Here is a 143,775-nt window from a genome sequence, read left to right on the forward strand (position 1 = left end):
CATTCAAGAAAAACTTACTTCTAAGGTAAAAAATAAATTTCCAGGATTTTATGTCATGCCCTTCTAAACTTCAGTTTAGTTCTAATATCATTTTCGAATTCCAACTCTCTCTCTGATTAATATGTTTTCCCATCAAAGTTTACACCACAATATATCTAACTATGTCCATACACTTTTTGTATATGATTATAAGATAAATAGGTCAGTATACTGATTGCACTTATCACCATTAGAGATATACAACATCAATAACAGGACAAGATACATATCATTTATCCCAATTGCTTTAAAACCATAAATCAAGCAAACTTCTTTTATTTAGTTATTCAAAACTTGTGTATGTATATATCTCAGAAATACAATCAAATCTTATTTGCAGATATGGTATGTTACAGCTTTAATTAGTAATTTCCATTATTTATTGAACTGATTCTGCATATATTTACAGATGCGAATTTCTTAAAAATATATATACATGAATACTAACAGATTATTTACCTTTTTCAGGGATAAATTGCATTGGAAACAGATTTATGACTTCGGAAAATTGCTTAGCAAGAAAGATTGGTGTATTTATTAGGTTGTCTCCACACTCTCTCTCTCTCTCTCTCACCCCATGAATGTGTCTATCGATTTCTCTCTCTCTGTCCTATTTTTCATTTTATAATTTGTGATCTAATTCTCTTCCCTTTAACTTTGCATTTTAATTTACAGAAAATGGTGATATTAGTTCAATAAGGATTTCAATTGCATGAGATATGATCTTTGAAATAAAGATACCTATCAAAATAATGAAATAGATTCAAAATCATTATTTCTTAGTTGCAGAATAATAATACTAAAAATGTGATTATATTTCCTTGCTCACCTGGGAAATAGATTGTAGAAATTTCACTCCAATCGAGCATTGGGAAAATAGATTTTTCTTGATATCATTTTCACAGTTTCACATGGAGATAAAACTTGTTGTCTAAACAACTTTAATATACTAGTGACAAAGATATAGCAAGAATACTAAAATAAAATAAAAATACACACAAGGTGCTTGTTTTCCCGCCTAAAAGGGTAGCATAGTAATTTCAACAAACTGCCACTTTTAAGTGGTATAGATTTATTGCTCCAATAAAAATTCTACTTCCCGAACCCCAATAAGATTATTTTGATAGAAGATTGATTTCAATTTTAAAACTAGACTAAAATTTTATGACCTAATTAAAAAAAAGATATTGGTCCCTGATATCATGAAACTCTAAAATAGTTGAGATTTTCCTATTAATGCTAAAATTGACATATAATATCACGAACTTTACACAAGTTTGTTACTTCTCATTGACGAAAAATTGCAGCATATAATATCAGGATACATAATATTTTTCGTAATTTTTCTATAACAACTTTGAGTGCTTTAAGTTCTTCAATCTTCAAGTTCATCCTAGTTCATAGTGGGCTGTTTATTTCTTACTACTAGAATAATAAGTCAGTGTATTTTTTATATTGAAGACTCAATTTGAAATCTGTCTAAAGTCCAAAATTTAGTCCCTCATCTCATAACTGCTATTATTCCACTGGGGTGAAGATGTCGTCTTTTGGGGTCCATTGTTGTTTGTGGTCCTCAACAAATTAAAATATTTTTTTATATAAAAGAAAACGCATAAACTATTGAGGACAGTGTACAAAGGTTCAATAGAGCAACCAATGGCTCTATTACAAACACAAAACACACAAAAGAGCTAAAGCAAAACAACACATTGGCATTGGCATCTTGTAGTATGTCTGGTCATGAGTACGAGAGTGGACTGAATATGCTACGTGATTAAGGGTGCGCGATTTACTCAAGGAATTTGATTCAAATCATTCGATGGTGATCCAACTGTGTATAAGGAAGAGAATCGTGTGTGGATTTCATGTCACATTATACTTATATAGTTTCTATAGGGGGTGCATGTGCAAGATCGTATCTCTACTGCAGGAGTATATATTATGCGTTTCTTTATATTTTGTTTGTCCCTTAAAATTAGAAATTCTTTTCTTTTTGGTCCATCCTCTTTGCAAATTGCAACAAAGTATATTAATGCCTTCATAGAAGTGGGACGCCAAATTTAATTGCCAATTGGAGGTCGAACAATGTTCTAGAAGGCATGCATCCTAAGATACTCTATATTTTGTGAGAAACGTCTAAGTTCTCTACTCTACAGGTCTCGCAGTTTGAAACCTCGACTTATAAGAGATATCCTGTTCCTTTTTTAACTTTCTGACCGAAAGTAAACATCACTGTAGAATTTTTTTTTTCTAACTTTCACTTTGAAAATCAAACTATTTTCTCACATCGAAACTCACTCTTTTTGCAAAACGCAACAACGTACTTTCCTTCTTTTAAACTGAAAATTGTCCCTCAAAAGGAATACACAACACCTTTCCTTTAAAACTGAAAACTGTACAATTGTTCCACAAAGGGAATATAATTCATTTACAGCATAAAACTTTTTTTTTTTTTCAATTTCCTCTCTTTTTGAAAATAAAAAGTTACCTCCATTTCTAGTGAGCGTGACGAGTCGGGATGTTGAGCCTTCGACGTTTAACCTGTTAGTCTAGAGGTGTCATTCTAGACTAAGACTGAAAGAAGACTTTTGGGTCCAGGGCGGAAAGAAAAATTGATCCGATACCACTCTATCATGACTGCACTTTCTAAGGATTAAAAGCCCGGTTGATCGCAACTAGGGGAGGATGGAAGAAGCGGGGAAGAAAGGGGAAAACTGTGGCACAACTGAACTTGACTTGTATAAATCAGAGTGCATGATACAAGAGAAAAAAATCTCGAGGTTTACATTGTAGCGGAAGAGTCAAGAGTAGATGACTTTGTGTATGGAGACACGACGCATCCAAGTACTATTCTATAGAAGAATCTTCATCGTCTATGCTCAACACCGCCCGCTGCCATCACTGCTCAACCAGCACATTTTTAAAACATATGCAGGGCTAGAGGTGCCCACGGTTCAGGAACCGGCGGTTACGGTTCGGAACCGCCGGTTCCGGTTTTGGAAATTGTTGAACCGGAACCGAACCACGCGGGTGTTTTGCGGTTACGGTTCCGGTTCCGGTTCCGGTTCCAAAACTGCCGGTTTCGGTTTCGGTTTCAGTTCCGAACCGACGGTTTTCCAACGGTTTTTTACGATTTTTCACGGTTTCGAACCGCCAGTTTTGTTGTGATTTTTTGCGGTTCCGGCTTGATTTCACGGTTTTCCGACGGTTTTTTGCTGTTCCGATTCGGAACCGGCTGTTCCGGCACGGTTTCGGTTCAAAAAATTTTGAACCTGAACCGAACCACGGTTCAAAAAATCGACGGTTTCAGTTCGGATAAATTATCACGATTTCGGTTCAGAACCGTAACCGACGGTTACGGTTTCGGTTTTAACCGCCGGTTCGGTAAACCTTGGGCAGGTCTATGCAGGGCTGAGTACTTGGTGTATTCAGTGGACATGTGCCGAAATTTATTTTACTGAAACTGGTTTTGTCAAGCCCACTACTAAGTGAATTCGAGATTTTACTTAAAAGATCCGAGAGCACTAAAACATTTTTCTTTTCCTTTATTAAAAGCTATCTATCAATCTATTTTCCTGGACCGTATGGCGTATCTGAAAGTAACTCCTGGTGATCCGCGAATTCAATAACTCCTGGTGAACTGGAATGTATGGGCGCATCCCACTTACAAACCCGCATTCACTAACTCCTGCTGAACCGCGCATTCACTAACTCCTAGTCTAGTAGGGACATCGCCCTTGCTAGACAAACAGATATACAAAGTTCAAAACAGAACCTGGCTTGACATAACCTTTGCAACTTTAGTTTTCTCATAAAACATTCTTGAAACATAAACTTATTTTTCTATCGGTCAAAGTCGAACACAATATCAACAAAGGCTGACTGTTCACAAGCACTCGTAAAGCAACACATAACATTATATAAATCACATTACTTTCACTTTATGAAAATAATTGTAAGCATACTTGCAAGATATTTTCACACACTAGGAACATAAATAACTGAAATCATACTTCAAAGCAATTTTCTGAATTCTAAAAGAAAGCTCATGTAGCATCAATTTTCTGAATTCTAAAAGAAAGCTCATGTAGCATCGTATCATAAGTAGAAAGCTCACTAAAATAATTTCGAAAGCCCACATATACTTTTTGTAAAACCTGTATAGTAACTAGAAAGCCCTGACAAACACGGATTTTGCATGTTTTTAAAGGCTAGATTTTACTCGTTTTAAATATCAATCATGCAAATTATGTTCTTAAATTGCGTATTCTATACATTTGGTGTTTTTGATGTGTTTGTTGATAAATGATAGAAAAAGATAGAAAAAGGTGAAAAAAAAGGCCAAAGTGCAGCAGCCTCTGTTCGAGCCCATTCTGCCAGCGATTTTGAAGTCCAATCTGTGCTTACTACATGCTATTCTCTTTATCATCGAAAGAGCTTCGCGTGGATATCTTGCACGTCTCAATCGGAGTTCTGTGGAGAAAGTTATGTCTATTTTACGAACATTGCGCAGTGCAGTCAAAGCTGGCGGAAATTAGGCGGAAATTCAAGAAAGGAATATATTATTGCCCAAATCTCTCCTTTTAACTGAAGGATTCGAAAATATCATATTTCAATTAATTGAAGGATATTATTTAGCATTCTAAACCTTTTTACAACCTATAAATACCTCCTTAACCTAATTCATACGTCATCTCAGAGCCTCCAATTTCTTCACCCTCTACACAATATTCTTCAATTCCATCTTCCACATTTAATTCATCCATCTTACATTGGAGTGGAGCTCTGCAGATCCATTCAAGAGAAGACTAAAGATTGAAGATTCAACCTTGAGTTTTATCAATTTCTTCCATGTCTCGTACTTTATTTGTAGTTTTTACTTGTCTATGAGTGGAACATCTTTTGTGGATTTTTTGGTGAAGATATTCAATTGATTTCCCTAGTTAGCTCTTGCAGTTATTTGATTTGTCCTTGTACCTTTTATATTCAATTGATTATCTACCTCTTGAATACATGTTAGAGTTAATTAGAGTACTCGGGAGACGAAATAGTTGACTTGGAAAAGGGATAACTCACACTTTAATTCAATAGAACTCGGGAGTTGAGGTTTCACATAAGGTCATTGGTCTAAACGATCTTTTAGGAGTTATGTCTAAGAATTAGAAGGGGACTTCAATTATTACACCTAATCTACGGATTTCTCACCTCGGGAGGGGGTTTAATCTAGTTAAGTGACCGACTTAATAACTCTAGAGACCGTAATTCAAGGAGGTGGATTGTGTTTTGGATCCTAAAATTCTACACCATTAGCCTGCTTTGTATCATATGTTTTTATGCTTCTTGTTATTTGTTTATTTATTTTATGTCTAGTTTATAAAATCAAACCAAAAACTCTGTGTCTCTAGATAGTATGTGATGCTTAGTATATGGTAGTCAGTTGCAATCTTATTCCATGTGTTCGATATCCCGGTATTGATCTTTAGTTATACTAGATCTACCATGTATGCTTGCAGGTATTTTTAGTGCTAATAAATATCAAGTCCACAATCATATCTTAAATAGAAAGCTTGCACGTCATACTTTGGATAAGAAAGCCTACAAATTATACTTCTCATAAAAACTGTAACTTTAACAGAAAGCCCACCTCGTTTGCTTAAAACTCCTTAACTTGGTTTTTTTCCTCAATCCGCCTTTACTCGCAGAGATAGCCTTTTGAAAGCAAACAACATACTAATAAGACTCAAGAAGTTCTTATACTTTAATTAGAATGCATGCCCCTAAGAAATCTTGGCCCAAGAACTTAATTAGAATTTCAACACTAAGCCAAATTAATGTGCAGCCCAAACACCCTTATAAAGTAATTCCATCCGGCCCAACTGCTCTTCTGCTTTTCTAAGAACTCAGCTCAAACATTGTAATTATATGTGGGAATTCTAGTATTGGTCCCTATAAAACCATGTAGATCCGCCACTGGTTATAATGACTGAATAAACCCTTTACTCAATAGTACTATCAAATCATGACCATGGCTACCCTTACTAGATACTACTACCTCAGTACCAAGGAAGATGACCCATTCCTTAGACGGTACGAGAATTTATGTAACTTTATTTTGTGTGTGATGTGGAGAGAGTAAAGTAAGAGATAGAGAATAAAGTAGAGATAAATGTGTTTCCATTTTTAATAATGAGTTATCTTGATTGGGACAAACCAAAAGAAAAAATGGATCAATGGGACGGAGGGAGTATCAAATTAAATATGGATGCTTCTTTGGGAGGGGGTTCGAGTTATGCTTTTAGAGATGGTTGTTCCATGACACCATGGGAGATTGGAGATATGAGGTTGCTATCAATATTGGAGTTTGCTCCTTTCTAACGCCAAAGATTTAGTGCTTGTTTTGTAAGATTTTGGTATTTAGAAACTTGAAGATGGAGTATGATAGTTTTATTGGAATATACTCCCTCCGTCCCGTTTAAGATGACACGTTTTCCTTTTTAGTTTGTCCCAACTAAGATGACACATTTCCTTTTTTGGTAACTTTCTCTCTCCAATTAATACACTCAACCACTTTTTCTCACTCCTATTAAAATATCCATCTTTCTTTATCTCTCTACTTTAATACTTACATCCATCTTCTCTCTCTCCAATTAAACACTTTAACCAATAACTCCTAAAATCCCGTGCCGGCTAAGCAATGTGTCATCTTAGCCGGGACGGAAGGAGTATATGTGATGCGAATCAAATTGTACATTTTTATTCCCATAACTCTACATGATTTATATAGTTTGATGCTTGCAAAAGTATATTTTATGGTGTAGGAAGAGGAATTAATGGTGAAACGAAACGTGGAATGAAGCTTGGATGTCATTGAAAAAGTCGTGCAAAATGCCCAATTTGACAGACTGGCCAAGTTGACAGATTGCCCAAGTTGACAGACAGCCCAGTCTGCGTCGTAAGTCCAGAAAGCTCTCAAAATGAGGCACCCGGCCGGGTGAATTTTATGCCCAATAATTACACCCGGCCGAGTACGATGTTCAGAACACGAAAATCCCAGAAAGCCCTCAAAATTGGCCACCCGGCCGGGTGAATTTAATGCCCAATAATGCACCCGGCCGGGTACGAAGACGAATTAACCTCCAAATTCAGTTTTCATATAGTTTGGAGGCGGTTTTGAGAGGGGGATTCAGACATTCTTGGACGAAAAAAGAGAGAGGAAAAGAGAGAAAGAGAGGAGGAAGAAGAGAAGGAAGAAATTCCGGCCAACATTCCGACGATCCGTCTCCACATCCCAATTCCACTCATCGAGAGCATGATTCCTATGGTTTTTATTGCAAATTCCACCATGTGTTTAGGCTAAACTCTCTATGTTGCTCCAAGTTGTAATCTAGGCTTTGTATGGATGTTTCTACACTTTTGAACTCATGTGTTTGTTACCAACAATGTGCTCAATGTTTATACACTATGTTTTTGGCTAATAATGTAGTGTTGTTCTTTCTTTTGCTATTGTCTCTTTAACATAGTTTAGGAATGTTTATTTGTTGGCATACTATTGAATTAGAATTTTTCAGAGGATAATTTGATAGTGGATTAAGTAGGTGATTATAGTAGATGTTTATTTCTCCAGCGCTTCCGCAGGAGTTTATAAACATTGAAAATTGGTTCATAGGTTATGTGTTCAGCTAATTATGAACTACTCATCGTGTACGTACATGTTCAGTGTATGTGATTAGGTTGATGTTTTAATCCCTTCATATGTTTCGTTGTATAGGTGTAGAACAATACAAGCTTAGTAAGCGATTTGGAGTGGCGTATTTTCTCATTTGAATAGTCTTTCTTTAGTTAACTTGTAGCTTTATTTTGTCAACATCTTTTAAAACCAAAAAAATTAAATCTTTATGATACATCTTTTTAAGTTTTTAAGTTTTAAACAATCTTCTACCTCCCTGTGGATCGACACTTGAAATACTTCTAACGACGCTGTAATCTTGTAGTATCGTAGTATTATTAGAGTTAATTAATTAAACTTGATATCTTGTGTGAACTGAATCAGATACTCTAAAATACGCATCAATATACTTTTAGGTTTGTGATTTATTGAACGATATTGATTCAACTCCGATTCAATATGTGCATATAAAAGAGAATATTGTTACAAATTTTATCTTATATTCAGTTCAATAGGGGTTGCATGTGTCAGAGATGATACCTAGCTATATAGCATTTCTGATAGGTGGTTAATTACTGGTTAATTACTCGTATCAGGTGATTGACGATGAGAGATCGACGAGCAGGACGGTCCGTCCGCAAGAGAGATTCCCGTTGAGCAACCTGTTCCTCGCCAAAATAGGGTTTGGGGAAGGGAATTGTTTTTTGGGGTTTATGATTCAGGGTTTAGTACAGGAAAATAATAAGGAAATTCTGATTCTAATTATTTGATTTCAACTTACGAAATCCCTATTTTTATTTCTAAGGATCCTAGGGTTGGTTCAATTACTCTCTTATGTATTATGAGAACGAACCAACAAAAAAACTGAAATGGAATTTATAATTACGCTCGACTCAAATTACATTAGATATAAATTACTCAAAATGAATTAAAATAGAATTAACTTAAATAAAACTATCCATTTGTTATGATATAAGCGTAACCTGTTGTGGGCTTGACATTTTCTTAATCAAATTATATAATAATAAATTGTTGAACAAAATCACCAAATTTGATCAATTTATGATCCATTCCATAATTTTAAAAATAATCAATTAAACTAAAATATGTATGTGGAAATAAAAACTAATGTTGATATCAATAAATGAAATTCATGACGAATTTAAGGTTTAAAGCCCACAACGTCTAAAACCCACTAAAAATTCTCAATGGGCCGTAAAATGGGGCAAAGTGCAGAACAGCATTCAAACATAATATATTAGAGAAATATAGGTCTTGGGTAAAAAAATATATATTTAGGAAATATTTCTTTTTATTGTAAACCTTAAGGATTTGCAGAGTGGAAAAATAAGATTTACTTATAAACAAGGCCATAAATTGATGAATTGAAAACTTTATTAAGTCAAAGTGCATATCAACTGGGTTGGTCCATGAATTTAATGCTCTGGGCCATTCTTTCAAGAGTCGAGTTATATTGCTTTCAATTTCCTCTCCTCGTCTATAGTTAAAATATTGACTTCTATAAATGTGACATTCCTATCTCAAATGGTTATACTATCAATTTGCTCTTCATCACTCACAATTTGCTCTTAGTTCACTATAAATAGAGAAGATTACTAGATAGAGGGCAAAAAAAAAGGAAATTAAATGAAGATTCTAGAAGATTTCCTCCTCAGCTATAAATAGAAGAGCACGCAACACACCTGATCATCACTACTCACAATTTGCTCTTAGCTCACTGTTTCACAGTTCTACATATTTGGGGGTTATCGGAATTCATGGGGTTAGGGTTCATCTTTTCAGTTGCTGTTGTGTACCACCGTCTCTACGTAATACGAAGAAACAATTGCTTTTAATTTCTGTTTTTGCTACTCTTGAGCCGAGTCTTCGCTGTTCGAGGCTCGGTGACTATTTTTGTTGTTGAATCATCGTTGAATTCTAGTCTATTTTGCTATGGAAGTTTATATTCTGTTCTCGATTCACGTTGATCTCTATTTTATGTCTACTTTGGATGCTTTTCGCACTTGATCTATTTTGTTTGAGTTGAATTGTGCTGGAATTGTAGTTGATCGGAGGAATTTGGTTAGATCGGAGTGATCGGAGATGGAATTTGCTGTCGATTTTTGTGGATGGCTTGGATCCGGAGCGGATGAAGCATCCAATGTTTAGATCTGTTGAATTCTGCATGGTTATTTGTTTTTGTTTACTGTTTTTAGTTTACCTCGTCTAGTGACAGTAGATCTGTTCTAATTTTCAGTTTAATCATAATTTCATCGTTTAATTCGACATGCTCTGTTTCGACTTGATGTTTTACTCTGTTTTCTGCATATGTGATCATGGATCGTTGGAGAGGATGAAGTTAGTTGTTAGTTAGAACCTGATTTGCAGCTTTATTCCGTACTTTTTCTGTTTTAGGATAATGGTCCCCACAAGCTGTTCTTCGTCGGTCTAGTCATTTTAGGAAAGTTGTTCACTAGGTCTGGTCATTTGCATCGTTGAAGTGTTACTCTATTTAGATCTCTGTTTTCATCATGCATGTTTTCATTATGTTTTCCTTTTCCTAAGTCTAGCTGTTAGAGTAGATCATTTGCATTTCCCGAGTCTAGTAGTTAAGTTCCCAACCCAAGTTTGCGTGGCAGCATCCAAACCAGTCCAATGTCCTCTTAACTCTTACTCGCGTCCCATCTGTCTCTGTGGGTTCGACCCTTGCTTCTCTATGCTAGTTACAGTGTAGTGGGTTGAAGTATTATTTTCTTTTACAGTAGGCTGAAGGTGAGTCCAACGACCGTAATCTTCCTTGTTATCGAATTCCTAGACTTTGCAGTTTAGCGGATTTCCTTGACCTGAGGATTATGAATTAATTGATATGTATTGTCCTCTCAGCCCGACCTCTCAATATCCTACAAAAACGTAATTAATCACCTGTAAATGTTCTATTTTTTCATTAATTTATTGCTCCAACACAAAATCCTATTCCCAAACATTATTAAGATTATTTTGATAAAAGATTGTTTTCAATTTTAAAACTAGACTAAAATATTAGGACACAATTCCAAAAAAAAGATATTGACCCTAATATCATGGAACTTTCAGATAGTTGGGATTTTACCATGAACTTTAAATTTGACAAATGATATCACGAACTATACCTAAGTTTGTTATTTCCCATCGACGAACAAATTACGGCATATAATATCATGATACATAATTTTTTTTTCGTAATTTCTCTATAACAACTTTGAGAGCTTCAAGTTCTTCAATCTTTGAGGATAGTTTTTCTTGAAGTACACCATCTAAAATTGTTCTTTATCCATTAAAATATCCAAAAAATTTCATTGGTCGGGAATAACAAACTCAGGTAATGTTCATGATATTATTTGTCAAATTAAAAGTTCGTGGGAAAAATTCAACTTTTTAAAAGTTCCATGATATTAGGAGTCAATATCCCAAAAAAAAAAAACGAATCTCATGTGTTTATATCCATTTTGGGATATTGCATGTAGTCTTGACTCTTGACCTCTATATCTTCAACCTAGTTCACAGTGAGGTGTTTTTTTTTCTTTACCACTAGAATAATAATTCAGTGTATATTTATATGAAGAATCAATTTGAAATTGGTCTAAAGTTCAACATTTAGTCCCTCGCCTCATAGCTGCCATTGGGGTGAATGATGTCGTGTTTTGGGGTCCATTGTTGCCTGTGGTCCTCAGTGAATTTTGTGACATCCGTAACCCAAATCATACGTCACATTGCATAATTACATATTTTATTACTACATGATATATTACTATTAGAATTATAGAGATATAAGTGAGTTGCTATATATGGTATTTAGTAAATTATGAGACGTTAAGTTAATTATATAAGTGTATCTAGAAATATACCTTCATTATGAACAATTGTATATCACAGAATTATATGTAATTGAGTTATTAAAGTAATTGAATTATATGTTAGGTGTTTACGTATATGTACGAGTACTTTTCCAATTAGTAAGCCATACACATAATATTTATTTAAACCACATACATATGTCTAATTGTGTAATAACGTGTGCATCTATTTATATATATGTGTGTACGTACTATTTGTCTAACTAAATTTCTTTATATACTTGCTCTAGTAATATCTATTTACTATGACATTGTTTACACACATATTTGTAATATTCCATTTTACCTTCAACTTGAAAAGTATGAATCTAATTAATGAAAGGTGAGTGTATGGCGTGTACAATTTTATCAAACCACACGCATATGATATTGTTTAGAAAGTTGATAAGTGTGACTTTTTAAATTAGCTTTATTTATAATTTGTTTATGTATTCTAAAGTCCAATTTTTGAGGGCACGTGTAGTCCCAAGAATAAATGCATGCCTTGCATCCTGATGGAGTTCTTGAACTACATACAAATGGATTAATTAGCCGACGTTAGTATGCTCAAATATACATACACATATAAGAGTGCAGTGAGAGAGAAAAGCTTGGAAATTAGAGAGAGAGAAAAAAGAGACGAACGTGAGAGCAGAAAACAAATGGTTAGAGAAGAGTAGATTGATGAGATAAACAATCGTGGGTGGTAAATCAGGAGATGGAATCCGGAGTTTGACTTGATTATCTATCTTATTTAGGTGTGTATAAATCACACTTTTAATTTTATATGTGATATTTGAGTGATTGCTAATTGTTGAATTTGAATGAGTAATTGAATTATATGGTGTGAAATTAGTATGGATATATTTTATATATTATGTTGGAATTATTTAGTGGAATATGATATGGATATCTGATGGGTGCAATGGATATGTGAGTGGTGCAATTGATATATTTTTATCTGTCATTAAAATTATTTGCATCATTGGATTAAAGAGAATATGTGACAATCTTGCCCTAGGTCTGATATCAATGGAAATGAAAATAGACCTACGGGTCATATACAATGATAATAGACACACGGGTCACTACAAAGAGCAAAGAGGAACCTACGTGGAAAGGTCAAATCAAAGAGGGGCCTTCGTGGAAAGGTCAAATATTTGTATGTGGAATTAAAGGTAAGGTTTATATACACTGAGTTGTGGCTCATATAAACCACTAATATTTTTCAGGAATAAGATATCAGTGAAGTTTTTGATTGACATGGGTCGTACAAACCCCACGTGTTATAAGGGTCGGCGGCTGACGCGTTTTTGGCAACCTTCTCCTCCTCATCATTTTTGCATGTAGATAAATGTATAATATATAGAGTGGTGAGAGGGTCCCACTACGATTTAGAATATTTTGAAATATGTACTTGATAAATGTTGGTTTTTTAAATTATATAATATGTGTGTTTATTTATTTTGACGTGTGGATTATTTGTTTTAAAATTTGAATTTATTTATAGTAACTGCATACCTCGTAAGGATTGAGGTGTGACAGAATTAAAATATTTTTTTATATGAAAGAAAAACCCTTAAACTATTAAGGACAGTGAACAAAGATTCACTAGAGCAACCAAAGGCTCTATAACAAACACAAAACACACAAAAGAGCTAAAGCAAAACAATGCATTGACATTGGCATCTTATAGTATGTCTGGTCATGAGTATGAGAGTGGACTAAATATGATACGTGATTAAGGGTGCGCAATTTACTCAAGGAAATTGATTCAATGGTGATCCAACTGTGTATAAGGAAGAGAAACGTTTGTGGATTTCATGTCGCATTATACTTATAGTTTCTATAGGGTGTGGATGTGCTAGACACTATCTCTACTGCCAGTGACGGATCTAATTAAACACAAGGGGGGACGATAGTATCTCCAAAAATGTGAGTGGCCTAGTGGTAATGCACTCAGGTATCAACACATAAGACCCAGGTTCGAGTCTCTCTAGCTGCATTTCTATTGTTCCATTTTCAATTTTGCTATTTCATTTTTAATGTTGTTTTAATTTGGGCTCTTCTATTCTGTTTACATTTCCATATTTATTATTCATACTCGCATTTATATGCTACACAATAAATAAAAACGTGTACATTATAAACATTAGTTATGGTTTGTAATTATGCATAAATTTGAAACTATATGCATTTTATTTTATTTAAATATATTAAAAACTCTGTTTAAATTAAAATAAATTCCCTATTATTATTATTATTATTATTATATAAGAATCTTTAAAATGAAAAGTTTTAAAGTGATTTTTTATCGTACCCCCAATATAAATTTTCTGAATCCGCCACTGTCTACTGCAGGGTTGCATGATATATAGTATGGGTTTTTTTATACTTTGTTTGTTTCTTAAAATAAAAACTTTTTCCTTTTTGGTTCGTCCTCTAAAAATAGAAACTTTCTATTTTAGGAAATTTCGTTCACTATAATGAGGTGAGACCCAATTTCATTAACAAATTTATCTTTCTCTCTCTTATTTTCCTAATTTTGCATTAAAATCCGTGTTATTTCAAAAGTTTTTATTTTTGAGAGACGGAGGGAGAATTGTTTGATTTTTTTTTTTGTCTTTATCACATTTATTTTAAAAGATATTTTTATTTAAATCCATTGTTTAATTGGTTGTTTCATAGCACATGTGGCCTGTGTATGAAATGTGGACTTTTGCAAATTGCAACAAAGTATATTAATGCCTTAAGAGAAGTGAGACGTCAATTTAATTGCCAATTCGATTCAATGTATCCACGTACCGAATTGTTTTCTGAGATATTTTTCTAGGGCCCCAAAATTTGAGGAACCCCAAAATTTAAAATACGTGTACAGGCTACTAATATTAACTCTATAAGCTATTACTAATATTAAATCGATCTCGAAAAACAAAGGAATTATTACTCTTTAGAGCATCCACATGATCGAACAAGTGTCCGTCCTAGTGGGCGTACTAGTGATTGCTATATCAGCATTTCTTAGTCCGGCTCTTCCTTCTGCAGTGGTTTCGGATTATTGTCTGTCCTGCCAATTAAAACCCATTTTTCATTTAATTTGTAATGTTATTGTTTTTTATTTTTATTTTCAATTATTAAAATACCAAAATAGATAATATTAAACACAACGAATTTAAACAAACATCTACATTACTTAATTAAAAAAAAACTACATTACTTAATTAAAAAAATGGATTGAAGGAGTATATATAAAGTGTGAAAAAAATGAGAAAATGGGTGCATCGTCCTCGGCTGACCCCGTCCGTCGGTCTGCAATGGGCGGACAAGGGCTCATCTTCGACATCGTCCACGACCGAAATGTCGGTCGTCTTGCTCATTCGAAGGATCGTCTGTCCGCCTACAATGATTGGACGATCGCAAACGAGGATGAGTGAGAGGCCTCGTCCGGACTATCTTCACACCATTGTGGATACTCTTACAATTGTAAAGAGTAATATTGACTTTTGAAGTTATTGAGTTAATTAAAACTTCATACTGCACTAGTAATATATCTATTCCATGTAGATATATTACTATTATACTACTGGTTATCGTAGATTTAGCACAAAATAGTTTGTCAAAGTAAAGATTGATAAAATCATATTTACAAGAAAATTATTTGTGGTTTATTATGTATTCATTCGGTAACAAAATTTATTATGTTGATCTTCATAATGGAGAATTCTCCTTTTTCATGAGCTTCTCATTTGAATCTTTCTCTACATATATGGTTTCACTAAGGTAACACTGGTCGCCTAATGCAAAACTAAAACTTATTAGGAAATTATCATTTCATATCAGTTACCACTCAAAATCAAAATGTCATTTTTGATATTATAAAAAAATATGTGAACATATGTAAATAAGATTTTATAAGAATTCTAGTAAAATTATCTATATTTTAATATATTTTTTATAGGAAATAATTGTAATTGAGAGAATTATGTGAAATATAAAAGAAAATTTTTAGGAGAAATAAAGTGATTAGGTAGAACTAATGAGGCTTGAATATGTTATTGTTTAATTACAAATCTTTATCGAAATCAATAAGGAAAGTAATATATACATTTAATCTATGAATAAGAGATAAATATTTAAATACTAAGTTTTAGTTTTAATCTGATGAGATTTAAATAAAAGTGTTGCAATGCGCCAATATCCAGTCATGAGATAAATTTAGAAGACTTTTCAACATAAGTGTTATCTAATTAAATCTATATTGTCTATTATTAAATTTGTTTAATACTACTCTCTTTATCTTCACATATGTTTTTCGGTATGAAATTTTGTATAATGTGGTTTTGTAACTTAAGTGAAGAGAAATAAAGTGAAAGATAGAAAAGAAGAGATAATATTCCCTCTGTTCTATTAGAAATAAAGCGTTTTTCTTTTTAATTTATTCAATAAAAATGAAACGTTTCCTAAAATGGAAACATCTCTATCTCTATTTTTTTATATCTCTTACTTTACCCTCTCTTCATTAACTCACAAAACAACACTACATAAAAATCAGTGCCGATATCCAAATGTTGCATATTTAATGGGACGGAGGGAGTATTATTTTTGTTTTAAAAATATTAGTAGGACAATTAAAAAAACATTTTCTGTTTTAATATAGAGCGAGTATATAAGTCTAGTCGGCACAAAAAGAAACTAAATACTATACAAAAGTCGACTAATTGCTTATACTGTCCTTGTCGATGAATTTAATAGACTCGGGCCATTCTATGAAGGCCCATAGAAATCCGACAAAGGCATTCAAATACTGTTGCCACTTTCCTATCCCTGTCTTGCGTACAATATTGACTTTCATTTATGATACTTATGCATTTTTCATTTTCGTTTAGTTTATAAAATAAGGGAATTTCTATTAACATGGAAGGAAAGAAGAAGTAACAATTTATTGCCTATATATTATAAATTATTTACAATTTATACCACTATCAAAACATTGTAATAATTTGAGTCTCACTATCCACTAACACTACTTTAGGTACAATTACTTTACCAATTTTATCTTAATTCTCATGCCATATTATATGCCTATATTTTTTATGGGGCGGACGAAATACTACTATTATCTGTCTATAAAAATATTTTAAAGTGTCATTTTAATTCAATATGAATGTTAAAAAATAGTAGTGTAAAGAAAAGTGGATGAAAAAATTACTAAAATATGAATTCCACTTTTATTATTATTTTATAATAAAATGTGAGTATAATGAGTTAGTGGAAAGTGAGGTCCACTTATCAAAAATAAAAAAATGGAAAAAGTGAATATTATTTCATGGATGGACAAAAATGACAAATGTTTACATTATTTTATGAAGGGGGAGTAAAATGATAAATAACATACTCCCCCATCTGCCATTAATTGTCATAAGTTGACCCAGCTCGGATTTTAACAAATGAAATGAGAATGAGTTGAAAAGGTTTGTGAAATTTATGTTCTACTTTTATATATTAATGATTAGTATTATAATAATAAAATGTAAGTAAAATAAGTTAGTGGAATGTGGGTTTCATTACCAAAAATAGTATGTATAACAAGTGTTGGCGAATAAATCGAAAAGGAATGAGTAACAAGTAATGGCAGAAAAATCGAAAAAGAATCAATGACAAATAATGGGAGACGGAGAAAGTAAATTTTAATACCTGATAAAATTAGAGAGACAAGAAAAAAGTATAGTTGAAATATTATTAATTGAAAATAAGAAATTCCATTATATAGAGATCTTTCTAGAAATTTTTTTAATATCAATCTAAAATTAAAATATATATTCCCTCTGCCCTATAGTAAGCAAATCACTTTTCTGTTTGGGATGTACCATCATAAGTGACCATTTCTATTTTAAGTAAAAAATTATCTCTCTTACTTTATTTTTCCAAATGCTTTATTCTTTTCCCTCATCTACTTCTCTCTTTTTATACTTACTTTCTCCACTTTAACTTTTTAAATATCAATTTCTTAAATGTTGTACCAAAAGAAGTGGAGATCGAGTAATTTCTTAAAATCTCGTACTTAATTAAAATGAGATTATAAAAGACGGACAAAGAGAGTAACATTCTTCTATACTCTTTCTGTCTCACGCTACTTGACACACTTCTTTTTCGCAGTTATTTTAGAAAAACAATAAGGTAATAAATAGTTAAAGTGGACAAAGAGTAAAGTAAGACCGAAAATAACCATCTACATTATTCTCTTTCTTACTTTTACTTTTGTTTTCCACTTTAACTATTCCTATTTTTTAAAATGACCGTGAAAAAGAAGCGTGTTAAGTAGTGTCGGATGGAGGGAGTATCATTTTGTTTGACGTACACATTTGCGATTTGTGAGGGCAAACAATATCCCACATTGGAGAATGAACAAGAGTTGCAAGCATATCAATGAGCTACCCCAACTTCATTAGTATGAGGCCTTTTGGAGAGTCCCCAAGAACAAAACCGTGAAGGCTTTGTCCAAAGCGAACAATATCATACTAATATGGAATTTTGGTGTGCACCATGGATTCCCTACACGATTAAACCACTATCCAAATAAAATTAAGGTCCACGACAATATTTATCCTCGTTGATGGGCGAATGAACTTCTTTTTCTAAATTAAACAAAATTTAGGATTGAGTATTCACTACCCAAGTTAGTTATTTTTTATCTAATTTCTTCTTTATGACCAACATAACGGTTGATATAATTAAGATGGATTCACTAATAGCCATCATATAATAGAAGTAGAAGTGTACAACACGAGATAAAATACAGCCATTGCATTTTATTCATAGCATTTTAGATACACACTAACAATGGCTTAATTCTTGAGTCTCAGCTTCCATGGGGACATTAGTTGCCACCTTCGTCTCCTCCGTGGCCTCCGCGCCCACCACGCTTGCCTCCGTGGCCTCCTCCGCCCTTCCCCCCTCCGTGGCCTCCACGTCCGCTGTATCCGCCTCCACGGCCTCCGTATCCACCTCCACGGCCTCCGTGACCTCCTCCACCTCCGTATCCTCCTCCACGGCCACCGTATCCTCCTCCGCCACCATTGTATCCTCCTCCGCCCCGGTTGTATCCGCCGCGCCCATCGGTTTCCTCCGCTGTTTTAAATCAACACTCAAAGTATAATACTCCGCGTCCACGAAAAATAATCTCGTTATAATAACATTATAGTACATGATTTTATTCTTTTTACATTTTTGTTAATATCACACATGCATCTATTTTTTATATAAAAAATGAGTACTTACAAATTAATTACAAAAAAATATTCTCTATTGAATTTGTAGTTTTTAATTTGTAACACACACACTACATATTACATATATACAGGAAAATATTGAAGAAAAACGGCTTACAAGGATTAACGGAAGCAAGCTCTCTAGCTGAAGCTACATCTGAAGAGATGAGAAGAGCCACAGCCAAGACAAGGCCGAGGAGAAGAAGCACTTTGGAACTCATTTTTGCTACTCAAAATTATAGGATAAGATTTTGGTTTTTGATGAGAATGATGGTGCTACTCATTCTGTATTTATAGGCAAATCAAGGGCATGTGTTTTTGTCACATAATGTAGCTTAATTATGAGTAGGCCCTTTGGTAGTTAGCAATTCAATCTACATTTTGAATGAATCCATAAGTCTATAATTATCTTTTACAAAGCATTCCCTGCCACAAAATTAGTTCCTCTTTAATTGAATTTTTATATAGATTTAAAAAATACATTTGATATCCTGCAAAAACATAATTGATCACCTGTAAATGTTCTATTTTTTCATTAATTTATTGCTCCAACACAAAATCCTATCCCAAACATTATTAAGATTATTTTGATAAAAGATTGTTTTTAATTTCCAAAACAAAAAAAAGTATTGGCTCCTAATATCATGAAACTTTCAAATAGTTGGGTTTTTTCCCACGAACTTTAAACTTGGCAAATAATATCACGAACTTTATCCAAGTTTGTTATTTCTCACCGACGAAAAAATCACGGCAAATAATATCATGATACAGAATTTTTTCTCATAATTTCTCGACAATAAATTTTGAGAGCTTCAAGTTTTTCAATCTTTGAGGATGGTTTTTCTTGAAGTACACCCACCAAAATTGTTCTTCAATCCATTAATATAGGTGGAATTTTTTCGTTGATGGGAAATAACAAACTCAGATAAAGTTTGTAATATTATTTGCTAAATTAAAAATTCGTGGAAAAAATTCAAATTTTTAAAAATTTCATAATATTATGGCCAATATATTAAAAATAATAATAATAATAATAATCTCACGTGTTCATATCCATTTTAAGATATTGCATGTAGTCTTGACCTCTACATCTTCATCCTAGTCCCTCATCTCATAGCTGCTATTATTCCATTGGGTTGAAGATATCGTCTTTTGGGGTCCATTGTTGTTTGTGGTCCTCAACGAATTAAAATACAGTACTTTTTTATATAAAAGAAAAATAATTAAATTATTGAGGATAGTGACCAAAGGTTTAATAAAGCAACCAACAAGACTCCATTACGAACACTAATGACTAATGACTAAACACACATAGGAGTTAAAGCCAAATAACACATTGACTTTGACATCTTGTACTATGTGTGTTCATGAGTATGAGAGTGGACTGAATATGCTACGTGATTAAGGGTGCGCGATTTAATGAAGGAATTTGATTCAATGGTGATCCAACTGTGAATAAGGAAGAGAATTTATAGTTTCTTTAGGGGGGCATGTGCTAGACACTATCTGTACTGCAGGGTTCCATGCTATATATACCACGGTTAGTGCTAAAATGCAAACTCATACTCTCTCCGTCTCCCAAAATTCGTCACCATTTGACTCGGCACGAGTTTTAAGAAATGTAATATAAACTGAGTTGAAAAAGTTGGTGGCATGTGGGTCCTACTTTTATATATAGTTTTAAAATAAAATGTGAGTGCAAATGAATTAGTGGAATGTGGGGTCCATTAAAAAAATGGTAAAAGTGAAAGGTGATAAATTTTTAGGTGAAGGAACCGGCAGCGGAAGCGGGTGTTTTTGCATGGATTATCATAATTAACAATTATCAATCACACCAATAAATCACATAATAATCGGATCTATTTAGAAGATTATTTAAACAAAATCTATTCGCGTAATTCTCACATGTATCATGCTCATAACTTGAAGATGGCTAGCTTCTTCTCCACGTGATGCTTTGAATACTAGACCACAAATCTTCTCTCTGGTTCCCGAACTGTACTCCAATCAGTGTGGGCTGATCTCACTAGAATACTAGGACTTAAATAAAGGAGACAGAAGAAATCCTTTTGAGAAAAGGAGTAGAATTCGAAATCTCCTTCAGCTGGGGAGTTTCGAAATTTTCGAAAATTTTGAGAAATAAAATTGTGTTATTTCGTCACCTTTATTCTCCTATTTATATTAAGTTCCTTTTGGGCCCAGACAGGGATCTATGGAAGGTTTTGGATATGGGCTCATCCAATTTACTTTTTACTAATTAAATTGAACCCACAATTTAATATAAGTTATAATTGGAATATTACGAGCAGCCACTACAGAAGTAATATTGAACTCTCCCCATCCAAATTCGAAATTACAAGTAATCTGGGTTTCCGTTTATCTTTCATTTCCCACGCTTAAGATAAAAATGTCCATTAAATAATTAATATCTGCTATAGACTTAATTAATTAACTTCTTATTAATTCCAAGAGTGGATTTAGCATGAAACGCTTATTTATTATTCATAGAGTAATCAAACTCCAACTAGCTAGGTTCCGAATAATAAAACCTTGTTTCGCGCTCCTCTTGAGGACATTATCAAACGAGACTCAGCTCGCGCACGATTCAATATAATAGCAATCCTAGCACCGCTAGATATTGATCACCACTACCCAATATATCAGGATCATTGGGTTACGAAAAACCCGCACCATTTGATAAGTCAAAGTAATGCATAATCAATACCGTATGCTCAATGCTAACCTCGGCTTTCAGTAGATAGCATTAGGGCAAGTCTTGCTGTTAGATCCGTTCAGTGCTATACCACACCAATGTCATCTTATTTCAGTAAGGCTTAGAAATATGCGGACTGACATTGCAACCTTTCTCGATGGATAGCCAAATTTCAACTAGGTTGTGAAATTTATCTTTTTCTTTGTTTAGAACTGACCGTGTTACCTTAAAGTGGACGACGCCCACAACCGGTCTACTAAAACAAAGACTTAGACTTTGTTAAGTTAACTTATACATTTAAACATGCATTAACATCCATTAAATGTAAAACATAACAACATTATGACAAAAATAATCTGTTTTATTCATTGGAAAATAAAATAAGAGTTTTACAGTATTCAATCACTCGAAACGTGATTTCTAGTATACAAACTCTAACAATCTCCCACTTATACTCAAAACACTTTCGAGTATACAAAATGTGCTAACGTCTAATAATTCTCCCACTTATACTGAAAGCGGATTGAGGTCTTGAATTAGTCAAACTCTCATTCCTTCAACATGGCTTTCATACGGCTTTACCGCTAATACCTTTGTGAAAGGATCTGCCAGGTTGTTTTCTGACTCAATCTTGACCACTTTTATGTCTCCTCTCTGCACTATATCTTGAATGATATGATACTTCCTCTCTATGTGCTTGCTCGCCTTATGAGCACGTGGTTCCCTCGAATTTTCCACAGCACCAGAATTATCATAATAAATGGTGATGCTCTTGGGCATATTCGCAACCACACCTAAGTCCAGAAGGAAGTTCTTAAGCCATACAGCCTCTTTTGCAGCCTCCGAAGCGGCCACATACTCGGCTTCCATGGTAGAGTCTGCAATGCATTTCTGCTTTACACTCTTCCAAATTACAGCTCCACCTCCTAAGGTAAACACATATCCGGAAGTTGATTTTCTCGAATCTACATCAGCTTGAAAATCTGAATCTGTATATCCTAAAGGACAGAGCTCGGCTGCATTGTAAACTAGAACATAGTGCTTAGTCCGATTAAGGTACTTGAGTATGTTCTTTACGGCAGTCCAATGTCCTTGGCCGGGATTTGATTGATATCTTGCTACCATGCCAACAGCAAAGCAAATATCAGGTCTAGTACAAAGCATAGCATACATGAGACTACCAACTGCCGAGGCATATGGTATTCTTCTCATCTCTGCTATCTCAGATGTTGTCTTAGGACACATCTCTTGAGATAAATGGATGCCATGTCTAAAAGGTAGGAAACCTTTCTTGGCATCTTGCATGCTAAAGCGTCTAAGTACTGTGTCGATGTAAGATTCTTGGGATAAGCACAACATTCTCTTTGCACGGTTCCTTAGAACCTTGATACCGAGAATGTGTCCTACATCACCCATATCTTTCATCTCGAACTGGCTGGACAACCAAGTTCGCACTGATGACAACATCTTTTTATTGTTTCCAATTAGAAGAATGTCATCTACATATAGAACTAAGAACACAACATTTCCATTTTCAACTTTCTTATACACGCAGCTTTCATTAGGGCATTTTTCGAATCCAAACTTTTGAACGGTTTGATCGAAACACTGGTTCCATGATCTAGATGCTTGCTTGAGGCCATAAATGGCCTTCTTAAGCTTCCAAACCATGTGTTCCTTGCCCTTTACCACATAGCCTTCGGGTTGTTCCATGTAGATGGTCTCCTCAAGACTCTCGTTTAAAAACGCAGTCTTAACGTCCATCTGCCATACTTCCCAATCCATGTAAGCTGCTATAGACAAAAGTATACGGATTGATTTGAGCATGGCCACTGGGGAGAAGGTCTCATCGTAATCGATGCCTTCCTTTTGGGTATACCCCTTAGCCACTAATCTTGCCTTGAAGACTTTAACTCGTCCATCGGGTCCACGTTTACGTTTGTATATCCACTTGCTCCCAATGGCAGTACAGCCTTCGGGTAGGACAGACAAATCGTAGACGTCTTTGTCTACCATTGATTGTAGTTCCGAATCCATTGCTTTCACCCATTCGCAATGATCGACATCTGTCTGCGCCTCTGCAAGATTCCAGGGATCAAGTACATTGTTGTCCGAGGAGTGATCCATACACTCTCCCAAACCAATGTATCTTTCGGGCTCGTGAGAGACCCTCCCACTGCGACGCGGCACTACAACATCTGGAGTATTAGTTGAAATTTCTGGAATTGTTGTTACACTAGGTAATTGTTCTTGGTTAATGGAAGTTGTGACTTGAGTCAGCTCTTCTAGAGCTATCTCACTGCTGGACTTATGATTCATTACAAAGTCTTCCTCTAAGAATGTGGCATGAGTGCTCACAATTACTTTCTGATCTCGGAGACTATAGAATTCATAAGCTTTCGTTCCTCTAGGGTATCCTATAAACACACAAACCTCTGTCCTAGATTCCAGCTTAGTTGGATCCTTTTCCAATACATGGGCCGGACACCCCCACACTCTGAGATGTTCTAGATTGGGCTTTCGCCCATTCCACAACTCATATGGGGTAGTAGGAACTGATTTAGAAGGTAAGTTGTCTAAGAGATAGTTTGCTGAAAGCAAAGCATGCCCCCAAAACGAAATAGGTAACCGTGCATAACTCATCATCGAGCGGACCATATTTAATAAGGTCCTGTTCCTTCTTTCAGCTACGCCATTCTGCTGGGGTGTGCCCGGCGCAGTCGTTTGGGATTGAATTCCCGCCACTGATAAGTAGTCCAAAAACTCGGCACTTAGGTATTCGCCTCCGCGATCAGATCGCAGGCATTTGATACTCTTACCATGATGCGTCTCTACTTTAGCCTTAAACTCCTTGAACTTGTCAAAAGTTTCAGACTTGTAGCGCATCAAATAGATGTATCCGATTTTCGAGTAGTCATCTATAAAGGTGACGAAATATCGAAAACCGCCCCTTGCCTCGGTTGACATTGGTCCACACACATCAGTATGAATGAGCTCAAGTACTTCCTTGGCCCTATTCCCCTTTGACCTAAATGGTCTCTTAGTCATCTTGCCTTCGAGACAGGATTCACACTTCGAAAATGGTTCCTTCTCAAGACCTTTGATAAGATCTTGATCAACCATCGCATGAATTCTTCTTTCGTTGGCATGACCAAGTCTAAGGTGCCATAAGTACGTTTCATTCATTGAACTTGAAGGTTCTCTTCTTTTCTTAGAAATTTTCGATGTAGCATTGAGTTCTGATTTACGTTGATTAAATTGTGTAGAAGTGATCGTGTACAGATTGTTTTCCATGATACCACGACAGATATAAGAACCATCTTTCTTAATAACGCAATTGTCATTAAAAGAAATCGAATATCCATCAAAAGACAATTTAGAAACTGAAATTAAATTTCTTCTAAAGGAAGGTATCAACAAAACATTCTTCAAAATCAAAAATCTATCACTAGAAAAACGCAAATAAACGTCTCCCACTGCAACGGCCGCCACTTTCGTAGCGTCGCCCAGCTGGACTTCGATCTCACGATCATGTAACCGTCTTGTCACCTGCATTAAGTCAGGATCAAAACATATATGATCAGTTGCTCCAGTATCAATAACCCAAGTATGAGTAGATGTCGAAGCCAAACATGACTCGACTACTAGAGCATGGTGCATACCTGTAGCCTTGCCCTTCTTAGGACAATCTGGCTTCCAATGACCCTTCTCTCCACATTTGAAGCACTTTCCAGTAGGCTTCTTGTCACCCCGCTGTTTCTTCTTTCCCTTAGCATTCTTAGCTGCCACTGGGTTCGGTGCCTTTTTCTTTCCTTTTCTAGGCTTAGAGCCAGAGGAATTAGGCGCCAAACTCAGCATAGCTACCTTAGCTTGAACCATAAGGTCCTCCGCCGACTGAAGTTCAGTCAGCAGCTCTGCCAAAGTGTAATTCCGCTTGTTCATCTCGAAATTGAGCTTGAACTGTTGGAAGCTAGGGGGAAGACTTTGAAGGATTATAGTAACCTGGGACTCGGGATCGATCGTCCCTCCCAAAACCTCAATCTGGTTGAGGTGGCTCATCATCTCGAGGACGTGTTGCCTCACAGACGAGCCTTCCTTCATAGACTTCGTCATGATACTCCGAAAGGCTTGAGACTTAGCCGTTCGATTCTGAGTACCAAAAAGATTTGCGAGATTCGTCATAATCTCGGCGGCAGTTTCCATGGCAGAATGCTGATGCTTGAGTACTGATGACATAGAAGCCAACATATAGCACTTAGCCATCTCATTCGCCTTATGCCACCGTCTATGCGCATCTCGCAATGCTTGCGCGGCATTAGCTGCCGGCACAGCTGGGCGTGGAGTAGTGAGCACAAACTTGTACTCTTCGGCTGTGAGAACGATATCCAAGTTTTGTTTCCATTCTATGTAATTTTGGCCTTCGAGTTTGTTTTCTTTGAGAATGGCAGAAAGAGGATTAAAAGACATCTTGACGAATTTTATTGCACTGCAAACAGAAGAATTTACTATTTGTCATAAACTTATGTAAGGAAATTGAGTAGATTAACCACAAAACTTTTCAAAATCTTACAACAGCAAAATTAATAAATTGTATCCTCCTCTGGAGGTTAATACGCATTAAAATTTTGACAATTTTACTGGTCACAACACCGACGTATCAATAGCTTCCTCCTCTGGAGGTTGACACGCCTAATGCTGCCTAAGCACGACCATCAGATTTAGCATTACAGAATTTTTTTTCTACAACACACTCCCATAACAATGTTCATGTGTTGATAACAAAACCAAGCTATCTCATAAATTCTGATTGAACCCTGAAACTCGTAGTTCCTTAGGATTATTGTCCCTACTCTATAGGTGGCGATAATATTGGGAACCACTTTCTAGTTCATTCTATTTATTATGTGAGAAGTCCGCCCTTATGAACTTACTGTTTTCATAGGATTATTGTCCCTACTCTGTAGGTGGCGATAATATTAGAAAATCAGCTTCACAAAATTTTGGCAGTCCAACCGATGGAGACCATATATAAACTTTTAGTTCATAATTATCGCTTAGATATTTGTGTTATGGTTTTTCATTAATTATCCTCTAGCCTTAAGGCAGATTAAGACTAATTAAATTCTGTTGGTATTTAATTGACTGGATAATTAAATCTTTTATTAACTTTAGTATCTTAGTTTAGGAATTATTAATCTAGAATTTAATTCTTATTCATGTCATACTATAAGATATATCTAAAATAAAGTACATTATTTATAATCTTAATTAGACATGAAAAATTAAATTCATATAATTTCCAAGTTCAAGATTAGGAAGAAAATAATTTTATATTATTTAATGTAATGTTATATATATCTATCCTTTTATATAGATTCTAGATATATATTATAATTAAACTATTAAATTATTCTTATCTATATCATCTAGGATATAAAATATTCATAGATATAGAAAATAATCAAAATATTCCTAAAATCTAGGGATATCTTTTAATTTATCAATTAAATAATCATTAAAATAATCTTTCGTCAATATCTTGTGATTCGAGGTTTGCACGTATCAACACGACGAAGATTTGAAGACATCCCCGGAGACGCTCGCCGGAGACGGCGTGTTCGCCGCCCGACCGCCGCCGGCAGATCGCGCCGATCGGCGCCTTGCTTCCTCCCCCCTCAGCGGCGATTAGACGCCGCGACTCCCTCCGTCGCGTCAACCAGCCACGCAGCGAAGGCCGCGCAGCTCCGTCGAGCTCCCACTGCTCCGGCGGCCTCGCACGAACCACCAGCGGCGGCTGCTCTCGGTCATGCGCTGCTAGGGCTGGGCGATTAGGGTTCTAGGGTTAGGGTTAGGGTTTCCGGCGCCTCGGCAGCTCTCGGACGAGCCACCGCGCCCTTCTTCGCGCGACGCAGCGGATTCAGGCTAGGGGTCACGGTCTCGACCGGCGGCGCGCACGAGCCCATGCTCGCCAGCGCGTCGCCGCGTGATCGTCGCCCCTCGCCTCCCACTTCGACGTCGGCAATGGTCGAATTTGATTCGGGCGCCGGCTAGGGTTTTGTCGGGTTTGGCCGGCGGCGCGCGCGAGTCCTTGCTCGCCGGCGCGTCGCCCCATGCCCGTCACCCTCGGCTCCCACTCAATTCGACAACCCTACTCCGATCGCATGTAGTGTGATTCGTCCCGGCGCAAGCGCCGACGAATCGCACATCTCGTGCGTTCGAATAATTCAAGTTCTATGATTCGAATGTTCTTGAGTTCATCATGCATAAGATAAATAATAATCACACAAGAACATGCTTCGAAATCAAATAAGACATGCATACATGAATTTCGCGAAATTTAAATCCAAATAATCAGAGCCAAAGACTGGCTCTGATACCAATTGATGGAACCGGCAGCGGAAGCGGGTGTTTTTGCATGGATTATCATAATTAACAATTATCAATCACACCAATAAATCACATAATAATCGGATCTATTTAGAAGATTATTTAGACAAAATCTATTCGCGTAATTCTCACATGTATCATGCTCATAACTTGAATTAATCATGCTTTAAGAATATTGAAACCTAAAACATGCTTTTCTACGGAGCAGAAAAATACCTAATTAATTCTCCAAAGAATTGAAGATGGCTAGCTTCTTCTCCACGTGATGCTTTGAATACTAGACCACAAATCTTCTCTCTGGTTCCCGAACTGTGCTCCAATATCAGTGAGGGCTGATCTCACTAGAATACTATGACTTAAATAAAGAAGACAGAAGAAATCCTTTTGAGAAAAGGAGTAGAATTCGAAATCTCCTTCAGCTGGGGGGAATTTTCGAAAATTTTGAGAAATAAAATTTTGTTATTTCTGTCTCCTTTATTCTCCTATTTATATTAAGTTCCTTTTGGGCCCAGACAGGGATCTATGGAAGGTTTTGGATATGGGCTCATCCAATTTACTTTTTACTAATTAAATTGAACCCACAATTTAATACTCCCTCCGTCCTAATAAATATGAAACATTTAGTTTCCGGCACGGGATTTTATGCAGTGTTGTTTTGTGAGTTAATGAAGAGAGAGTAAAGTAAGAGAGAGGGAAAAGTAGAGAGAGTGATGTTTCTATTTTAGGAAATGTTTCATTTTTAGTGGGACAACCTAAAAAGGAAAACGTTGCATTTCTAATGGGACAGAGGAGTATAAGTTATAATTGGAATATTACGAGCAGCCACTACAGAAGTAATATTGAACTCTCCCCATCCAAATCCGAAATTACAAGTAATCCGGGTTTCCGTTTATCTTTCATTTCCCGCGCTTAAGATAAAAATGTCCATTAATTAATTAATATCTGTTATAGACTTAATTAATTAACTTATTATTAATTCCAAGAGTGGACTTAGCATGAAACGCTTATTTATTATTCATAGAGTAATCAAACTCCAACTAGCTAGGTTCCGAATAATAAAACCTTGTTTCGCGCTCCTCTTGAGGACATTATCAAACGAGACTCAGCTCGCGCACGATTCAATATAATAGCAATCCTAGCACCGCTAGATATTGATCACCACTACCCAATATATCAGGATCATTGGGTTACGAAGAACCCGCACCATTTGATAAGTCAAAGTAATGCATAATCAATACCGTATGCTCAATGCTAACCTACATTGATTAAGAAACGAATATTTATCAAGACCTCGACTTTCAGTAGATAGCATAAGGGCAAGTCTTGCTGTTAGATCCGTTCAGTGCTATACCACACCAATGTCATCTTATTTCAGTAAGGCTTAGAAATATGCGGACCGACATTGCAACCTTTCTTGATGGATAGTCAAATTCCAACTAGGTTGTGAAATTTATCTTTTTCTTTGTTTAGAACTGACCGTGTTACCTTAAAGTGGACGACGCCCACAACCGGTCTACTAAAACAAAGACTTAGAGTTTGTTAAGTTAACTTATACATTTAAACGTGCATTAACATCCATTAAATGTAAAACATAACAACATTATGACAAAAATAATCTGTTTTATTCATTGGAAAATAAAATAAGAGTTTTACAGTATTCAATCACTCGAAACGTGATTTCTAGTATACAAACTCTAACATTAGGGACGGACGAAAAAGGAAACATGTGACAAATTTTCAGAGACGAATGGAGTATATTGTACAAACTCCAAACTTTTTAACTCAGTGTGAACACAACGTCAACACAATGCTATGACAGTGTAAAATTTTAAGATTTTGATGTCAACACAATATTAACACAATGTCATCATGGTGTCAACCGTTGACACTATGTTGACATTTTCTGTTGCTATTATTTTGTAATCTGTTACATTTTTTAACTGTCCAGATCATAGTTTGGAGTTTGTACAATATTTAGAATTTACATTTGATTACATTCCTTCATCATACCTATATATATATATATAGAGAGAGTTGCATTATACACAAATCCACTCTTAAAGACCGAACCACCGAACCATACCAAATTAGGGTTTTTAGATCTAATTTTTTAGGGATGAGATACACAAATTTATAAATTATTTTCGACTTCATCACGAGCCTATTTTAAATCATCCGGAGGTAAATAAGTCATACTAACATGTTACGAAGATTTAACTTCATTCCAGAATATATTACTTCATTCCATAAGGTTTTTACTTCATTCCAATAGGATCATTACTTCATTCCAGTACGTAAATGCGGTTTCGCCGTCGCGTGCCATTCTTCTCTCTACAATATCTATCACCACCTCCACGGCGCTGATATGGTTTAATAAACATATGGAATAATGTAATAAATTATTGGAATGAAGTATGTGTAGAAGCATTTGAAATCCTATTGGAATGAAGTAAAAATCTTATCCAATGAAGTAATAATGTTTCTTAATGAAGTAATAAACCCACTTGAATAAATTGCATTTTAAAATGTTATCAAGTAAAAATCCAAGTCAATGAATTTGAATGAAGCATATGGTGAATCATTTCAAAACATACTGGAAGTAAGTAAAAACATGTTGTAGTTTCAATGTATTACGTACGGAATGAAGTAATAAACCTATACAATGAAGTAAAATGGGCTTGTAATAAAGCAGAAAAAATTTACACAGCAGCACATCTCATTAAAAACACTAGATCTAATGGCCCAGATTTGGTCTCTAGTTCGGTCTTTAAAATTGGTTCGACATTGATCACAACTCTATATCTATATATATATATATATATCGTGTGTTTTTATATACTCTCTTTGTCTATTAAATAAAAACTTTTTCTACCAACGGGTCGCAGCGCAGTTGGCAGCGCGGAGCTGTGGTGACCATGAGGTCACGGGTTCAAACCCGGCCACCCGCCGGACAACTTTTGGCCTTAATCCGCAAGCCCGGTCGAGCAGAATTAGTCGGATTCGTTCGGTATACCTGTGGTTAAAACCAAAAAAACACAAACTCTTTCTTTTTTTTGGTCCGTTCTTTAAAAAATAAAAACTCTTAATTTTAGAAATTTTCTTTATCTTTAACGAGGTGTGACCCATTTTCACTAAGAAACTTTTCTTTCAATCTCTCTTGTTTAATCAATTTTGTATTAAACACGTATAATTTCAAAAGTTTCTATTTTAAAAGACGGAGGGAGTATTCTTTAATTTTTTTGTCTTTATTTAGAAAATACTATAATTTGCTATTCTCTTTCACTCACATTTATTTTATAGTAAGATATTTTTAATTAAATCCATTATTTAATTGGTTGTTTCATAGCACATGTGGCCTGTGTATGAAATGTGGACTTTTGCAAATCGCAACAAAGTTTATTAATGCTTTCAGAGAAGTGGGACATATAGTAAAAATATATTTAATTGCCAATTGGATTCAATGTATACACGTACCACATTTTTTTCTGAGACATTTTTCTAGGGCCCCCAAATTTCAGGAACCCCAAAAGTTTAGAATACGTGTACAGGCTATTAATATTAAATCCATCTCAAAAAATGGAATTATTACTCTTTACAGTTGTAAATTATAGTATTGAGTTTTGAAGTTATTGAGTTAATTAAAACTTCACACTACACTATTAATATTTCTATTGTATATATATATATATATATATATAGGTGCGAGATCAAATACTACCGGTTATTGTAGTAGATTTAGCACAAAAATTTTGTCAAAGTAAAGATTGATAAAATCTTATTTAGAAGAAAAATATTTGTGATTTATTATGTATTCATTCAGTGACAAAATATATTATGTTATCTTCATGATGGGGAATTCTCCTTTTTCATGAGCTTTTCATTTGAATCTTTCTCTACATATATTCATATATGGTTTCACTAAGGTAAGACTGGTCACCAAATGTAAAACTAAAACTTATTAGGAAATTATCGTTTCATATCAGTTACAACTCAGAATGTCATTTTTTATATTATATAAAAAATATCTTACAGATAGATGATCCAAACAAGAATGCATCTAAAAGTCCAGAAATACAACTCAAATCTTACCTTAGGATTAAGTGATCTAATGGTCAATAACTAACCAAAAACACGGAAGATCATTATTAATCAATTTTAGGTCATTTTTATAAAATTTGGGTTTTATGTCATTTTTAGATCATTTTAGGTCATTCTTTATTAAAATAGCCTAAAAATAACTAACAATGACCTAAAAATGCTCTACGTATAATTTTATTCTGCGTTTTTGTATTAAGATTAGTTTTGTATAGATTTGAACCCTATATATGCAAATATGATTTTATAAGAATCCTATTAAAATTATTTTTAATTTAATAGTATATTTTTTATAGAAAATAATTTTAATTGAGAGAATTATGTAAAATATAAATCTTTAAGATAAGTTTTAGGTGGATCAAAGTGAGTAAAGCTAATTAGGCTTGCTTGAATATGTTATTGTTCAATTACAGTACTTTTTCGAAATGAATATGGACTATCCATCCCTTTTATGGGGTGGATCCCCTGCTGCAGTGGAAACAGGGATAGGTGTGCTAAAATACGACAGCGTTTTATATCAATTTCTACAACTTTCACTATCAATTAAATTTACTCATGCAGTTCAATGCTCATGAATTAATTTAAACAATGACTAAAGTTAAAAATAATTTATTAATGTTGCACTACTCTACCGTCCATACCGTCGTCGTCGATGAAATAAAATCTTAGTATTTAATAATTTGCTGTAGTGATTTTAGTTATATAATAAGTATTTTGTTCAATATTAATTTTGTTACTTATATTTTTCTCATTTAAAAATTATTTTAACTAGTAGAATTATCGATAAAATGTCAATATCAACACATTATTATTTGAAATAATAATTAGAGCTTATTATTTCGATCAGGAGTTAATAATTCCAATTCTAATTTGTTTTGACTAAAAAATTATCAAATTTGTAATCCCATTTTTATTTAAATTTAGGGATAATTGTTATTAAAATTAAACTTTTCATTGATTTTAGCTAATCCCGTAATTTTGAAACTCAAATACTACCTCCGTCCCCCATTAATTGTCCATTTTTATTTTTTTCGTTTGTTCCCACTAATTGTCTACTTTCACTAACTTTTTAACTTACTTTTCTTAAAGTCTATGCCGGAATCAAAATGGACAATTATTGCGGGATGGATGTGGTATACTATTTCAATTTTCTTAATTATCTCATGATGGTTAAAAGTTGAAACTAATATGACAAGATCAAAAATATAATATGATAACGAAATCACCTCATTTTTATACATCGACATATTAAGAGTTAATATGTTTATATTATAATTGAGAGTATAAGAGAGTTAATATGTTTATATTATAATTTTAATAATAATTTATTGATGATATTATATTAATTTGTCATAATATTAATAGGTAAGCAGAATTTAAATTACCCTGATGCAACTGAATTAAAAATAATTGAAATTCTAATTAGTAAAATAAACATTCCACAAATTATTAGGAGTATATGATAGAAAAACAATATTTAGCAAATTATTAAAGAATTGTTTCATTTCATGAGCGGCGGTAGCAGGTAACATAAATCGCTTAATTCTGGATTACTTAGTGCTTGTGTTGAATCTGGTTGGAATAATAAAATTTGCAGAAATTAATTGAAAACGCTGTCGTATTTTGGCACAGCTGTCCCTTTTCGGATTTAGTGATTTAGATTGAGTTACTTGTCATCATTTTAAGGAAGGTTGTAAGAATAATGCATTCCTCTACATGTATCATATTTATATATATACATTTAATCTATGAATAACAGATAAATATTTAAATACTAAGTTTTAGTTCTAATCTAATGATGTTTAAATCCAAGTGTTGCAATGCGCCAATATCCTGTCCTGAGATAAATTTATAAGACTTTTCAACATATGCGAAATCTAATCATATCTATATTGTCTATTATTAAATTTGTTTAATTGTACTACTCTATGCATCTTAACATTGGTTTTTGGTATGAAAATTTTTGTATAATGTTGTTTTGTAACTAAGTGAAGAGAAATAAAGAAAAAAGATAATATTTTTTCTATTTTAAAAATATTATATTCTTTTTGTTCATGAATAGAAGTGTCTTTTTTCCATTTCGGTCTATCTGCAAATAGAAGTCTCAATTCATTTATAATAAAAAAAGGTAATAATTCCCACAGTTTACTTACTCATTCCACTTAGATTTTATTTAAAATTAATATATATAAATAAAATTCACATAACTAATTTTTTTTCATTCACTTTTTTCTATATTTTCTTAAAATTTATATCGAAAAGACTCCTACTCACCAACAGAGGGAGAGTTATTTTAGTAGGATAATTAAAAAAACAATTTCTGTTTTAATATAGAACCTAGATGCAAAGTCGACTAGATGCAAAGTCGATTATATAAGTCTCGTCGGCACAATAAAGAACCTAGACACAAAGTCGACTAGTAGTACATTAATTGGTCCATGAAAGCACCTCAATACAAAAACAATTTCTGTTTTAATAATGGCTTTGTATTTAATAGACTTGGGCCATTCTATGAAGGCCCATAGAAATCCGACAAAGGCATTCAAATAGCTTTGGCTGTTGTCACTTTCCTATCGGCTATCACTGTCTTGTGTACAATATTGACTTTTCTTTTATTATCCTTCATTTTCTATACAAAAATTTAAAATATATGCAACTTTTATTTTCGTCTATTTCATAAAAATAAAAATATTTTTATTTATGACAATATATCACAATTTATTACTTATACATATTAACTTATTTATGACTTATACCACCATTGAAACAATATAATAATAATTTAGGTCTCATTATCCACTAACACTACTTTAATTATCATTATCCTATTATCTCTTAGTTTATCAATTTTGTCTTAATTCTCATGCCATATTATATGCCTATATTTTTATGGGATGGAGGGAGTACTACTATTATCTGTCTATAAAAAATTTTAATTCTCATTTTAAGTCGATACGAATGTTTAAAAAATAGTTCTATGAAGAAAGATGAATGAAAAAGTTACTAAAATATGAGTTCTACTTTTATTATTTGTGTTATAATAAAATGAAAGTATAATGAGTTAGTGGAAAGCGAGATCCACTTATCAAAAATGAAAAAAAGGCAAAAATGAACATTATTTTATGGATGGACAAAAATGACAAATGTTTATACATTTTAATAGAGGGAGTAAAATGATAACATACTCCTCCATATGCCACTAATTGTCACAAGTTGATCTGACTCGGATTTTAACAAATGAAATGAGAATGAGTGGAAAAAGTTTGTGAAATTTATGTTCTATTTTTATATGTTACTGGCTAGTACTTCCTCCATCCACAAAAAAATAGACAAATTTTAACATTTTGGGCCTTCCGCCAAAATTAGACTACGTTTAAAAAGATAAATTTTTAACCGGTACTAACTCTACACATCATTCTAAATTTGGACCCCACAATCCACTAACACTACTTGCATTACATTTTTCCTCCCCCTGTCTTACCTTATCAATTATACATTAAACCCGTGTTATTTACAACTTTTTTCTATTTTTTTTGGACGGATGGAGTATTATAATAATAAAATTTTAGTAAAATAAGTTAGTGGACTGTGAGTTTCATTACCAAAATAGTAACTGTAACAAGTATTGGCAGATATATCGAAAAGGAATCAATGACAAGTAATGCGTACGGAGGGAATAAATTTTAATGCAAACCGATAAAATTAGAGAGACAAGAAAAATATAGTTGAAATATTATTAAAATTGAAAATAAGAAATTTCATTATATAGAAATTCTTACTAGAGAATAATTTTAATCTCAATTCAAAATTAAAATATATACCCTCTTCGTCCTACCATAAGCGAAACGCTTTTCTTTTCGGAACGTCCCACCAAAAGTGAACCATTTTCATTTTAAGTAAAATACTCTTTATGTTACTTTTTTTTCCACCTACTTTATTTTTTTTACTCCCTTACTTTTCCTTCTTTTATACACCATCTGTCCTATCAAAAGAGGTGACTCGCTAATAGCGAGAGGGAGAGAGTAATTATTATTTGTTGATCGGTGCAGTAATACATATCGGATTACATTTATAAAATTATGCTCGAATTTATTCCTTTCCTAAATCATTTCATTGATTATATTTAAATCCGTTGATTTTATGGCAATCCATATTGATTCTGTTTCATGCTTTTAACTTACCAAATCTATCCTTCTTTTAAGTTTTCATATAGTTATTTCTAAGTAGAAAATGGAGTGAAATATTATCCTTTCTGTCTGTATAAAAATACTCATTTTATTATTTTAGGTGTCCACAACTTAAAACATCATTTACTTCCTTCTATTTTAGATAAGTGGACCTCATAATTCAATTAAATAATTTTATTATAAAATTAATATATAATAGTGAGACTCAAATTCCACTATCTCATTTCTCAAATTTTCTTCACAAAATCAAATACTCCCTCTGTCCCGGCTAAAATAACACATTCCTTAGCCGGCACGAGATTTTAGGAGCTATTTATTAATGTGTTTAATTGGAAAGAGAAAAGACGAGTGAAGGTATTAAAATAGAGAGAGAAAGAAAGAAGAATATTTTAATAGGGGTGGAAAAAAGTGGTTGTGTGTATTAATTGGAGAGAGAAAGTTTCCAAAAAAGGAAATGTGTCATCTTAGTTGGGACAAACTAAAAAGGAAAATGTGTCATCTTAAATAGGACGGAGGGAGTAATTTCTTAAAATCTCGTGCCGAATCAAATTGAGACTATAAAAGACGGACTAAGAGAGTAACATTCTTCTATACTCCTTCTATCCCACATTACTTGACACACTTCTTTTTTTTAGTTATTTTAGAAGAATGATAGAAATAATAAATTATTAGAGTGGGGAAATGGTAAAATAAGATAGAAAAATTATTTTAATTTTTTTATTTCACTTTAACTGCTCCTTTATTATTAGTTTTCTAAAATGACTGCTTTCAAGTAGTATGAAACGGAGGAAGGATCATTTTGTTTGCCGTATACATTTGCGATTAAACCATTATCCAAATAAAATTAAGGTCCACGTCAATATTTATCCTCGTAGATGGGCGAATGATCTTCTTGTTCTTAAAACAAAATTTAGGATTGAGTGTTGACTATCCAAGTTTTTAGTGATCTTCGTGGAATTTCTTGTTTTATCACCAATAACGGTTGATATACTAATTAGGATAGATTTTGTTAATAGGTACAAGACGAGATAAAATAGAGCCATTGCATTTTATTCATGGCATTTTAGATACACACTACCAATGGCTTCATAAACCCTTCCTTGGGATATTAGTTGCCACCTTCGTCCCCTCCGTGGCCTCCGCGCCCACCACGGTTGCCTCCGTGCCCTCCTCCGCCACCTCCCTTGCCACCACCGTAGCCTCCATGACCGCCTCCCTTGCCTCCCTTGCCTCCTCCGTAGCCACCATTGCCTCCACGACCGCCTCCATTGCCCCCTCCGTAGCCGCCATTGCCTCCACGGCCGCCTCCATTGCCCCCTCCGTAGCCTCCGTGGCCTCCTCCACCGCCTCCATGGCCACCACCATTGCCGCCTCCATAGCCTCCATGGCCACCACCATTGCCTCCGTGGCCGCCTCCGTAGCCACCATTAGCTCCGCCGCCATATCCGCCGCCACCACCATTGTATCCGCCGCGCCCATCGGTTTCCTTGGCTGTGTACAACAAATGATCAAACTAGTTTAGCCACTTGAGTTATATATATATTACTCCTTCTGTCTGTCATTAAATGTCTCATTTTATTCCTTTTCGTTCGTCCGCCAATAAATATCTTATTTCACTGTTACTTTACTTTGTAAGTGGAACATACATTTCACTAACTCATTCCACTCATATTTTATTTTAAAACTAATATATAAAAGTATGACTCATATTTCACTAACTTTTTCTACTTCACTTTGCTTTATAAAGTTTAATAATTTCTTAAAACTTGTATCGGCCAGATATATGACATTTAAATGGACGGAGAGAGTACCTCATTTGTTATAGAAATAATAACTCCACTCAGGTCATTATACTTGATTTTAAGCTATATACTATATTGTAATTGCATGCAAGTATTTACAAATTTAAATTACGAAAATTTGTTCCCTCAATTAAATTAGTTTTTGTACTACTACACTAACAAACACACACAAGCACCAATATATGCCGAAAATAAAATAAAAAATATTGCTTACATGGATCAACGGAAGCAAGGTCTCTAGCTGAAGCAACTTCTGAAGAAATCAGAAGAGCAACAGCCATGAAAAGGCCGAGAAGAAGATGCGCTTTGGAACTCATTTTTTCTACTAAAAATAGGATTTGATTTTTTTGTTTTTGATGAATGTGATGCAGCGAATGGTTCTGTATTTATAGACATATTATGAGCATATGTTTTTTGTCAATTATTGTGGTAAGGTAATGAATAGGACCACTGTTAGGTGGCTATTCCAACAACTTTACCCAAAAGTCATTCTCTTTTACTACTACTTTTATAGTATTCCGTGCCACGAAACTAGGCCCCATTTGGTTAAATTTTAATAAAAATACATATTTAATGATCTAAAAAAAACATAATTTAGCACTTGTAAATGTAAAATGTTGTACATTTCTCTAAGCTATTGCTCCAGTACCAAGACGATGGAATGGAATGTAATTCATACTTCTACCCCGTTCGCCATTTATAGTTTTATTTTGATTCGATGTAAGTTTTAAAAAATTGTTTGGCTTTACGAAGTAAAATTAGTTAGTGAAATGTGAATCCCACTTTTATATATTGGACTTTTAATAAAGTGTGAGCATAATGTGTAATGATTTAGACATAGTAAGGCCCACTTACTTATAATGGAAAAAGATAAATGAGGCTTTAAATCACTAACATTCTGAAATGGCAAAATGAGACATCTTTTCACATGCCAATGGAGAAATCATTTGCTTGGTACAATGAAGGAGAGAATGAAACAAAAATGTAAAAAAATTATCATTTCATTTCTATCTTCAATTTATACCCCATCATTATTTTATTCCACCCTCATTCCATTCCATCTTAAAAAAATATTAAATAAGATTATTTGATAAAAGAATGGTTCCAATTTAAAACTAGACTAAATTTTGATGACATTAATTTTAAAAAAGAAGAAAACTACTGTATTGATCTCTAGATCTATCTCCGTATGCCTCACCATAAGTAAGATGTTTTTTTGACATGAGAATTATCCATGCCATTTGTACATTAGAATAAAATATGCATGAGATGCATGATGGATAAAATGCCAAATATTGCAAGATAGTTAACTTTATAAATACTCCATATAGCAATATGATGTGATTTGTTTATATATAACTTGCGATTCTCTATCTCCCTAATTGCAACTCAAATATATATTTTCTTCTTTTTTTGACTCCATGGTATGATTGGTTTCTCTCGGCTGTGTGAACTGTGGAATTTTGCACAACAAAACAAAGTTAATGTCGAGCCTATGTGTGAACTGTGGACTTTTGCAAAACAAAACAAAAGTTTGTTAATTCATTTAGATAAGACTAGAGATCTTTGAAATGTTGTGGGACATATGGAAGTAGAAAAACTGGTTGCAAATTGAATTTAACGTATCCACGTATCACCTTGTTTTGTAGGAAATAACACATGCATGTGGTGGGACTTGCTTAGAGCCCCAAATTTAGGAAACTCCACAATTTTATAGTAACATGTTTGTAGGCTATTAATCTTAAATATATATACAAAAATTTTAACATATACTTGGAATATAATAAAATCTAGATTTACAATTATTTATTTTTTAATAATTGGTCTCACGGAGGAAAAATATAAATAAAGAAACTGACACAAAGTATACCATAGAGTTCCGACAAAGTATTATTTGTAGGTATAATATGTATAATATAAAGTCGAGTGAGTAGTAGATAATACTGCTGTCAGTCTCAGTATATTTGTAGGTATAAATATAAAGTCACCAAGTAGCTTTATACTGCTGTCACTTTCTTCTACAAGGTATATGAAAAATACTTAGTTTTGGGCCATTCTTTCCACGCTCATAGATTTTTGACAAAGCAGACTGTAGTCATTTTCATTCCTTTCCTCGTTGCTTATTATATAAAGTTTTTACTCATTCTGTCCGCGAATAGCAATCTCGTTTTTCTATTTAATGTGTCCATGAATAGAAGTCTCGATTCATTTTTACCATAAATAATAATACGGTCCCACATTCCACTAACTTATTATATTCACATTTCATTTAAAACTAATATATATAAGTAAGACTTATATTCCACTAATTTTTTTCCACCCACTTTTCTTAACATTTCTTAAAACTCGTGCCGTCAAGAAATAAGACTCGTAATAGCGGTTGGAGGGATTATTTACCAATGAATAAAAATTAAAATTAAAATTAAATATTTAATTATGAATTTCTTAAAATAGTAATATAAAAAATATAACATACGGCCGCTGGCGCAGCGACCACTAATTTGAGTCCAGAAGCTACGGAAAGATGACCAGCGACCACTGACTTTGTCTAGCGGCCCGATGGAAAAATGCGGTGCACAAAATTTGCTTTATTTTCTCTCCAAGACTTGTCATACTATGTTGAAGAATTGCCATATTATTCCACACGACTTGGAGGCTATAAATATCCACTCTAGCTTTACCAAAAGGATCTTTTTTGATGCATTCTAATATCAAGAGAATTATATTGGAAGCAAGAGAAGATCAAGGCTACGATATTCAACCTTTGGGTTCTATTACCTTAGTTTTTAATGTTTTCTTTGTTTTCCCAACAAACTATGGTTTATGATATTTGTTCATGGGTAGCTAAATTCATAGAATTGTAGGGATGTTTTAGTAGTGGCTTTGGTTTATACAATTCCTATTTATTTAATATTCATTTTGTTTAGTGCTTGTTTTAATTATAAGTTGTGGATAATGCTTCATATTTGTGTAACACATTCTTGTGATGATTTATTGGCTTGCAAAGTAATCGAAAAAGGATTTGCATGTTAGAATCACTTAGTTAACACTACTATGTCCCCTTAAAACGGCACGTTTGATAGAGATTGAGAACAATTGAGTCTTAAGTGCTTTCTGGAGTTGTTAATCTAGGATTAACGACCTTAGTGTGTCATCTACTTCGTGCCGCATGTGCAATATTTATGTGACACGTTCTAGTAAAGTATGAACCGTGATAGGATGTTGTAGTTGGAATTTATATAAACCAAAACTGTGAAAGTAAATCTCTGGAATTCCCTTCTCTCATATAGTTTCTTTTACGTGTTCAATCTGCAATTTGTTTATTTGCTTTCTTTTATATTAAAGTACTTTAGTTTTTAAACCACAACCAACCGTGTCTCCAAAGTGCATCATCAATATACCAGGTTTGTTGGAGTCCAACTTCGATCCGAACACCCAGTACCATCCAAATTTCACCATAGATTCGTACTAGCTTGACTATCCAAGTTTGTTAGTGATCTTCGTGGAATTTATTGTTTTATGACCAATAACGGTTGATATACTAATTAAGATAGATTTTGTTAATAGCCATCATATAGTAGAAGTAGAAGTGTACAACACGAGATAAAATAGAGCCATTGCATTTTATTCATGGCATTTTAGATACACACTAGCAATGGCTTAATTCTTGAGTCTCAGTTTCCATGGGGACATTAGTTGCCACCTTCGTCTCCTCCATGGCCTCCGCGCCCACCACGCTTGCCTCCGTGGCCTCCTCCGCCCTTGCCCCCTCCGTAGCCTCCATGACCACCTCCGCCCTTGCCCCCTCCGTAGCCTCCATGACCACCTCCGCCCTTGCCTCCTCCGTAGCCTCCGTGGCCTCCATGGCCGCCACCATTGCCTCCGTGGCCTCCTCCATGGCCGCCTCCATGGCCTCCACCACCGCCACGATTGTATCCACCGCGCCCATCGGTTTCCTCAGCTGTGTACAACAAATGATCAAACTAGTTTAGCCACTTTCTGTCCCATCAGAAATGAAACACTTCTTTATTCACGTGTTTTGACAAAAATATAAGGAAGAGTTTATTACTACTATATTACATTTTATTATTTGTACATTTTATTAATAACATGTACACATTCATATTTTTTACCAAAAATAAGTGTTTACAAAATTAATTACGAAAACTTGTTTGGAATAACAAAATGTTGCTTACATGGATCAACGGAAGCAAGGTCTCTAGCTGAAGCAACTTCTGAAGAAATCAGAAGAGCCACAGCCAAGAAAAGGCCGAGAAGAAGAAGTGCTTTGGAACTCATCTTTTCTACTCAAAATATGAGAGTAAGATTTTTGTTTTTGATGAGTGTGATGCTGCGACTGGTTCTCTATTTATAGCCATATTTTGAGCATGTGTTTTTGTCACATAGTATTGAGGTAAGGTAATGAGTAGGCTCTTTGTTAGGTGGTTATTCAACCTACTTTTCCCAATCAATCCAAAAGTCATTTTCTTTTACTTATAAAGTATTCGGAGCCACGAATTTAGGCCCCATTTTATTACATTTAATAGGGATCACAATATATTTAATTTTCGTTCAAAATATAATTGATCAACTTGTAAACGTTCTAGTTTTCTCTTACTCCCTCTGTCCCATGTTACTTGAGTCTTCACAAATACTCTTTCCGTCCGCAAAGTATTTTCCACATTTGACCTAGCGCGAGTTTTAAGAAATGTAAAGAAAAGTGATTTGAAAAAGTTAGTAGAATGTGAGTCCAATGTATATTACTCCCTCCGTCTCCAATTAAGAGTCACACTTTGATCAGACACAAATTTTAAGAAATGTAAAGAAAAGTTGGTTGAAAAAGTTAGTGGAATGTGAGACCATTTCTTTATATTGGTTTTATAATAAAATGTGAGTGAATTGAGTTAGTGGAATGTGGGACCTACTTACTATTTATGGTAAAAATGAAGTGTGACTCTTAATTGGGGACGGACTGAAATGAAAAAGTGTGACTATTAATCGGGGACGGAGGGAGTATTAGTTTTATAATAGAACGTGGGTATATCAAAAATGAAAAAAGAAAAAAACAAAGTGGACAACATTTTGTGGACGGACCAAAATGACAAAAATATACAACATTTCGGGTCGGGACGGAGAATGGCAATATTGTGTGATGTTTATATCCCAATTCATATTTAATAAATTGCAACTCTCTTTCTCCCCAATTGCAACTCAAACATATTTTTTCTTCTTCTTTTGACTCCATAGTATGATTAGTTTCTCTAGGCTGTGTGTGAACTTGGGAATATTGCACAACAAAACAAATTTAATGTCGAGCCACTGTGTGAACTGTGGACTTTTGCAAAACAAAACAAAATTTGTTAATGCATTTAGATGTGACCAGAGATCTTTGAAATCTTGTGGACGTAGAAAAATTGGTTTCAAATTGAATTTAACGTATCCATGTGCCACCTTGTTTTGTGGGTAATAACACATGTGGTGGGACTTGCTTAGAGCCCCAAATTTAGGAAACTCCAAAATATTATAACATGTTTATAAGCTATTAAACTTAAATATATATGCAATTAATATTAACCATCATAAAAAAGGAATTATTTCTCGTTACGATTGGAATAATGTTGATTTTTTTCTTGAGTATAGTTTATTAAGATTTTCTATTAATGGCACTGGTTATATTATAAAATTTTCTATTGCACAAAGAATGTTGTCGATTTTATTATTGATTATTAAGATTCCATTCAAATCTAATAGTTGCATTATCGATAAATACTATAATTTAGAATACTTTTCAATTTAACATATACTTGGAATATAATAAAATCTAGATTTACAGTTATTAATTTTTTTAATAATTGGTCTCACGGAGGAAAAATATAAATAAAGAAAGTGACACAAAGTATACCATAGAGTTCCGACAAAGTATTATTTGTAGGTATAATATAAAGTCGAGTATAGTTAATATACTGCTGACTGCTGTCAATGTCAGTATATTGGTAGGTAGTATACTATAAAGTCGCCAAGTAGTTTATACTGCTGTCACTTTCCTCTACAAGGTATATGAATAATAATGTTTTGGGCCATTCTTTCCACGCTCATATATTTCTGACAAGTAGACTGTAGTCATTTTTCTTTTGTTGCTTAAAATATAAAATTTTATTTACAATTAAATAGCACGAAGGAGAAGATAAAAATAAAATGAGATGTTTACGGGGGAATGATCAATTGCTAACTATTTAATTAACAATCACAAATTAAGATTAAATCTTAGACATTAGATTAGGAGATCTAGTGGTTGGAATAATGCCACATGGATTATATTTTTAATTAAAAAATTATTAAATAAAATTAAAGGGTATTAATGTCAATTCCCTCTCATTAAAATTACTAAAAACTTTAAATTTACGTAACTCTCTTGATTTAAATTATTTTTTTGCAAAAAATATATCAAATTAAAGATAATTTACAAGGATTCCAACGAGATTTTAATTGCATATGTTCCGACGACGTTCAGATGATGAAATTTGATTTTTTTATTTTAATTTTCGTATATGTTGTTAACCAGATTTTTATCAACAAATACATAAAAAAAATATCAATATAATGCATATAAAAATCTCAATAAAACCATGTAAAAATCTCAATAAATATGTGTTGATATTTTCTTGTACTAGTGTTGATATTCTTATGTCATATTGTTGATATTTGTAATACATTATGTTGATATAATAAAACACTCACAGAAATTATCATATGATTACATAATGACGATATTACCCTTTTGTTGATATTTTGTCTACTATTTATTGAAATTCGTAAGGTTCAATCTCATCCATTCATTTTTAAATCTAAGGGTGTAGATTTGGTCTTAATTTTAGATTATAATGCTATAAGCAATGGAAGATGGCCCTATTTATGAATATCTCAAAATAGTAAAAATATAATGGTGGGTCGACCCTATAAGGATCCAAATCTTAAACATGTGTGTTCGTGTCGGATTATCTATTATATTTTAATTAATTAAAAAATATTATACTTTAATTTTATTAACTAAAAATAGTAATTAATATTTTTTATAAATTAAACAAATATTAACTTTAATTTTGTTAAAAAAATAATTATTTTAATCATTTAGATTTAATATTACTATACTTTAATATTATATTTAATTTAATTATTTTTATTTAAGAAAATAATTATTTTAATTTTATTGTATAGTATCCATCCGTCCCACAAAGATTGTTCCATTTTTCATTTTCGTTCGTTCCACAAAATTTGTCTCATTTCATTTTTTTTTACTATTTTTGGCAGTGGACCTCATATTCCACTAACTCATTCCTATTCACATTTTATTATAAAACTAGTACTATATAAAAGTAGGACTCTCATTCCACTAACTTTTTCAACTCACTTTTCATTATATTTCTTAAAAGCTGTTCCGGGTCAAAGCGAGACAATCTTTGTGGGACGGAGGGAGTAACTTAATATTATTAACATTTAACAGAGGGCCAACTTTTTTTTGGATGACACGATAATCCGCGTGAATCCGATACGAATTCATTGGATTGGGACCATGATTTCAGGTTGGGTTGGATTTGACCTTATTTGGGTTGGGTCGATAATGGGTTGACCCGATAACTACCCAACCCGCACGATTTGACAACCCTACGTAAAATCATACAATTGTCAACTGGATTACGTGGGTAATAATGGACATACAGTCATAAGTATAACTCATAAGAGTTATCAACTAAGTTGGAACGACACAACCCAGCATGACTCAGGCTCGGTTCATTAGTGAAACAAAGCAAACTAAGTTGGGCTCATTGGTTGAAATAAGCTATAACTGGCCCATTTTTCAAACCCAAGCCTAGCCTAGGACTATGCATAGCCCAGGCCAGACCCATCGTGTAGTATTATAATTATGTTCTTTATTTTTAACATAATTTTAATTATATTTATTGTAAATTTTATATTTTCCCTGTCCCGTATTCACACGTTTTTAGTTCGATCGTCCCAACTACTTACTCTATTTATATTTTAAATAGGAATTAAGTTATTTAATTAATATATATTAGAGTTAGTTAAGTATTTCCTTAGACTATTTAATTAATATGTCCCCCATAATTCGTCACCATTTGACCCGGCACGTATTTTAAGAAATGTAATAGAAAGTGGGTTGAAAAAATTAGTGTCACGTGGATTCTACTTTCATATATTAGTTTTATAATAAAATGTGAGTGTGAATGAGTTAGTAGAATGTGGGATTCATTACTAAAAATGGTAAAAGTGAAAGGTGACAAATTTTTAGGATGAGCGAAAATAGAAATAAGTGACAAATTTTCAGGGACGGACGAAAATGGAAATAAATGACAGATTTTCAGGAACAGATGGAGTATATTGATTGAAGTGAAATTTTGATAATAGAAATTGATCCTAGTTTAAAGGTTAGGATATAATCGGTACATAAACAAAACTATGATATAATTGATAAAAGAGATATCGGTCACTAATATCCCGAATTACTGCCAAACTTCGAATTTTAACCACAGACTTAAACATATCGTAAAAATCATGAACATTGATCATGTTTTGTATTCCCCACATTTACTATTCCAACAAAATCGAATTAATTATGTGTAACATGTTGGACAATCTAGGTGGACACTAAGTTTTTAGTTTGCAGCATACGCAGAATTCATTCGTAACTCGTGATATTAACTACCAATATCACTAAATAGAATTATCAAATGTTAGTAATAAATTTGGTACAACCACTCAGGATTACGGTGGATTAGCATTTAATCATAACCATCATATATTTTTTTATGATAAGTAAGTAACAAAAGTACATAAAACATAATAGAAGTACATGAACATGAGCCTCAAACTATACCCATACCATTTTATTCATCGCATGTCACATACACATTAGTAAGTAGTAACTGCTTAGTTGTGAGTCTCAGCGCTCAGTAATTCCCACCTTTGCCTCCTCCATGGCCGCCGCCGTGACCTCCTCCACCGCCTCCATGGCCGCCTCCGTTGCCACCATGGCCGCCACCGTTGCCTCCATGGCTGCCTCCATTGCCTCCGTGTCCTCCTCCATGGCCGCCTCCGTGTCCTCCTCCACCACCGTGTCCGCCACCATTGTATCCGCCGCGCCCATCGGCTATGTAAAACAAATGATCAAACTAGTTTAACAACTTATCCAAATGATTACTCATTTCATGTCATTATACTTGATTAATTTTATGCTATTTTTCATTTTAGTAGTTTTAAAAAATATGAGTATTTATAACATTAATTACGAAAACTTGTTCTCTCTATTTAATAATTTAATTAGTTCTTGAACTACAGAAAAACACCACATATAGTATATAGTATGTTGGAAAAAGAAAATATTGCATACATGGATCAACAGAATCAAGCTCTCTGGCTGAAGCTACTTCTGAAGAAATCAGAAGAGCCACAGCTAAGAAAAGGCCAACAAGAAGAAGCACTTTGGAACTCATTTTTCTTGTGAAAATATGATACTAAGATTTTGGTTTTTGATGAGAATAATGCTATCACTAAATCTCTATTTATAGACAATTCATGGGTATGTGTTTTGTCACATTATGGATAAGGTGGTGAGTAGGCCATTTGTTAGTTAGCTATTCAACCTACTTTTTAAAATTAATCCAATTGTCTGCCATTATCTATTCATAAAGATCTTCATGCGACGCTATTAATTAGGTCCCCTTTAATTGAAATCTAATATAGATTAAATATTTGATGTTCTATCATTCTCTAATTTATTGTTCCAATACTAATCCTCTTATATAAGTAATTTCGATAAATGAATGTTTTCAATTTAAAAACTAAACTAAAATTTTAGGATATTAGTACTTCCAAAAAAAAGAAACTAATTCCATATATTTATATCCATTCTCATCCACATTCTTAGTGAGGTGCTCATTCCTTAGATTCCATAGTATTTTGTTAATTAAGTAGAGAAAAGGTGAAATAGATAGAGAAAAGTAAATTAAAGAGATTATGATGGTTGGTTTTGATTGTTATCAAAAGATATAATGACTTAAAGACTGAATGAAATAGGAATCAATCTATGAAAATGAGTACATTTCATCTATGTGACATGCCATTTGTATCATTAAAACATTGATGCATACCATGTATTGTCACAGTAAATTTATAAAATAATAAATATAACAATTTTATGGGATGTTGATATACCCCATGTAATCCTTCTAATATTTATAATTTGTGATTAACTTTAATTATATCTGGTTTAAACTCAATTTCTTATAGTATCTTTTAATCCATTATCATATGATTGGTTTCTCTAATCGCACACGTCTCTGTGTGTGAACAGAGGAAATTTTGCCTAGTAAAATAATCTTTATCTGTGAACTTTTGGCTTTTGCAAAGCAAAACAATGTTTATTAATGCATTTAGGTAAGATCTTTATGAATTTTAGGAATATATTTACAATCCACTTACCACCTTTTTTTGTGAGAAGAACACCTATGTGGTGGGACATTTGCCTAGGGCCTCTAATTTGAGGAACCCCAAAATTTTAAAATATGTTTATAGACTATTAACCATTAATCTACAAGTCATTAATATTAAATCCATCTTTAAAAAAAAAGGAATTGTTGTTCGTAACGATTGGAAACATTGGAAATAATGTTGATTTTTGAGGTTCTTAGAGTTTATTTCTCATTTTTTTATTCGAAATGATTGAGGCAAGAGAAGCGAGTTACGGAGTACAATCAGAAACAAAAACATCAAAACAACAAAAAAAGGAGAAAAAAACTCACTCCAATCAAAACTAGAAAAGAAAACCGCTCCAAGCAAAAGGAGCCATAAAACCAAGGCTTACTCATTAAACTCTATAATATCCAAATTACATACTTCTAGTATATATAATTGCAACTCACACAAACGAGAAATTAATGATTCTTTTACAGCCTACTAGTTTTACCATTTGAACTACAACTTACCTTCGACAATCTTATCTTAAAAGACTTTCACACCCAAGGGAATAAATTCTGAGAATTTGCAACTCTGCAGCATGCAAGTGTCTAAATTTATTACTGTATTATAAATTTATTGCACAGAATTATATTATATAATTAGGTTTTTCTAAAAATATGGTTATTGTCATCAGATAAAAATAGGTTAATGATTAGAGTTGATAAATTCAAAAGTGAGATATATAATTTTATTAAACTTCTAATTTTAAATATAATATATAGTATTAATTTGATATCATAAATATTAAAATAATTCTTTTATAGGTGCGACGTGTGTACGATCAACAATTAATGTGTACTACTATAGTACTTTTGCACGGAGAGGAGAAAATAGATTGGCGCTGCGAATAGTCCAACAAATTCCAAGTCATGAATATAAATTGACCATATACTACTTGAAGAATTAGGGCTGGCAATTTTTGACACGACACGATAATCCGACACGAATCCGCACGAAATTATTGGGTTTGGATCAAGTCTTATTGGATGCGGGTCATTATTGGGTCGACCCACTAAGAACACGAAAAAATCGGGTCGGATGCGGGTTGGATGCGGGTCGGGTCGGGTAACCCGTTAAAAATTAATATTATTATTTTTATTTTGAGTAAAGATAAAATTTGCAAAAATTGTATACACAAAATGCCATTCAAATTTTAAAAAGGATAATATTAATTTATTTTGATTAGATAGCATCATTAATTACATATTTTTGTGACTAATTTGACCTTATTTATAATTTTTCATTTTTCATTTGTATTGTTGTACAATATGTACCAAGACCCTTATTAAAAGATAAAATTTTAGAGAGAATAACCATCCATAGTATTTTAATGGAATAATAATGGAATAATTTTTTATTCATTTTATTTAAACTATCACAATGATATAAAGATAAATAAATTGCTTTTTTTTTTTACAAAGTATAAATTAGGAAAACACTCTTTTGTTAGGAAATTCTCTCATATTATTTTTGAAACCATTGATATTTTATCATTAATTTCTAATTTTTAATTTTGAAAATAATATTATACATATTGGTTGATTATTCTATCTAAAATTATTAACATTATAATATGGGTCATTCAATGATGAGACATTGTTGGACTCAACACATATAATAGTAATACAACATTCAAATGTATACCACTTGCTCCAAAAATTGATAAGATCATGAAAAATTATTAGTATTACTGTATAGCACTTGCTCAAATGTATAGCACTTGCTCCAAAAATTGATAAATCACAATATTTTCAATATTTCATTTATTGTATTATTTTAATATTACTTTTATAATTATTTTCATAGTGCGTAATAATATCATAATAGAGATGGTATGATGATAACATGTGGAACCCAACATGTAAGTTGTAACATATCCTTTAATTATATGACTGCTATATAAATTGATATATTTAAATATTATGATAAACCACAACAAATTTTAGACCCATATTATAAAATTAATTTATGATTAATAATCTGTTATATATTATAGTGCATCAAATGATACATAAGAGCTAGTTCGACGATAGAAGGTTGTTGCTATCAACGTCTAGGCGTGTGACACTTCAAGTATATTAGTTAATATATTCAAAATATATAATTATGTCTTCATTCATTTAATTTTGGTAATATTAAATGACCATGTAATGACCCTACTTTGCATATTTCTTCATGTGTTATAATATATAGAAAATATTTGAAATTACAAGCTTCAAATTATATTTCAAATTACAAAAATTAAAGTAGTCGAAAGAAATGAAATAATATAATGTACGTGAGAGATCCAAGTGAAAAATAAAACTAAATCAATTAGTGTTTAGAATAAAAGGATAATTTGAATAAATTTATGAAAAATAATTTATACTTATAGATACAAAACGTTAATTCAGATATTATGTACTAGCAAAACTAATCAACAAATAATTTTATAAAATAATTTATTTTACTATTATATTCTTTTTATTTTGATTCAATAAATTTAATTTAATTTTTAGTATTTTCACTCTTTTTTGTTTTGTTCTTTTTACTTCTTTAGTTCTTTTATCTTGTTTCAAACTTTTTTGTTGGGTTTTGGAACAAAAGTTATGTATTTGGAACAAAAGTTATGTATTTTGTTGGGTTTTTTTGGATTTTGTTGGAGTTTTGTTGTTTAAAATGGAACATCTTCATGCTATATGGCTTTTTAAAGTCTTGATCATTTTTTGAAGCAATATGTAATCGTGTTGTTATCGTGCTTAGGTTGTTGTCGTGTTGTTATCGTGTCGGGTCAACCCAAAGTGGTTCGTGTTGGTATCGTGTTCAGGTCGATATCGTGTTCTTATCGTGTCCAGGTCGATATCGTGTTCTTATCGTGTCGGGTCAACCCAAAGTGGTTCGTGTCGTTATCGTGTTCGGGTCGTGTCCAGGTCGTGTCCGAGTTTGAAGGTGGCGGGTTGGGTTCGTGTTCGGGTTTGGGGTTTCCTTAACAGGTTGGGTTCGGGTTTGGCCTTATTGGGTTGGGTCGTTATTGGGTTGACCCGATAACGACCCAATCCGCACGATTTGCCAGCCCTACTTGGAATGAATAAAATCAAATCTAAATCCTCTATTGTTAAAAATAATAGTCCGACAAAGTATTACTTTTTCTAGGTATAATATAAATATAAAGTTTTGGGTCATTCTTTCCACGCCATAGATCCGAGTTGCTTAAAATAAAGAGACATTTTACTTCACCCGTCCCACTTTAAAAGTTTGGGTTGGAATATTCCATAAATGGTATTAGGCCTCACATTCCACTAACATCTTCCCACTCACATTTTATTATAAAACTAATATAAAAAAGTAGGACTCACATTCCAATATCTTTTTTCACCAATTTTCCTCTACATTTTTTAAAATTCATGCCGAACTCAACTGGAACTTCTAAAATGGGACGGAGGGAGTATTTTTTAACCGAAAATGGAACAAAGAATTAACATATTGACACATTTAATCATGAACATCCCAAAACATAAATAAATGAGATATTTAATAATGGATGGAAGTCGGAAAACATCAATTAATGAGATATTTAATGATGGATGGAAGTCGGAATTAAGTGGTGTAGAAACCCGTAGGCATTCATTTACGAATTCATGCTTGAGATAGTTATATAGTAGTACTAAAGTTTGTACTGTTTGTTAGTCATTTTTATCAAACAATTTAGAATTGAGTGTTTAGTGCCCAAGTTTTTGTTAATAAAAGTGCAACATAAGCTCAAACCACACCAAGCATTTTATTTAATTATGGCATGTCACATACACACTAGCAACTGCTTAGTTCTGCGTTTTCAGTAATTCCCGCCCTTGCCTCCTCCGTGGCCGCCACCGTGACCTCCGTGGCCTCCTCCATGGCCGCCACTGCTGTGTCCGCTTCCGCTGCTGCCTCCATGTCCACCGTGCCCATCAGTTTCCTCCGCTGTTTTAAATAAACAATCAAATTATTACAAACGTTAATACACCATAGTACTGCTCCCTCTGTCCTACATAAAATAACATGTTTTACTTTTTAGTTTGTCCCAAAATAAAATAATAGGAAGATAAATATTTATCTTCCTTTCTCTTTCTTTTTTAATATTTACACCCACTTTTTCTCTCTCTAGTTAAACACATGAACCAATAACTCTTAAAATTTCGTGCCGGCCAAGAAATGTGTCATCTTAGCCGAGACGAATGGAGTATAATTTTAGCAGCATCACCACTACTACTTCCCACCTTTGCCTCCATGACCGCCCCCATGACCTCCTCCGTGGCCGCCTCCGTGGCCACCTCCATGGCCTCCTCCATGCCCGCCTCCGTGGCCGCCTCCATGGCCGCTGTGCCCATCAGTTTCCTCGGCTGTTTTAAACAAAAAAAAAAAACAAATTACTACAAACTACACCATCTATTTTTATATACTCTATCTCTCCTATGAATGGTAACGGTGAGTATAAAAAATTAATAGAATATGAGTCTCATTTTTATATTACTACCTTCGTCCCTGAAAATTTGTCTCATTTTTCCATTTCCATCTGTCCCCCAAAATTTATTCAATTTCACTTTTATTTTTGGTAGTGGACCTCATATTCCACTAACTCTTTCATATTCACATATTATTATAAAACTAATATATAAAAGTAGGATCCACAATCCATTAACTTTTTCAACTCATTTTCCATTACATTTCTTAAAACTTGTGCCAGGTCAAAGTGAGACAAATTTTTGGGGACGGAGGTAGTATTAGTTTATAATTATATGCGAGTGAAATGAGTTAGTGTATGGTGTAGTATATATAATTACGTATTTATGATACCAAAAAAAAAGTGAAAGTGGATTTTCAATGAGTATGAATCAAAATGGCAAAATGAACACTTAACGAGGGACGGATAAAGTACGTAGTAAAATAACATTGTACAAGTAATTAGTCATATAAATGATAATTTTACTCACGTCATTCTACTTGATTTTATGCCTTTATGTCTTTTAAAACATACGAGTATATACAAAATCAATTACGTAACACACAAACACACACAATATATATAGAGAGAGAGGAAATAAAATATGGAAGAAACAGCATACATGGATCAACATCAGCAAGGTCTCTGGCTGAAGCTACTTCTGAAGAGATCAGAAGAGACACAGCTAAGACAAGACCAAGAAGAAGAAACACTTTGGAACTCATTTTTCTTGTGAAAATATGATACTAAGATTTTGGATTTTGATGAGAACAATGGTGCCACTGATTCTGTATTTATAGGCAAATCATGGGCATGTGTTTTGTCACATAATGGCCCTTTGTTAGGTAGCTATCCATCCTACTTTTGTCTGCCATTATCTTTTATTAAATTTATTAGGCCCCTTTATTAATTGAAATTTAATATAGATTAAAATATTAATTTACTGTTCTACGTACCTTTCTCGTATGTATTCTTCAATACTATATTCTCTTTACAAACATTTAGGTTATTTCTGTAAGAGAATGTTTTCAGTTTAAAACTAATTAAACTTTTAGGACATTAATTCTAGAAAAGAAACTAAATTCCATATAGTCATATCCATTATGTATTATTTGATCTCTAGATCTCTTTCTTTACTATCTTCATTCTCATCCTCATTCTTTGTTAGGTGTTCATATATTACTCCCTCAGTTTCGTAGTGTTTCGTTAATTAAGCAGGGAGCAAATAAAATAGATTAATGATTTAATATGTATCGAAACGAAAAAAAAAATGGAAAATGGGAAATGATTTAATCATTTTAATTTTTCACTCTATAATATGTATGGTATAAAAAGATTTGCGAAATAAATCAAATTTCTAATCCTAACAACTAATGAAATAAATCATAAAGATAATACTAATACTAGTTATATAGATTATCAAATAAATTAAAAATTATAATATAAAAAATATATTTGTACCTGTAACGCTTCTAATTTTGTATTTTGCGATTAACTTTCTGTATGATTTCAGATCAATTTCTTCTTTCTTTGTATCCATTTTTCATATGATTAATTGGTTTCTTTCATCGCACACGTCTCTGTGTGTGAACTGAGGAATTTTGCAAAACAAAACCCAACTTTTATGTGAACTGTTGCCTTTTGTAAAGCAAAAGAATGTTTATTAATGCATTAGTTAGATCTTTATGAATTTTGGGACAGATATACGTTGAATTCAACGTCTCCACTTACCACCTTTTTTTTTCTGTGAAGAACACATATATATGGTGGGACATTTTACCTAGGGCCCCCAATTTTGAGGAACCCCAAAATTTTTGAAATATGTTAATCTTAAATCTATAAGACATTAATATTAAGAGTGAACTTTTAATAATAATAATAATAATAATAAATTTATGAGTTTTTTTACTGCCTACTAGGTTCACCATTTTGTACACACTCCATCCGGCATTAGGAGTCCCGGTTAGATATTTTCATAAAAAAGTGAAATAAAAATATTATAAAATAAAACACTAAAAAGCATAAGTAAAAACACATCCAATGAATAAAGCAAATAATAATGCATATGGGTCCAACATTTCATTATCACACACTCCAATTATTACACACTCAAACATTTCTTAAAACTCGCACCTTGTGACTCAATCGGGACTCTAATGCGGATGGAGGGAGTAATTGTTACTCCCTTCGTCCGCCATTAAAGTCCCAGGTCACTTTTGCACAATCATTTTATAAAAATAATAATAAATAGTTAAAGTGGAGAAATGGTAAAATAAGAGCATCTCCAATGCAAATAGGTCAGCCATAGGCCAGCCAACTCTCTCTCCCTGTCACGTCGGCAGCACTAAAATCAGATTTAGGCCAGCCATAGGCCAGACACAATAAAAATAGACAAATATACCACATGTTACGGAAGTCAAATTACGATTAAATTACGAAATTAAATTTACGACACATATAAGGGAAAATTAATCCATTCCATTCAAAAAAAGTACAAAGTACATGATTTTTTTTTTTTAAACGAGACTTTCACACACGAGCCCCGCCATTTCTACTACATCACTTCATCGCGTCGCCGCCGTCGGCCGGCATGCGTGATATCCCAGAGCCCATCGTCAGAACCCCCTAGCCATGTTCCCGCGACGTCCAAAGTCAACCCGCATGCTCTCGAGGCATCGAGTGAAAAACATCTTACTCCGTGAGGTCAATGGCTGGTCCTCCAATCTTGGAAGACCTTGTACATCTGATCCCAGCGTTTGCTTGCAAAAGCGAACGGAGAGCGTACTCGAGTGGGGCGGGTGGGAGGAAGCTGAGGACCCGGAGCCTCGCGGGGGCGATAGGGGGATCCTCCTCGTAGTTCATGGCGCCCGCTTCGTCCAACCGGCGAGGCGACCAGCAAATGGAAGGAGGGGATGGAAACTCCTCAAAATCCAGAGAGGGACGATAGGCCGTCGTCGCCGTAGGTCGCTGCAGCAGTTCAGCCTCTACTTCTTCGGCCACCCAGCGTTTACCCCAGAACTTCTCGGAGTCCTTCAACAACTCATAGCACTCCCAGTGGCGTGGAACTCCTTGCACGTCCCCGCCAAGGGAAGTCCACTTCTTCAAGCCATCCCTCCCAAGGCGTCCTCCCTGCTGGTCTCTCGCCCACTAGTGAGCCGGGACGGAGGGCGTTGGCGTACAACGTCAAAAACGGCCGACCGCGGCCCCGATGCGTTCCCACCCCTTCCTGACCTCCTCCCCGCTGAAGTCCTTCCCGTGTGGGCGTTGCCTCCGTAAAAACAATTCCACCATATGCTGACGACCCGCCGGCTGTTCCTGAATCCGCCGGATCGTCGCACACCTCCAACCACCCCCGGCCACCCCGCGTACTCATCCTCCGTCCACTTTCTCCGGCCAGCGGGGGTGTCGTCATCAACGGGCTGCGACGACTGCCGACCGCTTTCGCCTTCCCCCCTCGTCTTCTTCTTTCTTCGCGCGGCCCGCCTGGCCGGAACGGAGTGTCCGGATCGGCCAGATCGATCTCATGTCATGCAATGACAAAAGGCCTACTGCCAGAACTGCGGCTTCCATCTGCCGACGCAGAGACGAAGTCATTAAAAATTCAGAGAGGACGATGTGACCGTGGTCCCCTTCCGGTGACCCCCGCATCCCGGGGATGCATACCCATCATCTCGTGATCCCCATACCTCTCCACCTCGCGCCCGCCCGCCGGGCTCGTCCGCCGTCCGGCATACCCCACGGCATCCCCTGGTTCCACCCCCCGCGCTCGGCCATCATCCCCATCGCCGATTCCGGGGACGTTAAACCCGGGCCCATCCGCGCCCATCGGCCCCATCCGATCCCGACGGCACGTGGAGCTCGAGATCCCACTAGTCGGGACTGGACTTGTTGTTGTGATCCATCGCTCGAGATGCTCTTGTACGAAAGTTAGAGAGAGAGAAAACTCGTTAAAATAAGTGGTACAAATGAAAATGAAACTAAAATCGCGTTTATATAGGTTTTAAAAAAATAAAAAATCGTCGGCCGATCGGGCCGCACAATGGCGGCTCGCCGCTTAGCGACGCGCTCGTAGCCCACGCGAAATTTTTGCCGGTCGCCTCTGGCCGCCTCAATGGTTCGACTAGCCGATCGCGCCGCGATCGGCTAACCGGTCGCTAGCCGACCATTGGAGAGCTCTAAGAGAGAAAATAATTTAGACAAGACTAGAGGTGGCCACGGTTCGAACCGCCGGTTCCGGTTCGTCGATAGCGAACGTAACTCGCGAAACCGTTTTATCCGGTCGGTTTAACTGCGGTTACCACCGGTTCCGGTTCCGTTAATAACCGCGTTTTTCACCGGTCCGGCGTGTTCTGTTCGGTTCGTTCTTTTTTTATTTTTTTTTTAAATCTTAGAGTTATAACTTTTATTGCAATTCTATAGTAAAATCCAAAGAGAATTGATAAATCTATAACGATAAAAAATTGCAATTTTATTGATTTGAAACTTTGAATGTAAATTTCTAAAATATAATTACAAGTTACAAAATATAACAATACAAGTACAACTATACACTTGAATTTAAAATTTAAATACAAAATATACCATAAAACATATTAAAAGTAAAGTTGAAAACAAGAATGGGGTGAGAGTAGAAGTGATGAAGATGATGGGGTTTTGGTGCCCCTTGCACAGCCGGAAGACTGTACAAATAAATAAATCCATGTTTGACTGATTAATCGATTATGCGATTAATCAATTCACATGTTAAATCGTGATAATTGCATGCTAGAACTAGTTAATTCATGCTCAGTAAGAAAAGAATCCTAAAAACACACCATGGTTTGGGATGCCATTCATTTGATTCTCCAAAGAATCGACGCATTTGGGCCATGCGCTCTTCCTCCTACAGGATGACTAATACTAGACCAGCTTTGATCTTCTCCTGCCTCGAACCGTAGTCTCGATATCGGGTGGCTGATCTTACTACATTAGTGGACCTTACTGTTAAGACAAGAAATCCTTTGGGAAAGGAGAACGAATCACAATGAGAGTTCAATTTCTTCAAAAATTAGAGGAATGAAAATTGTGTTTTTTTTAGTTCTCTTTATTCTCCTATTTATATTAAGTTCCTTTGGGCCCAAGATAGATCTATGGAAGGTTGACATGGTCACTCAATTAAAGTACTAATTAAATTGAACCCAATAATTTAATACAAGCTTATATCGGAATATTACGATGCTCACTACGTATAATATTGGAATCCCTCCCCATCCAACCAAATTACAAGTAATCCTGTGTTTCCACTTTTATTATTTATTTCCGCTACTTAAGATATAAATGTCCATTAATTAATCAATGTCTCCGCTATGGACTTAATTAATTAATATCTTATTAATTCCAAGAGTGGACATAGCAAGAAACATTTATTTATTATTCATAGAGTAATAAACTCCAACTGCCAGTTTTTCTAATAATAAAACCTTTGTTGCAGCTCCCTCTTGAGGACATTATCAAACGAGACTCACCTCGCAAAACATTCAACATAATAGCAATCCTAGCACCGCTTAGATATTAATCACCACTACCCAATATATCAGGATTATTGATTATGAAAAATCCGCACCATTTGATAAGTCAAAGTAGTGCATAATCAATACCGCATGCTCAATGCCAACATATGTAGATTAAGAAATATTTACCAAGACCTAGTCTCTCAAGATAGCATAAAGACACGCCTTGTCATAGATCCGTCGTTGTTATACCACCAATGTCAAATTATTTCATAAGGCTGTGAAATATATGATCGACATCGCAACCTTTCACCGTATAGGTACTAAGCCTATCTAGGGTTTGAAATTCTTCTTTTTCGTGCCATTGTATACAGATCCGACCGCAGTTACCTTAAAGTGGACGACCACAACCGGTCTACTAAGCAAAAGACTTAGACTTTCATACTTCTTATGCATTTAAATGTTTATAAAACATTCCAAAATGCACAAGCAAACACAATGTAATAATAATAAGGATTCATTCAAAAGGAACTCATTAATAATATACCTAATCGTGTTAAAAGTGGATTATACAGTTTTACGTATACAAGCAAGATTCTATTCGAAAATAAACTTGCTCAAACATACAAAGATACCAAACCTGTACAACTCTCCCACTTATACTCAAAACATGCTTTCGAGTATACCACCGCTAAAAACTCTCCCACTTATACACAAAGCAGTATTGATACTAGATATGTTCAACTACCATCTATTTCACTAAGAAAGAAAATCGCTTGGTAATTCTCTGATTATATTCGTCACGTAATGTCTTTGCTGCTACTGACTTTAATTAATATCATCCCCTATACGTGATTGTTTATATTGATAAACTTCTGTATAAGTCCTCTTTAGAGGTTACTTTCACTAGAGTAATTAAATATAATACTCATAGGCATACTCAAACCTACGATTAAAGCTATTAGGAAGATATTCCTAAGGTAAACACATAATCAAAGGATAACTTACCTGATCACCGACAGTACAACCAAGACAACCTCAAGGACATTGCTAATGGTCGACCGTAAATCAGAATAGTTACTATTTTCTCAAGCACTAGGCATATTCATTACCTCAATCAAAATCCTCTTCGCCATGGTTATTATGATATATACTTGCTATGCAAAAGAAACAACTAACACCAAACTTTCTTAGTACACACTATAGCACATGAGACAACTATTCCAAACTAGTCTCATAATTCTTGGATTCACTAAGCGTCAAATGACACTTGATCAGAGGACAAGACAATTCCACCTTGAGCAGTATAAACTTTTCATGGAATTGCCAATGGTCTGCCAGTGTAGATATAGGATTCCTAAGAGAATCTCACAACATTCTTTCTAGCAATCTTAAAAGACTTAGATGCGTTAATGTAATTAGTTTCTCTTCTAAATTATTTATCTTTAACTCGTAGACAACCGGGCTTCACGCTTAGATAATCTTAGTTGTTTGCAACTTTTTGTAGATTCATCATTGTAGAGTACCAATAATCTACATGTAATGCACTTTCAACTTCCTCTAGCTGTTAATCAAGTATGACACAAGTCAAATTCCAAATATCAGACAATTTTGATAAAATACATATACTATGATTTAGATGTTGCCTAAGACCACGGTTGTCTATATGAGCTTCCAATCATGCGTTTCTTGCCCTTAATTACATATCTATTAATGTTCTAGTAGATGATTTCCTCAAGACTTCTATTTATAAGGTCATTTCGACAATCATAATACATACATTCTAATTTATGTGTAAGTCTTAATAGACAATAGACCAAATAAATCCTGGCACAACGATAGCGAGAAGATAATTCTCTTTTTGGGCATGTAACCCTATTGTCATTGTCTACACATTAAGATCCATATTTCACTGCAGTCATATCAGCTCCCACCGATCAATACTGTACCATGTGCAGTTTTGCAAAGTCTTGGTAAACATGTTGTCTATCTTAGATTGTAGTTTGAAATCTATCATCCTTTCAAAGATGAAATATCCAAATGAACCAATAATGTTACTGTAGTTAAAAAGGAGATTATGTCTGGTTAGATTCAAGACCGAGTCTTAATGACACTCTTAGACCCATGAACTTGTCAGGTTCCAAGGAACGCTCCACTGACATATGGTTCTTACAATCTTAGGTACCTGGGTTGATTTTATTAGTGCAAAAAAGTTTCTAATGGTAAGGACTTCTTGGCATGGAAAACCACATTCCTTTATTTTGAGAGTTATCATCATAGGGCTTGTAGTTCATCTCGATCTTCATACAAGAATTATACCTTTGAAGATTGATGTGAATCATAATGTCCCAGATTGCCTGGGACAAACTCTTAAAACATGCCTCGCACTCAACTCCAATTTCTTGACAATTTTCTTCAACAATGTTGGAACAACATTCCACCTTGAGATGTGCTAGACTAGAGACGTCAGTCCACAACTCGTGTTTTGCAAGGTACCGATGTTGGTGTTTCCTTTAATGTTTATCCCATCAATGATAAGATTTTAATGAGTACAACTCATCACTTAATCAAACTTGTCTCTAGAAAGACTTTGATTCCTTCTTACATAACTATCCATTCCATTAGATGAATGCTTGATTCTCTAATGGTATTTTGACTCACTCACCATCATAACCTCTTTGCCTGCTCCTTTATGGTGTAAAACCATTAAGACTTGCTAGTCTTCTATGTCAGACTTATATATTCAATCTCTTGAAAATCAAAATGATTCCAACCTGAAAGTGCATTAAATGTGACTTCTCAACTCGTCAAGCTATTGTAACCTAAAATGTTAAAACTTGATTCTAGATCAGCTTTCAACAATTTCTATATTTTCTACCTTAAGACTAAGAGCAATAAATACTTACCATTCAATGATTAAGAAGTTGATGTGTTGCTGAATACTCAACCTTGTCGCAATTATATTATTTTAATACTAGATGCCTTAGCATCAACCATAAAACAATAGTTGAGCATTAATAGCTCCCACCGCAACAAAAACCTAACTAGATAAAGATCTCTTATTTAGAAGTTGCATTGTCATGTAAGTCATTGCCCTTCTATAAAATAGGTCAATCCAACTCACAAAGCATCTTTTCTCGCTTTAAACAAACTTCAATGACAATTCAGGCTCTCCCATTTCCATATCTAGTCTTTTGTTCAAAGGAACTAGGACTTAAGAAAAATGCAACCTTTATGAATTCGTCATCTATCATGTTACTTTCCTCTAATAGTAACACAACGATTATTATTCTGAAGATTTTCTACTTTTCCTTTAAACCTTCTTGTAGTCATTTCTTATCACTTTAGGCGATGACTTGTGTCAGAAACCATTTGGAGTTGATCAAAAAGATCCTCAAAAACATTCTGTCACTCTAGGATATTCCAATCGAATCATTTTAAACAGATCTATTGATATCCATCTTTCATCGCCATTAACCAAGACTTATCGAGCTACTTAAAGGAAAATAGTTTGACCTTATTCCTCAAAGAGTTTGTCAAGTACATGCATAATGCATTCTTGAACATTCTTCGTGGAATTATGTCGAGGAAATGGAGGACATGAATCATTTGAGTATAAACTTCAAGCTTTCAGCTATGAGAATCTTATCCACTTTCGTTTTCGGTCTACATAATTTAGGCATTCGAGTTTACTTTCTATAAGGATCGCAGACAAATATTAAAAGACATAATGAAGATTTGGCAAATAAACTTATTATCACATACTCATGCTCAATACATAATCACAAATAACCACAAAACAATTATGTATCTTACAATAGCAAAATTAATAAATTGTATCATTCTCTGGAGGTTATAGATAAACACCAAATAAACAGATAAATCCATTTAATGCATGACATTTAAACACACTGGATAATTATCGAAAATTATTTAATCTAGTCAAGGGAGAATCAATTAAATAATTAAGTTTTATCTTGGATAATGTTTATCCAATTCATTTAGGATTTATCAAGATAGTATTCACTATCTAAACCCATTTAGGACTATTCTAGATTTTATTTCGATAAAATCAAATCCTACAATTCAAGATAACGTTGATCTAGGATTATCATTATTTAAATCGTATTAGGATATTACTAGATAGAATCAATTCCATCATAATCCATAAGATAAAAATAAAATCCTATCAACCAAGATTTATACAAATCTTAATTCTATTTAGAATAGATATCCAGAATATATCAAACATTACTTAGGATTTCTTAGATAAATTAGTTTATCTAAATCCAATTAAATAATGATTTTCTTATATATCATCTTTATCCTAATCTATCTAGGACATAAATCCAAAGATAAGGATAACTTGGATTAATACTTATTTTAATCCATCTAGGATTTGTCTTAATAGAATTAAATCTATTCAAATCCATAGGATAAAATAAATCAATATTAATATTAATCCTAATCCATCAAGGATTTAACTTGGAGTAAATCCATATAAATCCATAGAATTAAATAATATTATATTCGAATTATTCAAATCTATCCAAGATTTATCTAGGAATAAATCCATATAAATCTATATGATAAGAATAAAATATTATATAATCACTATCCAAATCCATCTAGAATTTATCTATGAATAAATTCATCTAAACTCATAGGATAAGAATAAAATAATATTATCATTATCTAAATCCAACTAGGATTTGTCTAGGGATAAATCCACATTAATCCATAGGATATAGATAAATATTAGATTGTCATTATCCAAATTTAACTAGGATTTTTGTCTAGGAATTAAATCCCTACGAATCCATAAAATAAGGATAAAATCAATAATTAATCCATGATTTAATACAAAATCAAATCTTATATAATATATAAAATCCACAAGATATATTTCAAATCTTATTTCCAAATTAATCTTGAATTATTTCCGAAATTGAATCCAAGGATTTGGAAATCCTAATCAAAATTTGGAAAGCGAAGTCGTGAGACGAGACAAAACGACATCACGCATAGGGAAACCCTAATCTTGCGTCGTCGTACTCCCACTGAACCGCAGCCGCTGCTGGGCTCCCACTCGTCTCGCGAGCTCGCCGAGCCTGACGTCTCCGACGCTGCTGCGTCGACGTCGCTCCTCCGGAGCTGCTGTCGCTGCTGCTCCGTCTACGGCTGCTCACGAAGATCGCTGTCTTTCGAGCCCGGGAACTGCCCACGAAGGGCTCCCACTCAGACCGCCATCGCCGCCTGCATCAAGCTAGCCTTCCCTCTCTGTCTCACGCATCCACCGAGCCTGACGTCTCCGACGCTGCTGCGTCAACGTCGCTCCGCTGGAGCTGCTGTCGCGTCTCCGGCGTCAGCGGTGCTGCTGCCTCGCGAAACCACCGTTGCTGCTGCTGCGAGATCTCCGACGTCGCTGCCGCCGTGTCGCAGCTGCTCCGGTGTTGCTGTTTGCTGTTGCGACGCCTCTGGCGCTGCTGCTGCGTCGTCGCTTGTGCGACGTCGTCTCTGCAGCCGCCGGCGCTGCTGCCCGGTGATCTCCGACGCTGCTGCGTCGACACCTCTCCGCAGCCATGGCTGCGGTGCGACGGATTCTTGATGTCGCAATCGCAACAATTCTTGATTTGCCGACTTGGAATTCAAATTCACGTAAGGCAAATATAATTGATCAAGTAATGATACCATATGTGTTGAAGTCAACGTAACCATTACATAGGTTTAACCATTACGTATCTTGAATTAATTACTCATCAATTCATTAACATAATTAATTCACGTAGCATACATAATTCATCGTTAGACAAAACCACGACGAATATAGACATGCATTCAAGCAATTCACATAACATGAAATTAATCCACATAATCAGAGCCAAAAATTGGCTCTGATACCAATTGATGGGGTTTGGTGCCCCTTGCACAGCGGAAGACTTGTACAAAACAAATAAATCAGATACGGATCTATTTGACCGATTATGCGATTAATCAATTCACATGTTAAACAGATAATTGCATGCTAGAACGCAAATAATTCATGCTCATAGAAAGTAAATCCTAAAACATGAATTCTACGGTTTAGAGTTACCGATTTGATTCTCCAAAGAATCGACGATTGCTCGCGCCTTCTCCACGTGATGATCTTCAATACTAGACCACGGATCTTCTCTCTGGTTCCCGAACTGTATCTCGATATCAGGGTGGGCTGATCTTATCAAAATACTAGGACTCGAATAAAGAAGACAGAAGAAATCCTTTTGGGAAAAGGAGTAGAAATCGAAATTCTCCACAGCTGGAGAGTTCGAAATTTTCGAAAAATTAGAGAATGAAAATTGTGTTTATTCTGTCTCCTTTATTCTCCTATTTATATTAAGTTCCTTTTGGGCCCAGACAGGGATCTATGGAAGGTTTTGGATATGGGCTCGCCCAATTAGCTTTTTACTAATTAAATTGAACCCACAATTTAATACAAGCTTATATTGGAATATTACGAGCAGCCACTACAGAAGTAATATTGAACTCTCCCCATCCAAATCCGAAATTACAAGTAATCCGGGTTTCCACTTTTATTATTTATTTCCCGCGCTTAAGATATAAATGTCCATTAATTAATCAATGTCTGCTATGGACTTAATTAATTAATATCTTATTAATTCCAAGAGTGGACTTAGCAAGAAACATTTATTTATTATTCATAGAGTAATAAAACTCCAACTGGCCAGTTTTCCGAATAATAAAACCTTGTTCGAGCTCCTCTTGAGGACATTATCAAACGAGACTCACCTCGTGCACGATTCAACATAATAGCAATCCTAGCACCGCTAGATATTAATCACCACTACCCAATATATCAGGATTATTGGGTTGCGAAAAACCCGCACCATTTGATAAGTCAAAGTAGTGCATAATCAATACCGTATGCTCAATGCTAACATATGTAGATTAAGAAATAATATTTTATCAAGACCTAGTCTTTCAGTAGATAGCATAAAGACACGTCTTGCTGTTAGATCCGTTCAGTGCTATACCACACCAATGTCATCTTATTTCAGTAAGGCTTAGAAATATGCGGACTGACATTGCAACCTTTCACGATAGGTAGTCTAAGCCTATCTAGGTTGTGAAATTCTTCTTTTTCTTTTGCAAAGCATTGCATAGATCTGACCGTGTTACCTTAAAGTGGACGACGCCCACAACCGGTCTACTAAGCAAAAGACTTAGACTTTGTTTACTTCTTATGCATTTAAATGTTTATAAAACATCTTATAAATGCACAAGCAAACACAATGTAATAATAATAGTGATTCTATTCGTGCGGAACTGCTCGAATAATACTGAATCGGGTTAAAAGTGGATTATAGAGTTTTACGTATACAAGCAAGATTCTATTCGAGCGAAACTTGCTCGAAACATGCTTTTCAGTATACCAAACCTAACACCGGAACCGTCGTCCGGTTCCGACCCGCCGATTGGGAACCGGCAGTTAACCGGCGGTCCGGTTTGGTTTGGCCACCTCTAGACAAGACTCTTATCAATATTAATCTCTCTATCTTACTTTACTATTTCTCCACTTTTAACTATTTATAATCATTTTAACAAAACGAGTGCGCAAAGTGACTGTGACTTCTAATGGCAGACGGAGGGAGTATTATAAATTGATTTCCACAAAATAAATTATATATTTATTTATTTCAAGAAATATTGTTGTTTTTGTTAGATAAAATCGATTATTAGAGTTGATAAATTCAAATGTGTGATAGATATTTTTTTAACCTTCTAATTTTCAAATATAATAAGATTTTTATAATAATTTGATATCATAAATATTACTATTAAAATAATTAATTTGTGGACGAGGAGTGTAAGTTTTTTAGTTACTAATTTTAGGCTATATATGTATGAAGAAGAAAATACTGGCACAGCATGAAAAGAAAAGTAAATAAATAAATAATACTGTATTATTTAAAATATAGTACTATAAAAGAAAAGCCAAATACCACTTACATAAAAAATGGAAATCACGAAAATTAGACTATATTATATGGTCCTTGCATCCACTTGCATCTTCTCGGGGGAGTCGGGTTAACTGTACCCTAATCATGTTTCAACACAGACATACATACATTCATATCCATTTTGGGAAATTGCATGTATTCTTTAACCGATAGATCTCTCTTTCGTTACCATCTCTATTCTCATCCTCATTTTTGGGATCACCTAATACTTTCTGTCTAGATCCTATAGACTAAAGTGTTTTTGTTGATGAAGTGGAGAGAAAGTAAAATAGTGAAAAGAAAAGTACATTAGAGAGATTAAGATGGTTGGTTTTAATTTTTTTCAAAAGAAAAAATGACTTAAACACTGAAATGAAATAGGAATCAATTTCCATGAAATGAGTACATTTCTTCCATGTGATCATGCCATTTGTATCATTAAAACATTGATGAATACCATTGTCACAATAAATTTATAAAAATAACAATATTAAGGAATGTTGTTTTATCCCATGTAATCCTTATAATTTCTATAATTTGTGATTAGCTTTAATTATATCTGGTTTAAACTCAATTTCTTCTAGTATCTTTTAATTTATCCATTATCCATATGATTGGTTTCTCTAATCGCACACGTCTCTGTGTGTGAACTGAGGAATTTTGCAAAGTAAAAAAATCTTTATCTGTGAACTGTTGGCTTTCGCAAAGCAAAACAATGTTTATTAATGCATTTAGATAAGATCTTTATGAATTTTAGGAATATATTTACTTTGATTTAAACTTATCCACTTACCACCTTTTTTTGTGAGAAGAACACCTATGTGGTCGGACATTTTGCCTATGGCCCCCTAATTTGAGGAACCCAAAATTTTAAAATATGTTTATAGGCTTTTAACCAATATAAATCTACAAGCTATTAAGGAATTGTTTTTCGTTACGATTGTAAATAATGTTGAATGTAGAGGTTCTTGAGTTTATTAGGAGTACTAATTATCAAACTGTATAATTAATATACAATTTACTACTGATTCTTTTACAGCCTACTAGGTTTACCATTTGAACTTCATCTTACCGGCAGTACTCTTATTTTAATCAAAATTTTAAACATATATCTAGAGAAATTACTTAAAAGTCTTTCATAACCATGGGAATAAATTCTGAGAATTTGAAACTCTGCAGCATGCAAGTGTCCATGAATTTATTATTATAAATTTATCGCACAGAATTAAATTACATTATTACGTTTTCATTAGATAAAAATAGATTAATGATTAGAGATGATAAATTCAAAAGTGAGATATATAATTTTAAAAACTTCTAATTTTCAAATATAATATAATGTTTTATATTAATTTGATATCATGAATATTACTACTCCATTATTAAAATAATCTTTTATAGGTGTGACGTTAATTTGTACGATCAACAATTTGTAGTAATTTTTTAAGGAGAGGAGAAAATAGATTTTGGCGCTGCGAGTAGTCCAAAAAATTCCGAGTCATGAATTTAGAATACTTCTTAATTGAACATATACTCCTCCTTCCATCCGTAAAATAATGTTTATTTTTATCATTTCGGTCCGTTTGTGTAATGTTGTTCACTTTGTTTTTGTTTATTTTTGGTGAATGAATCACTCTTTCTATTAACTAATATACTAAACGTTTTTTTAGTCACTTTTCATCACATTTTTTTAAAATCCATGTCGAGTCGTCATATGTGGATAAAGAAACATTTTTTAACCGAATGGAACGAAACACATTTAATCGTGAAAATCTTAAAATCTCAATATGAAATATTTAATGATGGACGATTTTGTTTATTTTTGGTGAATGAATCACTCTTTCTATTAACTAATATACTAAACGTTTTTTTAGTCACTTTTCATCACATTTTTTTAAAATCCATGTCGAGTCGTCATATGTGGATAAAGAAACATTTTTTAACCGAATGGAACGAAACACATTTAATCGTGAAAATCTTAAAATCTCAATATGGAATATTTAATGATGGACGAAGGAAGTAGTATAGAAACCCGTAGGCATTCATTTACGAATTCATGGTTGAATTATGAGTGTTTGGTACCCAAGTTTGTTGGTCATTTTTATCAAAATATTTAGAATTGAGTCATTGAGTGTTTAGTGCCCCAAGGTTTTTTTTTTATGAAAAGTAGTACTACTAGTTAGCAAGAGTAGTTAATAGAAGTGCAACATAAGCTCAATTGCTCAAACCATACCAATATCATTTTATTTAATTATGGCATGTCACATACACACTAGCAACTGCTTAGTTCTGCGTTTTCAGTAATTCCCACCCTTGCCTCCTCCGTGGCCGCCACCGTGACCTCCGTGGCCTCCTCCATGGCCGCCACTGCTGTGTCCGCTTCCGCTGCTGCCTCCATGTCCGCCGCGCCCATCAGTTTCCTCCGCTGTTTCAATTAAAAAAACAATCAAATTACTACAAACGTTACTACACCATACTACATTTTTAACATCACTACTACTACTTCCCACCTTTGTCTCCATGGCCGCCTCCGTGGCCTCCTCAATGGCCGCCTCTGTGGCCACCACCGTGGCCCCCTCCATGGCCACCTCCATGTCCGCCCAGATTGTATCCGCTGCGCCCATCAGTTTCCTCGGCTGTTTTAAATAAAAAATCAAATTACTACAAACCACCATCTATTTTTATATACTCTCTCGTAATACTTGTAATGAAAAATGAGTTAAAAAAAATTAGTAGAATATTTGTGATAAAAAAAAATGAACACTTGACGAGGACCGGATGGAGTATAGAGTAAAATAACATTCTTCAGTTTCAATTAATTTTGCCACTTGAGCTAGACCTCATCATCGAAACGATTCACTCAACTCATCCTACTTGATTTTATGCCTTTTTGCATTTTATTAGTAGTATTACACAAACACACACACAATATATATAGAGGAAATAAAATACTAAAATATTGAAGAAACAGCATACATGGATCAACAGCGGCAAGGTCTCTGGCTGAAGCTACTTCTGAAGAGATCAGAAGAGACACAGCTAAGACAAGGCCGAGAAGAAGAAGCACTTTGGAACTCATTTTTCTTGTGAAATATGATACTACTAAGATTTTGGTTTTTGATGAGAATAACGGTGCCACTGATTCTGTATTTATAGACAAATCATGGGTATGTTTTTTGTCACATATTGGGGTGAGGTGATAAGTGGGCCCTATGTTAGTAGCTATGTATTTATAGACAAATCATGGGTATGTTTTTTGTCACATATTGGGGTGAGGTGATAAGTGGGCCCTATGTTAGTAGCTATTCAACCTACTTTTTTAAATGAATCCAAATCCAATTGTCTTCCATTATCTTTTATAAAGTACTTCATGCGACGATATTAGATTAAAATATTAATTTAATGTTCAATCTTTCTCAAATCTATTGCTCCAATACGTATCCTCTTTACAAACATTAAGGTCATGTCGATAAATTAATTTAAAGAATGTTTATTAACTCCAAAAAAAAAATCTAATTCCATATATTCATACTCTCTTTCTATTCCATCTCCATTCTCATCCTAATTCATACTCATCCTCATTCTTAAGGCATCCACATTGGGACGCTCTAAGCGACGCCCTATGCACCGCCACGTCAGCATTTTATCCTCCTCTTATTCTACCTGCAATGGGACGGACTATAACCCGCCCTAAACATTTTACTTCTATTTTATATTTATATTTTTATGTTTGCAAATGTAAATAAAAACAACACAACTAAAGGAAATTCTAAATTTACTTAATTAAAAAAAAAGTTACAAAATAAGAAATAAAAAAAAGCACAAAATACAAAAAAGCACTAAATTCGGGGTCGGAGTAGTTCGTCCTTCCCGGGGCGAACTCTTCGCACACCTCCGTTGTAGGCAACTTCTGGGCTCGTGCCTTGGTCCGCTTCCTCTTGGTGGCGGACCCAGAAGCGGCGGCGGCGGAGGGGCGGTGGGGAGAAGATTCCATGTCGGACAGCTCGTATGAGTCGGTGGAAAAGTCGGAATTGTACTCGGCGTTGGTGTCGAATGACCGGTATTCGTCGGGTTCTGTACCCGGCCATCGTGCACCACCGAACATCGGACTATTCGGATAATCTCCGGAATCCATTTTGCTTGAAAATGTAGTGAATTTGAAAGTGAAGTGAGAAAAATGAAGTGAAAATGAGAGGAATATATAGGTTTTAAAAATTTAATAAAATTAAAAAAAAAAACGGAACCGCGTCGCATCGTCCGTGATCCATCGTCCGCGTCGTCCACAGTGGCGGACGATGCGACGGACGATGGGTATCCTCTGCGCATCGTCCACGGACGATGTATCGGGCGCGGATGATGGGTTACCCATCGTCCGCGATGCTGCAGTGGCGGACGATGCGACGGACGATGCATCGTCCGCCCCATTGCGGATGCCCTTAATGAGATGTTTCTGTGTTACTCCTTTGGTTCAATAGTTAAGTAGAAAATAAAATAGATAAGTACAGAGAAAAAAATAGAAATTAAAATGACTTTTTTTTTTACTTTTTTCAAGAAAAAAAGAATTTGCTTATTTTGAAACCATCTTGAAAGACTTAAAGACTAAATGAAATAGGAATAAATTGCTATGAAATGAGTATATTTCATCCATGTGACCATGCCATTTGTATCATTAAAACATTGATGAATTACATATATTGTCAAAAAAAATTAGAAAAATAACAATTTTATGAGATGTTGATATATCCCATGTAATCCTTCTAAGTTTTATAATATGTGATTAACTTTAATTATATATGGTTTAAACTCAATTTCTTATAGTAACTTTTAATAAATGAGGGAACATCTTTTTTTTTCCATGAACTTTGCCAAAGTGTCATTTTAGATCCGTGAACTATCAAAATATCATTTGAGGTTTGTCAACTATGGGTTAATATCAATTGAAGTACTTTTTTACTATTTTCAAATTTTTCTGGACGAAAATACCCTCAATACCTTAAAAGGTATATATTTTTAATAAACTTATCATATACTCATATTTTTTATAAATATATTTACTATATATTTTTGATGAATTTTCTAAACATAATTTGACCTTCACTATTATCACTTAATTTTGTGACATGCAAGAAAAGATCCTTATTCAATTTTTTATTATTAAGGAAAAGTTCTTTATCAATTTTAAAATTCTTTAATATAAAAAATTGAAGAAGCAATTTGACTTGCATGTCACAAAATTAAGTGATAATATTGAAGGTCAAATTATATTTAGAAAATTCGTCAAAAATATATTGTAAAGATATTTATAAAAAATATGAGTATATGATAAGTTTATTAAAAATATATTCTCTTTAAGGTATTGAGGGTACTTTCGTCCAGAAAAACTTGGAAATAATAAAAAAAGTTATTTCAAATGATATTTCAAAATTTAAATGATATTTTAGCAAAGTTTATGAATCAAAAAAGATGTTCCCTCGTAATCAATTATCTATATGATTAGTTTCTCTAATCACACACGTCTCTGTGTGTGAACTGAGGAATTTTGCAAAGTAAAAACAAGCTTTATCTGTGAACTGTTGGCTTTCGCAAAGCAAAACAATGTTTATTAATGCATTTAGGTAAGATCTTTATGAATTTTAGGAATATAATTACGTTGAATTAAACGTATCCACTTACCACCTTTTTTTTGTGAGAAGAACACCTATGTAGTGGGACATTTTGCCAAGGGCCCCCTAATTTGAGGAACCCCAAAATTTTAAAATATATATGTTTATGGATAGGCTATTAACAATTAATCTACAAGCTATTAATTTTAAATCCATAAATCCATCTTAAAAAAAAAAGGAATTTTTTTTCGTTACGATTGGAAATAATATTGATTTTTGAGGTTCTTGAGTTTATTAGACCATCTCCAATCGTACACCAAAACTCATTTTTGGTGTAGATAATTTCTCCAACCGTACACCAAACCCAAACTCATTTTTGGAGTTTTCAATGGAATAACACCAAATATGGTGTTTACTCCAAAATTTTGTTAGATAAATATTCAAAAATGGTGTAAACTTAAAGATAGTGTAAATGATTGGAGTAAAACTACTTTTTGATGTGACGTATACTCAAAAATGGGTTTGAATTTAGCGTAACTACTTTTTAATGTGACGTATACTCAAAAATGGATTTGAATTTAGCGTAAATGGCTGGAAATGGCCTTACTCGTCAAAATGTATAATATCCAAATTACATACTACTTCGATATAATTGCAACTCACACAAACAAAAAACTAATGATTCTTTTACAGCCTACTATTTTTACCATTTAAACTTCATCTTACCGGCACACTTATTTTCAATTCAAAATTTAAAAAATATATTTAGAGAAATTACTTAAAAGACTTTCATAACCAAGGGAATAAATTCTGAGAATTTGAAACTCTGCAGCATGCAAGTGTCAATGATATTATTAAAAATTTATAGCACAGAATTAAATTACATAATTACTTTTTTTTTGAAAAATATGGTTATATTCATTAGATACAAATAGATTATTGAATAGAGGTGATAAAGTCAAAAGTGAGATACATTAATATAGTATATTTTTTAAACTTTAATTTTCAAATATAATAGTATTAATTTGTTATCATAAATATTAAAATAATTCTTTTATACGTGTGATGCGTGTACGATCAACAATTTGTATTACTTTTGTACGGATTGGAGAAAATATAAAGTCGCCAAGTAGCTAAAATGTGTCACATTCCTCTATTAGATCGATAAATATAAAGTTTTGGGTCACTCTTTCCACGCCATATATATCCGAGTTGCTTAAAATAAAGAGACATTTTATTTTTTAAACCGAAAGTGGAACGAAGGATAAAAAAATTTCACACATTTAATCGTTAAAATATTAATACGAGATATTTAATGATGGACGGAAAAAGTAGGTAAGTATAGAAACCATTATTCATTTACGAATTCATGCTTGAATTATGAGCGTTTGGTACCCAAGTTTGTTAGTCATTTTTATCAAACAATTTAGTGCCCGAATTTTTGTTTTATGAAAAGTAATTAACAAGAGTAGTTAATAGAGGTGCTAACATAAGCTCAAACCATACCAATAGCATTTTATTTAATTATGGCATGTCACACATACACACTAGCAACTTCTTAGTTCTGCGTTTCAATAATTCCCGCCTTTGCTTTTGCCTCCTCCGTGGCCGCCGCCATGACCTCTGTGGCCGCCGCCGTTGCCTCCATGTCCGCTTCCACTGCTGCCTCCATGTCCCCGATTGTATCCACCGCGCCCATCAGTTTCTTCCGCTGTTTCAAACAAATAATCAAATTACTAGTACAAACGTAACTATACCGTATATCTGTACCATGAAAACTAGTTTTACTTTATCATTTTGGGATGTCCAATAAAAATAGTTTCATTTCTAAAAATGAAAAGTTTCTCTCTCACACTTTACCCAATTTTTCTCCTCTCTTCCATATTTTACCTTAAGCTATCTCTTACTAATTTACCTACTTTTTTGCCTTCTTCTTACTTTACTAATTTCTCATTAAAACTCATGTTCTCTTCCGCGGTCTACTCTACTCTACGTCCGCCACTGCTGTGTCCGCTACCACTGCTGCCACCATGTCCCCCGCGGCCATCGGTTTCCTCCACTATTTCCAACAAACAATCATATCACTACAAACATAACTATACCGTACTTCATCCGTCCATAAAAAATAGTCTTATTTTATCATTTTAGGATGTCCAAAAAAAATAGTTTCATTTCTAAAAATGGACAGTTTCTCTCTAACACGTTACCCACTTTTTCTCGTCTCTTACATATTTTACTTAATCTCTCTTACTTTACCTACCTTTTCGCCTTCTTCTTACTTTACTAATTTGTCATTAAAACTCGTGTTGTCCATAAATAAGACTATTTTTTTTGGACGAGAGTATATATTTAGCAGCATCACTGCTTCCCACCTTTGCCTCCATGTCCGCCGCCGTGACCTCCAAGTCCGCCACTGCTGTGTCCGCTTCCACTGCTGCCACCGTGTCCCCGATCATATCCGCCGCGCCCATCGGTTTCCTCCGCTGTTTTAAACAAACAATCAAATTACTACAGACGTTACTACACCATATAATTTTACTACTTAATTCTCACCATTACCTCCTCCATGGCCGCCGCCGTGGCCTCCATGGCCGCCGCCTCCGCTTCTTCCACTGCTGCCTGTATGTCCGCCATGATTGTGTCCGCTGCTTCCATCAGTTTCCTCCGCTGTTTTATATAAACAATCAAATTACTACAAACGTTACTACACTATATATTTTGTCACATATATATGTCTACGTCCGTCTATATCATTTTTTATAATGGACTTTACATTCCACTAACTCATTCTCATTTACTCCACATTTTGTTATAAAATTAGTACTTCATTTGTCCCAACTAAGTTGGTACAAAACTTATGGCCGGGAAATTAAGAAATTATGTTGAATAGATTAAATGAAAGTAAAATAAAATAAAAAAGAGAAAAATATAGGAGAGATAAAGAGAGAGTAAAGTAGATGATGAAATAAGGTAAGAATAATTGGATGTTTTTTTTATATCAAAAATGGAAATGACGCAACTTTGTTGGGACGTCCCAAAAAGGAATACGATTCAACTTAGTTGGGACGGAGTGAGTAATATTTACAAGTAGGTCCTACATTCTACTTATTTTTTAACCTATTTTTCACTATATTTCTTAAAACATGTGTCCTGTTAAAATGTGACAAAATTTATTCTTAATTTCTTATAAACCAAATGAGTATTTACAAACGCATACAATATATTAAATTATATATAGAGAGAGAGATGAAAATATTGAAGAAATGGTTTACATGGATCAACGGAAGCAAGGTCTCTGGCTGAAGCCAATTCTGAAGAGATCAGAAGAGCCACAGCCAAGACAAGGCCGAGAAGAAGAAGCAATTTGGAACTCATTTTTCTAGTGAAACTATGACACTTTAAGATTTTTGTTTATGATGAGAATAATGGTGCCAATGATTCTGTATTTATAGACAAATCATGAGTATGTGTTTTATCACATTATGGCCCTTTGTTAGTTAGCTATCCATCCTACTTTTGTCTGCCATTATCTTTTATAAAGTTTTTCATGCGACGATATTAGGCTCCTTTAATTAATTGAAATTTAATATAGATTAAAATATATTACTTTAAGGTTCTATCTTTCTTTATCTATTGCTCCACTACTAATTCTCTTTACAAGCATTAAGGTTATGTCGCCACTACTAATTTTCTTTACAAGCATTAAGGTTATGTCGACAAAAGAATGTAAGTGGAGAGAAAATAAAATAGATTACTAGTGAAGGGAAAAGTGTACAAGTAATTAAGATGATTGGTTTTGATTTTTTCTAAAAGAAAAGAGACATCCTGAAAAGAGATACTAGAACTCAATTACTATGAAATGGGATGAGTACATATCAATATCCATGCCATTTGTATCATTAATTCATTGATAAATAGCATATACCCCCTCCGTCGCAATACATATGAAATATTTGGTTTTTATGCAGTGTTGTTTTGTAAGTTAATGAAGCAAGAATAATAAGAGAAGAAAAAAAAGTAGAGATATGTTGTTTTTATTTTTGGAAACGTTTCATTCTTAATGGGACATGGAGAGTATATTGTCACAATAAATATATAAATCAATATTATAAGATGTTATATCCCATGTAATTGATTCGTTATCAAATACATTCATGCTTCTAATATATAAATTTAGTTGTATCAGTAATCCTTCTAATTTTGAAATTTGCGATTAACTTTCTAACTGATTTCAACTGAATTTCTTATTGCTTTGAATCTATATATGATTGGTTTCTTTCATTTCACACGTCTCTGTGTGTGAGCTTAGGAATTTTGCAAAACAAAACAACCTTTATCTGTGAACTGTTGCCTTTTGCAATGCAAAACAATGTTTATTAATGCATTAGATATAATCTTTATGAATTTTGGGAACATATATACATTGATTTAACCTCTCCACTTACCACCTTTTTTTGTGTGAATAACATTCAGCAATGTGGTGGTTAGGACATTTTTCCTAGGGCCCCCAAATTTGAGGAATCCCAAAATTGTAAAATATATAGGCTGTTAATCATAATCATAATTCATAAATCTATAAGCTATTAATATTAGATCCAACTTAAAAAAGGAATTGTTTCTCGTTACGATTGGAAATAATGTTGATTTTTTAGGTTCTTGAGTTTATTAAATTACTTTCATATCGCATCGTAATATATTTCTGTTGCACATAGAATATTGTCGATTATATTGATTATTGTAGCATCAGAGCATAAAGACAATTTTCAAATTTAAAATTGATAAAATCATATTTCCCAGAAAATCAAGAAATGATATATGGATTCCATGCTGTAGGGGTGGATCAGTGGTATATAACATACTGAAATTGTCAGAACAATAAATAAAGTCATCAAACTGAATGAAATCCAAATCACATATAAATATACATTTGCAACTTACATAAAAAAAATGGAAATAACGAAATATAGGACCCCAATATATTGATAATTTACATGGATACCTTATGTACAAGAGTTCCAATTTGATAACAACAATTAATTGTACAGCTTTTTATTACAGCTCTTGATTTATTTTTTACAGTTTTGATGCTGTTGGGACAAATCACCATATATAGAAATCTTGCAGGAAGCTGTGAATACATTAAGGTTTTTTAATAGAGAGAAATTGTTGTGCAAACTCAATGGAGCAACTTCTCCAGCAAACCTCCAAGGAAGAAGCTAGTCTTTGCCCTACCACTTGCTTCGAGTGCTTTCGTATTCATCGGCAGCATCTTCACGTTCAGCCTCATCGTCTTCCCAGTCTCCTTGCGCAGGGCTTCTATGGTCCTTGCATCTACTGGTTTGCCCGATGCATCACTCACGTAGAACACATTCACGGCTTGCTCCCCCACCGTTGTTACACCTGCTCTCGTGACTGAGAGTCCGTTTTCTCGGAGGATTCGTGTTACCTCTGAGAGCAGCCCTACTCGGTCCTTTGCACAAAGCTCCAAGCTTATACCCTAATCATGTTTCAACACAGACATACATGCATTCACTACTTGTAATTATCCTTTTTCAACTGCATTAAAAAATCATTATCTCAATTACCTCACTTGGTCTTCGTCTGATTGCTGCTTCGAGACACTTGATGGCCTTTTCTTTCTCTCCTTCTGTCTGCAGTGTGCAACCGTCCATTTGGCGTATGAAATATTCCTATTAATTGAAGCTTCCCTATATTAGTAGAGGCAACGGAATGCAAAGGGTAAACAGAATCAAAGCAAGCATAGCTGCATTGGAAGAGGCGAGAATGAGTGGATACCTGTGAAGCATAGGGACCATCGGATGAGATGGTGGCGTGGAAGACGACGTACTGCATGTCTGTAAGGGTGCACACAATGTCGAACATGAGCTTTGGTCTATCTTTGCACTTGACAGTAACTACAGAGTAATCTTTTTCTTCGCATCGCTCAATGGTCACATTTGGTTTGATATGAGAGTCCGGCTCGGTTCCAGTAACTTCATAGTCTCTATCAGCAAAGAACAGCTGGTGCAGGCGTCTATCGATGTGGGTTGAACCCATGGAATAGCTGGTAAAAGATATGGAATCATCAGTGCCATACCCACGAAGAATGTTTTTGACCTGCTCTTCCATAGCAGCCAACCATGAGGCATCATCCACAGCACGGTTGTTTGTGTCATCATTAACGTAGAGAACACATGCTATCCGTCCGTTATGGGTCCAAACTTCAGCAGCAGCGACATTGATCTGGAGATTGGCAAGCACAGCAGAAATCTCCGACAAGAGACCAGGACGATCCGGGCCTATAAGCTCAATCGCAGTGCAGTCACCCATAGAGCCCAACCCCGCTTTCTTCCCAGTCGATGGCTTCAATAAGCCATACATGTTTCCTTTTGGTCCCAGCGCCTACTTTTACATAATGATAAAGAATATTATGACATGGAAATGTACATGATTCCCAACATGAACATATTTTTCTAATAGAAGGGGTTCGGAAAACAAGAAAATGCCCGCTTTACATTTTGTGGAGCTTAGCCTGTGCTTCAGAGTTAATTCAGTGGAGATGATTTCCTTTAGGAAAACTACAAAGGGAGCAAGTACAGCATACCTTTTCTATGTACTCAATAGTCTTGCTGTTGCTAATCTTTTGCCCGTTCTGGTCAGTGACATGAAACACTGAAAAAGAGAAGAATAGAAGCCATGAAAAAGAACTCCAAAACAGCTTGTGGTTGGTTTGTATTCTTACATGAACCTAACATGACCATATAGAAATCGTCTGACCCACATAGAGAGGTGCTAACATATGAGTATTATGAACTTATAACTTCACAGTGTTTGATAACATTTACAGGTCCATGGTCAACATTTCATCTTATAAATAGTTAATAAGTTAAATGATTGGTAAATTAAGTCGCTACAAATATTTCATTTCAAATCATATTCAAAGCCTCAAAGCAAGACCTGAGAGTTCTTTTAAGTGCTGTTTGGTGGAATAAGTCAAGAAAAACAAGCATACCGTCCATAAACCACCCGCCATCAGAGGAAATGTAAGCTTTTGTAATTATAAGGTCAAGGTCCGAGAGGATTTGCACCACCTCCAGAAGTATCCCTGGTTTGTTCATGCTGTCGACCTGACCAACGTATAACTCAACTCGTCATTTTACCAACACCATAATGAAAATGCTCACAGACAAGGTCAAGTTACAGTTACATTGAACTCACTCAACTAGAATTGTCTGTTGATATATACAAGGATAGCATAAACTACCATCATTTTGGTTAGGATATTGTTTAAGGAAAGGTATGTGATTTCTGTCTTCAAAGTGAGCAAATAGTATAACCTGTTTTCATGACCCAGTAACTTATATTTACCAAAAACAAAGCAAATGCTCGAACACAAGGTCAAATTGCAATTACATTGTGCCCACTCAACTAGAACCGTTTCTTAATATGGTACTCCCTCCGTCCCACAAAAGATGTCACACTTTCCTTTTTAGTTTGTCCCACAAAAAATGTCACATTTCTAACTTTGGAAAAAGTTCTCTCTCACATGAATATAAAAATAATATTTTCTCTCTCCATTTAACACACAAAATAAAACCTCCTAAAATCTCGTGCCGTCCCACAATTGTGACATCTTTTCTGGGACGGAGGGAGTACAAGGATAGCCATATACAACCATCTCTTTAGTTAGGATATTCTTTAAGGAGAAGATGTGTGCATTATGTCTTCACAGTGAGCAAATAATTTATTTTTGAACCTAGTAACTAATAACCCATGTCTTGCTTGCTTTTCATTACTCAAAAAGGTCACTCTGCAACTATTGATAGAACTGAAAGTGCCCTGCTTGACATTAGCTTCATCATGCACGTTAGAATGTTAAAATATCAGTAGATTATATTTTAAAAAGATATGGAACAGAATGCAAACCGTAATCGGGGTGTTTTTGGATGGTTACCTTGACCAGAGTGCACTCCCTGCAGCTAGAGTTGTCCACAGAAACCCTGAAATAGGAAACAAATATAATTGAACACTATTTATTTAAAATACAAAAACAAAACCTTGGTTTAACATAATATAACAACCAAATCTAAATTTCAACTTTGAATATCAAAATACTAATATAGCAAAATAATCAAAAACAGAAAATATGATCTGGCCATCACAGATACAAGAAGACTCAAACAATAAATTTTCTTAAATAGATAAACATGCAAAGGTTTTAGAACTGAACTGTGGAGGATTTATTCTGATGCTTAATGTCTCATACTCAGGATCAAAGTATGCCCACGAACCCATTCCCTCCTCTCTGCGTCATAGCCAAATGAGCATTAGTCAGAAACATATATAATTTGTTTCATGAAATATAGAAATGTTTGAGCGCTTAGGAGCCACTTGATGGAAGAAATGGAAATAATTAGTCAAGAGCTTATAGCTGTACTATATGAAGCCACAAGGATTTTCGTAGTATGTTAAGAAAACAAGATTCATGATCTCCTGTTAATAACTAAATAATAAAAGAAAATAAGGGAGTTCAAAGTATCAGTGCAGTTAAAGAACTTTTGAGATATTAAGAAGAACATAAATGATGAAAACTGTCTAAAACGTAAGAAAAATTAATGTCCACAAAGACAGCTAATAGTACACATTTTCAATCTGTTGCATTTCTTTTGTACAACACATTGACACTTGAAGGTGAAAAGTCATGGTAAGTCAAAGATCAGCTCTTTAACTATAGACACTAACAAAAGATGTTTGGTAAGAAAATTGTGTAACCTCTTTGGCGAAAGATTAGCTCTTTTCCAGCAGCACGACTTTTACGGAGAATACATTTACATTGTGTCAATTAACTTGTCTGCAGTAAGATGATAATAGTTTTACAATATAAGCCCACAAATGAAATAAATTTGAGAAGGAAGTAGGCCAAGCCAAAACATTAGAAATCTCATAAATTGTGGAAATAAAAACAAATGTGAATGTCAGCAGGTTAACAGCTGAGTGCACGACTAACATATTTCCCAATTATAGGAATGAATTCCTTGTTGGTTCTCATATATGAATACATCTACCAGCACAACATAGATTTGGGATAATAAAATGAAAAATTGATTAAAAGTTCTAGTGAAATGTAAAAAAAGGGCCAAACAGCAGCTTAGTTTCATAGACAGGCTCTACTAAGCAAGTTAACAAAAAGTAAAAGCATTAAAGTGGCATATTCATCTGCTCCTAGATGGAAATTCAACCATTCACCATAGATTCATAGCAGTGAAATACAGAAATACAGCCTTCTCCGAGAAAAAATGAGTTGGATTGAAGAATAGAAATACATTTGAATCAAACCAAGTTTCTTTTTCTACATACAGGACTGATTCTGTAGCTAAAATTCAAACTCAATCACACAACTTCCATTAAAACACTAGGGACTAACACTATACACCGACCCCCAATAAACAATCTTAAACTAATCCGTCACGTTTTTAGCAAGAATACTAATTCGCTCACAATTGGCATGTGTGTACAGGGCAGGTGATCAATAATTCATACTACAATTATTGTATTGAGATTGCTTAAGTCTTAAGACTGTGAACGAACTTGAGTTATCATCTAACTAAACCACACACCATTTTGAATCATCTACTGCAAAAATATGGTTGCAACAGAAGCAAAAATCTCAGAAAAATGTTGATAGCAGAAACACAAGTTAATAGCAACTCACCAAATCATGATCAAGGAAAAACAACTACTTAATTAGTAAAATTTCTAAAAAAACAGATGCGTATCAAAATGCCTCTATTTTACAGAAATCAGTAAAATTTCACCTTCATTAGAATTCATGAAATCAGCAACAGCAATTTTACAGAGGAATAGCAACCGAATTAGACTAGGAAGTAATTAAACCTAGTAATCGAGGCTTCTAGCAAATTCTGGACCAGCAATCGAATCACGTCTCTCGCAAAGCATCAAATGACTCTCTGTCTCTCTGCGAGAGGGAGAGCGACAATTCAGTAGCCCGCAGGTGTGAGAAATGGAAGAGGTGTGCGGCGAAGTTTGTAGTTGACAGTTGGATTCACATATAGATGAGGCGTGCGTGTGCAAATTGGGGTAAAAAGAGACAAGGAATGAAACTTTCGACGTTGGAAGAGCACTACCAACGCTCCACTATCACTAACAATTCTGTGTCTCTCTAGGTTAGAGAGAGGAGGAATCTGCAATGTTGGTGAAAGGGGAGGTGGAGAAGAAGAGATTGGGCACTCGCAGTGGATATAGATGCATGGAGCAATATGGTGGTGGGGCGAGTGTATTTCGAAAGAGAGAGGGCGCGTGAGTGATTAAGCGCTAATTCTGATTATTTAACTATAATCTCTCACAGTAGAGTAATGTCAGTTGAGATAATGAAGCGGCGATATAACGGTGTAGGATTTTTATGCACTCCCTCCCGCGCTCCTCAACGCGCGTGCTGTGTACGATCGGCTCTGGGTTTAGACTTGCCTTTTTTATGTTTCTGGTTTATTTGTAGCCTGTGGGAGTGGGGTCGGTGATAGTTGGAACTCACGCGCGCCCTCTTTCATTTAAAGTACATTTTCGACGAGATATAAAAATAAAACCAACATGCACGATATTAATGAGTTATTGTCAATTCTTATCGTGTTTGTGTTTTTTCACTTCAATTGAGAAGCCTGATAAACACATGATAATGTCGGAAAAGATTTGGCTTGGATTCAGATAATTATTTTTTTATTCTTTTATAAGAATTAAAATTAGGATATCATTTTCTTAGTTTTCATAGTTGTATTAGGTTACAGGTTGGATTCGAGTCGCTCGTGGTCCATGCCAAGTCAACACGAATTGAATTGAATCATATTGCTAGGAGATTTATGTTGTGCGCGAATCGTATTCGAATTTGCATGTAGCATGACAGTTTCATGTTTGAATTTAGAATTTTCTCAAATGGTTGTGTTCGGGTTTCACCTTAACAACTTGATTTGTTATTATGTTGACCTGATAACATCTCAATTCACACAATTTGTCAACCATACACATTTATGGCTAAAAAATACTTAATTATTTGTATGCATGTGTTGGTCCAATGGTAGTGTTGTTAATTCCCATTGCCAAAGGTCCCGAATTCACGAGCCCACTGTATGCTCCTTCAATTATTGCTCATTTATCAATTAAAAATTAAATATATGTACGAGAAAAAAGCACGTTTCATTAATTAAAAAGAACTATCAACTTTATTCTAAAATTGATTAATGATGATATTCATTATAGATTATTGTCCTTTGATATACTACCAACTTATCTAACTCCTTGATACATCAACTTTAGTCTAAAATTGAGTAATGTTGATAATCATTACTCCTATAATTATTTATAAGTTTATAATCCTAGTCCCTAGATACATCAACTTTAGTCTAAAATTGATTAAGGTTGATAATGATTACTACTAATTTATAATCTTTGACAACCAAAGAGTCGGAGTCATTCACTCAACAGTAGCAATATAGTCCTAATTCTATGTATATACTATTTTCCACTCACGTTTCATAACATGTGGAAAACTACAAAATATTTCTATCAATATTGTATGTCGATATATAAAAATGATAGTGTTCTATACGTAAAATAAATGTTTCATTTTTTCCGATTGATCATTTGTCATTTTCTATATTGTCCTCTCGTCTTATAATTCGGATGTTTTTATTCTTTCTTGCATCAGGAATGTCATTAGACGGTTCGAACTATAGTCAAGAACTACATATTATAATATGTTAGGGCATTCTCAATGTTCTTCCTAAAAACTCCCTTATTTCTCCCTAACTTCTATCATATCAGCGCCACATCAGTACCAAAATTTATCTCCAGTTTTTAGCCAACTACTCCAATGGTTTCTCCCTTATTTCTCCCTTATTTTTCCCTAACTCAACATTTCATTTTTACATCATCACTAATATTGTTTAATTTTTCCTACAAATGTGTTTAATAAATAGATTTATAATGAACAATTCATCGTTGTATTAATCATTGCAAAATATAATACAACGAGAAAAAAAAAACTACAAATAAAAAACCATAAAAAAACAAAGATTTAAAAAACTAAGAGGGAGGGGCGTCCGGCGGGAGGCCCATCAGGATCTTCGAATTTTGGATGGTCGACCAGAGGGACTGCTTCTCTTCTGGGGTTCCGCCGCCGGTGAAGTACAGCGTGTACAGCTGCGTCAGATTGGCGACATTGGCAGAGAGCGTGGCTTGTTGTATGAACTGGGGTTCCGACTGGGCATCCGACGATGCGCCCTTCCCCTTCCGCCTCCCCTTCGCCTTCTTCGCTCCCACAGGGCGCGTGCGGACCATCCCCAGTCAAGTCGATGGGGGACGCGCTCCCCTCGCTCTCCGCACCGCTAAGTCGCGAGCGCACCGATTTCCCGTGCAGCGCGCTGTGCATCCCCGTTTGGAATTTGGGGAGATCCTTCAGCCTATCATAGATGTTCCAATACTTGAAGCCCTTCGACAAGAACTGGCCACTATACCTCTGCATGGCCTTATCTCGGACCATGTGCTCGTTCTGGCCACTCGTCATGTCCGTCATCAAGTTAGAATATATACCGTTGAAATGGCCGCAGTCCCTCATGAGGCGCTCCCAATGCCGGCGGATCGCCTCGCTGCCATGGTCCTTCATCGAGGCAGTCTTGTTGCTCGTGTACTTCTCCGCAACCCGCTCCCGAGAACATGATCTCGGTCACGGTAGTTGTTGCGCTCCGCGTTCTGCGTCGTGTCCGCCCAAGCGGTTGGCTATCGGCTCGGACTCTTCCGAGTGTAAGTAGTCCTTACCCGCTTCGGCCTCTCATCGGAAGCCGTATCAGTCGCAGCCGTCGACGCCGGCGCCTTCCCCTTTCCGCTCCTAGAAGGCGGCTCGGCGGGCGTTTCTTCCACCTCGTAGTCGTCCGTGCTTTGAGTGTCGGATCCGTTGTGTACGTCGCGTCCTGAGATCCTTCGTCGCATGGGGTTGATCCAGGGGTGTCGAACAACGATGTGACTATCTGGGGGCGATACACATCGTCGGCTGGAGAGGGCATGCTGAGGGCAGACTGGAAGTACGGAGAAAGTCTGCGCACCGGAGGAGTCTGCAATGGGGACGGACCCGCATATGGATATTGGCCGGGAGGAGAACCCATCGACAACAACGAGTTCATCCACTGCAGATTTGTTTCATCAGTGGGGTTGGGAATTTGCGGACTCGGCTCTTTGCCCTTATCTTTTCGGGAATTTTTCCTACTTGAACTCATAATTTTGAAGATTGAAGATTGAAGATTGAGATAATGAGACTGAAAAATTGAGAGAATGAAGATTGTGTGTGATGAATGGAGGAGGAGGAGGAGAAGGAGGAATTATATATAGGTTTGGAATATAGCCGTTGGAAGGAAAAAACAAAAAAAAAAAAAAACTCCGAAAAATCGCCGAATCGCGCCTACAGTGGGCGCCGATGATTCGGCGATAAATCGGCGATGCAACGGGAGCCGGCGTTAATTCGGTAGAATTAACGCCGAAAAAACGCCGAAACACTCCCAACGGTCGGCGATAACTCGGCGATTTTTGGCGAAAAATCACCGAGTGTTATCGTCGGATCATTGGGAATGCTCTTGGTCTAACCAATTTGGGACACTATTTTTCTCAATTATTTCATTTAGGGAATGTAACAAGTTGTATTGAATTTAAAAATAAAAAAATTGAACTGATTATTTGAAAAATCGAAAATTGAACTGAACTTTATCAAATAATTTCGATTAACATTAGTACATAGTTGTGTTTATTCGGTTTTGGTCAAGTTCTTACAAAAAATTTAAAAAATAAAAACACGATTATAGTAGTTGATTTGGTATTTTGCGACCGAACATACCAAATTAAAACGAAATACATTTGTATATGTGTTATTATATAGACGTATACACACTATTGAAAATGACCAATTTTATTCGAAATAAAATTAAAATATAAAATTTTCAAGAAATCAAATTAATCAAAATAACTTGGATTACAAATTCTAAATTCGTTAGGTAGTATAACTTTTATTCGACTGTTAAGTAAAATACTATATACTGAGCAATTAAGACTTCAACGAGGCAGTTTCAAAATAACAATCAAATTCCAAACATCGTATTCACAAAAAAAAGGAGGATTCTTGACAATAAAAAATTTAAAATAGAAAGCAAGATTCTTGGTACTGAAACATGCTTGTATATACTCCCTTCGTCCGGCGTTAGGAGTTCCAGTCAGTTGCTTGTATATACTCCCTCCGTTCGGCGTTAGGAGTCCCAGTCACTTTTGCACATTCATTTTGTAAAAATGATAATAAGTAGTTAAAGTGGATAAATAGTTAAGTAAGAGAGAGAATAATGTTGACAAGAGTCTTCTTATCATTATTCTCTCTCCTACTTTACAATTTCTCCAATTTAATTATTTATTATCATTTTTATAAAACAAGAGTGCAAAAGTGAACAGGACTTCTAATGGCGGAAGGAGGGAGTATATTGCTTTCCATTATTCCTGGGAAAATAATAAGGTTGGACATTAATTTAGGTTTTAGTGGGATCCATCATCTTCTAATTTTCTTCCTCTTTCATATTTTAGTGTAACATTATTTTTTATATAAAGAGAGAGGCTGTGTGTGTGTGTGTGTGTTATCTATCAATTCAAGTTAGCATAATTAGTTTGAACCACAAGCACTGGAATCATATTCCAGCTTAAGATTTACTGCATCCACCATTAGAAAAACAAACAAACGGAACTCTAACAAATTAATGACAATATATGCTTTAATTCATACTTTATGTTCATTATTTTTTTCCATGTATGTATATTAATTACATGCTTTTTTATGTGCTGTCCTAAATTATAACTAACTCTAATACTGGATCATGAGACTTCCCCCATTAATGCATGTGCATCAACATATGAGAATTACACTTTTTTATCAAAGAAAGAAGTCAACATACACTAAAATAACTATTACTCATTAGGGCTTCTGTAGGGCTAGTATATCTCAAACCATGATAATATGCTTTCTAGTTTCTACAATAAATAGACCTCACAGTAGGGACTTTAATTCCTATGTAGAAAACAACTGTAATAGTACAATGATTTAAATAATCCAACTTATCAATATGATCTTTGTTCCTACTTGATCTCAATATTGTCTTCCTTTACACATTATTAAAGTCCAATAAATCAATTGTATGAATATGAATTCTTTTTTCCCTACTAATTAGTACTCCCTCTGTCCCATTAGAAATGCAACGTTTTCCTTTTTGGGTTGTCCCACTAAAAATGAAACGTTTCCTAAAATGGAAACATCACTCTCTCTACTTTTTTCTCTCTTACTTTACTCTCTCTTCATTAACTCACAAAACAACACTGCTTAAAATCCCGTGCCGGAAACCAAATGTTTCATATTTATTGGGACGGAGGGAGTATGCATTATTAAAGTCCCACAAACCAATTTTATATTAATTTTAGGCCGAAAGTGATTATACCTCTGTCCCACATTAAGTGTCATATTTTGTCATTTCGGTCCATCTCACAACAAGAGTCTCATTCACTTTTACAATAAATGGTAAGTAGACCTCACATTCGACAAACCAATTTTACTCACATTTTATTATAAAACTAATATATATATAAGTGGGACTTATAATCCACTAACTTATTCAACGCATTTTTCTTTATATTTCTTAAAACCTGCGTCCACGTTAAATGTGACACTTGATGTGGGAAGGAGGTAGTACATGAAGTCGAAAAGCATATAATTGACAATTGGAGATGGCATGTGGTTATCAATGTGAACGAAATTATATCATTTAACATTTCAAGTGAATACACAAATGGAGGCTCATAATATGGTTTTGCGATATTTTTACCTCATTTAGTAAAAAATAAATATAATAATAATTTATTGGACAGTGATTGTCACAGCCACATTTTCAAGCTAAATCTATGTATTCACCTCAAACGTGAAAAAAATATTGTTTGTCCAACCATATAATTTGGGCTATGAAATCAAAGTCCTGTCATAATCTATCTTGTCGCAACTAACAAGTAGAGCTGGATCAATGCATATAATCTAGAATTTTAACTTTTTATGTAATTACATTTGATGTAAATGTATCTAATATTAAGGAGTATTTAATTCGATAACAGTGATGGATCACTGCCTAAAAATATTAGTGATTGATGAATGAGGATAGGTCCCTCTCATCTCGATAATTTTGTCTTCATTTCTTTCCATTTGATGAAAAACTACAAAAAATTTGTTTTAGAAAATTGTCTAGTTAAGATTACAACATAGGTTATTTTGCTTTACAAGTTAATGCCATCTTAGTATGGGGTGGGAATACGGCTATCCGTGGATATCTGACTCAAAAAAACCGGGTACCCAAATCCGAAAAATCATCTAAATGTCTATCCAAAACCCGATCCGATATATTTTCGGGTACTCTAATACCCGCCCCGGGTATTCATACCCGACGTATCGGGTACCCAAATACCCGACTCTTTACATGCGTTAATAACTAATAAAAAAATTTAACTTTTATATATTAATATAAATATAGAAATATTTAAATTGACTAATATTTTTAATGTTGCATTTATTTGGTAGTATAAAACTAAAAAAATTGGTCACTATTATTTTAAAGTATACGATTATATTTATGGGAATTGGTTATGTAATACTCCCTCCGTTCCGCTTTAGCAATCCCATTGACTTTTCTGCCCTCTTTTTGTAAAAATGATAAAAAAATAGTTAAAGAGGAGAAATAGTAAATTAAGAGATAGAATAATATAGAGAAGAGTCTTATCTATATTATTGTCTCTCTTACTTTACCATTTCTCCACTTTAACTATTTTTTATCATTTTTATAAAAAGAGGGCAGACAAGTTAATGGGACTGCTAAAGTGGGACGGAGGGAGTATGTAAGTAAAATAATAAAAGTTGTGCATTTAATTATACTGTAGAAGCAACCGATAATATAATTCAAAAGTCAAAATAATTATTCCAAAGGATGAATGGATGTGAGAGTTTGGAGAAGCCGTGACCTAGAGTAAGAGAGATTGACTTATTTATATAAGTTTAGAGTAAGTTAACATAGTAAGTTGTAATTCGTAAATAAATTAGCCCAGCTCTTGAAGCCCAAAATAGATAAACCAAATTTAAAAAATTCTTTGAATAATAAATTGGATATTCGGGTAATACCCAATACCCATTCGGATTATCCGATACCCGATTTATCTTAAATTTCAATATCCAATCCCATACCCAATCCCATAAAATTGAATATTGGATATCCAATACTCGGCGGGTATCGGATTAGGTATGGGTAAACAAAATACCCAATTTCCGTATTTCCACCCCTATTAGTAATCAATAACTAAACAGCTGAACTACATATTTGACAAAGGGCTAAACTTAAACTAATCCAATTGTTCTATCTAATTATTACAATAATGCAATTTGTTTATGTGGTTATATTGCAGCAAGTTGCTCCGTTCTTTACACGTGTATAAATTTCTAATTCTGAGAGTTTTTGAATCATTAAAAGTAGTCCTATAATGTTATTATTAGATGTTCAAAAATAATGATTTTTTAAACTTTTTCCAATATTTGTGTTTTTATACAGAATATATACTATATTATATTATAAAAAAAATTTACACCAATTTATATTATACTATATGAATTTGAATATGCATTATACATAATTCTAGTAATAAATTTCAAAATAACCAAGCTAGAATCTAAGTCTTCTTATTGTTATCTAACAAAGTAATGATTCAGACTTTATATTGTCTATATTATGAGCACCGCATGTAGAAGTTGATTCAATTGAGAATATGTAACAAGTTAATTTTGCAGAGAATCGAGAATTCTCTGTTACCAAAATTATGAGTGTTTACATATTTTTTTTTTCGTGACGAAACAAATTATTGTATATATTGAAGAGTGATCCATACGAATTAATTATTGTAAATATTGATGAGTAATCCCTACGAATAAAATTCAACAATTATTAGGACTCTTTATATAAGTGCAATTCTATTCATAGCAAAAAATACAATAAATGAACGAGAATAATGTCGTCAAAATTTGGCAATTAAAACATGTAGATTAATATTAAACTCATTAGAAAACAGTATACGTTCCGGAAAGATTACTTTTATAATTACTTAATAATTAAGATGCATTTTTTAAAAAACAATTTTTTCAATATGCATATTAAAAAACTAACCTTTTTCCTACTCCCTTTCTAATATTAGTATGTACCTAGAAACATTGAAACAGATTCACAGAAACTAGTTGATCAAAGCCAACAACATAAGAGCTAGAAAATGTATGCATAGGCAGCAGTTGTGGCGTCGAACAACGGCCTAGCCGGCATGCTTCCATCACGGCATCACCTCTTATTAGTGTGGTATAAACTGCTCTGTCAAGTGGCTAAAATGATCAATATCCCCCTCAAGAAGGTGCAGCACCTGCAACCATCATCATGTAGTGAAACATAGTAGCTTCGAACGTAGAAAGAGCTTAATCGTACGGACAAACGAAAGAAAATGGTCCGCGTGCATTTGCAACAATATGTTATTAGTTAAATCAGTGAGGAGAAAGGTATATGTACTAACAAATTGTGCACATGTAGAAGGCAAAAGAGTTACCTCTGCCATTGATGGCCGCCTCTCGGGTTCAGTTTGGAGACATAAATATGCTGTTTTCGTCATCCTATACAGCTCGTATGTGTTGTACGTTTCACCGAGACAAGGATCAACAAGCTCGTGTAATGCAAGTCTCTCGATTAGAGGTAATGCCTGGTAATACCATGATGGGATTCTTTAGATCATGTGTCTGGCTTTTATTCTTTCCTTTTTCTTTTAAATGATGTTAGTCTTTGGAAATCGAGAGTGGCGGTTGAGACGAAGAAATCAATTTCTACAAGAGTAAGATGCAATATTTGTTGCCTTAACATACCCATTGTCTAAGTGATGGTTGCTGGTCTGCTCTCTTGGAATCCACTGCCTTGCGTCCAGAAATCAGTTGTATCAGAACAATACCGTATGAATAAACATCTGTTCTGTACCGAGACAACTCCGTTCTCTACATACTCTGGTGCAAGATATCTATAATACAAGGCAAGAAAGAACACCTTAACATCAAGTGCTAGGGACATATCAATATATCATATGCATGCAGTTTTTACATAATATGCAGCTATTACACTCACCCGAGAGTGCCTAGAATTCTTGTTTGTATTTCACGGTTTTCACCCTCATCAGTCTTCCATTTTGCGAGGCCAAAGTCTCCCAGCTAATTATAAAGAATTTCAACAGAAATTAGAAGAGAGCAGAGGTGTGAAGTTCTGTAAGACACTGAGAATTTAACATAGGGACAAAGTCTAAACTAATTAAGGCGTTCACTAATGCAGTTAAATATACCGGGTATTAGAACTTACCATAGGGACAAAGTCACAAGTCAGCAGTATATTGCCTGGTCTCAAGTCCCTGTGAATTATAGGACTTCCCCGACACTCTTCGTGTAAAAAGCGCAACCCTTTGGCAGTTCCAATGGCAATAGCATGTCGTTGGTGCCATTCCAAAACATGATTCGTATTTTCTGTAAACATTCCACAAGTTGGGCATGGATGATAATGATCATAGCAAACAAGTAGCTACTGAACTTCTTTTATACAGTAAATTCGCTCACCGAATAAATGCCATTCCAGTGATTTATTGCAGATGTACTCGTAGACTAAGATGTTAAGGTTCTCCTTGCAGCAATAACCAAGAAGCATCACAATGTTCTTGTGGCGTGCAAAGCTGAGGACGAATATTTCAGAATGAAATTCCGAAAACCCTTGTGTACTCGCTTCCTTTCGCACCTTTGCAGCAATACGCTGCCCATCCTTAAGTTCTCCTTTATATACATGACCATATCCACCTTCGCCTAGTAAATTATTAGGCGAAAAATTGTTGGTTGCAAGCTGAATCTCGCGATAACTATATCTCACCGCGTCCAACTCCGTTTTCATTCCACAAGTAACACAGAGCACAGGTACATCAGAGTATCTATTTCGACTTGGCCTTCTTTTTTGATTTGAGATTATTGGGGCATAATATTCCATAATCTGTCTGGTATTACCTGTGGCCATCATTACAATCAGGAATCTAATACAAATGTTGAAGAATCCTTTTACGTGCATTGTGAAAATATGTGCAAGAGATAACTGTAATAGAATCCTCTAACCTGAGTACTCTTGCTTGGGACCTGGCCAAGTCTCACTTTGGGAGACAATGCTCTCCTCCTTGGAATTTAAATCAGAGCTTTCCATATATCTATGATAGTTCATAGCATTGACTGGTTGCTCATTCTCACTATCGCTAACAGGTGGTAGTGGGACAGGCTTGGAAAGCGAGTAAAACTGCTTGTTGTCAAAATGCTCGGCTTCTTTATTGGAATACCCGTTTATCAAAATTTTCAGCGAAAAGTTATCAAGCACAATGGCAGCCTTGCAAGGAATGTGTTTGAGGTAGTACCTCAATTCCTTTCTTAGAGGCCTGAGGCCTGTCAGTGAAAATAGAATAGATCCATTACTCCATATACCATTCAAATATGAAAAGCAAATTGTACCTATCAAATATAACCCAGGCTGCATTAGAAGCAGCTACTTCATTTATGATAGCCTTCCTTAGTGGAGTTCCGGCAGTGATCTTAACCTCAATGTCAACCTGAACGTAGAGGCTCTGAGTCACGATGAAAAAAGGGAATACTCGACTATTGGAGAGAAATAATGCTACTGAAAATGTGGTATAGTCTAGGAGATATAGCTTAACTAGGAGAAACAAGATGGTATGTATATATTACCCTATCTCCTTCACATTGTTCAGCGCTATACTGGAGCATGCTCACGTACATATCGACCTTTTTCGAGACCTCTTCTTCCACTGCACGGGCATGCGTTGCTCCAAGGAAATTCTCAGGAGCCACTCCCATAAAATAACCCACTGCAGATTGAAAATCAACAAATTGACAAACAATAGCATAATAATACTAATCTAACAAGCTGAATCTAATAAAAGTGCAAAGCACTAAAAAATGCACTAAACAGCAGAATTACTGGGATGCAGGACTCTGTGAAGCACCCCAAACACCCTAATTGTATCTCCGGGATGCACGATGCCGCCGCACATCCGGATTTGACGAATCGTCTTGCTAAACTCATGAATACTCCGATCCTTAGTGGAATCACACACAATCAAAATACGCGAAGGCGTCTCTCTGTAACTGCTTTCCATATCAGAAACAAATGTGCTTAAATCAGAAAATTCGAGCTGACAAAATCTATTTTACTCGATGATAGGGCTTAATTCGAGTATTTATAACGATCCGAAGCAGTAAACGGTCAGAAATAGCAAAATCACGCTGAGAGCGAGAGTCGCCCAATCAAATGCGATCGAGCGAGTGGAAAATTTACCTGATTATGGATAATCGGAAACATTTGTGAGTAAATCGGAAAAAATGAAGGAATATGTGAAGAATATCTGGGAAGATAATCCTGAGAATATTCAGTATTGGCTTTGATATTGGAGTTCGTATGTGGAAGAGACAAAGCAGCGTTACGTAAACTGTTTGTTCTGGTTGTCGGCCATTGTCAAACGATACAGAGAATTAGAGAGCTAGGATGACAAGCGTAAATCGAGAAATGCAGCTTCGGGCTTGTTTAACTATCAAAAAAGATTGTGATTTCCATTAATAACATACTTTTCCCGCGATTCTTGATTTTTTTAAATTAACATGATTTGTAATGAAAATATAAAAATTCTCGTATACTGTATTTTTTAAATCTGCACGTGAATAAGTTCACTTCTTAACTAAATCGGAAGTTCTAATTTATTAAACACAATTAATCCGGAGATTAATTTCTTGCAATTTTTAACTAAATCCAAAGATTATTCTCAGACCTTTTTGAACTTGGAGATTTGATTTCATTGAATTATTTAAATCTGAATACTCAAATTAATCTAAAGTTGAATTCTTTGATTAAACCAAGAGATTCATTGCGTGTTTATTAAATATAACAAATAGTAAATAATTAGGATATTAATTACCCAAAGAATAATTGCGAAAAAGTTATTCTATCTGAGCCCAACACTTTAAAGTAATTCTAAGTCCAACTATTTAATTTAATTCCAGCCTAAAGAATTAAATGGAGTCCTCCAGCAATTTCAAATAAGAGCCCAAAAGGTGGAGATAGAAATGATTTTGTTAATGTAAAAAATACTGAAAATAGTGCATCTCGAAACATTTTTCAATTTCAAAGCAATATATTTTTAAGTAATATCTAGTTAATTTTTAGATGAATTTAGTTTCTTGATTTCTTCAAAATTATTGATAATCTTGTCATCGAACATTTATAGAAACATATCTTATCTCAATACAAAGTTAATTATTTTGCAAAACAAAATAAATGTATAAATGAAAACAAGTGACAGAAAACAAATTACAAATTACATTTCTTAGTATAATGAATTATAATTATAACTTGAAAGTTAATTTCTTATATTAAAAAGAATGTGATGTATTAAGAATCAAAAGATCAAATATCTTTGTATAATGAACTATGAATCTTCCTGAATTTATGAAAAATACTTAAAACAATTGACAAGATATATTTCTTTGTAGTAGAATAATTCATTAAAGCATCTTAAAATCTTTGTAATTGGTTTTTATCCCCGGAAATATTTTCAGTAAATAATACTACTGGATCTAAACAGTGTGAAAACTCCCCTATATATTTCATAACGTAAAAACCTTTGATAAATATTGTAGGAAAATATTTCTAAGTATTTTTTGAAGTTCTGAAGAAGCATTCTTCAATCTTCACTACAAAAGACACATTTTATCGACAGACAAATCCGCCAGTGGTCCGTCGGTAATATTTTCCAGCGATAGCGACCAACAAACTCAAGTCTAACAAATAAGTAACCATAATACAAACAACCCTCAACAATAGGGTACAATTTGAGATTCTGTTAGTCTACCGAGTTAAGCTGTCAAAAAAATCACACGTAAAACAACGTTATAACGCCCGAAATATGTGTACAAACGAGAGTTTTCAAGCCAAATTTCGCGCTTCTTGAACCTGGTTGCTGGTGATTTTGAGAAGCTCATCTCAATTTAAAAGATCAACTCTCTCAGCTACCAACATATCTAATTCTATCAATGTTTTCAAGCTATCCTCAAATATATAAAATCTTATAAATAACAACAGAAACCATACATCATTTGCAGTTTGACAGTAAGAATTATTGTTCAAGAAGAGAGAAGTCAGCTAAGCTCAGTGTAGAGTCGTCTCTGCACGCTGTTAGGAACCGGAATAAGCTGCTCCATGAGCTGGTCTAGACGATCGTTTTCGCCCTCAAGAATGAGCAGCACCTAGACAGAAAGCACAGTGTCAAATGTGCCAATGAGAGATCAAAAATCTTACAGTGAGAAACGACAGAAGGCATCGTATATTTACTTCTCCCACTGTTGGCCGCATAGAAGGCTTTGCCTGAACGCACAAGTACGCCACTCTAGCCATCTGGTACACTTCGTAAGTGGCATACGAGTCCCCAAGGCGAGGATCAACGAGCTCTCCTAGTTTCAGCATCTGGATCAATGGCATGGCCTGAAACATGGCAAGCATACATTTCACACGAGCAAGTAAATGTCTGTCACAGTTAATGAGACCTCAAAATATCGACATTGGGAAACATACCCACTCCCTAAGGGAGCCTTTCGTTGAATCAATACGTTTGCGTCCTGATATCAGTTGTATCAAAATAATCCCTAATGCAAAGACTTCCGTTTCCACAGAACAAACGCTGTGCTCAGCATACTCCGGTGCAAGATATCTGCACAAGGCAAACAAACTCGACCTCAATTCATCAATCATTTTTTCAGTTTGGTGCTAAATAGATACTCACTCGGAATTTTCTTGTTCATCCGTCTTCCACTTAGCAAGGCCGCAGTCTGCCAGCTGCACGTACAGATTGAATAGTAAGTATAGCAATACTATGTTATGAAGTCTTCAACAATCATATTTATAACAAAGATTTGAGCACTGGATCGCGTTAAAGATACAAATGCATTAGATAAACACGAAATCTATATCGATTTTTACCATTGGAATAAATTCATGTGTGAGACATATGTTTCTTGGCATCATGCCCCTGTGAAGAATAGGGCTTCCCCGACACTCTTCATGTAGAAAACGCAGCCCTTTTGCAATTCCAACAGCAATAGCACGTCTCCGGTGCCATGGAAGAAGATGTTCTGTACTATCTGTGTAGAACAACAAGAACGAGAAGTTTAATAGAGAATATTCGACTTTTGCAAGTTTCTTGCTTGCTGAAGTAGCTTACCGAATAAATACCACTCCAGCGACCTATCGCAGATGTACTCATAAACCAAGATATTTGTGTTTTCTCTACGACAGTAACCAAGAAGCATCACAACGTTCTTGTGACACGCCAATCTTAGGGAACCTAATTGTGAGTAAATTTCCGAACAACCTTGTGTGTTGGCTTCCTTTTGCACTTTTACAACAACAAGCTGTCCATCCTTGAGCAGACCTTTATACAAAAGCCCATATCCATCTTCTCCCAGTAGATTCTCGGAAGAAAAATCATTCGTTGCAGTCTGTATCTTGGAATATTTCCATCCTTTTGAACTCATACGCGTTTTCGTTCCATCAGAATGGTGGAATGCATGAAAGTCCAGCTGCAGATTTATTTGCTTTTCTTTCTTCGGGTGAAAATAATTCGATTCCTTGTCCTCATTAGTATCTGCACATCATCCATCAATGCAGTTTAAAACATGAAGAATCAGTATCAGGACCTTTTTATCGCACTTCATACATACCTTCTCTGCGTAAATCACCAGAAGAAGAAGCATCTGCTACAATCTGTATCTCCGAATGCTTAGATTCATTCAGCTTAATCTCATCAACAGCAAAAGGAACGGAAAAACTAGGATCTCTCGGTAGACTTTGTTTTAGGGGTGAACTGCCATGGTGCTTATCTTTACCGTTACCATAGACGCCTACGGAGATTACAAACAAACTTGTGTTAAAGACAGTCAAGTTAGGAAAGCAGAAAGCCTCATGATATGCTCATCAAGCAACACTTCTGACCTGTTTTTCCTAGATGAGATTTTGACGCGAGTTCATCTGGTGAGAAGATGTTCTGCTCCTTCGATTTGGAGCTGCCTGAGCTTCCGTGGGAGCTTGTGGATCCGGGGTAGATTGGGGAAATAAGGGAGTGGTCGTTGCTGGGAGTATACTCGGAGGGTACTATCACGGGAACTAGCTTGGACAGCGAGTAAAACAGCTCGGGCTCCACATTAGCCGTAGCTTTGACAGAATAAAAAGATCTCAAGATTTTCAGAGAAAAGTTGTCAAGGGTCTGAGCAACTTTGGATGGTATTTTATTAAGATAGAACTTTATTTCCTTTCTTAGGTGCCTGCCACAAGAAAGTTACCAGTTTCAAATGAGAAATGAAATGGTGTATCATTAACAGAAGATTATCATCAATATCAACTGATACAAACAAATGCCACCTTCTAGAATTCTTTAAAATCATAAGATACATAAGATTGATGAACTCACTGAAACGACAAACTCAAACCAATTACACATATGAACCTTTCGAATCCCCTGTGACTTGTTCATAAGGTTTTCGTTACGATTTCTACTTAGTGAAGCTGCTATAATTGCACTAAAGGGAAAATGGTAGTAACCTGTTAAGAACAACCCATGTGGCATTTGAAGCTATGGATTCTTGTACAATAACGTTCTTTAGTGGAGCTCCAACGACAATCTTGACTTCAATAACGACCTATATAACGTGATCAAGAAATGACAACGCTCATCTTACCCAGAAAACTACGAACAAATTGCAACAAGGTACATCTTATTCAGCAACCACAAACAGGAAACAAGAGCGAATATTACCCCACTGACTTCACACGCCTCAGCACTGTTATGAAGGTTCCCCGCGTATGCATCCACCATTCTTGAGACTTGCTCTTTTATTGCACGAACACGGGTCCCCATAAAAGAATTGGGGCTTATTTCCATTTCAAACCCCACTATGCAAAGGTACAAGTTCACAATGAAAAACTTCACCACACATCAAAAGTTCATAGACAGTTACAGAAGCATAACTAAAGCAATTAAACAACAAAAAAACAAATCGCTAAAGTAAACATGCCTGCAAGCCTAATAGAAATTCCTCCGGCATATCTTTGGCGAAAATGTTCAATAAAATTCAAACCACAGATAGATCATAGATGAGCTGGTTTACACACTACACAACATCTACAACTAAAAATCTATGTAAATGATAAACTAAACACTCTCGAAATCGCGTATATTTCAACATAAAGGGCAGAGAGTAGGCTTACTGGGATGAGGCACTTTATGCAAGACTCCAAGAACTGTAATGGTGTCCACTTCCTGAATCATGCTTTGCTGCATTTGGATATTACTAATAACGTTCTTCAATTCCTGAGAATTAAAATTCCTAGTCGCATCAAACGCAACCACAATGCGCCCGGGCATGAGAGAAGCAGTGCTTCTGCTACTACTACTCCTTTCACTAGGTGAAGCCATTGCCATTGCCATATGCCTAACCAGAGCTAAAATCACACAGAAACAGATGATTTTATTTCATCAAATGCTGTCAATTTCAACAATTCTTGAACAAGACTTAAAATACTACTATCCAAATGCAGTAAGGATAGGAAAATGCTAAAAAATAAGATGAGTAAATTCCTTGCACGGAATGCCCCATAACGCAACACGATAAAAGGGCAAATCGGAGTGTCTGTTGCGGTGATTCTTGAACAAGAAAGAAACCATTTTTCGCCCATTTCTATCCGATGTTTGGAATTGGAATATTGATGAGGATATTCGGGATGGGGTTGTGACGGGAAGGTGGAAAGCGTCTGCTCCAACAAGGGTGATTGGGAAGTGGATGAAAACATCAAAGATTTTTTTGGGTGTTTGTGAAATTCGACAACAAATCTAACTTCCTAGGTTTTCTCCCATCATTTCTTTATCACTGTTTCTTGTTTTTTTGTCTGTTTACTGTTGTAATAGCATAGTAACTTCGGTTGTTTGAATGGCGGATTTGCCCATTTTAAATTTTGTGGCGGGAATGAGTCTAAGTATACCATAAAGTTAAATTAAAATTGGACAATTCATCCGTTAGAGAGTTAATTTTTTTTTTAATTCTATTATGGGTCGGTAGACTTTAATTCATACTCCATTGTTTCTTGCTCGTAACAAACCGGTTTCATCGAAATCAAAGCAAACAATCAAGGAGTTAAGCCAGTGATACTCCTTTCACAAAAAAATTGACCTTTCGAACTATGTGTGTAACTTACTAGAAGCCTGAGAAACAAAGAAAAGATGTGTACGAACGAGATATCCAGCAACAATAAGGAAAAGGATTGAATAGAGGTTCCTACGATTATTTCTAGTATGGAATGAGTCAATCATCCACTTTGGTCTCTTATTGAACAAAAAGGGCACTCAAAATCTCGTGCTAAAGAGCGTGGGGTATAATCCTTACGCAAGGGCCAAACTTTTGATATCTTTGAATGAGATCTCAATTCCAACGGCAGTTTCATTAGATATCTTTTACAAGATCAATTTGATTTATTTCTGGTTCGTTTAGAAAATGTGGTTCGAGGAAGTGGATTTTAGAAATACTACTAATTGAGTTTAGGAATCAACGAATCAAGTAAAAAGAAAAACTTTACTCCGTATATCGTAGATGAATATTGGAGTATTTCAGAACTAGTTCGACAAAGTTATTTAGCTAAATACAGCCAAAAAACAACTCAATAGTATTCAATCATTAGCTTGTGAGATCGATGCGTTATTCAGTTTGAAACTAATTTTTTTTATTAATTCGTAATAATCATATTAATATGAACTTATTTTGATCTCACCAATATAAAATTGTCGATTTGACTTGTGAGGAATTGATGAATCTTGGCATACGCAAATTGCTAGGTACGCCTCAGTCTCTCGTATCAATGAAGATGTCTATTTTTTTTAGTTTGTCTCATGCACTTCTATTTTTTTGAAAAAAAAATCATCATTACCCAGTTACATTTTTCTTAAGCATCATTATTACTCAATTTATTAAGTATTTTCTATCGCCATAAATACATATAACTATATTTTCTCTCGTCATCGCTTATCTCCTAAAATCTCATGTCATTCAAAAAGTCGGATATTTCATTGAGACGGACAAGTAAATATGAAATAAAATCAAAAAAGAAACAAGTCTGATTATGAAGCATAAGTTGACAGGCGTTTCTCTTTCAAAAATATATTGATAATCTGATTGTTAATCTTTATTTAGTTTATTACAACTCCAATAATGCATGTACTAATTCCAATTTCATCTCTTTGCACATTGTGAATAAGGAACCTAGAGAGGCACATCAGCAGGGAAATCTTGTTTATATTTGTTGATGGTTTCTCTCAGAGATTTCTCTTGTTCTAGCAAATTTGAGGGAAGCTTGTCATACACATCGCTGAACAAATCTTCAAGAGACGGTTTCTGTGTTTTCTCCGCAGCTTGAATGGCCTTCAACACCTGCAAAGCAATCAGTCGAGATTATTAGATCGATAAAACATACTTCTACTACTATGAATTTAATGCATCGGGAAAACTACCTGCTTCCGGATGGCCCCACGAAGCTTGGTTTCTTGCTCGTCCATCCACCAACCATTTGCTTGAACCCAATTCCTAAATCTCGTCATGGGATTCCCGGTACTTTTCCATTGCTCAATCTCGCTCACTGGTCGGTATTTTGTAGAATCGTCTGATGTTGAATGGTGCCCTACTCGATATGTAAGTGCCTAAGCATTTATAAGACGAATCACAATTTAGTTGGTAAAACACACAGTTGAAAATAACCAACCTAATTCCGTTGAGTAAGGTCTTAGGGGTCGTTTGGTTGCCTTTACTTGTCGCATGTTTATTTTTATCCTTTTTTCTAAAAAATTCAATCTTTGACAATATATCATGATTATCTATCCACCTCACTCATTTGACTAATTTAATTCTAGACAAAATTCATCTTGATTTATCACATATTGTAAGTGTCTCACTAATATCTTGTCTAACGAACTGAACATCACCTTATAGTCAACAACTTGTTAATTAGTTTTTCGAAGCACGATCTATCTAATTACCCAAATACACACTCCTACATTTATGTTTACCTCGACTAGCACGGGCTTCTGTTCACGCACAACCATCTCCCGAGCTGCATGTATCGCACTATAAACAGCGAGAGCGTCGTTCCCGTCGACACGAATGCTCCGAATTCCGTACGCCTGCCCCTTCACAACCACACCATCGCCTGCAAGGCACAATTGATGACCACAACTTGATAGTTTTTGTGAATAAAATGTGAAGAAATATTTGTATATTTATGTTACTTCTAAACTGCTGTGAAATTGGGGTGCTTATAGCCCATCCATTGTTGCGGCATATAAACAACACTGGGGCTTCCATCACTGCTGCAAAATTCATTGCAGCATGAAAATCTCCCTGTCAAACATTTTACAATATATGTCAAATATCTTTTTTTTTTGGATAGGAAAATACATATAAAATACCTTATCAATTTCATATATAGATACATGAATTTTTAATACTTCCATTGACTAATAACCTAGTTTTTCAGATTTAGGTGTGAAATTCGACTGTAAATTGGAAAGCTCTCGATAATACTCTCTGTCCCATTGAAACTGACACGTTTCTTTTTTGGGTTGTCATGCCAAAAGTGAGACATTATATGTTTTAAATTAAACATTTACAACGTCATCGCTATTTTATTTTCTGCACTTGCTTCTCAAAACAATACTACATAAATTCTCGTGTCATGAAGCAGTACTCTATACTTCACATTTAGTGGGACAGAAAGAGTACATTTCTAAAACTAGAACGGGAAAATTAGTTCAACAATAAAATTTGGAAATAATTTACGTATTTACAAGAATACCTCACTGGTGCCACCATCCCCGGTGAAAGCAACCGCGCACGCTTCCTTCCCGTCCATCTTAAGAGAGTAAGCGACGCCCGCAGCTTGAGGCAGCTGCGTCCTGGCATACACAGCGCTCCAGCGTTAAAACAACGTCGTTTTGAACATGAAGAAGCCGAGACAACTAACTTACGCGATTGGTGAGGAAACAGTCAAGAAATTGTGGGTGTTGGAGCCATAATGTATTGGCATCTGCCTGCCTTTCCCATGACCATCTTTTGTCCCAAAGCATTGGCTTGCAAACTCTTCCATGCTGAAACCGCGCCATAGCAGGATCCCGGGCTCCCGATACTGGTCATGATCACACAAACAAAAAGAACTTGTTCATAACAACCCTTTTTATATTTCTAGCAAAAATTATCCTTTAAAAAGTCTATTGCCACAGGTAAATAGTTTTTGAAGGATCGTTTTAAATCTATTTACCTGTGGCAATATAATGTCATCGGGCGAGAGAGCAGCAGCTGTTGCAATGTTGATGGCCTCCTCTCCCGTTGAGGTCACGTAAAACGAAAGCCTCCCTTGTCGTTGCGCTTCGTAAAAGATTGTATCCATTATTTGAAGACCCACCATACTTTCGTACATCTTCACCGCCGTTTCTTTTTCCAGCTAAACACGTGTCAAAAATAAAAAGAGACTAATTTTTGTGGACAGACCAAATGAAAAAATGATACTAATAGCTATATATGGACGAAGATAGTAGTCGTTATTACTATTTTACCCTTTAGAATAAGTTTTAGTCATAAATTGCTCTTTAAAAATGTGGATATAAAAATTACTTACTACTACTTTGATATATAAATTACCTGCTCAAATGTAGTGCCTGAAATGAGAAAGCCATCATCATCAAGAAGGCGATAACAAGGCACTCTTTTGTCAGTGACTTCTGCAATGAATTCCATTTGAGTAGTGAATCCAACTCTTCCACCAGGAAATTCTATGCTCTGATCAAATTTATATAGTTGTTACATAAATAAATTGGCATTTAAAAACACATAGTCTCCCTGATCACAGTGTAATCTAATCATTTAACATCCATGTTATTTGAAAAATATATTGTCAAATAGTAGAAAATTACCATGAAAAAATGAAGATATAATAGATTGTCAAAACAAATAGTAGTATAATTGTTCTAACCTAGCTAAAACTACTGTAATCTTTTCTTTTATTTTATTATTGGGCTAATGGGCTTACAGTTGGTTAGATTTTACTTATATGTATACAATATGCTAATTTAAAGATAGGGTTATTCCGAAAATTTATCTATTATTGCTATGATTCATTATCATATGATTATCTATTTAGGATTAAGTGTGAGATTGTTTTAGTATGAAGAATGACTATGACTCTTATCATATGATTATCCATCTAGGATTAAGTTTGGAGATTCAATACATGAACAAAATATGATATCTATTCAATTATGAGAAATAATCTTCAAACCGAATGGGCCCTTTAATGCTAACTTTAAAGATGGGATGGTTCCTAGTTTTGTAGCACATTAACCCCTATCAGTATACTTCGTCCATCCCAGAGAAATAATCATGTTTTTCAATTTTTTGTCCGCTCATCAAAATTATCCTATCTATTTATGAAAACTTTCACATTTTACTATAATCATACATCTAATTATTTACAATGTATATTTATGTGGTCCACCATTTCAACCATTCTTTCTCATAAAATTTAATGAGATTCAGAAAAGAGGCTCCAAAAAAAATTTAATTGAAATTATTAAATAACTAAAGTTTTCAATGAAGAAGTTAGATATGGATAAAAAAATCATTAAAATCATAATTTTCCAACTTTTACCTTTTTTATCTCTCGTATTTTATTAAATGCACATTAAAAAACTACTCCATATCATTCACTATCATGCTAATTTTTCGTGAACAAGGTAATAATAAATGTAAATTCTTAATGTATCATGAGGTTTGATAAAATAAAACATTAAAATATACTCCCTCCGTCCGCCATTAGGAGTCCCATTTATGGGCGGCGCGGGTTTTAAGAAATGTTAAGAAAAGTGGGTGGAAAAAAGTTAGTGGAATAGGGGTCCCACTTGTATATATTAGTTTTAAATGAAATGTGAGTGAGATGAGTTAGTGGAAGGTGGGACCCTATTACCATTTATGGTAAAAGTGAACCGGGACTCCTATTCGCGGACGGACTAAAATGGAAAAACGGGACTCCTATTCACGGACAGATGGAGTATTAAATAGATTTCATAAGTGGGTGCTATAAATTAAATTGTGAATGCTTTTAAGTAAGCGGACCTATCATATAACAACTTTCTTTCTTTTCAATACATAGATAGGTCTTCAATAATCCATACTCATCCAAATAATCAAAAGAGATCAAAGAGAGAGACACACGATAGTCACACATGTAGGCATAAACTTTGTAATATCAACATATCTATCTTCTTAATTTTTCTTGCAATTGCAAGACCGATTTATTTCACAGAACTTGAAATAAAAATCACAATTCGAAAACTGACAGATAAAGAAACATTTATTGCATCGACTCATAATAGAACATAGATTTATTATTTCAGTAGTTTGCTGACAATAAATTTTCACATTGATTTCTTCCTTCTATAGATAAACATTAATATACAATCCTATTCAACATTTCATGTAAATACAAATACAGAGTTTCGATTTTTCTGAAATTCCCATAAATTAAATTACATTTAAGTGAGATAAAATTAGTTACCTGATTTCCATCATCAACATCCTCATCATCATCATCAGCTTGAGCTTGTTTTCCGACCATGGAAGATTCCGACCGCCGAAATGACAAAACAGAGGCGCAGAATCCATGAAGGGCATTGTAAGGAGGCAAGGTCTTGTAAGGAGAATTTGTATGTAAGAAAGAGTGAGTTGATGAACACTTGTTATCAAATAAACAAATGTTTCTCTTGAGCAAATATTTGATGTTTCTTGATCTTGCTAACCATGACCCCATATTTTGCAAGATCCCACAATTGTGTGTGTGATGAGTTGCTGATCACTATAATCACAATCAATGGAATTCAAGAATAGGAATTTTTTTGGGCTTTAATTCAAAAAAATATATGGGCGTAGAGAGCATCCAAGTCTAGCTGTCTAGGAGCTTTTTAATAAATTAGTAATATCCAGATCAGAATGTGCTACACGATTAGTTAAGTAGTACTACTAATATTATTGAATATGGCACACGTGTAAATATGTCTTTGATTCTTAATTAGTTAGAAATAAAGGAAGAATTGAGGGGAAAATCGGAAATTTTGATTTTAATTTGAAATGTGTTAGGAGGAGAGTTCATCTGTCCTACGTTTAGCCTAATTATTGCCATTTTTTGGTGACTTTACATTGCGTTGGATTCATTCTCTTCTCCATTAGGTAGCACGGGTTTAATGAAATTTGATAAAGTAAAAGATAAATGGAGATGGAAACGGTGTTCGGTGAAGAGAATAAAGTATAAGAAATGAAAAAGTATGAAAGATAAGAGAGAATAAAGTATAAGAGATAAAAAAGTATGAGAGATAAGAGAGAATAATGTACTCCAAAAATAAGAGACATGAAGATGTTGCTTTCTGAAAAAAAAAAAAAAAAAAAAAAACTCGATCACTTGTACGGACAATCCAAAATAAAAAAAAAAATTGATCAATTATAATGGGACGGTGGGAGTGTAATGGTTTAAAATCGTGGTTATAGTTGTACAATATATTTGACATTGAATATTCACTTCAATCACTAAATCATTTTTATAACGAATTTATTACATAGAATAATTATTTTCATGTTTTCTATTCTTTACATTATGATAAGCTTTACACCCATGCTTCAAACGTGATCTCCAAATTATGGAATTCAATTTTGTTTGAATTGATAGTGATGATGGGGAACCACACACGTTACAAAGGTGGTGAGGCCGTGAGGGACTGGACATACATCCGGATAGCGATAGAACAATCCCACAACCATGTCACGTGTGACTCTCATCTAGTGCTACAAAATTACAATAGTACTTTGAGTCACCACAAAAAAAACATTGAAAATTATCGTTAGGGATGTCAGTGCAGTCCGGAATTTGTGAACTAATCCAACTAACCTGCTAAAACTAAAGGGTTATGATTGAAATTTTTTTAGTCCGATAAAGTTATAACTAATCAGTCCACACATGGAGTAGGTTAACTCAGTAGATTGGACTTAGGTGCAACTATTATCTTACTGTTTCATCCTGTTTGACACCTAGTTCAATGCTCATCGATGATTTTTATAATATAAATAATTATATAAAAAATCAACCTTTCAATACTCCCAGATGATTTTCTATATCTCTTACTTTTCCAATTGGTAATTACTTAGACACGCACACTTATTACAGGAAAATTACATTAAATTTGGCATTTGGAGTTACCCCCAACTCTATGGTGCATCACTTCCGACTCCGAAGGGTTGGGGTTCACTTCCATTCTTGCTCCGCCATCCATAGCAAGCAACCGTCGCTGCACCACCCGCCTTCCGATGTCAACAACGGCCTTCTTTACAGCATCCAACCCCACGAGTTTCGTTTCATGAATTTTGTCATTATGCACTAGTCAACTCTACCGCTCGGCTCAACTCCAAATTTTTGACTTGTTAGATATCAATATCATCATTCATCATCAACAATTTGAAATAGGAATGGAACCGAAGGATTCAACTCATTGAGTCGATCAGCAGCCCACTCTCCCAGCTTCAACCACTTGTGCTTTCGACTAAAATCAAACACTTTGATGAGCATTGCTGCAGTAGGCTCAAAGGGCAACTTCTTCAGAAAAGCCTCAAGCTCATCCATCAATCCATTCTCACCGTACAACCCAATCATGCACTCATAATCCTCCAAATGAGGCAACAAATAGTAATTCTCACTCATCGATTCAAACAGCTTCGCCCCCAACTCCACACGCCCATCGCAGACACAAGCCCGCAACGCCCCCCGGAATGTGTTGTGGTCGGGCCTAACGCCCTCCTCCTCCATCGCATCGAGCAGCTCGAACACACGCCCACTCACCCCATTATGCAAGCACCCCTGAATCATCGAGTTCACGAGGATCACGTCCTTGCGGGAGGCCCCGTTGAACACCCTCGTGGCGTAGGCGATGTTGCGGCACTTTGAGTACATATCTACCAGAGCTCCGGTCATCACTACATCGATGTCGTAGCCGTGCCTGATCATGAAGGCGTGAATCTGTTTCCCCGTGTCGAGCGCGAATATGTTTGCGCACGCGGCCAGCATCGTCCCAAACGTGAACTTGCTCGGCCGGGCCTCGCCTAGCATCTCCGAGAACACCAGCATTGCCTGCTCGCTCATCCCACGACGCGCAAAGCTTGTCAACAGCACGTTCCAAGAGACCTCGTCTCTCGAGTGGCTCATCGCGTAGAAACAATTCCTCGCGCCAATCAAGTTCCCACACTTCCCATACATGTCAAGAAGGGCGTTCCCAACGAAAACGTTGGAGCAGAAGCCATGTCTATAGGCACATCCGTGCACTTGCTTCCCTAGATGCATATCCGGGATCGCTGCACATATGTTCAAGAACAACCCAAGCGTGACGTGATCCACATCTCTAGTGCTTCTACGCATCAATATTAGAAACTCCAACGCCTTTTCCCAGTCCGAGGTGCGAGTGTAACCCGCCAGCATCACGTTCCAAGATATCACGGTCCGTTCAGGCATCTCATCGAATAGCTCCCTAGCTTCTGACATTCTTCCACTGATAGCACAAGCTGACACCATTGAAGTATAACTGATCACATTTTTGGAACAAGGCAGATCAAAAATGGTTCTTGCACTCTCCAAATCTCCACATTTGGCATACATATCAATCAGAGTATTCGAAACCACTCCATCACGATCCATGTTGATCTTGCAACAGAATCCATGAATCTGAACACCCTCCCTCAATCCCCTGAAACTCGAACAAGCAAGAATCGCGTTAGAAACAGTATAATTCATCGGCTTCACATTCAATTTCAACATCCTCGAAAACATTCTCACGGCCTCGTGTCCCTCCCCAAATTCGAGATACCTCCGAACAATCACATTCCAAGACACAACATTTGGATACTCAATCTCATCAAACATCCTCCTCGCATCAATCATCGCCCCACATTTCCCATACACATCCACGATCGAGCTCTCCAAGATAACATTTCCCGAAAACCCGTATTTCACAATGAGAGAATGCACCTGCCTCGAAAGCCAAACATCCAATTCGCTGCCGCAAGAGGCGAGAACGTTAGCAAAAGTGACCTCGGAAGCAGAGACCCCTTCCCCAATCATCACGGCGAACAAGTCCAACGCTTCTTCTGCCTTCCCGTTCCTCGAATACGCGGTGAGCATCGCGTTCCAAGAGCCGCCGTCTCGGGTCGGCATTTCGTCGAACAGCTCCTCCGCATCGTTCACGCAGTTGCATCTGCCGTAGCTCTCGATGGCCCGGTTGAGCAGGAAGACGGGAGGGTCGGGGTTGAAGGTGACGAGATGGGATTCGAGCTTGCGGGTCTCGATTATTGCCTTGCTGGAAGCGCAGATTCGGAAGAGATGGGCGTAGATTGAGAAAGGCAGAGGCGTGGCGGAAGAGAAGAGGATGGAGATTGCTTTCGGGAGGCGGCCGAGGCGGACATGGTTGAGGATCGTGGTGGTCAGTTCCTTCACGGCGAGAGGCGGGTCGGGGCGGTGCGCGGTGGCGGAACGGAGGTGGCGGCTTAGAACCGATCCTGCTTTCGAGCCCATGTAATGAAACCGTTATTTTATTTAATTTCTGTACTGATTAATTAAGGCTTTATATTTGTGGGCTTAATTCGTTAAATAAAAGCCCATTCTTTTTACAACTTTCGGCCCAGTAACCGTTCTTGATCCTATAATAATATCGATATCCTTTCTCTAAGCATAACTATTTGCGCTTTCTGTTAAAATTCGAGCCACCTACTTTTGCAATTAATATTACGTTCCTTTAAAATATTAAGTTCATATTAGGTTTCTTTAAAATACCAAGAAAAAAAATGAAAGAAAGATAAATTTATTTATATGTTCAAGGTAAAAGTATATTGAGATTAAGAGATAACAACGTCCATTTTGTTTAACTATTTATAGTTCTAATTACGTCATAGAGATAGTATCAAAATATACAACTTTAAATATCCACATGAAATATTCTTATCGATGGAGGTTCAGACGACTCTTGGCATATTACGCTTCGTCTCCTGCCTTTAGTCGCCTTTGTACCAGTCAAACGACGTCGCGAACTGGCTCCCGACCCCCACTAGAGCCCGAACACCCTACCTCAGGGGATTGACAACTCATCATCGAGCTCGATTTGCACATCGCTCGAAGTGTGTGTGCATTGTTTGTGTCTGTGTATGTGTGCGCGTAATGTGTGTATAATGCTTCAAGATGCCCAATTTTTAACTACTAGTATCGATCCCCGTGTGGTACATAACTCAATTAATTTTTTGAAAACTAATGTAACAACAGTTTGTTTTTCCACAATATTCGAATTTCCTCATAAATCACAATTGTGTTGTTTATAGGTATTACTGCCGAAGCTGCCAAAGCTGCTAGCTACTTCAAACATTACTTCAAAATAATCGAGTTGTAAAAGGGTCGGCATATCCGAGTGTCAACGCTTGCCACGAGGATCACTAGTATGTTTCGTACACCGTCAGGTGTTCTGGTTGTTGTGCTATTTAACACAGCAACCCATGTTGTTTCTAATACAACATAAAATTAATATGTGTCTATTTAATTTATTTTTATTAATTATTTGATTTTTTTTATTACTATGTTGGTGCGGATGCAGACACACTCAGTTGCACCCCATGAAAAGAAATACCGACTTGATGATGAGATGCAAATCCAAGAGGGTTTTCTTGAGGTCTAGTAATAGGAGTGTTGACTTGAATATATAGAGCATTGTGTTCTGCGTAGATGCCTCATGCCTTTGTGGATGTGCAAAACATAACACTTGCGAAATGTTTACAATAGAAACATATATAGGCTACATATTCATTTATTCTATAATTTTCATTCTATATTTTTCTTTCTCTTCTATAAAATTCTCTACTTTTTCATTATATTCTATTTATTTCTAGTTATTTCTACTATAAATTATCTTTAAATTTTATTCCAACATTCATTCACTTAACTATTCATGTTTCCAATTACTTTATTTTTTTAGTTTCAAATGCAATTAAATTAAAATATTTCATATAATATACTTAATTAAAAAAATAAAAAATTACATATTAAATTTTTTAAAAATCACATAATTGAAAAGTCCTAAATATTAAAATTACATAATAAAAGATACTAAAAAGAGTATTGCAACGACGCTATCACACTTGAAATGCTTGATAAAGGACCTTATTTGGCTCCAATTTGTTCTGACTTCATATGGATAGTGTCAAAATGTACGGCTTTCAGCATATCCAAATAAAATATTCTCTATGGAGGTGCAAGAGGCTCTTGGCTTATTCCACCTCGTCCCCTGCCTTTGGTCGTCGTCGTCCCAATCGGACGACATCACTAACCGGCTCCAGACCCCCACCAGAGCCCGAACCCCCCCCCCCACAGGCCTAAAACCCTTGCCCTCGAGGCTCGACACCTCATCGTCGGGCTTGAAGTGTGTGCGCACACAATGTATGTGTTTGTTTGTGTGTTTGTTTGTGAAGAAACCCAATTTTATAACTATTTGAAATTATAATATTCTTTATTTATTTGATATAGAATTTCAATTATAGAATTGGGAGGAATTGAAACTACTCCCTTCGTCCCGCCTAATATGACATGTTTTCCTTTTTAGTTTGTCCCAACTAAGATGACACATTTCCTTTTTTGGTCTCTTTCCAATTAATACACTCAACCACTTTTTCCCATACCTATTAAAATATTCATCTTTCTTTATCTCTCTACATTAATACTTACACTCACATTCTCTCTCTCCAATTAAACACTCTAACCAATAACTCCTAAAATCCCGTGCCGGCTAAGCAATGTGTCATCTTAGCCGGGACGCAGGGAGTATAATTTAATTCCAAATCGAAATATCTCGCGGCACCAAACATTATATATGGAATTGAAGCCTTCAATCCCAATTCCACAAGCTCAATTTAATGATACCGTATGGAGCCCTTTGAACAAATTGACACCGAAGGTTTCCAGTTTAAATTGAAACTACCAACAACGCCATTGGTCTACTCACTGTTCCATTTTCCATGAGGGCGTCCACAATGCAGCCCCATTGGGCGGGGACCCAAAACCAATCGCCCGCCCAGCCGCACGCCTACATGCTGGTTGAATCGCCGATCGACCTCTGCTCGTGCGGCTACATTGTGACAGCCGCACGGTAAGTTCTTTTTATATTTTTTAATTAATTAATTTCCATCTATAAATATCCACATCTACTTCTCCTTTTAAAAACCTCTTACTCTCTCTTTAGTCACTTACACTAAATATTTTTATGTTCAATTGTACTTTTATATAAATATTTTTATAATATAAAGTCTGGTATATAGGGGCATGTTAGGGTGCCACCACCCCTTAAAATAACACCATACCACCATTCCTAGCCAATCATTTGTACACGTAGACGAATAATAAACTGTCACGTGGCAAATTTTTTTTTGAAAAAGACGGCCAGCAATTTGTTGCTCTTTATACAACAATTTTTCTTGTCCATCAATATCCGACACACTATACATCAATCTATAAATTGTTGTGTAGTGTTTGTAATATTGCTGCATAGCGTTTATAATATTGCTGTATAAGTGGTCACGGTGTCACTTTAAGAGGGATTGTCATTTTAACACAAACCCTGGTTTATATATTTTATTTTTAACTATTTCTTTTAGTTACAAGTCATTTAAATATTTTGTAATATTTAATATTATAAAAATAATCAAATCACAATCAAAATTAAATTTAGTTACAAGTCATTTTGATCAATTATTTAAATTTTAAATTTTATTTTTTATAATTAATATATTAAAGAATTTCATAGTATTTTTTTTTTTAAAAATTTTAAAGAAAGAGAGAAATTAGATTTGACATAAAATGGTTGAAAAAATGAAGTGAAAAATATCATTGTAGGTATCCAATTATATGAAATTATCATAATTCAATAAGTACTAAAGAGTAAGATAGAGTAAACATCCTATTCCTACCCAACTCAGGTACCCAATTTTATGAATGGACAAAATTGTCCTCCATTCATTTGGAGCATTTTTTGAAAAATATGGTGAATAGTGAAAAAATACCACGAATGAGATTACCCTTTAATCCAGGAACTATTTACTATAGTTTTAAAATTCAAGGACTATTGATGCGCAAAACTCAAAATTCAGAGACCATTCGTGTAGTTCACTCTTAAATGGAAAACGCTTCAAAATGTTTTGGCTATGCAAATCGAAACTCAACTCAACTGGGATTAATTGATGTTTCATACCTGTAGTTTGATGAAAGATTCTTATCTTTGCAACCATGGCCATCACTCCATTGGTTCATATAGTAAATTAAATTTGGTTGTAATATTAAATTAATTTTTTAATTTTAAAGGCAAATTATTGGCTGTTTTAGTTTATGTAAATGCCAAACGCGCCCTTAATTAATCCATAAGGTTCGAAGGCAGAGAGTAAAGAATTTGCCATTTTTCCCTCTTTTGACTTGGCTGGACTTGAGGAAGCTTCAGGCAGGTAATCTTCTAGATCATTGCCTTTTTCCTTTTCTCGATTCATGTGGAGTTCTCACCTTGTTGATTTTATTCTTGATCCTCGTTGTTGCATATTGGAATTTTTCGTAAGGAAGTATGATCGTTGAGGTTTTCGTGCTCTTTTTTTCTTTGAATCATATAGCGCTGGTTAAATTTGTAATTTAGGTTTCCGTTTCTTGTTAGGTGTTTTCTGATTTTGTTGAATTTGGTTTTTTGGTGCGGTTTTTTGTATGAATTTTGTTTATGCATTTTCTCCCAATTCCTGCGTCTTGATTGTTTTAGTTTCCTGAAATGCTTTTAGGTTAGGTTAGATTGAAGGATTAGACATTTTCCTGCTGAAATTTTCTGTTTTTGGGATATCTATGGCTAATGCCTCTTCTGGTTAAGCTTTGCCACGCTTTCCTTGTATATGATGAAGTTTGCTTGTGTGCTGATGTATCCGTGATTTTCTTGACTGCTAGGGTGACGTATGATTGTTCGGGTTTTTGAAGATGTTTTTTGTTTAATTTCGTTGAGGAACTTTATAGAATATTTGCTTTCCATTTTCTGTTGACATGTGCGTCACTAATTTGATGACGGTGGTTTGATTCGATGTTTTAGGTATAGGAACTACGCGTCAATACGAAACAGGCAAAATATGGCGAATGCGGCAGCTGTTGCTGAGAGGGCTACTAGTGATTTGCTGATTGGTCCAGATTGGGCAGTGAATATAGAGCTATGTGATTTAATAAACATGGATCCCGGGTATTATTCGCTTTATGCAGCGGCTGCCTGTGTGTTTTTGAGTTATAATCTGGATGAGGTGTTGCTTCATTTATTATCATTAAATGAATTCATTTTGCAGGCAAGCCAAGGAGGCATTGAAGACACTTAAGAAAAAATTGGGGAATAAAAGCCCTAACATACAGCTCCTTGCGCTGTTTGTAAGTTTGTTCTCTTCTTTTAGTTCTGTACTTCTGTGCCTTGTGCATACTTATTCCATTTGCGTGTATGCTGAAAATCTCAACTCTGAACCAATAAATAGCATTTATTATTCTGAAATGTAGCGGTTGCTCCTATCTTTCTTGAAGTTTTCTGCTAAAATTCTAAATATATCTTCAGTGCTTTCATGGCAGTTCCAACTAAATGAGATTTATGAGTTGAAACTATATTTTTATACATGATTCCAGTCTCAAACTCTCATATCATCAACTTTTTTTCATAATAAAAGTACTGCTAGATCATGGAAAAAGTAAGAAATCATTCTTCATTACTGCCCAGTTATAATAAGAATCACACCTCACACAACTGTGAAATATGAATATGGATTTTGTGTGCTGACAAGTATGGTTGTCTGGGTTCTATTAGTGTATAACTGTATGTAAATGTAAATACACATTTGAATGAAGTCCCACCAGGAAATACAGCATACATTTGCTTATCTGTTATATAACTTTCGAATTTGTTATGATCAGGTGCTGGAGACTCTAAGCAAAAATTGTGGGGAACATGTTTTTCAACAGATCGCTGAGCGGGATATCTTACATGATATGGTCAAAATTGTTAAGAAGAAGGTAATATACTCTTTTTTCCTCCCCTTGTTGTCTCCATATCCCTCCTCCTGTCTGTACAACCTAATGGGCATTTATCTTTTTCTGATATACATTTGCAGCCCGATTTAAATGTAAGAGAAAAGATCCTAACTTTGATTGATACCTGGCAAGAGGCTTTAGGGGGAGCAGGTGGAAGGTTTCCCCAGTATTTTGTGGCTTACAATGAATTGAAGGTGATTAGAAATTTTTTGAATATGTCTGCTTCCTTCTATGGCTCTTTCATATGATAAATTAAGCTTACATATGATATTGCGCCTACAGAAATACTCAAATTGACATAAACATCTTGTTGGAGGGGTGGTGAGTTGTGTTTGAGCTATGTACTGAAGGTTTTTGGTACTTGCCTATTAACTATGCTCTTCGAAACTCATCCACCAGCATCTCCTTTTCATGTTTTGAACGATGTCCTCTCTACTTTTCTAGCCGTTGCTTATTTTGACATTGATACCTAAGTTTTGGCAAGGGTCAAAAGCTAGTGGTCACTTAACTCTTCTCCCAATCAAGTTACTTAAGCACTCGTTATATCTGTCCCTGGATACATGTGTGTCTGATTTTTGAATGTTACGCTCTATGTTTACTATAATCTCTGACACCATTGGAACTAAAATTTCCTAGAGTCGGGAGTCCCAAATTTGCTCACTGCTTATAATTTTTATCCAGATGAATCTGGGATTGCAACAAAGTTTAATCACCCATGGCTCCTTGGCCTGATCTCTGTGGTCTCTGGCAGCTATATTTTAAATATCTATCAGCTTTTGTCACATTCTCGTAAAATCCAAGCTTAATTGATTGACCTGTTAGTAACCTGGATAAGGGCTGACAGTTTCACTTGCGGTGACCCTTGAGTGGGTTATGGTAGGTTTCGTTTCGTCTTTGAGAAGCCTAGAGTGATTCTTGTCAAGTTTCCATGGCCTATATTTGAGCCCAGTTGCGCTTCAAACTGATTGTTTTTCCTACTGGGGTTTCTCTTGATTGAAATTCTCATAGTCTTAACTATTTATGTCCTTTGTGTTTTGAGTTTGATAGTCTGCTGGGGTAGATTTTCCACCTCGAGAGGGAAATAGTGTTCCATTATTCACTCCACCACAAACACATCCAATAGTTCAACCTACTTCTCAGTATGAGGAAGTGGCTGTTCAAGCCTCTCTTGAATCTGATACTTCTGGACTCAGGTACACTCTCTTTGTTTATTCATGAATCAATTTTATATATGATTTCAGTTGTTAGATGAGGATCTGTTTTATTTGCATTTTCAATAAATATTTCTCAACTTCCATAGGATAGAATCTATATTTGTGGTCATGTATCTGATTAAAAAGTGATGGAATTAGTAATGCCTCTTGAGGTCATGTCTCAACAGAACTTATTCCACGAGGTGCCTGAGCATTTGTTTCATTTATACCCGTTAACATGTCCTTTTTATGTAGTTGAACTAGGGCGATTTGATATATAATAATTAATGAGTCCAATACTCAAAGTTAATGCAAACAATTACATGCCATGCCTAGAAAAATTATCGGTGCCTATCAGTTTTATTCCGTGGACTCAGAAATGGCACATATTGAATCTGGTCATCTATCTTTTGATATAGCTTGCCGGAGATGCTAAATGCTGAGGGAATCGCAGATGTTCTTATGGAAATGCTAACTGCCCTGGATCCAAATAATCCTCAGGTTTGACCCTTGCCATTTAACTATTGTATCTATAGTATACATAATGGAACACTCACTTCCTAAAGTATATCAATATAATTATTTTTGAAATACTAGTATTCAATATAATTATTAAATCATAATTATGCCTAGAGTATATATAGATATATCAAGTTAGATCATTAATTTTAAATACTCAAATGTGTTTATAAATATGCTTTCAATTGATAACTATGTGGTATTATTCTCTCTTGTAAGATTTCTTACTCAATGTTGGGTGTTTAATGTTATTACTATTATATATCTACAAGTGGCTCAAACTATCAATTTTCTGGATCACACTGTACAGGGATTGAAGGATGAGATCATTGTCGACTTAATTGATCAATGCCGTTCATACCAAAAGCGAGTCATGGTTCTTGTGAATAATACTGGGTAAGTGGACATCTGACGATTGATCTTTACTGGTCATCCTATTGTAAATCAGCTCTATAATATTTACTATTGCCTTTTCAGAGACGAAGACCTTCTATGCAAGGGATTGGCTTTGAATGATAACTTGCAGCGAGTTGTCAGTAGACACGATGACATTGCCAAAGGGACTCTAGGAGCTTCAGCGGCGAGTATAGAACCTCCAGTCGCACCTCTTATGAATGTGAATCATGAAGATGAAGAGTCGGAAGATGATTTTGCTCAGTTAGCACGCAGGTAAATTAACTATTACTCGACATGGTCCTCTACTGCTTTGATATGAATTTTTCTGTATCGTTTAACTATTATCTGTATATCCATATTTTTGGTGTTTTTCCTTGCCATTATTGCTCTATTTTGTTATTCTATATGCTGAATGCGTGAAACAAATACGACACTTCCAGATCATCAAGGGATACTTCACAAGGACTTGGCAAGAAACCAGCAGTTGTCAAGAATGAGGCGTTACACATCAGCCCTTTTCTTCCTCCTCCTCCATCATCCAGGAATCCAGTAAGTTCAGACTCTTCCATGGTCGATTATCTCAGTGGCGACACCTATGAGGCAGAACGATCCTCCAGAGCATCGGGATCTGCAAGTACCCCGGTGCCAGCTCATTCAAGCAACCAGAAGTCGACTCCTCCCCCAAACCCCACAGTGTCTCCCTCTGATGATTTCATCAACCCGACAGCAGAAATGTTTGCCCCAAAACCAGCATATGACGAACCTACCCCTGCAAGCAAATCGGCTGACAGTTTGCCTTCTGCTCCTTGGGATGTTCCACCGGGCAACCTTCCGCCTCCACCTTCCAAGTACAACCAGAGACAACAGTTTTTCGAGCAAGGCCAGGCTCCTGGTGGCGGGCCATCTCATTCGAGTAGTGGGTCAGGCTCTTCTTATGATAGCTTAGCCGCGCAAACCCAGAACCTCTCAATCAAGGCACCAGCTCCATCCAAGCCAGGAAAGAGCGAAGACGCCCTCTTCAGAGACCTCGTTGATTTTGCCAAGGCCAAGTCGTCGTCACCCAATCCGAACCGCTCGCATTAGGAGAACTCTACTATGCCCAGCTTGGTTGTTGTGTGCACATCATTGTGACTTGCTGTAATATGTTTGGACCTCAACTTCCGAGGTATGAGATTGTGTTTTTCTCTGCTTATTACTGTCCTTTCCCTTTGTGAATATACTTCAATTCGGCTTCCATTGTATTTCTCATGGTGGCTCAGGCCTTCCATTTGTATCGGAGTTTTAGTGTGCTGCAACCCTTTGGTTGTAGATTCAAAGAGAATATCATTTATCTACATCAGATTTTTAACTGTTGGAACATATTCTTGATTATTGAGCAATTTTTGGGTATTTCATCTTTTTGAACAAGAATTGGCAGTCCAGAAATCATCTGAATAAGTTACATACAAAAGAATCAAATGACCTTTGAAAACAATCCCTGTTGATATGAACTTAGTATGTTGCAAAACCTCATCGCCTCCGTCTTCACCCCGTAGCCTCGTCTTCTTCTCATAGAAGGAAGGTGGCTAGAGCTTGAAAGATCGATTTTGGGCTCCCCCAGAACTTGTGAGCACGCGACGTTTCCTTGCTTGCGTATAAGTAGCCATTTATCATATCTACTCCTTTCCCCTGCAAAACAGCATTTTCAGTCAAATATTACTACCAACATTCATTCATTCTGAACCAGTTTGAAGGTGTAACCGTTTACCAGAGCAGCGTCCTTCAGCGGCCCCCAACACTCCATACGGTTATACTTGTTGGAGCTAGAATGGAAATACACTCTCACTAAAGCATCCATCAGTTGTCGATGCTCTCTGAAAAACTCCGCGTCTCCATACAAGACGGCTTCAAGAACCTGCAAACCTCGACAGTGTCACATTCCCTACCAAAAACTTAACACCATCAATCAAATTATCAAACCTAGGTGTTTAACTACTTACCAATGGCAATTCCTTGGAGAAAATTAGGTACCTAAACTCTGCAGCCATGGCTGATAAAGGGTTTGGTCCACTGACATAGCAGTGAATGTTGAGGAACAGCTCACCATTGACATTAGTCCATTCAGCAACGACGTCGTCTTTACTATACCAGCCTTTCAACTGTATGGTGATGCACGGTGTGATTAGAGAGCTTTCGCGTTGAAGCTAGAGCGTGAAATGAAGTGAGTGAAGCGGACATTACTTGATCGCGCGGGATTATGTTTGACACGGTTAGGGTGAGATCGGCTGTGAAGTCGCAGTGGGAGAGGGTGTAGGTTCTTGGCACCACTCGAGTTTGGTTGGTGACTTGTTCTCCCACAAACACTACTTTCAGCTTTGAAGCTTCAAACCTTGCTGGAGGGCCTAATAGCCTTGCAGCCTATATATACCATCACATAATCTCTATCAATTTTTACAATATTTCAATACTCTTTGGCTTGAATTAACCCAAAATTAAAGAAAGAAACAGACCTGGAAAACAAGAGAATTGTGAGAAGGCAATGGCTGTGGGAGAAGAAAAGAAGGGGGAGAGGATGAGGTGTTGGTGATTTTGCAGTTATGAATATAACAAGGTGGGAATGCAGCAGCCATGGAATGCATTACTCATTCTCTTTCTTGAATTGCTTATTTCTCATTTCTTTTCTTCTCCACTTTCTCTCTTCTCCACCACTATTTCTCCCTCTCTCCTCTCCTCTCCTCTCCTCTCCTCTCCTCTCATCTGTGTGCTTGTGAGAATCTAGGGAGAGATGGAGAGGAGTTGTGGACATGATGAAAACACATAGGCAAGGAATTGGAGTGGCAAGAATGAATGACTCAGGGTGGTGTGGGCCTACAAAATCCAACTCTCACCAATAGCAACAAACCTTTTTAACATACCAATAGCAAATAAATTTAATAAGTTGACATGAACAAGTGGATGTCTAAAATAGACATTTGACAACTTGCACAATAAATTAAATATAATTTAATTTACATAAATATAACAAATTTTTAATAATTCTATATTTCTATTTATATAATATTTTTTTAAAAGGGATAAAAAAAAGTAGAGAAATTCATATAGTAATTGAAGTTTCGATATGAAAAAATTCATTGTACTCAAATTTCACTAATTAGATAGAAGTAATATTTTAATAAAAAAAATTAACTTTAATATTCCTAAATATTAAAAAATATCAAAGGATCCATTAGAGATTAGCCTCATCCACCATGTGATCGCAACCCCATTTTCCACAATTAAAATGACATACAATATTTATCTGACATTTTATATAGTAATAATATAAAACTTTTCCACACAAGTTAATAAACACTACAAAAATTAAGGTATTAATCATACTATACTCTTTCATTTATAAATAGTTTTGCAATACGATTCATCTTGTGGAAATAATCCACGAGTATATAAATGAAAAAGGATGACATAATGTAAATAAGTATACTTAATTATATTGTTGTATAGAGCTAGGATATGTTTTTATTTTGTTTAACAAGTCTGATAAAGGGAATGAGAAGTCAAAAGGAATTCCACCAAACCATAAGTTTCTTCATAGGCTTGGTTTGATCACTAAAATCAGTGTGTTCTTTCTTTCTTTCTTAGTTTGTTTCTTTTTTAATTAGAAAAAAAGTCATGGCATTTAATCCATTATAAAGAATTTAGAAACTTTGACAATATGTAGGATTGTCCCATGGAGTTAAGGAGGGGTTGCACCTTTTTCTTGAAGCTAAAGACTATCTTCAAAGCCTCAAAACTAAGAGACATTACCTACTGTCACCAATTCTCTTTATAAATTCATCCCTTTGTCCTAAAAAGGAGTGGACAAAGAGTTTCACAAACTACTCATTTGAGACTTGTACAAGACATACTTTAACCTTTTGAACTGTGGTTTGTCTCCCTATTCTCTTGCCTACATATTATTCTAACCCATTCAACCCTCATGTTTGCATGATTGGATTTCAAGAATCAAAACAAATTCCATTTCTTATCTTTGAAATCATACATATTATAAATTCACATGAATGCATTAAAAAATCACACATGCTTTTAGCTGCCCCCTTTATTCGGTTATATACTAATACTTCAAAAAGAAAAATTAGCATACATCGATTGAGGAATAGATTCCTATAAACTACTTGGTCCCTTTTGTAAAATGAAGTAAACAATTTGGTCAAATTTTGCTCATTTGAAATTGAATATTAAATCATAAAATATTAATATCTCTTAATTATTTCCTTTGTGTAATAAACAATGTTGTTATGATGCTCAAACGATATTGTTTGATTAATACTACTATAAGTATTTTTCATTTTCTTTTCCATTCTTTTCTTTTTCTAATTAATAAATCAGCATTGTTTTGAGCATCACCAAAAACCGTTGTTTTGCAAATAGATGAGATAATTCATAAAAATTCCAACTTCACAATTTAATAGTATTATGTTTTCAAATCTCATGGGAACTAACCAGTATTTGACTAATGAAATTCAGCTCTTGCCAAATTTTATAAATTTAAATGACCATTATCCCTTTTGTATATGATAAAGTATAGCTAGGAGCTACATGATTGCATGCCATGTACATCAATCAATATAAAAACACACAAATATTCCTTGGTGGAACTAGTGATTGTTTTAATTCTCTTTGATAAGTCTGACAACAAATCTCTGTCCCCAGTTAAACAAATGACTAATTCCTACCACAGTGGGGCCAAGTGTAGTTGAATCATTCCTCAACAAATGTTACCACATAACTTGTTTTCTAATTAGATAAAAATTCCTAACAAACTCGGGCCTTATTCTATTACACCACTGTCCCCCTACTGTTTCATCTTTCCTCAAACAAACAAGTTGTCATCACTTCCTAGATTTCTCAACAATGTCTCCTTCCTCAAAAGCATTAAAAAGGCTCAAATTCTCACAAATTCAACTACCACATTGCTCTCTCTTTTCTCTCTACTCATGTCAGTTTCTTTGAGGCAAAAGTGCTTGGTTCTGAGCTTGCTTGCTCTTGTGCTCATGTCCGAAGCATCTAGATCGACGAAGGCGTTTAGTTGGGAGCAGATGCTGCCTAAGAAGCTCCCCACGCCGTCTTCAGCCCCATCGAAGGGGACGAATTCGGTGGCTGTGTCTTCTAAAGGTGTGGAGATGGATCAGAAGCTGCCTTCCTCTGATGGGAAAGTTTAGTACTTAAAACTTTTTGTCTAACTTTAGGCGGGCGCGAAGGAGACGGGGAGATTGAGGCATTTTTTGCTTGCCGATGCTAATGGGGATGGATTTGTGTAGATTGGGGAAGATGGCTTACTTAGCAGCAGTTAGCAAAATTGGCTTCTTTTTCTTGATCCTATTTTTTTGGAAATAGTAGTTTGTAAGTAGTGTGACTAATGTATGATGATAGTCTTAGATTCTAACCTTGGAAACAACTTTTGTAATTGTCAATTCTTTTTTTTCCTGTGAAATAAATACTAGTACAACTTTGGTTGTTCAGATCATTACTCTGATTTTCTTGGCTTTGGAAAAAGCGAGTGTGGATCATGAAAATGGTGGCATTTGTGTTTTATTGATCCTCTGCTAATGCTTCAAATGAAGGAAACAGATGTAGATTAAAGAGGAGATATAAAAAATATAAGGCTTCATGTCCTAAAATTAATTTCTAACATGACCAACTTTGTATCAATTAATAGAAATTGTTTTTTTTTTTAATTTTAAAAAGGAATTCCGTTGCCGGGACTTGAACCCGGGTCTCTCGGGTGAGAGCCGAGTATCCTAACCAACTAGACTACAACGGATTACGCTTATTTTATTTTAACATTCATATTTGTATCAAATTATGACCTATTGATTATTTAATTGGTCGATTTCCCAAATTACAGAAATCCATAAAGCAATCAAAAAATGATCTTAATAGCTAGTTTAATCTGATTGACTACAGCATAATACCTATTCAATCTCCAATTCTAACAAGACAATACAAATTTCAAACAAGGGACAATACACTCGTCCCTTTTTCAAACTTGACTCATTATATATTATTCCCTTAAAATAATTAAGTCTTTACAAAATAAAAAGGATTATTATAACTACAAATTAGAAAGTAAAATAAATTAAATGCAATAAAATACTTGGAAGTGTTACACAGAACATAACTACGTCACAGTCACAAAATAAAAAGGGAGAAAAATTAAAATTCAACAAACTAAAAAATAAAATGCGGAAGTGGAAGACAAAAGGCATTCTTTAAAATAGAAGGGACAAGTAAAATATGCAAAATAATACTCCCTCCGTCCCGCTTTAGCAGTCCCATTGACTTTTCTGCACTCGTTTTGTAAAAATGATAATAAATAGTTAAAGTGGAGAAATAATAAAGTAAAAAAGAGAATAATATAGAGAAAGAGTCTTATCTACATTATTCTCTTTTTTATTTTATTATTTCTCCACTTTAACTATTTATTATCATTTTTACAAAACGAGTGCAGAAAAGTCAATGGGACTGCTAAAGCGGGACGGAGGGAGTATATTGTATTGTGCGACTTATAATTGAACCTTGGTGACTCAAGGGAGCAATTGACAATCTACCGCCGGACTACCTAGCTTCAATGATCGTAGTGTTACAAGATATTGTAAAGGAGTCAACTTATGGGGTACAGTTGTAGCCCCTCGTTTTATATTGGATCCGCCAGTATTTGCACCAAGCCGAAAAATCTATATCCACCTTCTTATGATGCTTTCATTCCCACTCTCACTCACTCAATTTCAACATTTGATTGCTAGAAATTTAGAAATGAATCACTCACACACTTAAAAAGTTTCATAGAGGGAGGGGATATGAGAATTATTAATGCTTATAACATTAAGTCGATGCAGTATAAGATTTTAAGAAATTTTTAACACGTCCTTGCATATGTGGGTCGGAATTAGCATCAGACTTCCACACATGAGTTAGAGGATAAGACGTAGTAAGAGATATAGAAAAGCCAAAAGTGCGATGCTTTTCTTTTAAACCTAAACCATATTGAAATAAGGCTTACGCTCTTTCATCTTGGGCCAATCTGAATTGGGCTCACACAAATAGAACCAACATTGAGACTGAGTGTTTATTGTATAGAGTGTTATTAAAATCGATTGTTACCTCGGCAACGTCTGGACAAGATGATGATCTCTATATAATATTCAAACATATTTCAATAAAATTTATAATAAATTCAAAAATATTTATTAAAGTTTAAAAAATACTTTTGTATCACATCGTCAAATAGTATAACTTAGGATTATTATTTACTCCATTTACTACTCGCTCGTCCAATTGTGATTGATATTCTTTGTTCCATTGTAAGTTATTAATTATTTTTTTTGCAAAAAAACATATTACTCTCTCTAATTATTTTATTTCCTCTTTATTTTTTTACTTTATTTCCTTTTGACTTAACTCATTATATATTATTCTCTTAATTCTGCGTTGAAAAGAAGTTGATAATTTAAAGTACGACGGAGAGTATTATTTTATTACTAATATATTTGTTTTGTTTTATCCAATTCAAAATACTGTAAGTGATCAACAAAAAAAAATTAAAAAAACTACGCTATAATTGTTGGTCAGCAATTCATCGTCACTCATCCATCGCGCAAATGGGATAACCCCATGTAGGCCACACGAAGCAGAAACGACATCGTTGGTTTAGAAATATGTCCTACCAAATTGAAGCCCACGCAACAATTGTAGGCCACCAGATAAATACTGTAGTAGTACTATAAACAAGTTAATTCTACCACTAGTATTTTAATAATAATTATAATATTAGTAATAGATTATAAAATTAAAATTTAATCATGTTTCCAGTTAAGAATCGATTAATTACGTTTAGAACTGAAAACCGATTATAGAAAAAAATCTCAGATTCAGTACCAGATTGAAAAGCGATTCTTATTTCTCTTTCTTGATTGCACAATTAACCAATTGGTTCCGATCCGATTCTCAGTTAACCGATAACCAGAAACAGGTTAAGCAGCCCTAGATATATGGTCCAATTAGTATTCAACTCACTTGAAACCTAATCCATTTTAATATTTTATTGAATTATTTTATGGAAGATTATACTGAAATTAACAACATCACTAGCTAAAAGAGTATAAATTTTAGTGCCATTCCATCCAACACAAGTTTCTTACTACTACTACAATTAATAATTTGACCGAACTAAATAAATATGAGAATCAGAGCGGCCCCAAATATTATTAATAATTTTACATATATACACATACATCATGCATGGGGATCTTTCCCATCTAGAAAATGAAAACACACTCATACATAAGAAACTAAAATTAAATAAAACAAGAGCCTAGGAAACACCATATACACCTACATATATAATTATATAGATGTGACAAAATAAACAAATTTTGCACATAGTTAATCGAGTGCACTACCGTTTTCCTGTAAAGATGCCCTTAAGTATGTCGTTCCCTCTCTTTTTAGGCAGATTTTGAAAATTTCCGCCCCCCGGTCTCGGCTGGGCGCCGCCGTTGCCCACGGCCGGAGGGTTTTGCGGGGCGGCTCCTCCTCCTCCGCCATTATTCTGTCCATTCCCACTCATGTTTCCTCTCAACAGACAAAGTGAGATGTGAACTTTTTTTGTTATGAGGTTGAATCATATCCACATAAATATATATAAAGGAATTAATGTGAGCCAAGGGTATGCTTGTCATTTGTCATTGTGTGTGTAGCATTTATGTTTTCCTCATAATTTGGGGACATTGTGCATGTGCTTGAAAGCTATTTTTGTGAGACAAATTTATGCATGCATGTCCCACTCAAATTTGAGCTTTATAGCATTGTTTTTGGGGTTGGCTATGTTTTATGGCTATGCATGTGTATTATTCTCTAACCAATAAGCTACAATCACTACACTCCAAATTAACATGGCAATTCAAAGCAAAGTATGGTACTAGGTCATCGTCACCTATCATCTGATCGTGGGAGAGATGGTAATAGGGACCGCTGACGTGTAATTAGAGCTTTATATTTTATTTAAAATATAAAACAAGTATGATTAAAATTTAGTTTGTAGGGTAAGGATTAGTGTCTCTAAAACAAGTATGATTAAAATTTTGTTTGTTGTTTAAGGATTGGCCTCATTCAAGTTTAATTTGATGTTGGATATGCCTCTAAAATTGTTGAAAAGCACAAAGAAGAATAAGGGAAATAAGGGGAAGAAGATCCAACATCCCGAAAAAGAATGATAGGATAACTTCCCAAAAAAATGAGAAAAAAGACTTACTTTTTTTCACTAACTGCTTTTGTGTCAGTTAATTGGCCTGAAATGTGGTGACAAAGTCACCTGGACTGGTGGAATATGGTCCCAATTTTCATCTGGCCTTGAAACTCATTGTAATCCACTTTCTTGCTTCGAACTTTGTCGTTGCTCTGTATCTATATACCTCGATTCTTAATCTACAGATGAATTTAAACTAAGTATGAGTCAAAAAAACGTCAATCTTGGCGATAGGGTCCTCGATCTAGCAAATCAGTTGATTGACCCTTGATCTATCGGATTAGAGCACCAATGATTTGTAGTGAGAAGAAGAAAATAAACCTTAGGTGAAGTTCTAAGAGGCGATTTCCGCCAGAACCAAGAATGAGAATAAGTTTAACTTTATTTCTCAATGAATCAAAATACTTAGAATGGAGTGCGTTATATTGCTAACTATTTAAGTTGCTAACTCTGCTAAATCATCAATACAGTGTATTAAAAATGTCAACACATTATATTAAAGTTCAACAAAATTATGTGTTAACATTTTTAATACACTGAATTGATGAGTTAGCAAGTTAGTAACTTAGAAAAGTTAGCAATTGATCACCCCACTATAGAATTCTATTATATACTATAAAATTCTAAACTCTAAAATGTACTCCTTCCGTCCCTAATAATTTGACACCATTTGACCCGGCACGGGTTTTAAGAAATGCAATAGAATATGAGTTGAAAAAGTTAGTGGCATGTTAGTCCTACTTTTATATACTCCCTCCGTCCACAAAAAATAGAGCAATTGGTGTATGACACGTACGGGTTTTAATGTAGAATTGGTAAAGTAAGAGAGAAGAGAAAAAAGTAAGAGAGAAGGATAAAAAGTAAATGAGAAATGGTATTAGTGAAATGATGTGTAGGGTTATTATTTGTTGAAAACTTTCCATAAATGAATGTGCTCTATTTTTTGTGGACGGCCAAAAATGGTAAATTGCTCTATTTTTTGTGGACGGAGGGAGTATTAGTTTTAGAATAAAATGTGAGTGAGAATGATTTAGTAGAATGTGGGGTCCACTATCGAAAATGGTAAACGTGAAAGGTGACAAATTTTTAGGGACGGACGAAAAAGGAAATAAGTGACAAATTTTCAAGGATGTAGGAAGTAGTATTTTACTAATCAAGCAAGATAAATAAAACTTACACAATATATGAAAAATAAATAAAGATAACTAACTTAAATAAAAAGTATGCTAAATCATATAAAAAGAAAGGTATATTGGAGTTGGTCTTTATGAGATTTGCTAGATCGAGGTCGAGGTTTGGCGGGAAACGACAAGTTAGTTAAGCATGAAAGTACAAATTCATGAAATCTAACTTGATCTTTCGAAGCTGCATGTTTGTATTCTCAAAGTCTTAAGTTTGATTGCAATACAATCCGTTGTGACTAACAAACCCAACCTTTTGCCACACCACTAGAGAATGAAAACGAACTACCATAGCTTTGAGCTAGACTTCAAATATTATCTTGCATATGCTAATGAGCCCCGATTTGATGATAGATAGTTAAATTTATTTCCTACTATACATTAATAAAAGTTTGAGTTATTCCATTTGAAAATATAATATACAGTAATAGTTATAATTCTCATCAAATTGACAAAAAAAAAACACAATATGCTTTTTGTGTGTGTGTGAGATGTGATCGGTTAAGCCAACCGTAGTGATCCCTACTTAGGAGCCATGACAACTAGGATTTAAATATGTACTATCCCCTCGTTTTTATAAAAATAAAGAATTTGAAATGACATAAGTTTTAATACTAAAATTAGTAAAGCGTGAAAAAACAGAAGCACAACTAATTTGAAGATCACTAATGGAGAATTGAGGCTCACTTTATATGAAAGAAAAAATTGCCAGAAATAGTACTAGCAGATTAATTTTGCAGAACGAACCAATATGAGAAAAAGATTGAAGACTATTATTTGGGACGAAAGGAATATTGTTTAGAATGGCTAGGATCAGAACATTTTAGGCATTGGATCTCATGAAAACACATTCTTTAAATTAAAAACAAAATAAAAGAATCTCAACCAGTGACATTTCCATCATATAACCATTGTGATAAGAGTAAAGGCGCCGGACCAGGTAGAGCACGAGGAGTGCTCAAATGTATGATAGAATAACTATGAATCAAAAGTATGGGAAAGAGGAACTGTCGGCTTTTATTGATATGGAATGATAATGAATAAGAAGATAAATCCTCCAAGGAGGCCCTCCATCTGAAGATCGCCTATAATCCAATTTCCCAAGATGTGAATCATCATTGTGGAATTGTAATTTATAGACTTACATGTGAGGGAATATAGCAACAACTAAATCTCAACAAATCTGCTAGCTAGAAAATCAAATATTCAGAATAACAGAAAATGAATTTGCAACTACTAAGCCGATGTGTCTTGCTCCTCTTGACTTCGTCTACTCTCCTTCTTTCTCTCCCGCGTTTGTTGCCCAATCAACAACCTGTCGGTCTCCCCTTTTGTAGACTCGCCATGTCGTATCAACTGCCGCCTCCCCCGAAACAGCCTTGTCCGCAAGGCGGAAGTAAGGAAACTGACCTCGAACATCACCCTCGTCCATCCAAGTTGCTTCCTCCATAGGTAGGCCGCCCCATTTGATCAGGACCTGGGAAATCTGCTCGCCATCCCAAGGCAGAATCCTGCGCTGCAAAACAGCTTCTGGTAAGTAGGGTGCTTCTGCCTCCAACAGAGCCTCGGGAAGCACCGGATCAGCTGTGGCCTCACCAATCGCCCGTTTCAGTAAAGACACATGGAACACCGGGTGGATTCGGGAACCTTGTGGGAGAAGGAGACGATAGGCCGTCGTCCCAATGCGTTCCTCGACACGAAAAGGACCAAAAAAACGTGGCGCCAGCTTCCTATTTGTTGCCGAGAACAAGGTCGATTGGCGGTATGGCCTGAACTTCAGAAAAACCATATCGCCCACTGCATATTCCACATCACGTCGGTGCTTGTTAGCTGCACGAACCATACGTTGCTGGGCTCGAGCTAGGTGCTGGCGGAGGATAGTCAAAGCAGCGTCGCGAGATTGAAGGGACTCGACGACCGCCTGCGCCCGAACCTTCCCCGGAAGATAAGCGTGGATCGTGGGGGGCGGACGCCCATATACAACCTCAAATGGTGTCGTCCCTGACGCTGAGTGGAAACTCGTGTTGTAGCAGTATTCTGCCCAAGCAAGCCATTTATGCCACTGCTTTGGTCGCTCCAACGAGAAACAACGCAGGTATGTTTGAAGGCAACGATTTAGCACCTCCGTTTGGCCATTTGTTTCCGGGTGGTATGCGGAACTCATTCTTAACTTCGTTCCCGAGGCATGGAACAGCTCACGCCAGAAGGAGCTAAGGAAAATTGGATCCCGATCTGAGACAATGGACATTGGTATGCCGTGGAGGCGGACGATCTCTTTGGTGAAAAGGTCGGCGACCTGTTTGGCGGAAAATGGATGGCGGAGAGCGAGGAACCGGAGGACCCAGCCCGCGTCCAAGTGAGTGATGGTAGCAGCCGAGCAAGCGCGGCGGGTAAGAGTTGGATCACCTCTGATTGTCACAATTCGTCCCTGCACATTAAATTTCATGGAGGACCCTTCCCAATTAGCTGTGACGTCACCGAGAGTTTTCAGCCATGATACTCCCAATATAACATCAATACTCCGGAGCGGAAACACATAGCATGAGACCATAAACTCTGCTGAAGCCAATCGCAGAGGGACCCCTTGGCAGATCCCGGAAGATCGGACCTTGGACTCGTCGCCCAACGTGACCGAGTAGGCGGCGGTGGGGGTGACCGGGAGCTGGAGGCTGTCTGCTAGTGCTGCTGAGAAGAAACAGTGGCTCGCGCCACTATCTACCATGATGAGGATCTTGTTGTGGCCAATGTGGCCATAAAGCTTCATAGTATCTGTAGCATCAAGGCCATTGAAAGAGAGTTCAGATAAGTGGAATTCTTATTTCCAGCTTGAGATGATCCCATGTCAATGTGGGAAGGCGTCGATGTAAGAGTTGGAACCAAGGCAGGGCCGGGCCGGCCAAAGCGACCATGGCTACGTCTAAACGGTTCTCCGATAATGTACCAGCTACCAGAAAATATTGCCCCGCACGCGTCAACAAGAGAGAGCGTCGGTGCCGTCAAATGTGGGCATGGTCAGGGTTGAGTTGGTGGCCGAGTTTGGGCCAAATCCCGATGGGGGAGTTGTCAGGATCGGTTGTTTGGGAGTGGACGTGGAACCAGCTGCCAACGTAGCCCGGATTTCCGCCATGAGATCATCGAGTTTGGTACCGATGCCGGAACATTGAATATTTAGTTCATCGACCATTGACGTCAGAGTTCCCGTCTGTTTCTCCAAGTCACCGACGGCCTTCTCTAATCCGTCAAGTCGTGACTCTGTACTGCGAGTATTAACCATCGTCACCGCACCAATTGATAAGAGTAAAGGCGCTGGACCAGGTAGAGCACGAGGAGTGCTCAAATGTATGATAGAATAACTATGAATCAAAAGTATGGGAAAGAGGAACTGTCGGCTTTTATTGATATGGAATGATAATGAATAAGAAGATAAATCCTCCAAAGAGGCCCTCGATCTGAAGATCGCCTATAATCCAATTTCCCAAGATGTGAATCATCATTGTGGAATTGTAATATATAGACTTACATGTGAGGGAATATAGCAACAACTAAATCTCAACAAATCTGCTAGCTAGAAAATCAAATATTCAAAATAACAGAAAATGAATTTGCAACTACTAAGCCGATGTGTCTTGCTCCTCTTGACTTCGTCTACTCTCCTTCTTTCTCTCCCGCGTTTGTTGCCCAATCAACAACCAGTCGGTCTCCCCTTTTGTAGACTCGCCATGTCGTATCACATTGTCATCCGTATATACAAATACAAGTATATAACCAACCCTCGTTGTCTTTTCACCTAATCAGGTTCTATAAGTTATGAAATGAAGGGGTTCAAGTACGAGGACATGTGGGCAAATGTTCGAAATCACCTGATGTTTTTCAATGATATTTCATTTGGTCTAAAAAGAACAAAGATATCCGCCTCTTGCCAATAGTCGACCAGCGAGGATGCCATTGATTTTTGAATGTCTCTATGGAAGTGTCGTTTTTAGCATCAAAGAGTCATCCTATGGGCCATCGATTTGAATGTCTCGATGGAAGAGTAGTTTTAAACGATCGAGATTTAATGAGCTTATCCACTCGCGAAAGTAGACTATAATTGTGTCATGTGCATTGTACGAATTTGTCCATTTACATATTTCCAACAGACTCAAACTACTTAAGAGAAGAGTTGAAGGCTAAGAAAATACAGTTTCAATCACACAGTTCTTTTCTTTGTTTTTTTCAATGTATAACCCATTGTGTTTGATATGCTTGATAAGTTCATCTCCTGTCAAATACTTGACTCATAATCCTCTCAAAAAGCAATCTCTGCAACAAAGAATCGAAAATTGCAGGGCATGTTTAATATTTCGACATCAATCTCCTCAGATTCAGCCTAGAACATCTATATAGTACCATTCAACATCATTCTTAGCTCAATCCAGTCGAACTGATCCCATTTGGCACCACTTCATCCACGACCATGATATTATTCTGCAAAAATAAAGAATCGACGTTCAACAAATGCATCATCAAATACGTGGTTGCAGTTGAGTAAAAGGAGTACCTTGCATTCATCCAAAATATCATCCTTGGATATGATATGTTCAACATCTTGGCCAGCAATACGATGCATTGCACGGATAAGACCGAGAGAAAGAAGATGCAAAAATGTTCATAAAAATGTTCACGAAAAAAAGCTTCTATACCGTGTAGTAAATCCTAAACGCGAGACATTTACCACAACTCTATAAAGAATTGAAATCGGAAAATAATGTTCTGCCAGAGTGATAAGACAGTTTGCTAAGGATTGGATATCATCTTTCCTTGACAAATTCAAGCCTCTCAAGAATGCAAACACTACTTTTGTTCAAATCAATCTCACAGTTATTGTTTCAAACCAACTCACAGAGCATATAACATACATAACTCTGTCTACGGACAATATATAGCACAATAGCATGATCATAATATCCAACGTATCTTCTTCTTGTATGAATCGTTTACAGGAGACATGTATCCTCCAACAACACAAAACCCTTAGAGAATTTACAACATCTCTAGCCAACTCTGGGAATTAGAACAGTAGTCAAAACACCATAGCACATCGAAAAGGCAAATTCTACATAGATGGGCAACTAATTCGACATATATTCACGCATCTCACATTCCACATATCAAAACAACACTATTTTGTAAGATAAATATCCATAACCTAAATTCAATCATCAATCACATCTCCACACACACACTTGGAAAAGATTAAAAAAACAACAAAATCTCACCAAACCAACGCAAGTGCATGTTTGTAGGAGGATTGAAACTCCCAGATGAAACCAAAACTACAAAAATCTTCCCCTATGTTGAGAGAAGGTCAAAAAATATTCCTCATTCAGTCTCACAATTTGAACTTTCTAAATCAACAAAGGCCAGAATGTTTCAAGAATATGATATGACTAAATGTATGTAGACTTACTTGGCATCAGATCTTGATAAACTCTCTCTCTCAGTATATTTGAGGAATAATTTATCTAGTGGCAGAAGTATATCTACAAAACCTGCCTACTAATGTAAGGGCATCCACAATGGCGGCTAGCGCACCGGCTAGCCGATTCGCATCGCTAGCCGAACCATTGGAATCGGCCAGCGCCTTTTCGGCGAGAAAATAGGCGAGCGCACGCCGATTTGCGAGCGCTGGCCGATGCCTGGCCGCCATTACAGGCTCGCGATCGGCCAGCGCAATTTTTTATTTTTATTTTTTGAAATTTTTTGAAACACTATATATACGCGATTTTAGTTTCATTTTCATTTGCACCACTTGTTTTAACGAGTTTTCTCTCTCTAAATTTCTGTACAAGAGCAACATCGAGCGATGAGTAACGCGGGTGATAGCAGTGGTGGAAGTGGTGGGGATGCTGAGGAGTACGTACAGTGGATGAACGAGGCTATGGAGGCCTTCATGAACCGCGAGATAGAGCGGTACATGCAAAGGGTCGAACAGCAGGAGGTACCTCGCCCTCGACCCGTTGTCCACCGCCGAACAGTGATTAATCGGGATCACGTAGCTGCACATCAACGGCTATATGATGACTACTTCGCACCGGACCCGCGGTTTAATGCAAACATGTTCAGGCGGCATTTTAGAATGTGCATGGAGTTGTTTATGTGTATCGTTGACGCTTTGGAGCGTCGATATCTGTATTTCCACTTCAGGCCTTTCCCATTGTGGTTTTTGTATGTAATTTGGAGTGTATCCAACTGATCAGGAAGAGATTCCCGACCCAGCTGAGTTGTTGGTACGATAACCGGGACCTGGCTTCAAACAAGTTTCCTCAACCCACTTCTACTGATTAGTATAATGGAGGTAAGGGTCGAATCCCACGAGGATGGACACGTTTTGATAACTGCGGTGACTTTCCTGGGTGTTTTGGTTAGCTACCACGCTTGGGTTGAGATTTTACCTAGGCACAGAAATAAAGGTGGCACTATACTGACTAGTAGGCGTAAAAATAACAGGCATGTGGTGGTGTTCGTGAAAGTAGGGGACAAGGTGTCTCAGAGACATATGGAAAGTAGACAGTTACTAAAAGAGGAAAATTAGACTACAAGGCATATTTGGTGGCTGGGTGGTTCTCTGACAGGTCTGGACAGTACATCTGAAAAGTAGGGAACAAAAGCAAAAGTAACTTAAAAGTAAAGTGGTTCAAACTAAAGTTGATTTTGACGTTTTCTTCTTCACCAAGTATTAACAGAATTCAGATAAACACAAACACCATGACTGAACTTCAGATTCACACCCCTAAACTCAAGATCCATCAATTAAAATGCTCAAACTTAAATTAAACGATGAAAATGCAACTTTACTTCTACTGACTGACATGCAAGGTGGTAATCACTGCGTAGAAAAGAAACTCATGCACGAAACTTGACTAAACATAGCTACAACTTCGAATCAACAACTCCAGATAAGAAAGCACTCAGAAATTAAAAGCAATAACTAGATCTAACTTTCCTAGGCAGAATGAAGCAAACTCGAACCAAAGCGACATGCGAAATAGAAACTTCATAACGTAAATGTTGGAAAATAACAAAGTACTTCAAAAGAGCAACAACGATGAGTGTTTGCAAATAACCAACGATGAAAACAAGTAAACTTTAAACTAAGAAAGCGATTAAGATTGTTTGTGCCACTCCGGACGATGATACTACTACACTACTACGATAACTGGCTGGAACGGCGGACTGATGACTTCTCCGGCAGACTCTTGGACGTCAAGTGACCATGGTTGTGGCGAGGAACGAGAGATAGGATAGTGCTGAAGGAACTGATCTTCTAGAGAGAATTCTAACTAAGTGTGGTGGTTGGACTCAAGGGAGAACTCTAAGTGCGATCTCTTCTCTCTCTCCAAGTGGCTTCTTTTATAGGGAGGCTTGCCCTTGCTTTTAGGGTAGACTTCCTCCGCGTTTTGACCCTTTTGCCCTTGTCAATGATCATCTCAGCTATCCTCCTTCTCCATCTCGAGCCTTTTCTCCGGCATGCATCCTGGTCAGCATCGCACCCTTCTGGTGCCCTTTTCACTTGCGTCACCTGAATCGTCTCCTACCGACTTGGATCCTTTAATCCCGCACACTTGAGCAACTGTTTTGTAGATAATATATGCATTTCTCGACATATTGACCAGTAACCAAGGCTTAGAATACGACTTATCAGAAAGAATCCCACGATGATCCTCGAGGCCGTAGTTGATTATCGGCTGTGGATCTGGCATGCGTATTTTGGGGTAGCCGGGTCGAACAACGACCTCAACGTCCTCAACTCGTCGCCCCTCTTCAACGAGAAGTGTCAAGGCATCGGTCCGGCCGTCTCATTTGTGGCCAATGGCAACCGGCATGATATGGGCTACTAATTGGCGGATGGGATATACCCTAGGTGGCCTATCTTTGTGAAGACGATCAGGCACGCAAATGATGATAGGAAGGCCTACTTTGCGAACGGCAGGAGTCGGCGCGCAAGGACGTGGAGCGCGCATTTGGTGTGCTTCAGTCTCTATGGGCGGCAATTAAGGGTCCAACACTTTTGTGGGATGTCAAATGCATTGCTGATATAATGTATGCCTGCATTATCATGCACAACATGATCGTCGAAGACGAAGGCGTACAACTGACTAATTGGGCCAATGACGATCCTGATGCAGCCGGTCCAAGCCACGGCGTGGCCACTTCCAACGTACGAAGGAGGTACCTCACGATGAAGCCGACCGTCTCCAGGCACATGCCGACATGCGCCAAGTCGATGCTCATATTCAACTCCAAAAGGATATAATTGAAGAGTTGTGGGCACGGAAGACTGCACGGCGATAGTTTTTTTCTTTATTATGTAATTTTTTTTAAATGAATGTACTTTTTTAAAAAATGAAATTAATGAATTTTCCCGTATATGTCTCGGTAATTTAATTCCGTAATTTATCATAAATTTAATTCCGTAAATGTAGTTGTTTTTGAATTATTTTTATTGCGGCTAGCCTGTGGCTGGCCTTAGGCTAGCCTATTTGATTAAAATGATGATGTGGCAGGTAGATTTTTAGTGTTGATGACATGGCAGGGGAAGAGAGTGGCTGGCCTATGGCTGACCTATTGCCATTGTGGATGCTCCCTTAACACAAAAGTCTGGCACCTTTATTAGCAATATTCAATATTAATTGATGCATTATTATCGGCAATAGTGTGGTAAATTAAAGTTCATATCGTCTACTAAGATTTACATATTAAATGTTGTATTTGGATTTAAGAATTTGAAGAAGATATAGTACTACTAATTAGTACTCCCCCCGTCCGCTATTAGAAGTCTCATTTCTTGGTGGCACGGATTTTAAGAAATGTTAAGAAAAATGTATGGAAAAAAGTTAGTGGAATAGAAGTTCCATTTGTATATATTAGTTTTAATTTAAATGTGAGCGTAATGAGTTAATGGAAGGTGAGACCTATCTTAACATTAATTGATGCATTATTATCAGCAATAGTGTGGTAAATTAAAGTTCATATCGTCTACTAAGATTTACATATTAAATGTTACATTTGGATTTAAGAATTTGAAGAAGATATAGTACTAATTAGTACTCCATCCGTCCGCCATTAGGAGTCCTATTTCTTGGCGGCACGAGTTTTAAGAAATGTTAAGAAAAATAGATGGAAAAAAGTTAGTGAAATAGAGGTCTCACTTGTATATATTAGTTTTAAATGAAATGTGAGTGGAATGCATTAGTGGAAGGTGGGACCCTATTACTATTTATGGTAAAAGTGAAACGGGACTCCTATTCGCGGACGGATTAAAATGGAAAAATGAGACTCATATTCGCGGACGATTTCGATTAGATGGTTTAAAATAACTTGATTCTAGTGTGTGTGTTCTCTGTGTGTGAGTGATTGTTCATACCGAGTGAGTGTGTGAGATAATCAAGGTGTGTGAGTCTTGCTAAGCTAACAAGTGGCGCCGTCTGTGGGAAGTTCTTGAAGCCTAGTTCCAGGCGATTTTCAAGATGGCAGCAAGGCTAGATGCAGTGAAGTTCACGGGCAAAAATGATTATAGGCTATGGAAGATGAAAATGAAGGCTGTGTTGATTCAGCAAGGGTTGGCTGCGGTTCTTGCACCTGCAGAGAAGGGAAAGGCTCCAGCTGTTGATGAAAAGTCCCAGGCAAAGATGGAAGAGATGCAACTCAAAGCCCACAGTGCAGTGATCTTGTGTCTGGGAGACAAAGTGCTCAGAGATGTTCAAGAATGCAAGACTGCTGTGGGGATTCTGGAAAAACTAGATGAAGTCTATTTGGCTAAGTCCCTAGCAAATAGACTTTACCTAAAGAAGAGGCTATACTCCTACAGTTTTGCTGCAGGTACATCCATCATAGAGCAGTTAGAGGAGTTCAACAAGATTATTGATGATCTTGGCTCTGTGGATGTGAAGATTTCAGATGGAGATAAGGCTATCTTGACACTCAATGCTCTTCCTAGCTCATATGATCAACTGAGTGATGCCATAATCTATGGCAGAGATAAGCCTATCACTTACACCGAGGTATACTCAGCTCTTATGGCCAAGGAGCTTCAGAAGACTAACAGTAAAGGCACTGATGTGCAAGCTCCAGAGGCTCTTAATGTCAAGAAATTCAAGAAGCCTAAGTTCAAGAAGAAGTATGAGGAAAATTCCAAGGGATCCACCTCTGATACTCAGAAAGAAACCAGATCATGCCATTGGTGCAAGAAACCTGGACATTTAAAGAAGGATTGCTTTGCTTGGAAGAGGAAGCAAGCATCTGAGGGCAAGAGTCAGAACACCTCTGATTGTGTAGAGGGTGTAGATCCTCCTGCCCAACTCCTGAATGTTGTAGATAAAGGGGTGAGTCAGAGGTGGATTATGGATTCTGGATGCAGCTTCCACATATGCCCTAACAAGAGCTGGTTTCATGATCTCAAGGAGGCAGATGGAACAGTTCTACTGGGAAATAATCATGTTTGTAAGATCAGAGGGGTTGGAAATGTGAAGCTGAGACTCCAAGATGGCTCTATCAAGATCTTGACTGAAGTGAGGTTTATCCCTGAGGTGAGAAGAAATATGATCTCTCTGGGGATGTTGGAGCAGAAAGGTTTCAACATCTTGTTAAATCAAGGAAAAATGTTTGTGAGATCAGGGGATCAAGTAATCATGAAGGCTGACAGAGACCATATTCTTTACTATCTCACTGCTAGGGCTGTTGATGGTGAAAGCTATGCAGCTTCGGATGGAAATTTAAGGCTGTGGCATATGAGACTTGACCATCCAGCAGTGAAAGAGCTAGTGAAGAAGGGGCTGATTCCTGAGAATAGCTATAAGATGATGGATCCCTGTGAGCAGTGCATTCTGGGGAAAGCTAAGAAAGCTCCATACACAACTGGTACACTCTCATCTACTTCTCCTCTTGACTATATTCATAGTGATCTTTGGGGACCCTCTCCTATAAATTCAGTAGGAGGAGGGAGGTATTACTTGTCTATTATTGATGATTACACTAGAAAATTATGGGTGTATATTTTGAAAGATAAGTCAGAAACTTTCTCTAAGTTTAGAATATGGTGCAAGGAGGTGGAGTTAGAGAAAGGTAAGAGTGTGAAGTGCCTTAGGACTGATAATGGCTTAGAATTTCTATCCTCTGAGTTTGATCAGTTTTGCAAAGAAAAAGGGATGAAGAGACACAGAACAGTTCCCTGCAACCCCCAACAAAATGGGGTTGCAGAAAGAATGAACAGAACTATTATGGAGAGGGTTAGGTGTCTACTTCTAGGCTCTGGTTTGAGCAGCAAGTTCTGGGGAGAGGCAGTATATACTGCTGCTTTTCTAATCAACAAATGCCCTGCTACAGCTATAAAGTCAGAAACTCCAGATTTTATGTGGTATGGAGCTCATAGTGATTACACAAGGTACAGGGTGTTTGGGTGTGCAGCATTTGCACATGCTAGACAAAGTAAACTTGAAGCTAGGGCACTGAGGTGTGTCATGCTTGGTTATCAGAGGGGAGTCAAAAGTTATAGGCTCTGGTGCATTGAGCCTGGAAAGCAGAAGGTGATTATTAGTAGGGATGTGGTGTTCACTGAAACTCACATGCCATATCTAAAGAATGATTTATCTCATGATGAAGATGACAATGACTTCTTCTGGGTGGAGTCTAGTGGCTTGGGTGAAGGTGGAGCTAGTGGCTCTGAGAGTGAGTCAGAGACTGAGGATGAAGGTGGTTCCAGTCAAGGTGGAGCTACATCTGAGCCTGCCAGAGAATACCAGATTGCCAGAGATAAAGGCAAGAGAAATGTGGGACCTCCTAAGAAATATTCTGATGAGGTCTATTATGCATTATGTGCTGCTGAGAACATTGAGCTTACTGATCCTCTCACTTGCAATGAAGCTATGAAGAGCAAAGACAGAGAAAGGTGGATAGAAGCTATGAATGATGAAATTGAGTCTTTACTCAAGAATAAGACATGGATTTTGGTGGATAAATCTCAGCTAAGTTCTGGTGGGAAAGAAAGGAAACCTGTGAGCTGCAAGTGGGTGTTTAAGAGGAAAGTTGAAGCCACTGACAAGACCAAAATTAAGTTTAAGGCTTGGTTGGTGGCAAGAGGGTTTACACAGCAGGAGAGTGTGGATTTTAATGAGGTGTTTGCTCCAGTTGTGAAGCACACCTCTATCAGGATCTTGCTGGCTGTAGTAAATAAATTCAATTGGGAGTTACAGCAGCTTGATGTGAAGACTGCTTTTCTCAATGGAGACCTTGAAGAGACTATTTTCATGGAGCAGATTGGAGAGGAAAGTAAGGTCTGCTTGTTGAAGAAAAGTCTCTATGGGTTAAAACAAAGCCCCAGGCAGTGGAACAGGAAATTTGATGAGCAAATGATGAGTATTGGCTTTGTAAGATCAAAGTTTGATGACTGCATTTACATAAAGAAGAAGGGGAGTACACCAGTTGCCTATCTACTACTTTATGTGGATGACATGCTCCTTGCTGGACCATCTATGACTGAGATGAACAAGGTTAAGGCAGATCTAATGTCTTGTTTTGAAATGAAGGATCTGGGTGAAGCAAGAAAGATCCTGGGGATTAACATTGAGAGAGACAGAGGTTCTAAGAAACTATGGCTATTTCAAACTGATTATATTGAGAAGGTTCTGATAAGGTTCAAGATGGATAATGCCAAAGCTGCTTCAACTCCTCTATCACAGAGTTTTAAACTATCTAAGGAGCAGGCCCCTAAGTCTATGCAAGAAGCAAGGGAGATGGAGTCTATTCCTTATGCTAGTGTGGTTGGAAGTGTCATGTACACTATGATCTGTACTAGGCCAGATTTGGCCCATGCTATCTCAGTAACTAGCAGATATATGGCTGATCCTGGGAAGGAGCATTGGAATGCTCTTAAATGGATTTTGAGGTATATGAAGAGCACTAGTAGTTGGGGTATTGTGTTTAGTGGCTGTGATAAGGAGAGTGAAGAGTTGGTGGTGGGATATTGTGATGCAGACTATGCTACAAATCTTGATAATAGAAAGTCCCAAACTGGTTATCTTTTTACCTTATTTGGCACTGTGATCAGCTGGAAGTCAGGGCTGCAGAGTGTTGTGGCTTTGTCAACAACAGAGGCTGAGTACATGGCTCTCACAGCAGCTGTGCAAGAGAGTTTCTGGATTCAAGGTGTTATCTCAGAGTTTGGTTTGAAACAGAAGACCATGGTGGTACATTGTGATAGTAGCTCAGCTATGTGCTTGGCTAAACATCAATATTTTCATGAGAGAAGCAAGCACATAGATGTGAGACTACATTTCATTAGAGATGAAGTTGAGAAAGGAAGAGTGAAGGTGGTCAAGATTCACACCTTGCACAATCCAACTGATATGCTTACTAAGTCCCTAGGAAGGGACAAGTTTGATCACTGCAAGGAACTGATAAATGTTTGCTGTAAGGTCTGAGGTGTGTACTCAGGTGGAGATTTGTTAGAATGAGTGCGCACTCAGAATTCTGGAAGAAATAGAAGAGGGAAGCAGTTTCAAGAGTTAGAAACTAGCCGTTAGAAAGTTAGTTAGTTTGTTACAATTCTTGTTTCTTGTTTCTTGATTGGTTAGTGGCAGTTACCACTCTTGTGCCAGCTTTAAATAGCTTGGCTTTTGTATCTTAGAGTCAGATTTTAGTCAATAAAAGAGAATCCCCTTCTCCAAGAAAACTCTCTCAATTTTCATCAAGATTCTAGTGTGTGTGTTCTCTGTGTGTGAGTGATTGTTCATACCGAGTGAGTGTGTGAGATAATCAAGGTGTGTGAGTCTTGCTAAGCTAACAGTTATCAATCACGTTGAGACGGAGAAGTTCGGACACTAGTCTTTAATCCTTTAATCCATGAACAAATTTGAACAATTTCATATTTTTAATCTATTGAGTACTACTAACTAATAAATTTGAACCACAAACTCTAGTGGATGAGTGTGTGATCGACTATCGATTCCCATCTATACATATGTCATGTAAATTGACAATCGTCCAAAAACATAAATCATAGTAACAACATTATCAATTGTAATTATATTTAAAGGTTGGTCAAATTGAAATTAACTTAAATACCTCCCAACACATTTTATTGTGACACTCAATAATGGAATCTTACAAGACCTAAAATTTTACTAATAATGGAGTAATATGCTAGTTTTGCTTTTAATTGCTCTATTTGCTTTACTAAAGATGATAATGGGCTTTTTTATTTTATTTTACTAGTGATGTTTAGACTTAAGTCCCACACACTTCCACTTGTACCTTTTAGGGGCACTTTCTTTTTGGATTTATGTTTCATGGGCAGAAATTATTAGTGTTGCACTAATTTATGTATTTATTTATTTTTTTTCATAAAGGAAATACACTGATTCAAAGAGAACTTTATTTTTATTTTCGAAGTTGTATATACTCTTTTTTTTGAAGTGTTTATATATGTTTATTTGGATACGACAGTTTTTAGTGCACTTTTGCAATCTATCACTCATTGCACTAAATCTAACAATTTTAATGTTAAATTTGTTGTCTTAATGTGAACTACTTATGTCTCCAGTACACTGATGACTTTATTTATTTATTTTTCGAAATGGGTTTTATAGTGTCTAATTGCGATTAATAGGATAGGAATGTTGATCGTCGATGAATTGGACATTGCTCTTTGAAATACTGGTCATGTAAATCCCACAATGAAAACACAAATATATCACACAAATTGACTAATTTAATTGATGATATAAATCAAAAAGCAGGTTCGCTAGTCGATAGAAATCCATGGATTCTGTCCTAAAACCAATTGGTGATAGGAGGAGGGCCCATGAGACTTGTATACTCATTTCAGTTCTCTTTGTACACCGATGTGGGATAGTTCTAATATTATTTTTTAGTTTCAATTGCCAACACCCTCCCTCAAACCCTTCAAGGTGAACCTTGGAGGGGTTGGACTTCTTTCTAATTGGTTGAACGATTGGCCCAATTTTTTTTTCGATCGGTTGGACCACTGGCCCAAATTTTAAGCCCAGTATAATATACTGCTGGGTCAGTCATTTTTTTTCGGTTTCGACCCAGATATACTGCTGGGTCAGTTAAGTTTGACCCACAGTCGGCGACCTGCTCTGATACCATGATAGAAATCCATGGGTTCCATCCTAAAACCAATTGGTGATAGGAGGAGGGCCCATGAGACTTATATACTGATTTCAGTTCTCTTTGTACACTGTGGGATAGTTCTAATATTATTTTTTAGTTTCAATTGCCAAGACTAGTAAATTATTTGAGAGAAAGATGCAATATAAATTATGAAACTCGATTTATTTTGCAAATTGAGTTGTTTGTCTATAATATTGCGAATATAATATGAAATTATAATAATCCTCTTGACGAATTATCGTCTAGTCCCTTCCCATGTCTTCGGAAATAGTACATTCTAAAAATCTGAAATCAAATTCAAATATTATGCCAGACAAAATTAATAGAAAACTTTATATGTAGTACTATATTTGAAAATTGAAATACTAAGAATTTTGATTACCCATCATGAGATGTAGTCGAAATAAATGGGTTGTATATATGGGCTTGTCAATAAAGAGGCTAAATGGGCCACGAGTCATACAATTCTACTCATTTTGTATTTTTTCAGCCCAATCGGCGTGGACCGACGGTCAAGTATTTCATCGAACATTCTCAGTGCAACATTTAAATACTAAATCAGTAGCAATCCAATACATAATACTATCTTATTGGTAGTAGATATGATAATCTTTGGTTAGGTAATCTTCTCTTTTTTTCAACAACTAAAATAGAGTACTAGATTAGATCATAAGATAAAAAGACATTGGTTTTAAGTAATTAATCTTATATAATTTGAATAAACAATTTGTATCTATAATAATACAATTATTAAATAAAGTTTGAAATATATTATAGGAGTATCAGCCTTGACAATGAGTAAGTACGGATGAAGCTCTACTGCTAGCCACGTCTGGGTGTTGGCAAGGGTAATTGTTTTTTAAGTCATCAACAATAGCAAAGTAGCATTCCCAATACGCCGTATCCTGAAGGAGAAAACAACAAATACCCCGAGGGTAATCATTAGTAAAGTTGCAGATCTCTTTCAGCAGCCCAAATTTACATTCATCAATCCAAATCTTGTAGCACTCTTTCAGATCGACACTCATCACAACCAAACTACTTATCATAATCAACATCACCATCACCATCACTGAGTTTTGAGGACTCATGCTTCTAAGATACTTAATATAGTTCCACCATCTTGGTTTTATACATGTCATATCACCTACTTAATTAATTTCATAACTCGTAACCTATATTATCAGTTACCACCATCAATTAACTTGTAATTAATAAGTAAAATTTAACCAACCATCACTTAAATTGTAATTATGAAGCTGAATTTAACTGAAAATTTTAAGCCTTCATTCATAACTGAAAATAGAAATTCAAATTCACGGGCTATCAATTCATGGCATCTAATGATGCATATAATCCCTACACTTTTTCTCCAAAGTAGGTTGGTTGTCGCCAGTGCAGTTCCGTGGCAAGTCCTTGAGCATGCCTATCTGATACGATCATGGAGGCCGTGCGTCAAGGATT

At 35.6% G+C, this 143,775-nt stretch overlaps 13 protein-coding genes, 2 long non-coding RNA genes, 1 other non-coding gene and 1 pseudogene across 23 annotated transcripts in view; 3 read left to right on the plus strand and 14 right to left on the minus strand.

Annotated features, from left to right (window-relative positions):
• LOC125204442 overlaps positions 1–639 on the plus strand; it is a 6,901-nt gene extending 6,262 nt beyond the window's left edge. Inside the window, exons 3-4 of the mRNA XM_048103105.1 lie at positions 1–25; positions 508–639. The exon at positions 1–25 is cut by the window's left edge and continues 67 nt beyond it. Of these exons, the coding sequence (XP_047959062.1) occupies positions 1–25; positions 508–513 (31 nt within the window). The 3' untranslated portion in view covers positions 514–639. The remainder of the gene's footprint in view (positions 26–507) is intronic.
• An 11,565-nt stretch (positions 640–12,204) lies between these two features.
• On the plus strand, positions 12,205–12,916 carry LOC125203685. Its single transcript, XR_007173423.1, has 3 exons — positions 12,205–12,335; positions 12,599–12,728; positions 12,810–12,916. It is a non-coding gene; the product is annotated as an uncharacterized LOC125203685 (long non-coding RNA).
• A 5,383-nt stretch (positions 12,917–18,299) lies between these two features.
• On the minus strand, positions 18,300–19,124 carry LOC125204873 (cold and drought-regulated protein CORA-like). Its single transcript, XM_048103630.1, has 2 exons — positions 18,964–19,124; positions 18,300–18,705 (listed from the first exon to the last, which is right to left on the minus strand). Exons 1-2 carry the CDS (start codon positions 19,064–19,066, stop codon positions 18,455–18,457), a joined length of 354 nt encoding a protein of 117 aa, XP_047959587.1. The 5' UTR covers positions 19,067–19,124; the 3' UTR covers positions 18,300–18,454.
• Positions 19,125–37,191: 18,067 nt separating this feature from the next.
• Positions 37,192–38,381, minus strand: LOC125208312 (ctenidin-1-like). The gene is made up of 2 exons (XM_048107894.1): positions 38,244–38,381; positions 37,192–37,718 (listed from the first exon to the last, which is right to left on the minus strand). The coding sequence occupies exons 1-2, from the start codon at positions 38,344–38,346 to the stop codon at positions 37,336–37,338; spliced, it is 486 nt and encodes a 161-aa protein (XP_047963851.1). The 5' UTR covers positions 38,347–38,381; the 3' UTR covers positions 37,192–37,335.
• Positions 38,382–41,633: 3,252 nt separating this feature from the next.
• LOC125208314 (cold and drought-regulated protein CORA-like) lies at positions 41,634–42,382 on the minus strand. Its single transcript, XM_048107895.1, has 2 exons — positions 42,226–42,382; positions 41,634–41,990 (listed from the first exon to the last, which is right to left on the minus strand). Exons 1-2 carry the CDS (start codon positions 42,326–42,328, stop codon positions 41,722–41,724), a joined length of 372 nt encoding a protein of 123 aa, XP_047963852.1. The 5' UTR covers positions 42,329–42,382; the 3' UTR covers positions 41,634–41,721.
• A 4,444-nt stretch (positions 42,383–46,826) lies between these two features.
• LOC125208309 (holotricin-3-like) lies at positions 46,827–47,565 on the minus strand. The gene is made up of 2 exons (XM_048107890.1): positions 47,436–47,565; positions 46,827–47,195 (listed from the first exon to the last, which is right to left on the minus strand). The coding sequence occupies exons 1-2, from the start codon at positions 47,536–47,538 to the stop codon at positions 46,996–46,998; spliced, it is 303 nt and encodes a 100-aa protein (XP_047963847.1). The 5' UTR covers positions 47,539–47,565; the 3' UTR covers positions 46,827–46,995.
• A 4,730-nt stretch (positions 47,566–52,295) lies between these two features.
• LOC125207829 (glycine-rich protein DOT1-like) lies at positions 52,296–53,781 on the minus strand. The gene is made up of 3 exons (XM_048107329.1): positions 53,644–53,781; positions 52,798–52,920; positions 52,296–52,501 (listed from the first exon to the last, which is right to left on the minus strand). The coding sequence occupies exons 1-3, from the start codon at positions 53,744–53,746 to the stop codon at positions 52,374–52,376; spliced, it is 354 nt and encodes a 117-aa protein (XP_047963286.1). The 5' UTR covers positions 53,747–53,781; the 3' UTR covers positions 52,296–52,373.
• Positions 53,782–68,757: 14,976 nt separating this feature from the next.
• Positions 68,758–69,622, minus strand: LOC125207830. The gene is made up of 3 exons (XR_007174027.1): positions 69,487–69,622; positions 69,021–69,146; positions 68,758–68,935 (listed from the first exon to the last, which is right to left on the minus strand). It is a non-coding gene; the product is annotated as an uncharacterized LOC125207830 (long non-coding RNA).
• A 3,981-nt stretch (positions 69,623–73,603) lies between these two features.
• LOC125204725 lies at positions 73,604–75,542 on the minus strand. 2 transcript variants are annotated; one of them, XM_048103440.1, is made up of 4 exons: positions 75,386–75,542; positions 74,673–74,780; positions 74,486–74,596; positions 73,604–73,824 (listed from the first exon to the last, which is right to left on the minus strand). In XM_048103440.1, exons 2-4 carry the CDS (start codon positions 74,766–74,768, stop codon positions 73,672–73,674), a joined length of 360 nt encoding a protein of 119 aa, XP_047959397.1. In that variant the 5' UTR covers positions 74,769–74,780; positions 75,386–75,542; the 3' UTR covers positions 73,604–73,671. The 2 variants fall into 2 exon arrangements, with proteins under 2 accessions (XP_047959397.1, XP_047959396.1); XM_048103439.1 differs by having other exon boundaries at positions 74,667–74,780.
• Positions 75,543–77,067: 1,525 nt separating this feature from the next.
• Positions 77,068–82,361, minus strand: LOC125205590 (ACT domain-containing protein ACR3-like). Of its 5 annotated transcripts, none has more exons than XM_048104624.1 (9): positions 82,008–82,361; positions 80,886–80,964; positions 80,344–80,418; positions 80,068–80,113; positions 79,126–79,240; positions 78,718–78,785; positions 77,910–78,515; positions 77,699–77,803; positions 77,068–77,610 (listed from the first exon to the last, which is right to left on the minus strand). In XM_048104624.1, the coding sequence occupies exons 3-9, from the start codon at positions 80,406–80,408 to the stop codon at positions 77,290–77,292; spliced, it is 1,326 nt and encodes a 441-aa protein (XP_047960581.1). In that variant the 5' UTR covers positions 80,409–80,418; positions 80,886–80,964; positions 82,008–82,361; the 3' UTR covers positions 77,068–77,289. The 5 variants fall into 5 exon arrangements, with proteins under 5 accessions (XP_047960581.1, XP_047960582.1, XP_047960583.1 ...); XM_048104625.1 differs by lacking the exon at positions 82,008–82,361 and adding an exon at positions 81,929–81,947; XM_048104626.1 differs by lacking the exon at positions 80,886–80,964.
• Positions 82,362–90,299: 7,938 nt separating this feature from the next.
• On the minus strand, positions 90,300–93,450 carry LOC125204728 (annotated as a pseudogene).
• A 1,744-nt stretch (positions 93,451–95,194) lies between these two features.
• On the minus strand, positions 95,195–99,193 carry LOC125204811 (receptor-like cytosolic serine/threonine-protein kinase RBK1). The gene is made up of 11 exons (XM_048103547.1): positions 98,597–99,193; positions 98,145–98,281; positions 97,931–98,028; positions 97,325–97,653; positions 97,054–97,233; positions 96,555–96,977; positions 96,314–96,474; positions 96,117–96,169; positions 95,909–96,044; positions 95,669–95,818; positions 95,195–95,583 (listed from the first exon to the last, which is right to left on the minus strand). Exons 1-11 carry the CDS (start codon positions 98,814–98,816, stop codon positions 95,476–95,478), a joined length of 1,995 nt encoding a protein of 664 aa, XP_047959504.1. The 5' UTR covers positions 98,817–99,193; the 3' UTR covers positions 95,195–95,475.
• A 1,317-nt stretch (positions 99,194–100,510) lies between these two features.
• LOC125208179 (2-oxoisovalerate dehydrogenase subunit alpha 1, mitochondrial-like) lies at positions 100,511–105,354 on the minus strand. Its single transcript, XM_048107761.1, has 9 exons — positions 104,978–105,354; positions 103,066–103,203; positions 102,686–102,868; positions 102,396–102,553; positions 102,224–102,323; positions 101,658–101,769; positions 101,439–101,578; positions 100,887–101,072; positions 100,511–100,806 (listed from the first exon to the last, which is right to left on the minus strand). Exons 1-9 carry the CDS (start codon positions 105,227–105,229, stop codon positions 100,639–100,641), a joined length of 1,437 nt encoding a protein of 478 aa, XP_047963718.1. The 5' UTR covers positions 105,230–105,354; the 3' UTR covers positions 100,511–100,638.
• A 1,173-nt stretch (positions 105,355–106,527) lies between these two features.
• On the minus strand, positions 106,528–109,024 carry LOC125204012 (pentatricopeptide repeat-containing protein At3g26540). The gene has a single exon (XM_048102549.1). It carries the CDS (start codon positions 109,022–109,024, stop codon positions 106,904–106,906), a length of 2,121 nt encoding a protein of 706 aa, XP_047958506.1. The 3' UTR covers positions 106,528–106,903.
• Positions 109,025–112,864: 3,840 nt separating this feature from the next.
• On the plus strand, positions 112,865–118,035 carry LOC125205616 (TOM1-like protein 4). Of its 3 annotated transcripts, none has more exons than XM_048104660.1 (10): positions 112,865–112,980; positions 113,598–113,741; positions 113,842–113,920; positions 114,452–114,550; positions 114,649–114,762; positions 115,616–115,761; positions 116,181–116,262; positions 116,591–116,676; positions 116,758–116,949; positions 117,117–118,035. In XM_048104660.1, the coding sequence occupies exons 2-10, from the start codon at positions 113,635–113,637 to the stop codon at positions 117,757–117,759; spliced, it is 1,548 nt and encodes a 515-aa protein (XP_047960617.1). In that variant the 5' UTR covers positions 112,865–112,980; positions 113,598–113,634; the 3' UTR covers positions 117,760–118,035. The 3 variants fall into 3 exon arrangements, with proteins under 3 accessions (XP_047960617.1, XP_047960618.1, XP_047960619.1); XM_048104661.1 differs by having other exon boundaries at positions 112,954–112,976; XM_048104662.1 differs by lacking the exon at positions 112,865–112,980 and adding an exon at positions 113,085–113,105.
• Positions 118,026–119,420, minus strand: LOC125205617 (magnesium dechelatase SGRL, chloroplastic-like). Its single transcript, XM_048104663.1, has 5 exons — positions 119,166–119,420; positions 118,897–119,073; positions 118,656–118,814; positions 118,424–118,570; positions 118,026–118,344 (listed from the first exon to the last, which is right to left on the minus strand). The coding sequence occupies exons 1-5, from the start codon at positions 119,292–119,294 to the stop codon at positions 118,225–118,227; spliced, it is 732 nt and encodes a 243-aa protein (XP_047960620.1). The 5' UTR covers positions 119,295–119,420; the 3' UTR covers positions 118,026–118,224.
• Positions 119,421–122,403: 2,983 nt separating this feature from the next.
• On the minus strand, positions 122,404–122,476 carry TRNAE-CUC. Its single transcript has one exon. It is a non-coding gene; the product is annotated as a tRNA-Glu (tRNA).
• Positions 122,477–143,775: the final 21,299 nt, after the last annotated feature.

This window comes from Salvia hispanica, chromosome 2, assembly GCF_023119035.1.
Source record: "Salvia hispanica cultivar TCC Black 2014 chromosome 2, UniMelb_Shisp_WGS_1.0, whole genome shotgun sequence".
Lineage (NCBI taxonomy): Eukaryota > Viridiplantae > Streptophyta > Magnoliopsida > Lamiales > Lamiaceae > Salvia > Salvia hispanica.

Coding starts and splice junctions, on each gene's coding strand:
- LOC125204873 (XM_048103630.1), bottom strand. CDS start 19,066: ATGAGTTCCAAAGTGCTTCTTCTCCTCGGCCTTGTCTTGGCTGTGGCT. Junction 18,706..18,963: donor GCTTGCTTCCGTTAATCCTT/GTAAGCCGTTTT, acceptor GATTTAAAACAG/CGGAGGAAACCGATGGGCGC.
- LOC125208309 (XM_048107890.1), bottom strand. CDS start 47,538: ATGAGTTCCAAAGTGCTTCTTCTTGTTGGCCTTTTCTTAGCTGTGGCT. Junction 47,196..47,435: donor GCTTGATTCTGTTGATCCAT/GTATGCAATATT, acceptor TGTTTTACATAG/CCGATGGGCGCGGCGGATAC.
- LOC125208179 (XM_048107761.1), bottom strand. CDS start 105,229: ATGGGGTCATGGTTAGCAAGATCAAGAAACATCAAATATTTGCTCAAG. Junction 101,770..102,223: donor GGGATGGTGGCACCAGTGAG/GTATTCTTGTAA, acceptor AATGTTTGACAG/GGAGATTTTCATGCTGCAAT. Junction 101,579..101,657: donor AATTTCACAGCAGTTTAGAA/GTAACATAAATA, acceptor TGTGCCTTGCAG/GCGATGGTGTGGTTGTGAAG.
- LOC125204725 (XM_048103439.1), bottom strand. CDS start 74,768: ATGGAAGCAGCGGACACAATCATGGCGGACATACAGGCAGCAGTGGAA. Junction 74,597..74,666: donor CGGCCATGGAGGAGGTAATG/GTGAGAATTAAG, acceptor TGTTTAAAACAG/CGGAGGAAACCGATGGGCGC. Junction 73,825..74,485: donor CGGCGGACATGGAGGCAAAG/GTGGGAAGCAGT, acceptor TGTTTGAAACAG/CGGAAGAAACTGATGGGCGC.
- LOC125204012 (XM_048102549.1), bottom strand. CDS start 109,024: ATGGGCTCGAAAGCAGGATCGGTTCTAAGCCGCCACCTCCGTTCCGCC.
- LOC125208314 (XM_048107895.1), bottom strand. CDS start 42,328: ATGAGTTCCAAAGCACTTCTTCTTCTCGGCCTTTTCTTGGCTGTGGCT. Junction 41,991..42,225: donor CCTTGCTTCCGTTGATCCAT/GTAAGCAACATT, acceptor TGTTGTACACAG/CTGAGGAAACCGATGGGCGC.
- LOC125207829 (XM_048107329.1), bottom strand. CDS start 53,746: ATGAGTTCCAAAGTGTTTCTTCTTCTTGGTCTTGTCTTAGCTGTGTCT. Junction 52,921..53,643: donor CCTTGCTGATGTTGATCCAT/GTATGCTGTTTC, acceptor TGTTTAAAACAG/CCGAGGAAACTGATGGGCAC. Junction 52,502..52,797: donor GGGCGGTCATGGAGGCAAAG/GTGGGAAGTAGT, acceptor TATTTAAAACAG/CGGAGGAAACTGATGGGCAC.
- LOC125205617 (XM_048104663.1), bottom strand. CDS start 119,294: ATGCATTCCATGGCTGCTGCATTCCCACCTTGTTATATTCATAACTGC. Junction 118,571..118,655: donor TCTCCAAGGAATTGCCATTG/GTAAGTAGTTAA, acceptor CGAGGTTTGCAG/GTTCTTGAAGCCGTCTTGTA. Junction 118,345..118,423: donor CGCTGAAGGACGCTGCTCTG/GTAAACGGTTAC, acceptor GCTGTTTTGCAG/GGGAAAGGAGTAGATATGAT.
- LOC125204811 (XM_048103547.1), bottom strand. CDS start 98,816: ATGGCAATGGCAATGGCTTCACCTAGTGAAAGGAGTAGTAGTAGCAGA. Junction 97,234..97,324: donor ATCTCATCTAGGAAAAACAG/GTCAGAAGTGTT, acceptor TAATCTCCGTAG/GCGTCTATGGTAACGGTAAA. Junction 96,475..96,554: donor GCTGGAGTGGTATTTATTCG/GTAAGCTACTTC, acceptor TGTTCTACACAG/ATAGTACAGAACATCTTCTT.
- LOC125205590 (XM_048104626.1), bottom strand. CDS start 80,408: ATGGGTTCGTGGGCATACTTTGATCCTGAGTATGAGACATTAAGCATC. Junction 80,114..80,343: donor ATCAGAATAAATCCTCCACA/GTTCAGTTCTAA, acceptor TTCCTATTTCAG/GGTTTCTGTGGACAACTCTA. Junction 77,804..77,909: donor ATGGTCCCTATGCTTCACAG/GTATCCACTCAT, acceptor TTCAATTAATAG/GAATATTTCATACGCCAAAT.
- LOC125208312 (XM_048107894.1), bottom strand. CDS start 38,346: ATGAGTTCCAAAGCGCATCTTCTTCTCGGCCTTTTCATGGCTGTTGCT. Junction 37,719..38,243: donor CCTTGCTTCCGTTGATCCAT/GTAAGCAATATT, acceptor TGTTGTACACAG/CCAAGGAAACCGATGGGCGC.
- LOC125205616 (XM_048104660.1), top strand. CDS start 113,635: ATGGCGAATGCGGCAGCTGTTGCTGAGAGGGCTACTAGTGATTTGCTG. Junction 113,921..114,451: donor TACAGCTCCTTGCGCTGTTT/GTAAGTTTGTTC, acceptor TGTTATGATCAG/GTGCTGGAGACTCTAAGCAA. Junction 114,551..114,648: donor TCAAAATTGTTAAGAAGAAG/GTAATATACTCT, acceptor ATACATTTGCAG/CCCGATTTAAATGTAAGAGA.